This window comes from Bos indicus, chromosome 10 (genome assembly GCF_029378745.1).
Source record: "Bos indicus isolate NIAB-ARS_2022 breed Sahiwal x Tharparkar chromosome 10, NIAB-ARS_B.indTharparkar_mat_pri_1.0, whole genome shotgun sequence".
In the NCBI taxonomy this organism is placed as follows: domain Eukaryota; kingdom Metazoa; phylum Chordata; class Mammalia; order Artiodactyla; family Bovidae; genus Bos; species Bos indicus.
The window spans coordinates 87,270,693-87,414,871 of record NC_091769.1 but is presented as its reverse complement, the minus strand read 5'-3'; the positions used below and the strand labels follow the sequence as shown (position 1 = coordinate 87,414,871).

At 42.3% G+C, this 144,179-nt stretch overlaps 1 protein-coding gene across 5 annotated transcripts; it reads right to left on the bottom strand.

Annotated features, from left to right (window-relative positions):
* Nucleotides 1–82,847: 82,847 nt before the first annotated feature.
* GPATCH2L (G-patch domain containing 2 like) lies at nucleotides 82,848–143,074 on the bottom strand. 5 transcript variants are annotated; one of them, XM_019969294.2, is made up of 10 exons: nucleotides 142,972–143,074; nucleotides 140,138–140,813; nucleotides 125,097–125,161; nucleotides 119,495–119,671; nucleotides 117,456–117,535; nucleotides 114,695–114,762; nucleotides 113,575–113,614; nucleotides 111,500–111,585; nucleotides 94,735–94,829; nucleotides 82,848–88,497 (listed from the first exon to the last, which is right to left on the bottom strand). In XM_019969294.2, exons 2-10 carry the CDS (start codon nucleotides 140,797–140,799, stop codon nucleotides 88,337–88,339), a joined length of 1,434 nt encoding a protein of 477 aa, XP_019824853.2. In that variant the 5' UTR covers nucleotides 140,800–140,813; nucleotides 142,972–143,074; the 3' UTR covers nucleotides 82,848–88,336. The 5 variants fall into 5 exon arrangements, with proteins under 5 accessions (XP_019824853.2, XP_019824851.2, XP_070653995.1 ...); XM_019969292.2 differs by lacking the exon at nucleotides 113,575–113,614 and adding an exon at nucleotides 113,475–113,529; XM_070797892.1 differs by lacking the exons at nucleotides 82,848–88,497; nucleotides 113,575–113,614 and adding exons at nucleotides 89,456–92,895; nucleotides 113,475–113,529.
* Nucleotides 143,075–144,179: the final 1,105 nt, after the last annotated feature.

Below are 144,179 nucleotides of genomic sequence, written 5' to 3'. Positions count from 1 at the left end.
AAATATTCAAGCAAAAGGAAGAGTCGATTAATTTACTTTAAACCAAAAGTTAAAAATGATTAAGCTTAATGAGGAAGGATATTGAAAGGCTAGACAGGCCAAAAATTAGGCCTCTTGCCCCCAACAGTTAGAGAAGTTTCCAATGTAAAGGAAAAGATCTTGAAGGAAATTGAAACTGCCACTCCCGTGAACACACTAATGATAAGAAAGAGAAACAGCTTTATTGCTCACTGGGAGGAAGTTGTAGTGGTCTGGTTAATAGATCATACCAGTTACAGAATTCCCTTAAGCCAAAACCTAATCCAGAGCAAGGCCCTGACTCTCTTCAATTCTATGAAGGCTGAGAGAGGTGGAGAAGCTACAGAAGAAAAGTTTGAAGGTAGCAGAGGTCGGTTCATGAAGTTGAAGGAAAGAAGCTGTCTTTATAACACAGAAGTGCAAGCGGAGGCAGTAAGTGCTGATGTAGAAGCTACCGCAAGTTATCCAGATCTAGCTAATGAATGGATGAATGAGAAACTCGGGGCTGGAGGAAGCACAAGCTGGAATTGCCAGGAGAAACATCAATAACCTCAGATATGCAGATGACACCACCCTTATGGCAGAAAGGGAAGAGGAGCTAAAAAGCTCTTGATGAAAGTGAAAGAGGAGAGTGAAAAAGTTGGCTTAAAGCTCAACATTCAGAAAACGATGATCATGGCATCTGGTCCCATCACTTCATGGCAAATAGATGGGGAAACAGTGGAAACAGTGTCAGACTTTATTTTTTGGGCTCCAAAATCACTGAAGATGGTGACTGCAGCCATGAAATTAAAAGACGCTTACTCCTTGGAAGGAAAGTTATGACCAACCTAGATAGTATATTGAAAAGCGGAGACATTACTTTGCCAACAAAGGTCCATCTAGTCAAGGCTATGGTTTTTCCAGTGGTCATGTATGGATGTGAGAATTGGACTGTGAAAGGCTGAGTGCCAAAGAATTGATGCTTTTGAACTGTGGTGTTGGAGAAGACTCTTGAGAGTCCCTTGGACTGCAAGGAGATCCAACCAGTCCATTCTGAAGGAGATCAGTCCTGGGTGTTCTTTGGAAGGAGTGATGCTGAAGCTGAAACTCCAATACTTTGGCCACCTCATGCAAAGAGTTGACTCATTGGAAAAGACCCTAATGCTGGGAGGGATTGGGGGCAGGAGGAGAAGGTGATTACAGAGGATGAGATGGCTGGATGGCATCACTGACTCGATGGAGGTGAGTCTGAGTGAACTCCGGGCGTTGGTGATGGACAGGGAGGCCTGGCGTGCTGCAATTCATGGGGTCCCAAAGAGTTGGACACGACTGAGCGACTGAACTGAACTGAACTGAATGAATGAAGGTGGCAACACTACACAACAGATTTTCACTGTAGACAAGACAGCCTCATAGTGGAGGAAGATGCTGTCTAGGGCTTCCATAGCTAGAGAGGAGAAGTCAGTAACTGCCTTCAAAGCTTCAAATAGACTGATTCTCCAGTTAGGAGCTAATGTACCTGGTGACTCTGAATTGAAGGCAATGCTCCCTTACTATCCCCCATATCCTAGGGCCCTTAAACTTATACTAAATCTATTCTGCTCTATAAATGGATTGAATGGAATGACAGCACATCTGTTTACAACATTTTATTGAATATTTTAAGCCCAGTGTTGAGACTTATTGCTCAAAAAAAAAAAAAAGATTATTTTCAAAATATGGCTCACTGACAATGGACCTGGTCACCCAAGAGCGCTGATGGATGTACAAATAGATGAATATTTTCATGTCTACTAAAATAACATCTATGCTGCAATCATGGATCAAGGAGTAATTTCGATTTTCAAGTCTTACTATATAAGAACATATTTAGTAAGGCTTTAGCTGCCATAGACTGTGATTCTCCTGATGGATCTGGACAAACTAAGTTGAAAACCTTCTGGAAAATACTCACCATTCTAGAAGCCAATGAGAACGTTTGTGACTCATCGCAAGGGGTCCAGATACCAACATTAACAGGAGTTTGCAAAAAGCTAATTCCAACCCCCATGGATGACTTTAAGGAGTTAAAGACTTCAGTGGAGGAAGTAACTGCAGATGTGGTGGGAATAGGAAGAAAAGTAGGATTAGAAGTGAAGCTTGAAGATGTGACTGTACTGCTTCAATCTCATGATAATCTTTTTTGAGAATTAGTATGTTTTGGTTTTTTAATGTGTTTAACATTTGCCATTTTGATTTTTTTATTGGAAGATAATTACTTTACAATTTTGTGGTGGTCTCTGCCGTATATCAACACAAGTCAGTCATAATTATATATATATACACATCCCCTCCCTCCAGAGGCTCCCTCCCCCATCCCACCCTTCTAGGCCATCGCAGAGTACCAGGCTGGGATCCCTGTGTTATACAGCGACTGCGGCGAGTTGCCTTGTTATCATTTACACATGACGGTGTATATATGCCAATGCCACTCTCTCCATTGGTCCCACCCTCTCCTTCCCCCGCTGTGCCCACCAGTCTGTCCTCTACATCCGGTCTCCATTTCTTCTCTATAAGTAGGTTCATCAGTGCTATTGTTCTAGATTCCATATATATGCATTAATATATATAAACTGTTTTTCTCTTTCTGACTTACTTTACTCGTGTAACAGGCTCTAGGTTCATCCGCCTCACTACAACTAACTCAAATTCATTCCTTTTTGTGGCTAATGGTCTATTGTATATATGCACCACAACTTCATTACAATCTCATGATAAATTTTCAACAGATGAGGAGTTGTTTCTTACGGAAGAGCAAAGAATGTGGCTTCTTAGGATAGAATCTACTCCTGGTGAAGATATTGTGAAGACAGGTGAAATGACAACAAAGAATTTGGAATGTGACATAAACCTGGTTGACAGAGCAATGGCAAGATTTGAGAGAACTAATGCCAATTTTGAAGGAGGCTCTACTGTGGGTAAAATGCTATCAAAGAGCATTGTCTGCCACAGAGAAATCATTCATGAAAGGAAGAGTCAATCAATGCAGCAAACTTGACTGTCATCTTATTTTAAGAAAGTGCTGCAGCCACCCCAGCCTTCAGCACTGATTAGTCAGCAGCCGTCAGTATCATAGCAAGACCCTCCATCAGCCAAAAGATAGCATTTTTTAGCAATAAAGCATTTTTAATTTGAGATATGCACATTTTTTTTTTAAGACATAATGCTATAGCATAGACTACAATATAGTGTACACGTGATTTTTACATGCACTAGGAAACGAAAAACTTTATGACTCTACTTACTGTAACATTAGCTTTCTTGTGGTGGTCTGGAACTAAACCCACTGTATCTCCAAGGTACACTTGTACAATGATTTTTGCTCTTTATTTCCTGCTGTAACTCCAGCAAAAAACAAACAAACAAACAAGCAAAAAAACAGTGCCTAAAATTATAAGTAGAAACTTGATAAATATTGTTCAGAAAATGTATGAATTCTAGTCATGGATCAGAGCCTAAATGTAGTTCTAGAGATTATAAAAAGAATATTTTCTATATTTTGCTTCTCACTAGGATGCAGTGGCTTGTATTAGACCAGTGTCCCCACCAAGAACAAATAGAAAAGCTGGATAAAATACAAAATTCTATTTGAGTGTATTGGAGAGCTTCCGAAACAGTTGGGCATTAGGGAGGGGCCTTGAAACATCCTGAACTCCCAGTTAGAACCTTTGAAGGGCTACACCCTAAGAGTAAGAAGCATTAGAGGTAGAACAAAACTTTAAAAGTCTAAATCCAGCTTTGTGTCATCTCAGTCTCTAATTGAATTGAGGTAATCTGCCTGCCTTAGCTGCCTTCCGGATGATAGAGTTAACCCTTTCTGTAGGAAGTTAACTCTGCCCAGAGCCTCCATGATTGTTCTTATACAAATCTGGTATCGAATAAAATTTTCCTGGCACACAAACGAAGAGGACAGGGCACTTCCCTGGCAGCCGGTGGTTAAGACATCATCTTCCAATGCAGAGGGTGTGGGTTCGGTCCCTGGTCACCTAAGAGCCCACATGCCTCATGGTCAAAAAACCAGAACTTAGAACCTATACTGTAACAAACTCAATAACTACTTTAAAAATGGTCCACATCAAAATATATTTTGAAAAAAGAAAAGGACAAATAGAAGCAGATCCACAGATGAGCCAGATATTAACATTATTAGACATAGGTTTTAAAACAAACTGAGAATAAATGAGAGCTTCCTTACTATGTAAATGGGTATCCATCTAAAGTTTACAAAAAACATTATGCTTAATCATAAATTATTAAGACCCTTCCTCCCTCTATGAAATTGACAGTGAGGTAGGATTCCACTAAAATTACTTGTTTAGTATTGTGCTGGGATAATAGAGCAGTAAGGCAAAGAAAAGAAATATAAGAATTGGAAGCAAAATAAGAATGTCACTATTTGCAGGTAATATGATTATGCAGAAAATACAAATACAATACAGATAAACTATCAGAATAAGTGAATTTGGCAAGGTCTCTGGATATGGCCAATCCATGAGAGCTAATTTTGCCTCTGTATACTAGAACCAAACAATTAGAAAGCATAGTTTAAAAATATATCATTTACAGACTTCCCTGGTGGTATAGTAGATAAGAATCCACCTACCAACTCAGCAGACATGGGTTCGATCCCCAGTCCGGGAAGATTTCACATGCTGCAGAGCAACGAAGCCCATGTGCCACAACTACTGAGCCAGCGCTGCACAGCCTGCACGCTGCTAACCACGGAGCCCATGTGCCACAGCTACTGAAGCTCGTGTGCCTAGAGTCTCTGATCTGCAACAAGATAAGCCACTGGAATGAGAAGCCTGTGCCCCACAACTAGAGTAGCATCAGCTCACCACAACTAGGGAAAGTCTGAGCTGTGATGAAAATCCAGTGGAGCCAAAAATGAATAAATAAATAATTTAAAAATATATATCAATTACAATAGGATTTTCCCTGGTGGCTCAGATGGTAGAAAATCTGTCTGCAATGCAGGAGACCCAGACTCGATCCCTGGGTTGGGAAGATCTCCTGGAGAAGGGAATGGCTGCCCACCAGCATTCTGGCCTGAAGAATTCCATGAATAGAGGAGCCTGGTAGGCTATATAGTCCATGGGGTCACAAAGAGTTGGACATGACCGAGCGACTAACACACACAAACACACATACACAATAGCATTTTAAAAATCAGATACTTGAAAGTAAATATAATGAAAGATATTCAAAAATTTTTTACATAAAAAATTACCAAGTTATTGAGAGAAAGTGAAATACAAATAAATGGAGGGATAAGAAATATTCATGAATTATAAACAGGGTAATTGTTCATTGATTGATGTATATATTCAGTGTCATCCCAATCAGATCCCAAACAGTTTTTTTAAGAAATTGACAAGCTGATTCTAAAATTTATATGAAAATGCAAAGGCTCAAAAGAATCCCCTAATGTTGAAGGAAAACAAAATTTGAGGACTTATTAAAAGATATGAAGAATTTTTACAAAATTCCACTAATTAAGATAGTAGGCACACTTCTAAATAACACATGGGTCAAAGAAGGAATCTCAAGAGAAATTTTAAAACATTTTGAATGAAATGAAAATGAATACATAACTTATCAAAATCTGTGGGATGCAGTAAAAATAGTGCTTAGAGGGCAATTTATAGTATTGAATCCATATGTTAGAAAAGATCTAAAATCATTTATCTAAGCTTCCATTTTAGAAAACTAGAAAAAGAATAAGAAATTAAATCCAAAGCAAGCAGAAGAAAAGAAATAATAGAAGTTTGAGTAGAAATCAATGAAATTGAAAACAGAAAATCGATAGAGAAAAATCAGTGAAACCAGGGCTGTTCTCTGATAAGATCGATAAAATCAATAAGCCTCTAGCCAGAAAAAAAAGAAATTAAGAAAAAAAAGACAGGGCACAAATTACTAATATCAGAAATGAAAAAGAATATATCAGACAGACCTAATGGACATTAAAATGTTAATCAAGGAATACTATGAACAACTCTATACTCACAACTTTGATAACCTATATGAAATGGACCAGTTCTTTGAAAGACAAAATCTGCTAAAACTCACACAAGAAGAAATACACAATCTTAATAGGCCTATACTATTAAAGACAGAGAAGGCGATGGCACCCCACTCCAGTACTCTTGCCTGGAGAATCCCAGGGACAGGGGAGCCTGGTGGGCTGCCGTCTATGGGGTCGCAGAGAGTCGGACACGACTGAAGCAACTTAGCAGCAGCAACATACTATTAAAGAAAATTAATCAATAATTAATAACCTTCTAAGACATAAAGCACCAGGTCCAGATGAATTATAGTGAATTCTGCCTAACATTTGAGGGAAATTATACCAACTCACTACAGTCTCTTTCAGAAGATAGAAGAAAAGGGAATTTATGGTAATGCATTCTATGAGGCCAGCTTTGCCCTAATATCAAAACCAAACAACGACATTATAAGAAAAGGACAATATAGGATTGATACAAAGACAGAAAATGAGACCAACGGAACAGAATAGATCCACACATGGGTTACTGATTTATGACGATGATGTAGCTGCAGTGAAGTAGGAAACTGTTGCCTTTTCAACACACAGGATTGGGTCACTTGGATATCCATTCACAGAAGCCATTTCCAGATTTAACAACTAAAAGTGAAAGATACATTAATAAGGCTCTTTGAAGAAAACAGGGCAATATCTTTATAACCTTGGAGGAGTAGGTAAGGATGCCTCAAACAGGTCATAGGAAGCACTAACCATAGAGGAAAATATTGATAAGTTGGACTGCATTAAAATCAAGAGCTCTGTTCATGAAAAGACACCATTCAGAGAGCATAAAGTCTCATACTGATTAGAATGGCCATCATCAAAAAGTCTACAAATAATAACTGCTGGAGAGGGTATAGAGAAAAGGAAACCTTCCTACACTCTTGGTGGGAATGTAAATTAATTGGTGCAGCCACTGTGGAAAACAGGATGGAGGGTTCTTAAAAAAACTAAAAACAGAGATACCATATGATCCAGCAATTCAACTCCTGGGCATTTATTTGGGAAAGACAAATACGCTAATTTGAAAAGATACCTGCACCTCAATGTTAAGGAACATGTATTTACACTTACAATGTTAAGAAGCACTGTTTACAATAAAGGAAGCAAACTAAATGTCCATCAACAGATGAATGGATAAAGAAGATGCTGTACCTATATGAGTATTATTTAGCCAGAAGAAGAATGAAATAATGCCATTTGCAGCAACATGGACGGACCCAGAGATGATCATACTAAGTGAAGTAAGTCAGAGGTAAGTCTCATATGATATCACTTACATGTGGAATCTAAAAAAGTGATACAGATGAGCTTATTTGCAAAGTAGAAATAGACTCACAGACATAGAAAACAAATTTATGGTTACCAAAGAGGAAACAGGAGCGGGTGGGGAATGAGAGCAAATTAGGTGTTCAGGATTAACAGATACAAATATACACAAAATAGGTAAACAGCAATATTTACCAAAGTCTAATTCTCAATGGTATAGTAAATCTCTGTTTAACTTTATAAGGAACTAGCTATTTTCCAAAGTGGTTGAACATTTTGTATTCCCACCAGTAATAAATGAGTGTCCTGATTGGTTCACCTTCTCATTAACTCTTGGTATTGGCAATCTTTTCAATTTTAGCCATTGTAATGATCATGAGAGAGTATCTTATGGTTTTAATTTGCATTTTCCTGATAATTAATGATATTATGCATCTATTTGTGTGCTTATTGGCCTTTTGTATATCTTCTTTTGTCTGTATGAATCTTTTGTCAATTTTTACATTGGATTGTTTGTCTTATTATTGAGCTATAAAACCTTATGTATTCTTGGTCCAAATCCTATGTGTGCGTGTTTTCTCAATGGTATCTGTATTAGTTTTCTATTGATGTTGTAACTAGTTATCACAAACCTAGTGGCTAATAACAACTCAGATTTATTGCTTTATAGTTTTGGAGATCAATTCCACAGGTCTAAAATCAAGGTGTTGGCAGGGCAGCATTCCTCCTGGAGGTTTGAAAAGAACTGATTTTCTAGTTTCTAGTAGCTGCATACACTCTCTGGCTGGTGGCCCTGCATCATTGCAACCTCTGGTTCCATCATCACATCTCCTCTTTGTCTCTGACTCTCCTGCCTCCCTCTTAAAAGGGCCTTTGCAATCATATGAGGCCCACTGGATACCCCAGGAACATATCCATATCTCAGGATTCGTAATGAAATCTCATCTGTAAAGTCTCTGTTACCATGTAAGGTAACATATTCACCAGTTCCAAGATTCGGACATGGACATTTTGGGGAGGCCAACATTCAGTCTAGCACTGTGTCTTTCAATGAAGAAGAATTGTTTTGTTTTGTTTTTTTCCATATTAGGGTTCTCCAGAGAAACAGAACCAATAGGAGATATAGCTGCATCTTTATGGAAAGAGATTTATTATAAGGAATTGGCTCTTGGAAACATGGAAGTTGACAAGTCTCAGGATCTTCAGAGTGAGTTGGCAAGCTGGAGACCCAGGAAGAACTGATGTTTCATTCAAGTCCAAGGGCAAGACAAAGTCAATGTCTCAGCTCAAAGGCAGGAAATAGAAGGAATCCTTCCTCACTCAAGGGAGTATAAGATATTTGTTGTATTCGGGCTTTCAACTGATTGGATGAATCTGCTTTACTCAGTTTGCTGATTTTAATGTTAATCATATCCAAAACATCCTCAGAGAAACATGCAGGATACTGGTTGACCAAATATCTGGGCAGCCCAGTCAAGCTGACACATAAAATTAGCCATCATGAATCTATAGTCCATTTTGAGTTAATTTCTGTATATGGTATAAGGTAAGAAGAATTGAGGTTTTGTAGTTTTTCCAAATGGATATTCAGCCATTCTAGCATGATCTGTTGAAAAGACTTTCCTTTCCCCACTGAAAATCTTGGCCCTTATGTAGAAAATCACCCTAAAATATCTATAGGTCTACATTTGAACTCTCCATTCTAATTCATTCATTAATAGGTCTATCCTTACACCAGTACTTTACTGCTGTAACTTGTAAGTCTTGAAATCTAGTAGTACAGCTCTTTCATCTTTGGTTTATTATGAGGACTTTGGATTTCTATATACATTTTGGAATATGCTCATCAATTTCTATTTTTTTTAAAAAAATGGTAGTTTGGGATTTCATTAAATCTACAGATCAATTTTGGGAAAATTAGCATCTTTAATTTGAGTTCTTTTTTAAAGTAATATTCTGTTAGTAATCTGAAGGTCCTCCCTGTTGACGCTGTTTAAAACAAATGATAATTAAAAACAGCTCTAGTTCACTGAGCTTAGCCTTGTACAGACTCAAGATGGCTCAGATGGTAAAGGGTCTGCCTGCAATGCGGGAGACCTGGGTTCGATCCCTGGGTTGGGAAGATTCCCTGGAGAAGGAAATGGCAACCCACTCCAGTATTCTTGCCTGGAAAATCCCATGGAAGGAGGAGCCTAGTTGGCTACTGTCCGTGGGGTTGCAAAGAGTTGGACACGACTGAGCGAATTCACTTAGCCTTGTACAGGTACTCTCTATGTATAATTTTACTTAATAATCCCAACAATTTTATGAGATAGGTATTATTACCCCCATTTTAAAAATTTTTATAGGGATTTCCTTAGTGGTCCAGTGTCTAAGACTCCATTGTGTCTAAGAGCCCCCAGTGCAGGGGGGCTCAATCCATGGCCAGGGAACTAGATTCCACATGCTGCAACTAAAAAAACACAAACAAACTCGCATGCCACAACACAGATGGAAGATCTTGCATGCCACAAATAAGACTTGGTGCAGCCAAATAAATAAATGAAAATAAACATTTAAAAATTTTTATAGAGGCTCCTGAGGGAGAAGATGTTTGTGTACTTACGGCTGATTCATGTTGATGTATGGCAGAAACCAACACAGTATTGTAAAGCAATTATCTTCCAATTAAAAAATACATTTAAAAAATTTATAGAAGACAGTGATTCTGACAAGTGATTTACCTGAGGTTACAGTGTTAGCAAACAGCTGAGTTAGGATTTGAACCCCAGGCTTCCTAACTCCAAAAATCCATCTTCTTTCTTAAAAAACATGAATGGCTGCTTTATTTTATATTTCTCACTCCCTGCCTCTTCCCACCCTGATTTCACTCCCACCCAATTGACTCCCTAGTTAACATGTATTACGCATCTACTATGGGTGCCTGGTGCTGGGTGAGGTCATTTATATACCCCTTTCCATCAGAGAGACACATATTCTTACAGATCTATGGGTACTTGTTTGTATATATATGCCCTTTCCACTGAACTCTCCCGTGACTGGAGTGAGGTTCTGCCCTCCATCACCTGTGCCGTAGAGGCAGGAGGAGAAGTTCCTAGGCCTGCCTGCCTGCCCCCAGCCAGCCCCAGGCCTCTGGCTTTCATAAGACTCGAGCTCAGCTGCTCTGTCTGGTCGCTCATTGTAGAAGGAGTTGTAGATTTCTGTCTTCAGGTGAATGATTTGATTCTTTTCTCTGACCCTCAATAAATAAGCAAATGTGCACAAACCAGGCAAGATGATGCACAGAAGACCCACCTCCAAACGTGAGAAACCAACGCTGCTATTTTTAGGTAACCCACTTGCTCTGCAACCTCACCCCTCTGTGGATAGATTCCTTCTGCTCACACACGACTCGCTCCGAGGAAGCAGGTCTTCCGGACACTCTTTTGTTCCCAGCCACTCCAGCCATCAGCCTTCCCATGCCAGGCCTTCAGGTCTGGATCTACTTCAAAAGCCCAGTAGTGCCTGAACTCTAGTCACCGTCTGCAGCAGTAGCAGCTCCTCTGTTCCAAAGTCCCTACTCTTCCAACGTTAAGAGGGAACTGGGATGCGCACAGGTAAAATGGCATCTTGGGGGCGCTGTCATCTTCCTGCCACACTTACTTAGCAGAGAATTCTTAAGACGCTCCAGTACTGGTGTCTGGTGCAATACTACAAATTAGGGAGACATTTGGAGGCAGGCTGGATGTGAGCCAAATAAGAGTCATCCAGGCATTTACCCCCCTCATTTGACAAACATTCATGGAACACTCACCATGAGGTTCCTGGGACAATATTACATTCAGGGAACACAAAAGTGAACAGGACAGAGTCTCTGGCCTCAAGAAACTTACCAGCTTGTCCACAGGCTGCAATTGTTGTTGTTCAGTTCCTAAGTTGGGTCTGGCTCTTTGCGACCCCATGGACCACAGCGCGCCAGACCACAAAGAGCTACTTTTATAGCAGGAGGAGCTTAAAGAAACAACCAGAACTCACCAGGCAGGAGATCGAACCAGAGAGCAGAAGGGTGGCACCCTGTGGTCCCACACTGCTCACAGGGAAAGGGTGCAGGGTGGAGGATGGACCGGCCCAGGAGAGGACATAGCCATGAGCTACTTTGCACAGCAGCTGATTCACTCGCTGCCCTGTCTGCAATGAGACAATGTCAGGAAACAGGCGAACTCCTCATGTGCACAATGTAGATGACCTGAGGGCGCTGCCAGTGGAACTGAACCCTCCTGTTCAGTTCTGTAACATAGGGCGCTGGATGGTGGCTTCAGGCCTCGGGAAACACGGTGGTTGCCCTCCTGGAGGACATTTAAAGTTCCCGCATGTGACATACTGAAAAACATGCCTCGAGAACTTGACAGAATTAGGGAACTTGAGCAAAGGAAGACAAGGTCTTTATTGAATATGCATTTTCCATTGAACAGTGATGAAGGGCAGGCAGGACTGGAATCAAGACCACTTGAGGTTCGAAATTCAGTTTCACTACTTCTTATTTGCTGTGTGACTACAGACAAGTTACTTCACCTCTCGGAGCTCCAATTTCCTCATCTATAAAAGGGGCTAAAATACTTTCTCCCTAGTTCCGAGAAACGAGGAGGAAAATGAATGTCAATCTCTCATCCTTTCCCCATCCATCATTTCATACTTGAATGAATGAAGTGCTACAGGGAGGTAGTAAACACTCAAAAAGCACCCATTGTCATTATTGTCCTCATTCAAATTCCCACCTAGAGCTTCCCAGTGGCTCGCCATTCTATGCATACTTTGAGAGTTAGAAAGCCTCACACATTGCAAACCCAAGTGCAGTTCTTGGCCAAGTGCTGTGTGCTAATCAGAGCACTGCTTCTCTTCTGTCAGCTCCCCTTTGTGTTTTGGACCCAGGTCTCCTTTCTAATTTCAGCCAATAGCTTCCTACAATGAGCGGAGAGGATCCTGGCCTGTACCTCTCTCTCTCTCTCTGTTTCTCTCCCCTCCTCCCTCCTCCTTTATTTTGGCCCAGGAACGTGTCCCCAGCATGTCAACAGCAGTGGGAAGTAACCTAATTAGTAGTTAGTTGATAGACTGCCCACCCTCGTGTCCCACTGGCAATCCAGCAGCCTTTTTCTGCAGACAGGAAAATATTTCCTTGCTAATTAATCTGAGCACAGGGATTTGAGTTTGGACCAAGGCAGGGAAATCCGTCTCCAGGAGTCTTGTTCAATCGCATCTGTTTCTCCGGCAATCATTTCCTTCCCGCCCCCACCCCCGCCCCGACTCCCCCTGTTCCAGCTCACCCCTCTGGCCTTTCATCTTCTACCTTTATTAAGGCTGGTTACCCTGATGACTTTCCTGCCTGCACCCCCCTCCCCGTGGCCCCTCTCAAGAAGAGGCAGCCTGCTCTCTGAGGACTTGCTCTGGGCTGATTTTGTTCCAGCGCCAGGTGCTGCCCAAGGAGAAGAGAGTTCACGCCGATCGGCTTGGGGTCTCGGCTTGGGGTGGCTGAGACCCCGACGGCCCCACCACGGCGCCCCCTGCCCCCACGATCCACACTGCCAAACAAATACAGACATCTCACTGTCGTTTTTAAATAAGGCTCAGCATCTGTCCCTGGGCCCTGCCCTGGTCCTCTGCAGAATCGTTGCTTTGCATCTGAAGTGGTTCCTGAGAAAGGGTAACCGTACCCATGGTTTTACGTTTGCTTCCTCCCTCGTCTCTTCTGCCTGGTCCTGTTAGGTCTCCAGGACACACACTGAACACAGGCAGGGGGAAAGGGACTGGGTGTGGGAGTCCTTGACGGGAAGGAGGCTCTCCATGACACAGAGGTGATGAGCTCATGTCTGTGGGGTAAGCTTGGGCTTCAACGTGAGAGAGGTAAAGGACCGTTTCCCCGCTGCCAGCCCTTGAGTGCTTGTTATAGACCATAGGAGGCTGCCTTGGCTTGGAAGCATTCTTGAGGATGCTATCAGAGATTCCTCTCAGCAGGGCCCCCTGATGACACCACCTTTTTCACAAAGGCGAGCTCTTTCCTTCCCTGTGTGTGTGCTAAGTCGCTTCAGTCATGTCCGACTCTTTGCGACACTGTGGACCGTAGCCCACCAGGGTCCTCTGTACAGGGGATTTTCCAGGCAAGAATACTGAAGTGGGTTGCCATGCCTTCCTCCAGGGGATCTTCCCGACCCAGGGATCAAACCCGTTTCTCTGTGACTCCTGCATTGACAGGTGGGTTCCTTACCATTAGCGTCACTTGGGAAGCCCCTTTCCTTGCTTATCAGCTGCCTAAAGAAGAAAGCTTCTCTAGACCTAAACCTAGAGCCAGACATCCTGGAATGTGAAGTCAAGTGGGCCTTAGAAAGCATCACTACGAACAAAGCCAGTGGAGGTGATGGAATTCCAGTGGAGCTATTTCAAATCCTGAAAGATGGTGTTGTGAAAGTGCTGCACTCAATATGCCAGCAAATTTGGAAAACTCAGCAGTGGCCACAGGACTGGAAAAGGTCACTTTTCATTCCAATCCCAAAGAAAGGCAATGCCAAAGAATGCTCAAACTACTGCGCCATTGCACTCATCTCACATGCTAGTAAAGTAATGCTCAAAATTCTTCAAGCCAGGCTTCAGCAATACGTGAACTGTGAACTTCCAGATGTTCAAGCTGGTTTTAGAAAAGGCAGAGGAACCAGAGATCAAATTGCCAACATCCACTGGATCATGGAAAAAAAAGCAAGAGAGTTCCAGAAAAACATCTATTTCTGCTTTATTGACTATGCCAAAGCCTTTGACTGTGTGGATCACAATAAACTGTGGAAAATTCTGAAAGAGATGGGAATACCAGACCACCTAACCTGCCTCTTGAGAAACATGTATGCAGGTCAGGAAGCAACAGTTAGAAGTGGACATGGAACAACAGACTGGTTCCAAATAGGAAAAGGAGTACGTCAAGGCTGTATATTGTCACCCTGCTTATTTAACTTCTATGTAGAGTACATCATGAGAAACACTGGGCTGGAAGAAGCATAAGCTGGAATCAAGATTGCCGGGAGAAATATCAATAACCTCAGATACGCAGATGACACCACCCTTATGGCAGAAAGGAAAGAGGAACTAAAAAAGCCTCTTGATGAAAGTGAAAGTGGAGAGTGAAAAAGTTGGCTTAAAGCTCAACATTCAGAAAACGAAGATCATGGCATCCGGTCCCATCACTTCATGGCAAATAAATGGGGAACCAGTGGAAAAAGTGTCAGACTATTTTTTGGGGCTCCAAAATCACTGCAGATGGTGATTGCAGCCATGAAATTAAAAAAACGCTTACTCCTTGGAAGGAAAGTTATGACCAACCTAGATAGCATATTCAAAAGCAGAGACATTACTTTGCCAACAAAGGTCCGTCTAGTCAAGGCTATGGTTTTTCCAGTGATCATGTATGGATGTGAGAGTTGGACTGTGAAGAAAGCTGAGTGCCGAAGAATTGATGCTTTTGAACTGTGGTGTTGGAGAAGACTCTTGAGAGTCCCTTGGACTGCAAGGAGATCCAACCAGTCCACTCTGAAGGAGATCAGTCCTGGGTGTTCATTGGAAGGACTGATGCTGAAGCTGAAACTCCAATACTTTGGCCACCTCATGCAAAGAGTTGACTCACTGGAAAAGAACCTGATGCTGGGAGGGATTGGGGACAGGAGGAGAAGAGGACGACAGAGGATGAGATGGCTGGATGGCATCACCGACTCAATGGACATGAGTTTGGGTAAACTCCGGGAGTTGGTGATGGACAGGGAGGCCTGGCGTGCTGCGATTCATGGGGTCGCAAAGAGTCGGACACGACTGAGCGACTGAACTGAACTAAACTGAGACCTAAACAATACGTATCTCTCCTCTTTCTCTTGGACAGGGTTAAATTAACCCTAAGGGGCTATGGGAGAAGAGACTTTGTCCAGGTGGTGGTTGCAAGTTACTTCTCAGCAGGACATTTCTTTTTATTTATCTATTTTAATTGGAGGCTAATTACTTTACAATATTGTGGTGGTTTTTGCCATACACTGAGAAGAATCAGCCATGGGTGTACATGTGTCCCCCCATCCTGAACCCCCCCTCCCACTTCCCTCCCCATCCCATCCCTCAGGGTTGTCCCAGTGCGCTGGCTTTGAGTGCCCTGTTTCACGCATCGAACTTGCACTGGTCCTCTATTTCACATATGGAAATATACATGTTTCAGTGCTATTCTCTCAAACCAGGATATTTCTTTAAGAGCAGTCTGAATCTGTGATAACATGAAAAGCCATGTGAGCTTGCTTGCCCATCTCAGACAGGACTGAAGAACTGAGCGGCTGAGCTCCAGAGGACTCCTCAGGGCCCAGGGAGCAAAGTGGTCAAGAGCGTAGGCTCTGGAGTCAGGTTGCCCAGGTCCAAACACGGACTCAGCTATTATGAGCTGTGTGGGTTCTTTACTGCTGTGTGACAAATTCTCCCCGAAGTCGGCAGCTTAAAACATGTATTATCTTATTGGTTTTGGGGGCCTGGACCTTCCTGGCTGGGTCCTCTGACTCAGCATCTCTCACAAGGTGACCTTCAAAGTGTGTCTGACTAGGTGCTGCAGACGCCTGAGGGCCCCGCTGGGGATGATCTGCATCCAAACCAACTCCCAGCATTGTTGGCAGCTTTTGGCTCCGCATGAGCTGTTAACCAGAGGCTGCCCTCAATGACCTGAAGCCTCTCCAGACAGCAGCTCACAGCCCAGCAGCTGGCTTCCCCAGGGCAAGGGACCAGAGCGAAGCTAGGAAGAGACTGAACAGTTGTCACAGTCTTCTAGGACCTGATCTCTAAAGTGGCATCCATCACTTTGTCTTACTCTGTTCACTAGAAGCAAGAATGAACAGGTCCAGCCCTCATCCAAGGCCAGAGGATCGGTGTGAATGCCTGAGGCAGAGACCAGTGAGGGCATCTTCGAGGCTGCCCACCACATTAGCCATGTGGCTTTGGCAAGTTATCTAACCTCCCAGGGCCTCAGGTTCCTCATCTGTAAAATGGGTATGTTACTAATTAATAGCACATAGCCTGTGGGGATAAAGTTTCCCTGGTGGCTCAGATGGTAAAAGAACCTGCCTACAGGCTGATTCATGTTGAGGTCTGACAGAAAACAACAAAATTCTGTAAAGTAATTATCCTTCAATTAAAAATTAATTAATTAAAAAAAAAAAAGAACCTGCCTGCAATGCAGGAGTTCCGGGTCCGATCCTTGGGTCAGGAAGATCCCCTAGAGAAAGGAATGGCTATGCATTCCAGTATTCTTGTCTGGAGAAGTCCATGGACAGAGGAGCCTGGTGGGCTGCAGTCTGTGAGGTCACAAAGAGTCAGACATGACTGAGCAACTAACATTCCACTTTTTCAGCCTATGGAGATATTACATGGATGAAATACTGGTGAAGAACCTAAAACAGTGGCTGGGAAGTGTATGTTCAATACACATGAGCAGTTACAAGGATTAGAAGACAGAACTACCAGAAAGTGGATCTGAGCTAGTAATATGCACCCATCAAATCAAGCATCTGTCTGCTTTCTGCAGCTGGAGGTACCAGGACATACTAGAGAGGGGGAGGGGAGCAGGAGGCTGCAGGTCAGCAGGATGAGGATGCCAAGGGTGGCGAAAGGAACCTGGCAAGCAGGGCTATTCCTGGAGCCCAGGTCTTTATCTCCTAAAGGGGTCCAGGGCTTATGTTTATTTCCTGTGTAGCATCCACATACATTGGGTCTTTCCTGTATACAGGAGACTATGTCCAGTGTTCTGCATGCCTTATCTCATTTAATCTTCATAACACACCTGTGAGGCAGGTACTGGCCCTCTCCTCCATTTACAGATCATGCACACTCTTAGCGGGAGGATTGTAAATTGGAGATTTAGAGGTTGAAAATTAAATCCCAGAGAGGTTCAGAAACTTGCCTGGGGTCACACAGCTTCAAAGTGGCAGTGCGAGGAGTCGGATTGAGGTCTGTCTGATTCAGTAGCCACTGGGCGAGCAGGCAGGGGCCGGCAGAGAACAAAGAACACAGTGGCAGCCTCTCTGATCTCATACCCGGAATCCCACTCCCTGGCCTCCCAAGATCTGCACAAGCTGTGATGCCGCCCCCCACCCCCAACCCCTGCAACCTAACTGTGGTCCTTAGTAGGGTCTAGCTCTGGACCACCCGACTCAGCCTCCCTAAGGGGCCCCTCCACCAGAATCTCAGCATCATTCTTAGAGCCCTAGTCTGCTTCTTGGGCTTCCTCACAGTTGGCACAACCTGACTCCGTGTGCCTCCCAAAGTCACCTTTCCTCTCCACCCTCACGCTAACCTCTTTCTCCAGACTGTGTTCATCTGTCTTGAGCTCACAAGCTGCCCTTGCTGACCCCTGATTCTTCCAACATCACCGAGAGCCTCCCTCCCACCGACCACCACATCCAAACCCCTCATCACACAGCCCCCAAGCCACACCAGAGAGAGGCCCACCGCCCTGACAAGAGGGCCTCCTGGAAGAGAGGAGAATTTTCGCTGCTCATTGCCAAGACGGAAGAGAAGGCCAAGGCCCCGAGGAGGGACGAGAGAATGATGGAGCCCCGGGGTGTAGACGCCAGGGGAGAGAGTGTGCTTCAGGGGGGCTATAAATTCCCTTCTAATTCCAAATAATTCCGATTACATGGATGAGTAGTTTTCAATCAGGAAGATAATCTCAGAGATAGATGGCAGGATAATTGTTCGTAGCGCCGACGTAAATATTGTGTCGTTTCTATTAATCTCCGCGAATCGGCTGTCAGAGGTGTCACTCATTCATCACAACAAATTAAAAATAAAATTTTAAGAGAGAAAATCATGCCTAGCGGGGTGGTGGTGGAAGAGGCTGGGGTTACTGTGAGAACTGTGAATAAGAGGGGGAGGTGTAGCCAGCAAGCTGTTGCTGGAAATAAATTTGGCTTCCCTATTTAATATATTTATTTATGAAAGCAAATGGGAACGAGGGCTGTAGATCTCTATTAACCTCCCCGTAGGGTGTGCACACATGTGAGCCTGTGCATGCGTGCACACACATGGGGGCCACCCTGCTAGCATTGCCCAGAGGTGAGCCAGGCCCTCAGACCCACCTGGACAGAGCATGTATTTATACATCCCAGAGGCACATTGTCTCTGTGAACCGCACACCCCAGCCTCACCCAGCCACCAAGGGGTGGTGGGGTAGAGGGTGGATCTGGGTGGTGAGACCCCCTTTCACAACAACTATCAGCCATTGAGAGAAACAGTATCTGGATCTAAATTGTCACTCCTGAAACGGGCTGGCAATTTTCTGTAACACCCTGGTCTTGCAGGGTAACTCAGGCACCTAGGAGCCTAGATTCAGAGGAAAGACTCTCCTGAGAGATACCTGAGAAGGAAGACTGTGAGCCCATTCCTTTGTCTCTCTCCTATTTAAATTCCTTAAGGTATGAGGTCCCTCTAGGAGAAGGCACACATTTCTCTAACCCAACCCTCCCTACACCGTGCACCCGCATCCCACCCCCAGCCTAACCATCCATGGTGGCAGGTGTACTAAGACATCACTAGAATTTAGCCCCCGCAATGAGGTCCATTCTCCAGCATCACAGTGGGATAATCGGCTCTAATCTTTGTACATGTTCATTTCTATCAACTGTACACCTGCATATACTTTCAAAACATGTTTCAGGATGCCTACCAGAATGCACACAGTGCCAGAGTGTAGGGACAAGAGGAGGAAGTCCAGGACCCCGACACTGATTCCACCGTCTGGTATGCAAAGTGCCTTCAGTCCACCTACATTTGCTGAAAGAATGACTGAGTGGATCAATGGGTGGAAACCAGGGTGATACTGAAATAATGTGCTCAGTCACTCAGTCATGTCCTACTCTTTGCAGCCCCAAGGACCGCAGCTTGCCAGGCTACACAGTCCATGGGATTTTCCAGGCAAGAATTCTGGAGGGGGTTACCATTTCCTACTCCAGGGGATCTTCCTGACCCAAGGATTGAACCCCCAACTCTGTGTCTCGTGCACTGGCAGGTCGATTCTTGACCTCAAGCACCACCTGGCAGACATGAACTCAGGGAGGAATTTAGTGTCCAGAGATACATGCCAGAGTGCTCCACACAACTTCTTGAGCTAGGCAGAATATTTGGAGTTATATATTCCAGAGACAAAGCAAAGGAGGATGTTCCCTTCGTTACAAGATTCACAGTGTTAGTAAGATGGTGTTCTGGGCTGTTCAGCAGAAGCTCAACTAAGGTCTGAGAGAGGGCACCTTGCCATAAAGGAAACAGCAAGCTCCTGGCGGTCTGTTGGTTTCATGGGTTTCCTCAGAGAGGACACTGTCGCTCTCCAGCTTGGTTTATATAACAAACCTGACTGCTGGAGCTCTGGGATCCTGTTGGGAAAGGCCTAGAGGGGGTTAACCCTCAGTGTGCCAATTTGCACTTAGTGCTTCTGTTGTCCACGGGGACCCCTGCCCTAAGGGGTGTCCAGAGGCAGAAGTCCAGAGCCTTTCTGGCTCAGTTTCTCTAGAAGATAAACCTCTCTTCTTTTGTTGGGGTGGGGTAGAGAAATCGGTTGCCCACGTGTCAGGGAGGGTACTTCTCCAAATGCAAACCCGTCCTTCTGTCTTTAGCACCATCTGTCTGCTCACTGTCCAAATACTACCTTGTGCCTCTGGCATCTAAGCCCTTCTGGAATTGGGCTTAACCTGCCTCTGGGCTCCTCTGTCAGTCTTCTACCTCTGCTCCCACTCCTGACCTAGGCTTCAGCTTTCCCAGCAGTAGCCAGTAACCACTTGTTTGTTCATTTCCAGCCTCCAAAATCTAATTGCTATTGTCTGTTTCTCATTCTCTTTGTCCTTAAGGGTTCATAGCTTTCGAAAATCCATTTACCGTACTTTGAGCTGGGTTTGGGGAAGGACTAGCAATAAATGCACGTGTTTCTATCTGTTATACTTAATCTGATGTCTCAACAGCCTTTTTATAACGAATAGGCTTGTGCTTTTCCTACACCTAATGTGACAGCTGAAGCTGAAACTCCAATACTCTGGCCACCTGATGCGAAGAACTGACTCATTGGAAAAGACCCTGATGCTGGGAAAGATTGAAGGCAGGAGAAGGGGAGGACAGAAGATAAGATGGCTGGATGGCATCACTGACTCAATGGACATGAGTTTGAGCAAGCTCTGGGAGTTGGTGAAGGACAGGGAAGCCTGGTGTGTTGCAGTCCCTGGGGTCACAAAGAGTTGGACACGACTGAGCAACTGAACTGAAGCTGAATGTGACAGACAGTGCTCTAGGCTCACCAACCTGTGTTCTCCTCCAGGGCACTCGGGGAGATGACATTTCCCAGACTCCCTTTTAGTTTGGGATCATGCAGCTGAATTTTCAGGAAAAAAATGTGTCAGTGACTTCTACTCACTGTTTTCATTCCTTTCAGCCTCTTCATCCTTAAGAATGAAAGAAAAGAAATCAGAGACAGCTGAGGCGCCAGGTAGAAGCAGTTTAGATTCCTGAGTCTCTCTGGGAGAAGGATCGCCTGACCCACATCTGACTGCAAGGTGAACACAAAGTCAACCTTTATTGTTCTAAACCCCTGAGGACTCAGGGTTTATTTGTTGTTGCATCTTGGCCTGGGATATCCTGACTAATACAACAGCTTTTTATAGCACACTTCAGCAAAAGCCAACAGCATGTTCCCAAGAGATGGTTGTACAGGGAGCCAAAACCATACAATTGAAGTAGCCGTATGGTTCTCGGGTAGTTCTGGCTAGGCCCAGGGTTGCAGTCTGGAATATCCGGGGAAGCGATCACATTCTAAGTGCTCCAGACAGTCTCCATATGAATTACATTTTGAAATAAAAATTTTTTTTATCAGAGTTGGCCAGTTAAATCTTTGGGATTATATTCCTTATTAAGAATGTATCATGCAGATACTGTGTTTCCAGTGAAGTGCTGAAACATACACTTTGAAAATGAGCCCAATGAGAAGTAGGATTAACATTCTCTTAGAAAGATACAGTTGCTAACCAGTACTGAGGCTTGAATAGGAGGATAGCTTTGGGGAAAACAGCAGACTAAGGAGATCTATCAAACCAAGGAGATACAGCGGCCAAGGAGTTCCCCAAATAAGAGTTTTGAAATTTCTCCAAGACCTGCACGAGGAAGGTAGAGGCCCAAGGTGGACGGTCAGAGTGGACATCTGTGTGTTCTCTGCCTGTTGGTTCTTCTTTCCCTGGGAAAGAACTTCTTTGTTTTCCTTTGAGGGAGCTCCCCTCCTTCCCTTTCCATCAATGCGTGTGAGGTGGGGCTGACTTCACCTACCCACAGACGTGTGACCCCAGTCTGAGCAATCAGCACACTGCGTTCTCCAGGTCACAGGGATGGTTCAGGATGCACATGAAGTCTAGGTACACCAAAGGAGAGTGGACCCGGGGCTTTCGCTGAAACTACTGGGGAAGAATTATAGTTCCCCAGGGGTTGTTAAGCTGAATGATTATGGCCTTGGGATTGCTGAAAACCCTGCTGTCACCATGAGAGGGGCAAGTTTCCTGCAAATAAAACTAACGCAAGAGGAAAGCCAAGCTAAGAGGTATTGGGCCCAGGACCAACTTCACTGGAGACCCCAGATCCAGACAAACTTAAATTCCACTCTATCTCTGGATCTGGGAGCTATATTTCCTTTTTCTTTTTTTTTGTCTTTGCCAGTCTGCATTTTGTTTCTGCTCTCGCAATGAGGAGGGTCTTGGCTCACAGAAAGACCTTTCGGCCCACCTGTGGCTCATAGTAAACTTCAAAGACATTCCTGGATTCACAAATAAGAATGAAGAGCTGAAACAGAAGGGGCCACTAGTCACCACCTGGACCCCAAGGGTTTCCTTTGCTTTCCCTTCAGCATAATTAACCCCCTTTGCTGTCAATATTGGTATAAGACCTGCAACTCCATTATGCTTTTGGCTGGTGTGAGTTGGTTTTTTTTAAACCAGCCACCTTGGTATTCAGAGAAACATTCAGGAATGTACATGGAGACAGACCATTAAAAAAAAAAAAATCTACCTAGTACAGGGAGAGAAGGTAACATCTCAAGTCCTCAAAGTCTGTAATTCACTAGCACCTGTGATTCCTGGTATCTGTCTCTACATTTTTATAATTCAAATCATTTTTAAAAATGGAGTAGTAGCAAGAGCTGCTATCTTTTTTTTTTTTTTTTTTTAAGCCATGCTGGGTCTTCACTGTGGCACATGCAAGCTTTCTCTAGTGGTGAAGCCCAGGCTTTCTCTAGCTGAGAACTGCCCCACTGCTTGTGGGAATCTTAGTTGCATGACCAGGGATCGAACCCACGTCTCCTGCAATGGAAGGTGGATTCTTAACCGCTGGGTCACCAGGGAAGGCCCTGAATGCTCATTATAAATCAGGCCCCTTGACTTTCACAATGACACTGTGGGGTTGGTATCATTATCCCCATTTTACAGAAGGGGATACTCAGTCAAAAAGTAACTTGTCAAGATCTGTCAGCTAGTGAGTGGAATAATTAGGATTTCTGAAGCTGCTTTACTGAGGTATAATTTACATGCCATAAACTTACCCACTGTGAGTGCACAATCTAACAATTTCTAGTAAGTTTATGAAGCTATGCAGCCCTCACTGCTTAGCTTTAGAACATTTTCCACCTCCTTAAGAAGATCACCTTTGTCCCGCCTTGCAGTCACTCCCTGTCCACCCCCCCCCCTTGTCCTGGCCCCTGGCAACCCCTCATCTACTTTCTGTATCCAGACATTTGCCTTTTCCGGACCTTTGAGATAAATGAAATCATGCAGCATGGGAGCTTGTGCATCTGGCTTCCTTCACTCAGCTAATGCTCTCAGGTTCATCCATGTTGTAGCACGTGCCAGCACTCTACTCCTGCATGTTGTTGAATTGTAGTCTACCGTATTGATACATTAGATTTCGTCTGTCCATTCATCAGTTGAGAGTCATTTGAATTGTTTCCAGTTTTTGCTATTATGCATAATGCTACTATGGACATTTGCATACATGACAGATATTTTCATTTCCCTTCGGAAGACATCTAGGAATGGAATCACTGGATCATATTTGGATTTCAGATCCAGGTGTGTTTGACCCCAAAGCTTTAACTCGCCACCCTATGCTCGTCTGTTTCTCCTCCCTGAAAATCAGTCTCTGGCAGTTCACACCCTTAACCAGGGCATCCCCTTCTCTCATCACCTTACTCCTACAGTGGGAGCTATGGTTTCTGCTGGGCGAGACACTGAGAAGACATACTCTGATGGTAGGTCTAGGAAAGAAAATGACTCTCTTCAAAAGCACAGGCAGAAAGGACTTTCCTGTGGCTGAGGTCCAATAGGTGAGAATCTGCCCACCAATGCAAGGGATGCAGGTTCGATCCCTGGTCTGGGAGGATCCCACCTGCAGAGGGGCAGCTGGGCTCGTGTTCCACAATGACTGAGCCCTCAGGCCACAACTACCGAAGCCCGCGCACTCTGGAGTTCGTGCTCTGCAACAAGAGAAGTCATTGCAATGAGAAGCCCGCACAATGCAACCAGAGAGTAACCCCTGCTCACTGCAATTAGAGAAAGCCCACAAGCAGCAATGAAGACCCAGTGCAGCCCCCCAAAAAGGATACGGCATGGGCAGAGAGAAGTGCTGCAGATGAGGGACCTGTGACCCTCACTCCCTTCATCCTCAAGGGCGGGGGCAGCTACACACCCCTGGGCTGTTTTAGCACAGCTGCCCGTGTCCTCTGGCCACACCTGACCCCCATCGCTGGTAAACCGGCAGCCTGATGCCTGGCTCCTCTCCCCCACCTCCCTCCCTCCATGCTTTCCAAACTGAAGTGACACTGGGAGGTTGTGTGTGCATGTTGGGGGTAGGGGTGGAGGGAGGAATGGAGAGCTGACAGATACCAGCTGTCAAGCGCTGTCAAAATAATGCTGACAATAAGACATGCTCCCCAGGTCAGGTTCAGGACTAACACTGCTGCTTTCTGCCTGCAGGGACCAGCTCTCAATGAAGTCTTTGATGAGCAGCCCAGCATTTGTCATCGTGGTATCTGGCCTGCGGGGAGGATTCAGGGGCTCCTGCTGCAGGCACTGGGGGACGGGTGGTGAGAGAGAATAGCATGGATGTCTGTGGGTTGGGGGAGCTATAGAAGAGAGTGATTTGGCTTCCCCACCAGACTGTAAGTTTCTTGAGGGCAAGGACTGCTTGCCAAACCCGTGGGGACCGCATAGTACCTGGCATATGGCAGTGTTCAATAAATATTTGTGGGATGAAGCAATGGGTGAGGGAATGAATGACTGTGTGGATGGCTTCAGTGAGGCAAGTTTAAGGAAGTCCAACATAGGAGGTGGCCGGTTGGTTGATTTAGTCGCTAAGTCGTGTCCAACTCTTACGACCCCATGGACTGCAGCCTGCCAGGCTGCTCTGTCCATGGGATTCTCCAGGCAAGAATAATAATCATGGTCATGCTCCAGTTAGTTGGGGATGGGGTGTCTCTTCAGAACACAAAAAACATGGGAAACCAGGGTTGGAGGGAGAAGCCACTTCTGTTCACAGACCCCCAGGGTGAAGACAGGAGTGCAGCCAAGGCCACCACAGAATTCAGGCCTCTCTGCGACTCTGCCGGGGCTGCTTGCTTAGAGAAAGGGGCCTCGGTGGCTTAAGTACCGATCAGTTCTCACCCGTCCTCCCGCTTTCCGCTTCTCCTCTCCTGCACCATCCACATAGGGTGCAGCCATCAGTGTGATTGAGATGAGGCTCCGTGCCCTCTCCTGCCATCAGGAAAGATCTTCCCTGAGAACTTGAGCCCTAAGGGCAGCTGGGACACATTGATGACACTGTTGCTCAGTCGTGTTCCACTCTTTGCGGCCCCATGGACTGTAGACCACCAGGCTCCTCTTGTCCATGGAATTTTCCAGGAAAAAATATTGGAGTGGGGTGCCATTCCTTTCTCCAGGGGATCTTCATGACCCAGGGATTGAACCTGAGTTTCTTATGGTCCTGAACTGGCAGGCAGATTCTTACCACTAGGGCCATCTGGAAAGACCCAAGACATGAAGAGTCATCGTTAGAACCTTCCCTCCCTTGCCGCATAAGACTGACCTTCTTTCTTTAGGAAACGGAATCCTAGTGCTCACCCTACACTTATCTCCAACCCTACCACACTGTCACTGCACCACACAAAATATAATGCATTCTTGGCATCTGTACCCCTCCCAGAACTTAGTCTTGAATCCTTCTGTAACCCACCCCAATGGTTAGTATCAGGTGCCAATACAGTCTGAAACAGAGATGCCTGTGACTCCTTGATGCAAAAGCTATAAAATTTATATGCAGAGTACATCATGCAAAATGCTGGGTGATGAGCACAGGCTGGAATCAAGATTGCCAGGAGAAATATAAATAACCTCAGATATGCAGATAATACCACGCTTATGGGAGAAAGTGAAGAAGAACTAAAGAGTCTCTTGATGAAAGTGAAAGAAGAGAGTGAAAAAGCTGGCTTAAAACTCAACATTCAAAAACTAAGATCATGGCATCTGGTCCCATCACTTCATGGCAAATAGATGGACAAACAATGGAAACAGTGAGAGGCTTTATTTTCTTGGGCTCCGAAATTGCTGCAGATGGTGACTGCAGCCATGAAATTAAAAGAAACTTGCTCCTTGGAAGAAAAGCTATGACAAACCTAGACAGCATATTAAAAAGCAGAGACATTACTTTACCAACAAAGGTCCATATGGTCAAAGCTATGGTTTTTCCAGTAGTCATGTATGGATGTGAGAGTTGAACCATAAAGAAGGCTGAGCACCGAAGAATTGATGCTTTTGAACCGTGGTGCTGGAGAAGACACTTGAGAGTCCCTTGGATAGCAAGGAGACCAAAGCAGTCGACCCTATAAGAAATCAACCCTAAATATTCATTGGAAGGACTGATGCTGAAGCTGAAACTCCAATGCTTTGGCCACCTGATGTGAAGAACTGACTCATTTGAAAAGACCCTGATGCTGGGAAAGATTGAGGGTGGGAGGAGAAGGGGATGACAGAGGATGAGATGGACGGATGGCATCATCGACTCCATGGATATGAGTTTGAGCAAGGTCTGGAAGTTGGTGATGGATAGGGGAGCCTGGCTTGCTGTAGTCTATGGGGTCTCAAAGAGTTGGACACTACTGAGCAACTGAACTGAACTGAACTGAAAACTATAAATCAAAACTTCAACTCTCCCCAACAGCATCCTCTAGTCAGCCTTGACCACCACCATGATCATTACTATTTTCACAATTTGCTCAGGCACATTTCACTCTGCTATGATAGCAGTCATTAATATGACAAACAAATCTTCTAAAAGTCAGCAGGCAGCCCTCCAAGAACTCAAATGGCATCTCTTCAGGTGATTCTGCATTTTTAAAATAATGAATGTTTTTAAATGAATGTTTTTCCAAATATCAAAGTGGAAAATACTGAGACACTGTGCCCCGCTCTGTCTGAGGGCTTTTGTCCCTCTATCAATTTAGGAGAAGGCTTGGCTTAACAGACTCCTGCATTTTTTAGGCTTCGTTTACCAAGTGATGAGGACTCCTGGCAATAAATTTGAACACCTTCCATTGCTCAAAACAGACCTAAATAGGGAATTTGTCATTTTATTGGCTGTCCAGCATATAATTCCCCTTCCTGCTATTATCCCAATAAGGAAAATTCACATTGGATGTCTTCTTGGGAAAGAGAACTCCTGCCCATCAAAATGGGGAATCGCCCACAGGGTGACATCCTAGGGGTAGAGGAGGACCTGTCCATCATTGTTTGTTGTTGTTCAGTCAGTAAGCTGTATCCAACTCTTCGTGACCACATACACTACAGCATGCCAGGTTTCCCTGACTTTCACTATCTCCAGAAGTTTGCTCAAACTCATGTCCATCATTAAGGAAGCTCAATCTTGACTCTTTTGACCCATCCTCAAAGATGGGCGAAGATTGGTGAGTTCAAATTTGGCCAATGGGACCCTCTCTCCCTGGAGCAAGTGATTCAAGTGTGTGGGGCAGCTGGAGGCTGTGTTTATCTCAGCAGTCACTTTAGGGCCCAGACCTGCCAGTTCCTGCTCAGGTGGGCTTGGTCGGAGTTCCTGCTGCACAGTCCCTGGCTCTCCTGGCTCCTAAAAAATTTGTGAGCCCTTGATATCCCTTTAGAAAATTCCCTTTTACCCATTAGAGAACCACAGCCAATTTCTGTTGGTTGCAACCAAGAACCTTCCCTGACACAATTTGCATTATAAGAGCGATCATTCATTCAGCACCTTCTGAATGTGAAACATTGTACACTTTGCAGTTTGACTACAGCTACCTTTGTATGAATTACAAGATACCCCCTATGGTGGCGGGTGGGGTGGGGGGGGGGACTTGAAATGCCCCTTCCTCCATGGTGACACAGCATAGAGTGGGCTGGTCCCTTTGGGTTTGAGCAACTTGCATAGTCATACCTGCCTGCCTTGCTGTAATTTCTGTAACTACCCCTCAATGTTATCAACAGTTTCTGGGAAACCAAGGCTCAGAGATGTTAAGCAATTGCTCGTTTCACTAGTAAGTGGCAGAGCCAGAGACAGACCAAATCTGCTTGACTCCAAAGCTTGCCAATTACACAACACCCACTGCCTGCTGCATCAGAGATGGACCTAACCTAACCATCCAGTTAGAGAACTGGACAGAAAGAGATTTCCCTGGTGATCCAGTGGTTAAAAGTCTGTCCTTCCAGTGCAGAGAGTACAGGTTCCATCCTTTGTCTGGGAATTATGACCCCACGTGCTGCAGTGTGGCCAAAAGGAAAAAAAAGAACGGATAGGAAATGAAGCCAAGGAAAGACGATTTTAGGGTAAGAGCCAGCCCTTCTAGTCAGAGGCACCCTACTGAGCAACGTCCACAAGCATTTGTTCAGGGCTGTCTGATCAGCACCACCACAGTGGGGGCAGGACCTAAATACACTACACCCACTGAAGTTTATCAGAAAAGACAGCAAAGCCATGAGCGGGTGAGAGTCCATCTCCCCGCTGCTTCTCTTTCACTAGAAGCCAGAGTATAAGTACATGAATTTCCCTATGACCCAGCACTTCCACTCCTAGATAATTACCCAAAAGAAAACACAGATCTATAAAAAGATTTTGAAACATATTCATAGCAGTTTGCTCTTAACAATCCCAAACTGGAAACAACCCAAGGTCCACCAACTAAAACAGAATAAACAAATTATATACATTCACAGAGTGGATGATAGTGAATGATAGTGATTCTGTTCAGTGAATGATAGCAGCCAAATGCAAAAGACTTCATAGAGCGTGATTTCATGTAACTGAAATACAACCTATGGTGACTAACCTATGGCAACGAAACTAACCTGTGATGATTGAAGTCAGAACATCGGTTTTTCTATGGTGGGGTGGGGGCAGGGGAATAAGAGAACTTTCTGGAATAAAGGAACTGTTCTATATCATATCAATTTCATAGGTATTGTTGTTCAGTTGCTAAGTTGGGTCCGACTCTTTGTGAACCCGTGGACTGCAGCACACCAGGCTTCTCTGTCCTTCACTATCTCCCTGAGTTTGCTCAAACCCATGTCCATTGAGTTGGTAATGTCATCCAGCCATCTCATCCTCTGTTGCCCCCTTCTCCTCTTGCCCTCAATCTTTCCTAGCATCAGGGTCTTTTCCAATGAGTTAGCTCTTCGCATCAGGTGACCAAAGAATTGGAGCTTCAGCTTCAGCAACAGTCCTTCCAATGAATATTCAGGGTTGATTTCCTACAGGACTGACTGCTTTGATCTTGCCATCCAAGGGACTCTCAAGAGTCTTCTCCAGCACCACAGTTGGAAAGTGTCAATTCTTTGACACTCAACATTCTTTATGGTCCAACTCTCACATCCATACATGACTACTGGAAAAACATGGTCATAATCCATGGAGCTGAGCTTAAGAGCTACTCACTTTATTATACGTAAATTATACTTGAATTGTTTTTTCTAATGTCAGTTAAAAAGAAAAAAAGAATAAAGGCCAGAAGCTGCTCTTCCCTGGGGCTCAGAAGGCCACTTCTCCCCCCCACCCCACAGGTGTGGCCATCCTACTGACACTTGGCACTTCCCGACCTGCTCTCTGGCCCCCAGGCGGGTCCACTTATCCTCAGCCTCCAGACTTATCGCTCCTTCCCCCAGCTGGTGATGGAATTATCTCCACAGGATTCTAGCTGGGAAGAAAGACACTATAAAGAAACCTCTCAACATCCAAAGGAACTCCGCAGCTTTGGTTACAACTGCCCTCTGTAAGCTGCCCGTCCATGTGAGCTGCCTCGTGGACAGACAGCCTCAGAGGGGGAAGAGATAGCTTGGGTCCTGTGGTCCAAAGTATTCCTTGGGGAAAGAGAAAGACCCATTGTCTCAACGCAAACTGAAGAAGGCAGATGAAATTCCAACCGCCTGTCCGGGCCCTCGATGAAGTGTTGGAAATAGAAGTGGGGGAGAAAACGCCTCTTTTCTGAGAGGCTTTGTGGTATGAGAGAAAGAGCATGCACTCTGAGGCAGGGACAGGGGTTCAAACCCCAGCTGTGCCACTTATCAGGAGTGTGACTGGGAGCAGGTGACAGCCTCTGAGCTGGGAATGACGCACGCTTAGAATCCTACCCATAAAGCCTCATCCCCTCACCTGAGCTAAGCACATGGCATATGAGGATCGTTGCAACCTTCCTGCAGACACGCAGTAACACAAATGTGCAGAGGTAACCTGTGTACATGAACAGGCAAAGTCCTCCCCCTTCTTTGCATCTCAGGCTGAAGGTCAGTTCCTCAGTGATGGCTTCTTGGGCCTCTTGCAAACCAAATTAAACCCCCCTCCCAAATTCTCTCTCAAGCACTTATTCCAAATTATTATTACATATTCATCTGGGCTCATATCTCCCTTGTCCCCAGGCTACTATTTTCATGAAGGCAGAGACTACATCTGCTCTCTTTATCCACCCTTCCAGTAAACACATAACACAGAGCAGGGCACGTAGTGAGTGTTCAGTACATATTGTGAGTGAAGAAACTCAGATCCATGCTAAAAGATGGTTTGAAACGTATTCTCTCCAGAATCTGGAACGTGACGAAACTCAGTATGCAGCTACACATGGCAAAAGATACGAGATGTTTCTGCACGAAGATATGTGTTCATGGAGACTATCATTAAAGTGAAACCCACAAAACTTTATTCCTGGTTGGGATCCAGCCGTAAACTGGCATCTGGCAAAAGCACCATTTTTCATTCTAACAACCTGCATCTGTAAGCGGCACGTGCTCATAACAGAGCATATGCCTTTCACTCTGAAAAGCTCAATAAATCACTTGTGATATTTTTAATGGAGATGAAATTAAATTAAAACTATCAGCTTTTATTTTTTATGCAGTTCGCATTTTCAACATTTGTTTTAGAATAGTTCAAGATCTGTAAAACCTGGGGCTTTGGTCTGAGGTTTCAGGGTTAATTTCCATATTTATTTAAACTGCAAACATGATTCGGAAGTAAATCTACTGCCAAATATATATATACATACATGTGCATTCAGAAATCAAAGGTGCTTTTGGGATTATCAGTGGATATAGACTTCCAAGGCAGAGGAGCCTTGGAACTTAATTAATATTGCGGGGGAGGGGGTGTAAAATTGTTTTTACGAGTTAAATTTTTAAGGAGGTCAGCTTCTGAAGTATCATGCCACCCTATTAATCAACAACTTTCCTTTCTTCAGATCATTCTCTATGACTCACTTCTTCTGAGAAGCCTATTCTAAGTCCTCTTCAAGGAAAATAAACTCAGACATAATCCTGACCACCTGCCAGTGAGCTCTCCCCAAAAGGAGGCAGAAACGCTGAGCTGGGCTTGCAGGAACACTCTGAACAAGGAGCCTGCTCACCTTTGCTCACCAGGGTCTTTGCTCTGGGCTGGGCAGCCTCTGCCCAGCCAGGCTTCTCTGGCTGAGTCAGTCACACCTGGCCTGTTTATTTCTGAGCACACACAGTGAGTGGAACCCTGTGCTGAGAAGGTTTAGCAGCTTAGCTCTGTAAGGTCACCCTCTTTCTCTCCTCATCTTATACAGAAAGAAATAGAAGCCCAGAGAGGTTAAATAACTTGCCCAAGGCAACTGAATTGAACTGAATGGAGTAGGGGGTGTGTGGGGGATGCCAAGGTCAGGCTAATCAGAATCTTAGTGATTGGTGAAGAGAGGGGTACGTAGTCAGCGCCAATGAGAACTGGTCCTGGGATTTCTCCTGGTACCTCTGAGATAGAAGATTTCTTGTTCCTAGAGTTGCTGAGTGGGCAGAAGACAAGCCAAGAGCTATGACAGCTATCTTGCCACCAAGGAAAGGAATGATGTCAGCACGGAAGACATGGAGATGAGGAAGGGAAGGCACAAGGTTCTAGATAACATGGGGTGCCTGGACCTAGTTCTAACAATTTGATCAACCACAACTTTTCAGATACTAGGGGTGATACTTCTCTCTTTGGCTTTATCCACTGTGAGTTGGCCACTGTGCTGTGCTTAGTCACTCAGTCTTGTCTGACTCTTTGTGACCCCATGGACTATAGCCCACCAGGCTCCTCTGTCCTTGAACTTTTCCAGGCAAGAATATTGGAGTGGTTTGCCATGCCCATCTCTAGGGGATCTTCCCAACCCAAGGATAGAACCCAGGTCTACTGCATTGCAGGCAGATTCTTTATCGTATCAGGGTAACCCCAGTTGGCTGATCACTATTATGGGCTAAAACGTGTCCCCCCTAAATTCATAGGTTTCAGCCCTAACCCCCAGTACTTTAGAATGTGGCTGGATTTGGAGATACGGACTTTTAGAGAGAGGTGATAAGTTGAAATGTAGCTGTGAGGGTGGGCCCTAACCCACTCTGACTAGTATCCTTATAAGAGGAGGAAATTGCATGTACAGAGAGGTCCCACAGCCTCAGGCAAACGAGGAAAAGGCCCTGGGAGGATGCAGTGTGTAGGTAGCCATCGGCAAGCCAAGCATAGAGGCCTCAGAAGAAACCAGACTGCTGACACCTTGATCTTAGAATTCTAGCCTCCAGAACTATGAGAAATAAATGTCTGTTGTGTAAGTCAGCAGTATTTCGTTGTTGCCGCCATGATGATTACTTCTTTGTGTCAATCTGACAGTCCTAAGGGGATGCCCAGATAGCAGGATTTCTGGGTGTGTCTGGGAGGGTGTTTCTGGAAGAGATTAGCATTCGATTCAGAAAACAGTAAAGCGATTCACTCTCTCCAGGGTGCGTGTGTAATTAGTCGCTCAGTCATTCGTGTCTGACTCTTTGTGACCCCGTGGACTATAGCCTGCCAGGCTCCTCTGTCCATGGGATTCTCCAGGTAAGAATACTGGAGTGGGTTGCCATTTCCTCCTCCAGGGGATCTTCCTGACCCAGGGATCAAACCAGTGTCTCTTATGTCTCCTGCATTGGCAGGCGGGTTCTTTACCACTAGCGCCACCTGGGAATCTGTTGGGGGCCTGAATGGAACAAAAAGTTCAAGGAAGGTGAATTCTCTCTCTTCCTGAAAGAAGAATGTCCATTGTTTTCTGCCATAGACATCGTAGTTCCTGGTTCTCAGACCTTCAGATTCCAGGACCTAGAACTGGAGTTACACCCCCAGTTTTCCTGGTTCTGGCTTGCAGATGGCAGAGTGTAGGACTTCTCAGCTCCATAACAGCCTGAGCCAGCTAATAAATCTCCTCTTATTTATCAGTCTATCTATGCATCCATCCTATTTGTTCTGTTTCTCTGGAGAACCCTGACTAATACAGTTGTTGTTGTCCAGTCACTCTGGGACCCCGTGGACTGCAGAACTCCAGGCTCCTCTGTCCTCCAGTATGTCCTGGAGTTTGCTCAAATTCATGTCCATTGAGTCAGTGATGCTATCTAACCATTTCATCCTAGCAAACTAATACAGCTACCAAAAGAATCTTGGTTTTCCTTTTGCTCAATCTATGGGAAGAACCATAAAAAGCAGCTTTTCAATACTGGATAAAAATACAGGAAGAGCTTCAGAAATGAGGGGGAACAGGGTGCTGAAATAGTCAGAAAGGACTTGGGTTGGGGGAAAGATGAAACTGGGGTTGGAAGTGAGCATTTTATGTATAGTAGATAAGTAAACTAGCCAGGGCTTCCCGGGTGGTGCTAGTGGTAAAGAATCTGCCTGCCAGTGCAGGAGACAAAAGAGACAAGGGTTTGATCCCTGGGTCAGAAAGATCCCCTGGAAGAGGGCATGGCAACACACTCCAGTATTCTTGCCTGGAGAATCCAATGGACAGAGGAGCCTGGCGGGCTATCGTCCATAGCGTCGCAAAGAGTCAAACATGACTGAAGCGACTTGGCACACATGCAAGCAAACTGACCAGAGAATAGCTGGGAGAGAAAAGGAAAAGTGGGTATTTAGGGGTTAGATTAGGGAACGGTTTAAAGTCCCGTCTAAGGAGTTTGGAATGTATGTTGTAGATGACAAGGGTTGGGGTAGAGGAGGGACAGTTTGAAGGTGGTGTCAGGGACAGGGAGAGACCAGAGTCAGGGAAGTCGTGACTGAAATAAGGATCGCTCCCAGAATCTCACTGGGGGATGGAGAGAGAAGGAGGCAACCCATGAGTTTGCTTGAGACAAGGCCCAGTTCCAGGCTAAGGAGCTCCTGTGAGTCGCCTGGAAAGCTCTGGGGTTAGACTCAGTGAAAGCTTCAGTCTGCAAATGCTCTCTACACTTCTACACTTGCCTCCCCTCAGGGGCACAGCTGGAGGCCACTGTCACTGCCAAGGGCACGCAGCTAACTCCCCCACCATTTCTGCCCCACCCTTAATGCCAGTCACTGTCAGAGCTTCCCAGTTCCACTAACGCCCATGGCCTTTGTGCGTATGCCTAATATAGACAATAAAGCCTTACTACCCCAACAAAACTCCCCTGGGTCCAAAACACCCTCTAGATCCAGCCTCCAACCTGGAAGAGGGGTGAAACCGTCCTCTTCCCATAGCCTTCCACCGTGGCAACTCCGCAGAAACCAGCGCCAGGGCCCTTTCACTCAACAAGTACTTGCTGTATATCTATAACATGCCACGCCCTGTGATAGGCATTGGGCACTGAAATACAGGATTCAGGTAAGATCTGGGTGGGAGTTCATCCACTGCAAATAAGACATTACAAAGCCATCATAATTAAGATTTTATAGAATTGGCTCAAAGATGGGCAAATGGGCCAGTGGAACTAAATAGGGTCCAAAAACAGACCCGTATTTATAGGGTCATTTGATTTACAACAAAAGTGGTATTGCAGATCAGTGGGGAAAAGATGGTCTTTTGAATAAATGGTGCTGGGTCCAATCAATTTCAGTAAGGAAAATAAAAAGAAAATTAAGACCACCCATACCTCTTATCATACACAAGAATCAACTCCAAATGGACTGTAACGAAAACAGAACAGCAAAACTTTTAGGATAGTATGTAAGAAAACAGCACTGCCTATAGAGAAAGAGATCAGTATATTTAACTTTGTTAAAATTAAGAAACTGTTCTCCAACTTTGATGGAACTGTTCTCTAACTTTGATCAAAGACTCCATCGAGACAGTGAAAAGCAAGCAACGTGGCAAGAGAAGATTCTTACCAGGAATCAACCATATAACCAGCATAGGACTTACATTCAGACATATAACTCCCTCATATCACTTATTTTAAAAGCCAAACACACAAAAAAGAAAAATGGGCAAGATACTTGAACAGGCAATTCAGAAAGAGTATTCCAGTGAGCCAGTAAAGATGAAAATGTTGACCTCATTACAAATCTGGGAGATGCAAATTAAGGCTGGAATGAGTTACCTCCATCTATTTAAAAAAACCTGACGTCTTTGTTCTAGAGAAATGTGAAACAACAGGGACTTCCATGCAATGCTGGGGGAGGGAAACTTGTAAAAACAAAGTGAACACTTTGATTCAGAAAGTCCTCTCTTGGATCCACAGCTAAGAAAAATGTGTGCACAGGAACACCGAAGACGTGGACACAAATGTTTATAGTTTATAGCAAGCCTTTTCATAATATTCAAAAGCTAAAAACTGCTCAAATATCCATCAACAATAGTTTAGATAAACTGTTGGGCAAGTTCCTACAATAGAGTACATACCCAGGTGAAAATAAATTAATTACAGCTAACCGTAACAAAACTGAGCTGAGCAAAAGAGACCAGGCACAAAAGAGAATTTATGTTATGATCCCAAGTTGCTCTGGTTCAGAAATAGACCAGACTAACAGTCGTGTTAGAGGTCAAGGGAATTGTTGCTTGCAGAGGAAAGGAGGGGTAAGGATTGAGAGGGAATGGAGGGAATTTTCTGGGTTGCTGGCAATGTCTGGGCAGTGAACACAGAATTTTGTTTTACAATAATTCATTGCATTTTATCCTTTATGTTTTGCGCAATTCTCTGTATATGTGCTATATTTTATAAATTGTTTTTTTAACTGAATGTTTATACAGCCAACAAATTCACAATCGAGCTGGGAAAGCAGAAATGTAATCAGACACTTATAACACAGTGAGATAAATGTGCTGATGAGCCAGGCCTGGCCTCCCCTCCCAGCTTTACCACATCCGAGTCATGTGATGACAAGTGAATTAGCCTCTGCTGGTCTTTTCCTCTTGTTTAAATGGAAATGATTATTATGCTCGCCTCATGGGGTTGTTTAAATGAGTAAATAATAGGTAATACGGCTAGAATATACCTTGTATACAGTAAATGATTGATATTCCTGTTAACTTTTGTCATCATTGGGCTTTCCTGATGGCTCAGATGGTAAACAATCTGCCTGCAATGCAGGAGACCTGGGTTCAATCCCTTGGTTGGGAAGATCCTCTGGAGAAGGGAATGGCAGCCACTTCCGTATTCTTGCCTGGAGACTTTCATGGACAGGGGAGCCTGGTGGGCTATAGTTCATGGGGTTGAAAAGGGTTGGACTCGACTGAACGACTAACATTTCCACTTTTTTTTTTTCAATTATCATCACTACTAGTTTCACTTTCACTATTACCACAGGAGCTTAAAAAAGGAGCACGCAACCCACACAAAAGGCTGTAGAGTTTTGTTAATCTCTTCTGTCTGCTCTTGATCACTCTTCAGCCAGCTTTGGTACCCAGATGGCTTCCCTGGTGGCTCAGATGGTAAAGAATGTATCTGCCTCCAATGCAGGAGACATGGGTTGGATTCCCAGGTCTGGAAAAGCCCCTGGAGAAGGGAATAGCTACTAACTCCGGTATTCAGGAAGGTGGAAGAGAAAGGCACAGCATTATATTCCCCTGCCCTGTCTGCAAGGTCTTGGAATCAGCCACGGCAAGCAATTCTCAACCTCACTTGCCTCAGGATCAGGCAGAGGAACGCCAGAGTCACTACCAATGCTTGAGCCATCCTGCCCGTGCCCTGCGCACAGCAGGTGCTCAAGAAATGTATATTGAAGGACTGTAAAATAAGGGGAGGAGCATGAAAGGGGAAAGCGGGTGAGTGAGTGAGCAAAGCAAGCTGAAGAGCAGGCAGGAAACCCACGTGTACCAACAACTGTGACTAGGAACAGATGTCGGACATCCTTTGGCCACCTCCCTTTCCCTCCTTGTGGCCAGAATCTTTGCTCTTCCCTGTCCCTCATCCTGCTCAAACCTGCTGCTCACCCAGACTAGAGGTCACATCGTGATCCACCGAGCCACCTACTGCTCAGACGGCCATGTGAGGGAGTTGCTATTTATCTTTGTTACTGCTGCAAGTGTCCGAGAAAAAACAGCTTCAGAGATCACGTCTGTTGGGATAACCTATTGATTTGTGTCACATTTCTCCCAATCCCCATTTTATTGTTGTTCAAGACAGGGTCAGGGCAGGTCAAAAATAACTCTTTCCAATGGAGGCAACAGACTGGGGAATTCTAACAGGAATTCTGAATTCTCTAAAAGGTGTGGCCTGTGGAAGTAATGGAAGACCAAGGTAACCCACTGCCAAATGGGTGGGTGAGGGGGTCGGAATGAGGTCTGTGACATTCAGGCTTAGGGAGAAAAGACAAAATTAACTAGGAAGATAGAATGGATTTACAACTTAGGATCGATACTCAGTACAAGATTTGAGAAGTTTTTTTAAAATTAGTTTTTCATACTGGACACACCAGTTTGCTGAATATAGTCCAAGTATTAGCCAACTATTCTATGGTCAATGAAAGGGAAGACATTTCATATTTATGAATACCAGATCATCTGCCAAATACTTCATCTATAGGATCAGTCAGCAAAATATGACCAAATCCAACCACTGGCTGTTTTTGTAAATAAAGTTTTCTTGGACCACCGTCATGTTCATTCATTTATATATTGTCTATGGCTGTTTTACTACTAATAGAGTTGAGTATCAACTCTAAGACCATATGGTCTGCAAAGCCTTAAATATTTACCACCTGGCCTGTTGCAGAAAACATTTATAGGATATTGGTTAATTGCCACATCTCCATTTTACATAAGAAAACTTTAACTCATGAGTTAAATAACTTATTCAAGATCAGATTTAAGGGTAGTCCTGGGATTTGAATACAAGTCTGCTTGATGCAAAAAAAGTTCCTATAGATATGTGCCATTTTCCAAAGAAGAAGATATTATGTTCAATCTTAACAATGCTATTTATTTAAGGCAAATATCTACACAAATCACAACTCTCCAAGTCAAATTTGGCCCAAGGACTGCTTAAACCCCACTCTTTCAATTGAGTGGTTTTTGAGGTTAAGGAAGATTTCTTTAGGTTTAGAAATCTTTTGATTATGCTGAGATTTCAGGGTAATGGTATTTGTCATTTAGTTAACTTATGGTCCATTTCATCTTAATTAGCTCTACGTTCCTCCTTAATCTTGACCAATACTAACCAGTAAGATGGGGGGACAAATATGAATCCCCTCTTGAAGGAGGCTAAGTAGGGGCATGAAAAGGCAGCGACAAGGCATAATCAGTAGTGATTTAGGCACAGCTCAAGTCTTCTCTGTGTTCGTCTTTCATCTTCACTCCCTCCCCTGGCAGAAGAGTCATCCCGTCAGACACCGGGCATAGCTGTCATGATATTCAGGAGGGAGGAGGTAGAAAATTGCAGAACTTTTTCAGAATGCAACACTTTCCAAAGAATCTCTGATTCTCTCAGATAACTGATAGGAACAGATAGGATACCTCATAGGAACTGATGACTGATAACTCAAAGTGGGAAAAAAAAACCCTCATTGTGGTCAGAATGGAATGAGGAAATATGCTACTGTTTGGGAAAAAAAAAAGTATTAAGTGAGGAAGAAAAGGCAAGTACAGAGAGATTCTCAAAGGACATGACATGACATCAGCATCTTGAGAGACATTATTTAGGAATAACTGAGAAGAAATAATTCATAGAATGTGATTTTTTAATAGATCCAAAGGACATTAAGGTAAACCCCTGGTCCCCTGTGCCCTGTAGCTCTTTTGGAACCATTTGTCCAGTGCTGTGAGTATGGAGTTTGCAAAAAAAAAAAAAGATACCTGGGAATTATGGAAGGATCTCAAAGGAAAGGAAAGAAAAACCATGGGGGTATTTTATTGGATGGTGTAGAATAAAATCCATCAGTGCAATTGATGGCAGTTCCCCATCACTGCCAACCCTAATTCTGAAGCAAAGTACCTTCAGGAATGTACTTCTATTCAAAGTCAACCTGGGGACCCCTGAGAGACACTAACCTTACTGATCTTTGGAGAAGGGATGCTCCAGGGTTAAGCTTGCCCTTTTCCAGCTGCCCCAGACATCCTAGTTCTCATCCCACAGTTGGATCCCTCCCTCACATATTCTTGGACCGGCCTTTTCTTCCCACCTCCACACTAGCTGCAGGGCGTGGACCATATGACCACGTACACATCCTGTTCTTGCCATACAGCTTCCCTACCTAGAACTGTTTGTGGGAGAGCAGCCCTATTGATACTCCAGAGCAAGTTTAGAGAGAACGATGGGAAAACCAGGAAGCCCCAGGCATGGGCAAAGCCCATGAAACTGACAAACACACTAAGAAATGTCTTTAATGTCAAATCTAGCCCTGTTTTCTTTCCCGCTCAAGACCACCTTTTCCAAGCGAGGAACTTAAGCCCCATTACAGTCTTTGAACGCTGCTGGGGATCGCAACTTCAGAACCGAAGCAGCTCTGGTCCCAGGCCGAGGCACCTCAGGAGTTAACCAGGGGTATTTATTTACAGGTTAAAGAGGCCAGCTCCAGAGTGCACGCTGTGCTGAGGAGACGCGGAGCGTGAGCTAACAAGACGCTCTCTCTAGCGGCATTCTGGGCGATTACTCCCGAGCACCCAGCCATACCAAAATCAATAAACAATTTCAGCGCAGCCCAGGGAACTTTGCCACACTTAATAAAAGTCTCCAGCTGCAGTTATGGCTTCATTTCACCTTAACGTCTTCTTTAACTGTCCCTTCTTTTCAAGATCAATTAGAGGTACATGCAAAGAGAATAAAGAAATCCGCACGTGCAGACGCCCACACGCTAACACACACATGGCCAGCAAACAAGGTCAAAACTGGTAATGAGGGCAGATGGACTCTCCCCTCGTTGCTCTAATTCCCAGCTTTAGGGTGAGTGATGCTGGATATGTCTAGGCACACGGTTGGGGGAGTGGGGTTGGGTTTTGGAGGAGAAAGGAGAGGGAGAGAATGGGGGGATTTGTCCCCTAGTTCCTAAGTACATATAACTAATTTAGATACAGAAAGCGCTCCTACTCTATAGGTGTCCAAGTCAAAGTGTTAGTAGCTCTGTCGTGTCTGACTCTTTGCGACCCCATGGACTCTAGCCCAGCAAGCTCCTCTGTCCTTGAACTTTTCCAGGCAAGAATGCTGGAGTGGGTTGCCATTCCCTTCTTCAGGAGATCTTCCCAACCCAGGGCTTGAACCCAGGTCTCCTGCACTGCAGGCAGATTCTTTACTGTCTGAGCCACAGGGAAGCCCATGGGTGTCCAAGGAGCTCTGCTTTTCTGAAAACTGCTCATGATGCTTTGCTTTTGATTGTTCATTGACTCCCCAGAATATCAATTTAAGAATAGACAGAAATGGAACTTCCCTGGTGGTCCAGTGGTTAAGACAATGTGCTCCCACAGCAGGAGGTTAGGGTGTACCTCTCTGGTTGGGGAACTAAGATCCTGTATGCCACAGGGTCCAGGTGTGCAAAAGGAGAAAGAAAGAAAGAAGAGAGAGAAAAAGAGGAAATGAGGCCAAACTGTGTTGATTGTATTGCTAGTGACTTGAATTAAAAGTTAAGAGACGTTGCTTGGAGCAGTGAGGCTGGATGGAGAAGAAGAGCTTTAATCTATGGACCAAAATGATGCGTGTTGTTGGGGTGTTTGTCTCACACACATGAGAAGCCCACCGTCACACTAGCTCTGGCACTTGTATTAGTGTCTGCTTAACTGACCAGAGTTGTTAGCCATTTTCCAGGCTTGATTGGATATGTGACGAAACTAAATGAGAATCTGTTTAATTTTTTAAGCATGGTCCCAGTGTGTGGTACATTCTATACATTAGAAAGTTCATTACATATGCATGTGTCTACATGCACAAACCCTTTTCTCTCACTTTGGAAAATTACTGGACTCTGTGAGATGAACCACTCACCCTTTTAGGAAGTCAATAACACTAATTAATTCATCATCTTTCTTGGATTCTTTGCCACTGAAGTGTGGTTAGAAACAAGTGGAAAGCTTTATCTGCAAGAAGCAAGAAGATAAAGACCTTCCATGAAACATCCTTTACAAAAAAAAAAAGAAGCCACTCAGATGATGGGAATAGAGATAGTGTTAGGACTTTTAGAGTGAATAGTTCCCTTTCTCTGACTATAACTCTGAGCAGTAAGTGCCAAGAGACATCAAGCTGACCATCTTCCTTCAGGTAGAGAAGTCCTTTTGGAAGAAGAGAGTGTGACTCTAATTGCTAGATGCGCTGTCCTTTCCCTAGACTGTAAAGGCACCCTTGCCATTGAGTATGTGAAAAGTGGACACACACGTGAAGAGGAAGTTTTTTTTACCAAGGACTCTTGATCCCAGAATCCGCTCTACCTCCAGGTGTGTCGGTACATTGGTGCTGCTTCTCTGAGCTACAGGCTTTCTCCACTTTTCCAAGGATTTGACTCCATCATCAGAACAGCTTCATCCTCTACTCAATTCTATGCTTCTCTCTCCAACTCCACACATTCTCATTCCTGCCTGCCACTCTCCAGTAGACTTTCACACCTCACCAGTCATCTTCCAATCAAGCTTTGGGAGACCCCAAGCATTTGGAAGGGTACAAGACATTTAAGTGGCAATTATAGCAAAGTTCATATTTCCCCCTGCCAGTATAGGAAGTGGCTCTGTGTAAAAGTTCTGTTCCTAGGGGTAGAAAGAATTAATTGTATTTGACAACTTCTAATGCAGTTACAACAGGTTGGAATGCTAAAATTTGCAGTTTGGGAGAATATTCTTTAGCACTTCAGAGTAAAGAATAAAAACATACCAACCACAGAAATAAAGCAGACTTTCTAAATTTGTCTATTTTTGTTCTGAGACCAAACTAGATATGTCGACAAGTCAATTACAGAGCTGTCCACACACTAGGCACTTCCTCAGGTCCCGGTGGCCTTCCATCACTTACTAGCATGACAGGTCCCTGACATCTAGTTAACACATGAGGCAGGAAATCCTAAGCCTACTGGTAGCTAACATAGGATAAACCACAGGTGCACCTACCTTTCTAAAACTCAGTCAATAAACACATTTGTAAAAATATTCCACAAAATGTAGACGGATCTGCAGGTTCTAGCGGAAAAGCCCAACTACAAAGGTGTGTGTTCTTATGCCTTCTTCATGCCTCTAGCCTATTTAATATTTTCATGGTGAGCACAGAGGGGGAGGCTCATGTCTAATTCTGTCTTTTGATTTCCTGCAGGAGCTCAGGATGTGCAACTATCTTTATAAGCAACCTTCACAAGCACACTCGTTTAAAATATAATCAACTGGGAATCTGGTTAGAGTAATGCTTAGTGGTTGAGGACTAAGAAAGGCAAGGTGGAGATTAATGCAAAATATATTAGGTAGCTAAAAAAGAGAGAAATTGGACACCTGGGTATCTGAAGGCCTCCTTTATTTTGAGAATACATAAGACTTGTAAGATAATACACCTTCAAGTGGTGATTCAAATAGTATAATTCACCAAATTCACAAATGACAAGATCTGATCTTTGTATATTTTCTGATCTCTGTATGGTTCTGTATATCATGTAGAGCTTTGAAATATATATTTGGAACCAAATAACATGGAAACTGGCTTCATCTGTAAATCAATTTCAGGGTTACTGATTGCCTTTTAAGGAAATTATTTGATAATTAAGTGTATATATGAGCTATGACAGGTGATTGAAAATCACCTAGAGAGAAGACTAGAAATAATCAGTCAATGTGCTGACCTGGCCTCTCCCAACCTAGGCTACCCTCAACACCCACACTCACCCCACTATAACATGCATGATAATTGATCACCTCACACCCAAGTCTCAACCAAACTCACTTAGCTGCTGATATTGGGTTTCTGTGTAGACATAGCTAGCACTGTACTCCATGCTCTTTTAGGGCATGTCTTGTAACCTATTCCATTTAAACTTCTGCGCAAAGAGGACTGGGGCTTCCACTCATTTCTATAACAATATAGGACTCTGATTCTCAGAAGGTCTACATCCAACTGCTGCATTGTGTAGGGTTCCCTTTGGGTCAAGGACTAGCACAAGTACTTTCTTGGTTCTTCTCAGGGCAAATAACGAACAATTACAAAGACTTTTTTTTTTTCCACATGACTAAGGCTACTATGGCTCAGTGGTAAAGAGTATGCCTGCAACGCAGGAGACACAGGAGACATGAGTTTAATTCCTGGGTCGGGAAGATCCCCTGCAGGAGGAAATGGCAACCCACTCTGGTATTCTTGCCTGAATAATCCCATGGAAGGAAGAGCCTGATTGGCTAATAGTCCAAAGGGTCACCAAGAGTTGGACATGACTGAGCACAGCACACGTACAAGGCGTTCTTACTCAGTTCAGTTCAGTCGATCAGTCGTGTCTGACTCTTTGTGACCCCATGAATCGCAGCACGCCAGCCTCCCTGTCCATCACCAACTCTCAGAGTTCACTCAGACTCACGTCCATTGAGTCAGTGATGCCATCCAGCCATCTCATCCTCTGTCGTCCCCTTCTCCTGCTCCCCATCCCTCCCAGCATCAGAGTCTTTTCCAATGAGTCAACTCTTTGCATGAGGTGGCCAAAGTACTGGAGTTTCAGCTTTAGCATCATTCCTTCAAGAAAATCAGAGATACCAAGGGAACATTTCATGCAAAGATGGGCTCGATAAAGGACAGAAATGGTATGGACCTAACAGAAGCAGAAGATATTAAGAAGAGGTGGCAAGAATACACAGAAGAACTGTACAAAAAAGATTTTCACGACTCAGATAATCACGATGGTGTGATCACTCACCTAGAGCCAGACATCCTGGAATGTGAAGTCAAGTGGGCCTTGGAAAGCATCACTATGAACAAAGCTAGTGGAGGTGATGGAATTCCAGTTGAGCTATTCCAAATCCTGAAAGATGATGATGTGAAAGTGCTGCACTCAATATGCCAGCGAATTTGGAAAACTCAGCAGTGGCCACAGGACTGGAAAAGGTCACTTTTCATTCCAATCCCAAAGAAAGGCAATGCCAAAGAATGCTCAAACTACTGCACAATTGCACTCATTTCACACGCTAGTAAAGTAATGCTCAAAATTCTCCAAGCCAGGTTTCAGCAATATGTGCACCGTGAACTTCCTGATGTTCAAGCTGGTTTTAGAAAAGGCAGAGGAACCAGAGATCAAATTGCCAACATCCACTGGATCATGGAAAAAGCAAGAGAGTTCCAGAAAAACATCTATTTCTGCTTTATTGACTATGCCAAAGCCTTTGACTGTGTGGATCACAATAAACTGTGGAAAATTCTGAAAGAGATGGGAATACCAGACCACCTGACCTGTCTTTTGAGAAACATGTATGCAGGTCAGGAAGCAACAGTTAGAACTGGACATGGAACAACAGACTGGTTCCAAATAGGAAAAGGAGTACGTCAAGGCTGTATATTGTCACCCTGCTTATTTAACTTCTATGTAGAGTACATCATGAGAAACGCTGGGCTGGAAGAAACACAAGCTGGAATCAAGATTGCCGGGAGAAATATCAATAACCTCAGATACGCAGATGACACCACCCTTATGGCAGAAAGGGAAGAGGAACTCAAAAGCCTCTTGATGAAAGTGAAAGAGGAGAGTGAAAAAGTTGGCTTAAAGCTCAACATTCAGAAAACGAAGACCATGGCATCCAGTCCCATCACTTCATGGGAAATAGATGGGGAAACAGTGGAAACAGTGTCAGACTTTATTTTTTGGGCTCCAAAATCACTGCAGATGGTGACTGCAGCCATGAAATTAAAAGATGCTTACTCCTTGGAAGGAAAGTTATGACCAACCTAGATAGCATATTCAAAAGCAGAGACATTACTTTGCCAACAAAGGTCCGTCTAGTCAAGGCTATGGTTTTTCTTGTGGTCATGTATGGATGTGAGAGTTGGACTGTGAAGAAGGCTGAGCGCCGAAGAATTGATGCTTTTGAACTGTGGTGTTGGAGAAGACTCTTGAAAGTCCCTTGGACTGCAAGGAGATCTAACTAGTCCATTCTGAAGGAGATCAGCCCTGGGATTTCTTTAGAAGGAATGATGCTAAAGCTGAAACTCCAGTACTTTGGCCACCTCATGTGAAGAGTTGACTCATTGGAAAAGACTCTGATGCTGGGAGGGATTGGGGGCAAGAGGAGAAGGGGACGACAGAGGATGAGATGGCTGGATGGCATCATTGACTCTATGGATGTGAGTTTCGGTGAACTCCGGGAGTTGGTGATGGACAGGGAGGCCTGGCGTGCTCTGATTCATGGGGTCGCAAAGAGTCAGACACGACTGAGTGACTGATCTGATCTGATCTTCCAAAGAAATCCCAGGGCTGATCTCCTTCAGAATGGACTAGTTGGATCTCCTTGCAGTCCAAGGGACTCTCAAGAGTCTTCTCCAACACCACAGTTCAAAAGCATCAATTCTTCGGCGCTCAGCCTTCTTCACAGTCCAACTCTCACATCCATACATAACCATAGGAAGAACCATAGCCTTGACTAAACGAAACTTTGTTGGCAAAGTTATGTCTCTGCTTTTGAATATGCTATCTAGGTTGGTCATAACTTTCCTTCCAAGGAGTAAACATCTTTTAATTTCATACTAGAGTCAAGCTAATTACATTTCTGTTTACAAGGTTACCATTTTTTTGTATATGGCAAAAGCACCTGAGATCTATTCTCTTACCAAATTTTCGGTATACAATACATTATTATTAACTTTAATCATCATTCTGTACGTTAGCTCTCTAGACTATTCAGCTTACATAAATGCAACTTTGGACCCTTTGACCAACATCTCTGTTTTTGCCTGGCCTTCCCTCCCTGGTTCTACTTTTGGCTTCTATGTATTCAACTTTTTAAGATCCCCTATATACGTGAGATCATACTGTCTTTTTCTTCCTGTTTCTGGCTTATTCCACTTGTACGATGTCCTCCAGTTTCACTTATGATGTAGGAAACGGATACATAGATATAATTCAGTACATTCCTTTGTCCACTCATCAGCTGATGGACATTTAAGTTGCTTCCATATCTTGACTACTGTGAATAATGCTGCAATGGACACAGACATCTCGTCAAAATACTGATTTCATTTCCTTTTGGCATATACCCAGAAGAGGGATTTCTGGGTCATCTGGTAAGTTTTAATTTTCTGAGGAACTTCTGTACTGTTTGCCATAATGACTATACCAATTTATATTCCCATCAACAGTGTACCAGGGTTTCCTTTCCTTCACAGCCTAACACTTATCTTTTATCTTTTGATAATAGCCACCCGTACAGGTGAGGTGATAGTTCACTGCGGCTCTGATTTGCATTTCCCTAATGATTAGTGATATGGAACAACTTTTCATGGTGGCCATCTGCAGATCTTCTCTGGGAAAAGTGTCTATCAAGTTTCTGTGTGGTCAGACCACTCAAGAGGGCTGTCCTCTTGCTCTTTGTATGCTGCCTGCTTGGCTAGTCCCAGCTTCACCTACATTCTACTCGCATAAGCACGCTTGCCCCCTCCCCCCAGCTAGTGACTGTTCTAATCCTCAGGCCAGAATGGCTGCACCTGCTAGTTTACTAAAGGGAACTATCTGACCTCTTGAGGGTCATTCATCTGAGGGGCTGAAAAACGTGCCCCAGTTGCTGGTTTCCCTGGCAACTGATGAGCCAACCTGATGTCAATTCCCCCTATAAATGTTAGTAGCCTCTTTTCCTGGAGAAGGCAATGGCACCCCACTGCAGTACTCTTGCCTGGAGAATCCCACGGACAGAGGAGCCTGGTAGGCTGCAGTCCATGGGGTCGAGAAGAATCAGACATGACTGAGCAACTTCACTCTCACTTTTCACTTTCATGCATTGGAGGAGGAAATGGCAACCCACTCCGGTGTTCTTGCCTGGAGAATCCTAGGGGCGGGGGAGCCTGGTGGGCTGCCGTCTATGGGATCGCACAGAGTCAGACACGACTGAAGTGACTTAGCAGCAGCAGCCTCTTTCCCCACCAAGAAGCAACAGCGGCCGCCATGGTCCGTTTGCTGGCCACCATACACAGTGAGTGTCACTCCAGGAGCTTTTGGTACAGGCCGGTAAGATCCCCATCCAATAATCCATTGATGTCTCTTTCACCGACTCCGGGCTCTGTCTTCAGTCCCCAGGCTGGGCAACTACAAGGTTTGTTGGCCTGTAGGGTGCGGCCCAACCACTGAAGAGCCAGTCAGGAGGCCAAGGTAACTCCCATGAGCACTGAGATGTCAAGAAATATGGAAGGGAAAGGAAGATTGCAGGGGTAATCCCGAGGTGGCCGTCCACCAGCATACAGGGCCCTGTGGCAGCTGACCACTACGGGAGACATCTTTCTCTTCTATTATATTGGTGGCGTCCTGTTAAACCTCAGAGTCTCTTTCTAGCTTAAAAGTAGCAGCCCCAAGGTCCTGGCTCGTCTGACTCCACGGGGGTGGCTGGTGAACACAGACAAAATCTCAAGGACTGAGATTATCTGTCAAATACTTAGGTGTTATCTAACCCCTAAATAGTTATGGACACAGGCTGTAGGGATATTGATTCAGGGACAGACTTGTGAGTTGGACATGGCCAGTTACCTAGAAGGGTTTGCTTGGGTCCTGTGGCAAGAGCAAAGTAGTAAGAGTATCCTTGGGCCTCTGGGGCAGCTACAGATGTAGGCAGAGCTGTCATAGAGTGTGATGGGTACCAGCCCTGTGCATCTACAGAGCATTATAGCAGGTGGAAGACCTTACTAATGGTCTACCTGGGTCATCAAGTAATGCAGAAAATCATTATTCAGGGTCTGAAACAGCTGTGTATAATGTAAGGGCTGCCTCCCCCCCACTCCATTGGATAGCAACCCAGGAATCCTCTTTAACAGCCATGAAGTTCAGAAATGGGCTGATAAAAATGACCAACACTGGCACTTCCACCTGTCCACAGCCCCACCGCTGTCTGGCTAATTGGAAGGATGAACAAACTACCTAAACAAGAGTTGAGATGGGAAACCTGCTCTCCTAACACAAGGAGCAGAGGGCTGACTGGAGCCCTACTGCTGTAACTGAACATCCCAGGAGCAGTCATCCTGGTGCCGTGCTGTGTTAACCCACAGAGGCAACTAGTCAACACCATCCGAGTTCAACCCCTGACCACTGAGGGACCCCTGCCAACTATCGGTCAGGACAGTGACTCAGGTTTCCTCTTGCCACAGTACCCACCTGGGGGATCACATTATAAAAAGCCGTGGGACAGGAGGATAGGTCCCTGGTGGTTTGGGTTTGCACCCCGTGGGGAACAGGAGTAGAAGAGAACTTAGATTTCACCTTCTACCTGCCCCACTCAAGACCACTCAGGAGGCTAGGCACCATCATATTAACCCTGTGCTCTGCTGTTAATCCACCTCTCCAGTACTTGGCATCAACTGTGGGGACTGAAAGGGCTGGCCAGGACAGAGACCTCAGGTTGGGGCGGTGTTACCTCAGAGTGCTGCCATGGCTTGTATTCTGCTTAATGATCATGGTCTCCCTTGTATTATGCCTGTTAAACATCTTCCATTTCACCCCTAGTCTGAGTAGAGGGAAATCTGTTTGCAGACTGGGTGACAATGGTGGCCTCACTATGAAATGAGTCTGATGGCTGGGTCTGCAGTGAGATGCCGTTGTTTTCCTACAAAGCTTGCAGGCCTGCAGGTGCAGCCCAACAGGTCCTTTGATCTTTTTCTTTTTTTTTTTTTAGATCGGATCGTTTAGCTTTTTTCGCTGTTGAGTTGTATGAGTTCCTTTATATTTTTTGGATATCGGCGGTTCATTGGATACATGGTTTGCAAATATTTCTCTCGGTCCATAGGTTGCTTTTTCATTGTGGTGATTGCTTGCTTTTTCACCGTGTTGGTTGTAGATGCTTTTTAAAATATATTTCTATTTATTACTTATGTTTGGCTGCGCTGGGTCTTCGTTGCTGATACAGGCTTCTCTAGCTGCAGTGCACAGCCGTCTCGTGGTGGTGGCTTCTCTTGTTGCAGAGCGCAGGCTCTAGGGCAGGGGTGCCGGAGTCGTGGTGCGCGGGCTTAGTTGCCCTGTGGCGTGTGGAATCTTCCCAGACCAGGGACTGAACCCATGTCCTTTGCATTGGCAGGTGGATTTCTTAACCAATGGACCACGAGGAAAATCCTGTGTGGATGTTTTTTAGTCCGATATAGTCTTACTTGTTTATATTTGCTTTTGATGTTGTATTCAAAAATCATCACCAGGGCAACATCAAGAAGCTTTTCCCATATATTTCCTTCTAGGAGTTTTTATGGTTTCAGGTCTTACATTCATTTCAGGTCTTTAATCCATTTTTAAGTTGATTCTTGTTTATGATGTAAGATGAGTCTGATTTAACTCTCTTGTATGTAAATATCATGTTCCCAGCATCATTTATTGAAGACATTATCCTTCTACCATTGTGTATTCTCGGTGCCCTTGTCAAAAATGTGTTGACTGTATATGCTTGAGTTTATTTCTGGACTCTCAATTCTGTTCCATTGACCTATGTATCTGACTTTACGCAGTACCATACTGTTTTTTGGTACAGTGGGCATGCATTTATTTAGAAATCTGTATTTTCATCAATAAAAATGAGACTACATATAAAGATATAAAGTGGGGGGTGGGGGAAGAGAGGGGAAAACTAACAATAGCAACAGAAATGGTAAAATACTTAGGAATAAGATTACCGAAACTTCATATACTCCTATAAAAGATCTAAAACATTAGAGAAACACAATGACGTGAACTGGAAAGACATGCCATGTTGGAGAGGAAGAAATTTTCCTCTACCCTTCTAGATTCTTCTGGCTAATCTAAGAATTAAACTGACATGAGACTGATTAACAGAAGAAAATTAGACTTTTAATAACATCTTCCCAGGTGGCTCAGAGGTAAAGAATCAGAAGACAGAGGAGACACAGGTTTGATCCTTGGATTGGTGAGATCCCCTGGAGAAGTAAATGGCAACCCACTCCAGAATTCTTGCTGGGAAAATCCCATGGATGGAGGAGCCTGGTTGGCTACAGTCCAAGGGCTTGCAAAGAGTTGGATATAACTGAACACACACACAACAGCCAGAGTGGCCAACTGCCCTAGGAATGCAAGGTGTTAGGTGGCTAAAAAATCATGTCCCTACATGCTCTTTGTCCTCTCTAAGCCCTCTTCAGTTGATGAAACTGGCCAGACTCTGGCCAAAATGAATGCTGACTAGCAAGTTCTTTTAGTTTCAGATGACAGTATTGGGAATAGAGCCTGGATCTTTCCTCAGCAAATTAAATCTTTTAGCCCGCCACCTGTATTGACATGTTTTCCACACATGTGGATAATGTTTCTCTCATTTTGAGAACTTTCTCTAGCATCTAAGCATTATCTCATGGCTTTTTGCCCAATGAGAACTGTGGAAAAATCCAGCACTAGTCCGTATAGAGTATGTGTGCTCACAAGTTCTAAATCTGTGCCCCTGCGACTCCACAGGGAGCTACTCTAAACTGTGTCCAGACAGAGCCCTAGTTTGGGTTAAGAATAAAGCTGGAAGACGGAGGCTATTTTTGGCTGGTTTTCCCTTTTTCATTTTGAACATGAAAAAAATGGGATGGGAACTCCCAGATGTACATTAACTGGCTGCCCAGCTTAGGATGGCTTAGGGAAAAGGAAGTTTTTCTAGAATGCTGCTGCTGCTGCTGCTGCTAAGTCACTTCACTCGTGTCCGACTCTGTGTGACCCCATAGACGGCAGCCCACCAGGCTCTCCCGTCCCTGGGATTCTCCAGGCAAGAACACTGGAGTGGGCTGCCATTTCCTTCTCCAGTGTATGAAAGTGAAAAGTGAAAGTGAAGTCGCTCAGGCGTGTCCGACTCTTAGTGACCCCATGGACTGCAGCCTACCAGGCTCCTCCGTCCATGGGATTTTCCAGGCAAGAGTATTAGTGGGTTGCCATTGTCTTCTCTGTTTTCTGGAATAGGGGTTCTCAGAGCTTGATCCGTGGACAAAGAGCAACAGCACTATTAGAAACTTAGGAGGAATGCAAAGTCTCAGATCCACCTGGACCTACTGAGTCAAACTCTGGAGGTGGAGCCTGGCCATTTGTGTCTTAACAAGCATTTTAGGAGATTCTGATATTTGTTCAAGCTTTAGAAAAATCCTACCCTCAACTTACAGCATGTAATTGATAATCACTTGGTTAAGTAACTGGACTGGATACGTTTCATTTACTCTTGTTTGTGCACAAACAATGGTAGAAACACAGAGATCAGGACGTGTGGCTTGTAGTCAGATAACTGCTTAGAATTAGCAGCAGAGCCTAGGTTCCTTGATTTCCAGAAAGTGGAAAATGTCTAGTCTTTTAAGAAGAATAAGGCAGTGTGAGGGAGGCACAGAAGAAAAGGAGAGGGAGGAGGAAAGAAAAATCATGTATTTCAGTCCTGGTTCCCTAAGACATCAATTCTTAAGACAATCAGAGAATTCAAACACCAGTGATCTTCAAGACAGCCTTAAAGTTAAACATTTTCAACAATCCTATGCCCCACGACACTCAGCATTACTGAGGGCGTTGTTCACATCTTCGAGGGAACAAACATCCCACCAGAGATGTGTCTGGTGCTTCAGAACTTTCTCCCAAACAACTGATTTGCTTTTATCTCCTAGACACTGAGAAGGGAATTGTCAATTATGCTTCCTTCTTCTGGAAAACTCAGAATCAAATTAGCAAGTGCACATCAATCGGCCTTTGGTAGAACAGCCTCGTGTGGCTGTCTTGTTTTCCTACCTCTATTTCCCCTGCCTGATGTTGCTCCCTGACCGACTACCTTGCTGCCTTGTTCGTAGTTTTGTCAGACATCTCTAATCCTTTTAGGAACAAGACTGGCGATATGAATTCAAAAGGTGGAGGGATTCTTTTCCCAAGCAAACTGAAAACCTGGGAGGAGCAGAAGGGTGACAAGCCACCGGTCCAATGGGAACTTCCCTGACCCCCTCCAGCAGTGGTGGCCGAGGGCATAGCAATCCAGATCAGCCTTCGAAAAAGCAAGAGCAAACACAGGGAAAGACAGCTGTTAGTGGCAGAAAAGCTTTGTGCAAGTTGGTTTCCAGAGTTGAGAAAGGGGGAGGCGGAGAGGAAATTGGGTTCTAGCTTCTCCATCTCATGAAATGGACCTACTTTTGTCTTCCTTTGTCTAAAGACTAAGTCGGCATCCACACAAAACTGGCCTACCTTCTGGACCCAAGCCTTTCTCCCTTTGAGTATAACGAACCAGCTACAGGGACAGACCACCCTGCTTCCACTTGGCTCAGAGTTCCCAGGGAGACGGGCTGGCTTCAGGACAGGGAAGCATAGACAATTAAAGGCCTCTGGTTCAGGCTTATTGCAAAACTGAAAGAATATTGCTTTGATTTCCTATCTAGTTTGGAACAGGTCAAGGGTATCTTCCCTGGGTAGCTGTCTTGGAGGGACTTATTTCAGCTTCAAGGCAGGCTGACTGGAAAGGACTCAGGAGTCAGCCACGGAACAGGGTGGTGGGGGCTGTGTGGAGCGGCCCACTCCCCCAGCCAGGAAAATTTCCATCCACAGCTCCATCAGAACTGCAGCGTCAACCTTGATCAGTCCCTTCTGAGACCAGTTACATCCATAATGACACCTCTGCACCTTCCCCTTCCCCCAGGGGCATGACAGATGACAGGCTTCATGGAACAGGTCCCTGAGCTGCGATGGGAATCCGTCTCGCTCCACTGCAGGAAAATATATATCCCTGAACAGCTGGGAGGAATTCTTTCATTATTCACCTGCGGTCTTATGGCTAGTCCTCACTTCCTCATTTTACAAGAAAAAAAAAGAAAACCGATTGAATGGCATATTCTGACAAGGCTTGTTTTTAAACACCAGGCTGGATGGAATAGGGGAGGTGGTGGAAAGAGCACTAGGAACAGAGGGTTTGTGAAGCCCAGGGACCTGGAGACGAAGAGTAGAGCTGCCCCTGCAGGTGGGAGGCAAGGAAGATTCCCAGGGTGGCCTGTACGCGTGGTGAGCACACGGGGTCAGCTCAAGAACGCAGGCTTATGTCCCCCTCAAAAGCTTTTTGTTGGGAGCAGTTCACAACCATCCAGAAATCAGACTAGGGGAGCGGTGTAGAGAGGAGAAGACAAATTATATCAAAGGCAGAGATAGTCACAGTGTGAATAAAGTGCAAGGTAGACACCCAAAACCCACACACTCAGTGTCGTCCACAACAGAAGGAAGCACGGGCATATGGAGAAGGTGGAAATCCTTAGAGTTCTCATGAGGCTTACCCTCCAGAAGCTCATCCTAAGGTCAGGGGAAGCAGGCCAAGAGGAGATCATGGGGGAAGCAGCAGGGAAGGCAAGTTGGGTGGAGTATACCACAGTCATCCTGGCTAGGAGGAGGATCTGGCCAACTCAACCAGTGCCCATAGGGGTCACACTACCACCTCCAAGGCAATATGGTGGTGATGGTGATATTTGACCATCTGGTCAAAGGCTGCAAGACTCATTCAGCTAGAGGCAGAGTATCTGACCAGTTCTTAACTAGCCTTCAGTATTAAACTGAGGCTTAGCAAACATCCACCATATTCATTTTCTATGCCATTTAACTAACTACCACAAACTTAGCATATGGGGGCTCAGATGGTGAAGAGTCTGCCCGTAATGCAGGAGACACGGGTTCGATTCCTGGTTCAGGAAGATCCCCTGGAGAAGGAAATGGCACTCCACCCAGTGTTCTTGCCTGGGAAATCCCATGGATGGAGGAACCTGGTGGGCTATAGTCCACGGGCTCACAGAGAGTTGGCCGTGACTGAGCAACTTTCAGTAGCATCTTTAAAGACACATTCACGCTGTATGGTCTCTGTGGATCAGAAGTCTGCACACAGTCTGAGTTCTTTGCTGAAGGGCCTCAGGTGTCACTTAGGGCTGTGCTCTCTTCAGAGGCTCAACCAAGGGACCTGCTGCCAGGCTCCTTCAGATTATTAGCGGATATCATGTCCTTGTAGTTTCCAGAGTGTGGGTTTTAGTTTCTTGCTGGAATCTACCCTCATCTCCTAGCGACTGAGCACTGTCCCTTGTCACCTGATCTGCTTGCTTCCTGCAGCTAGCTTCTCCAAAGCCAGCAACAGAGAGAGGGTGGGGTGGCGAGGAGAGGGAGACCGAGGAAGAGAAAGGTGGCCAGCAAGATGGTGTCTCACATAGCATAATCATGGGTGCCACAGCCATTGCCTTTACCGTATTGTATTTGTAGAAGGAAGTCAGTCAAGGGGAGGGGGTTACACAAAGGTATAAACATAGGGAGGACAGCCGTGAACAAGCCGTGTCTTAGAGGGAGGCGAGAACAAAGTTACCTCTAAGAGGGAGGCAGAGAAGCAGGAGGGTGAGAGAGTCTGGAAATTAAAGAACGTGTGAGATTTAAAACTATACCTGCAAACCTCAGTATCTGGACTGCATTTGGATCCTGATGTTTTTAATGTTTAAAAAACCTGTTGATTATGAAACAATTGGAAACTTGAATATCAATTGGATATTTGAAGACATTAAGAAATTATTACTTTTTGAAATTATATTTGTGGACTTTTAACGAGCCCTTACCTTCTAGAAATTCATCTGAAATATAAAATGATATGCTAAGAGATTTTTCTTTACAAAGCTACGGGAATAAGAGAAGGTAGAGCTATGAATGAGGTAGGAGCCCCAGAGGCTGATGTGGGGCTGGGATGATGGGCACACGGGAGTTCATTAAGTTACTAAGCTTTCATAGATACTCAAGATCCTGTATAATAAAAGCTTAAAAATAAGCATGAGTATATACCCTTATTGGTAATCATTATTAGTCATTTCCAGGGGATCTTCCCTACCCAGAGCTCGAACCCAGGTCTCCTGCATTGCAGGCAGATCCTTTACCATCTGAGCCACCAGAGAAGCCCCATTAGTAATCACAGACAAGCAAAAACCATGTTAGATCACTTTGTGTCTATCAAATTGCCAGAAATTTTTTTACGTGACAGTACCCATTGCAAAATGAGGATGTGATGAAACAGGGGCTCGATGTGCTGCTGGGTGGGGATGGAGAGGGGGTGGAGTGTAAGAAATCATCTTGATAATATGTATCAAGGGTCTTAAATGTTCAATATCCGTTGATCCAATAATTCCATTTCTAGGAATTTACCCTAAAGGAATAGCCCTCAAAATGGACAACACTTATGCACAAAGATAGTCACTACCAGACGTATACCAAAGAGCAGTCCAGCCCTGGCCACTGAAAAGTCTAACGCTGTGATTTATGATGGGTGCTTTGGGCCAAGTAGGGGCTTCCCTGGTGGCTCAGCTGGTGAAGAATCCCCCTGCAATGCGGGAGACCTGGGTTTGATCCCAGGGCTGGGAAGATCTCCTGGAGAAGGGAATGGCTACCCACTCCAGGGTTCTGGCCTGGAGGATTCCATGGACTGTGTAGTCCATGGGGTCACAAAGAGTCGGACACAACTGAGTGACTTTCACATTTTTTGTTGGGCTAACTGGTGTCCACTCTGTGTCTGGAAGGACTGGAGACTAAAGGGGCATTCTCCCAGGGAGCCTCTGGGTATGGTTTACCTGTAATCTCTGGACATCAAGGCTCAGGTGAGCTTCCTTGGTTGGCAGTACTGATACATGTTACACACCGTTGCCGGAAAAGTAACACTGTCTGTGACTCCATGGGAAGAAGACTGCTGGAAGCTCTTCCTCTGGCTGATTTTCATCTTTATTTTGAGCTGTGATAAACCATGGCCACAAGTATAACAGCCATCAGTGAGTTCTGTGAGTCCTACAGTGAATTATGGAAACTCAAGGTGGTCTTGAGGACCCCTAAATTTACAAGGGTGTCACAAGTGAGGGTGGTCATGTGAACTGTTCCCTAACTTTGCAGTTAGTGTCAGAAGTTAAGGCAGTCTTGTGGATTGTGCCCCCTCTAACCTCACATGGGGTTATCTATTAAAAAAAAATTTCCCAGGTATGACTTCAGTGTTCCATAATGGAACAGACTTATGCAATATTATGCAGATATTAAATGTAGCAATCATAAAGAATTTGTGTTACTAAGAGGGAGGGTATGTTACATGTCTAGAACTAAAAGTTTGATATATGGTATTTTTACTACACACATGTAAGATTTTGAAATACAGGTAGAATAATGTGTAAATGAAGTACACCAAAATGCCAATGGGTAGCTGTTCTGGGCTAGTAAGATTGTGATTTTGTTTTTTCTACTTCTCTGAACAATTGATGCTTTTGAACTGTGGTGTTGGAGATTTTACTACTTCTCTAAACTTAAATGGCCCATAGTACGCCAATAAGTATAACTTACTTTGATAATCAGAAATGTGTGTTTAATCCCTCAGTTCTGGCAATGATTCCATAGCATAAGGTAGCTCGTGAATGGGAAACTCTCAAAAGCTCAAACCTGACTATAAAACTAAAAATGTCACCAAAAGGAAAGAAAGGAAGACGGACTGTAAGGAAATCTAAGCAGCTGCAAGAGGAACTCTGACAAGCACAAATATAAAGGGTAGAGAGAAGAAACACGAAACAAGGGACCTACATAACTCTGCGAACAGTGACAGGCAGTGCTACAGAAGAGAAGTCCGTGATGACAAGGTGATGTGTGTCTATAATGGGGGCTGTGCCCTGGCAAACCCTTTGGATCACTTCCAGATTAACACTAACAGCAGAGCCTTCAGTCCTTAGGTGAAGCAATGGGGCCTTGAGTTGACACAGTACTCAAAACACTTTCCCAAACACTGCCTCTATTCTCAGGGGCTTCTGTTCTTCAAAATCTTAGCAGAGCTGAATGTGAATAAAAACTTTAATGAACAAGATGAGTTGTGGTTAAAGGGTCAGATGGCTGAAGCCAGCAATAAGGGGAGACTTGCAAAAGAGCCAAGGCATTAAAAATGGTTTCTGCTGTTTTAAGTTTAGGGCAAGTCAAAGAAAAAGATGCCATGGGCACTGTTGTGGAATGATAGAGATTTTTATCAGAAATAAGGCAGAACTTCTACATCCCCTAATTTGCTTCCCTCTTTACTGTCCAATAAAATCTTTTACCATGAAATGTGTAACACAAATGTTGATAAGAAGGAATCAAAGCCCTGAGTGAAGAGATTATAAAAAGTGCACCTGTTTTCCAGCTACTCTAATGAATTAAAGTCGCTTACCTCAATGAATTATTCTCCTAGATGCTGATAACTCTAGCAAATGGGATTGCTAAATTATTGTCAAGGATCTTGGATGTAACTGGAAGAACAGAAGATTCTAGAAGATGCAGGTTGGGGCTTTTGTAACAAGGGTGGCGTAGATCTAATGCATTATGTTTCACTAAGTATCTTCATACAAATTCTTGCCTGTTCTTTGCAGCAAACAAGTATAGTTGGAGCAAGTGAGAATAAATGCTAAATGGTAAAGCTGCATACAGAAGCTTGAAATTGTAAGTGGGAGGGATTAACTGTTCCATTCATCTTACAAATGAGGAGGCTAAGGTTCTAACAGATCTGCTAAATGTCCCACTGCTAGTTTACTTTGCAAATAAAGGAGCTTATTACTGCCACCCAAACAAGAGTATCCAATTCCAAGTAAGCTCCAAGCACTAGAATACAAAATGGTGAACCTCAGGATGCTGTATGGATTCATGTATAAACATACCCACGAAACATCAGATTGACATCATTTCTGTCTTTGTCGTGATTGTTAGGCTCTCTGATATGGCATATCTATAATTCAACAAAGGGATTTCCTGATCCCCTTCCTTCAGGCACAAGGCTGACTGTCCTTATGGATGTGGATATGTGTCAGAGGCATCACCCAGGAAACCTGGAAAGTTGTGTTAATGGGGACCTAAAGCTGAATTAAGGAAAGCTAGGTCAGAACCTGGTAACAACCAAAACCGGTACTTTATTCTTTTTAGTTATATTGCAACAAGCAATAGACTCTCTCATAATTTTAAGGGGAACAGTGGAAGAAGTATGGTAAGTCTGGGAGAACTTGTGGAATTAGTAGGAAGGTGGAGAGGCCAGGCAAGGATGAGCAGGACTCACCTGGTCAGGTCAGGCACTCCCGCTGACCTGTCTGGTCAGGCACTCCTGCTGGAACACGTGGATGTGCTGTTGTCTCTGGCGGAGGGGACACTGTCCTTGTTTCATGACTCAAGATGGCTAGCAGTGGAACTCACTGTCCCAACCTTCCATTTAGTGGGCCCACCCCTTGAGCCTGGAGAAGGGGAGGAGACATTTCATCTAAACTTCATGAAGTGAGAGCAGAGGAGGACAGATCCCCAAAGAACAGAAATGTTGCTGGAAATAAGGTGAATGAACTACGTTTGGACCCCTGGGGTAATCTGCCTTCTGGGCCTGTGCTTATATGTGGAGTATTTTAGCGAGAAAACACTCCTTTACCCATGAGAGAGTTGAGATAGGACTGAATGAGAGAATGCACAGCAAAGTGATTCACAAATGGAAAGGTGCCACAAAAGGCTTAATATTATTAATTGGACAGAAGGAGCGAAACTTCTCTGGCGCACTTTGAGAAGGAGCAGAGAGTGTCCATCAGCCCCCCTGGGTTCTCTTGAAGCCTGCCTGCCCAGTGGGAGTCGCCGGTCTGTTAGGTAGTAACAGGGTGGGATGGGCTAAGCCGGCATCTTGGTCTCCATCTCTCTGATAACTGGGTCTGTCTCTCATTTGGTCCTCAAGTTGGGAAGGAAAATGGATCTCAACCATCTACTTCCAGCCCCATCAAACCCAATCTCAGGGAAATCAGGGGAGCCAATGAGCAAGCCACAGTGAAGGCGGCGGGTGGAAGGCAAGCTGGAACGGGTCCCCATGGTGGGGCTCCATGCTCACGGTGACTTTGATCTAGCTCTCACACTGGCTTGCATAAGCCTGCAGCTGCTCAAGGTCCCAGAGTACCCACACATGACATGGAATTTCACAGTGCAGTGGATGAGATACCGACATAAGAGTGGGCAACAGCACACACTCCATCAGAACACTTGGGGTCAAATTTTGGCTCTGCTCGCTGGTCTCAGGCAACTTAATTAACCTCTTTGTGTCTTATCTGTTTAATGGGAATAGTGACAGTACCAACTCCACTGGTTATTATGCAGATTAAATGAGACAAGTCTGGCACATAGTAAGGCTCAGTAAAGTAATCATCATTATTAAGAAAACAGCATATGCAACTAGAGATTATCACACTAAGTGAAGTCAGTCAGAAAGAGAAATGCCATATGATATCACTTATGTGGAATCTAAAATGTTCCACAAAATATGTGACACAAATGAAACAGAAACAGAATCAGGGACATAGAGAACAGACTAAGTGTTGCCAGTGGGCAGGGGGTTGGGGAAAGGAGGGGTTTCAAGGTACTAAAGTATAACACAAATAACTATAGTCAATATGCTAAGTCACTTCAGTCATGTCCGACTCTGTGTGACCCCATAGACGGCAGCCCACCAGGCTCCCCCATCCTTGGGATTCTCCAGGCAAGAACACTGGAGTGGGTTGTCATTTCCTTCTCCAATGCATGAAAGTGAAAAGTGAAAGTGAAGTCGCTCAGTTGTATCCAATTCTTAGCGACCCCATGGACTGCAGCCTACCAGGCTCCTCCATCCATGGGATTTTCCAAGCAAGAGTACTGGAGTGGGGTGTCATTGCCTTCTCTGACTGTAGTCAATATTCCATGATAAACCATAATGGAAAATATTTTTTTAAAAAGAATGTATATACACGTGCAACTGAATCACTTTGCTGAACAGCTGTAATTAACACAGCATTGTAAATCAACTATACTTCAGTTTAAACAAATAAAAATTTAAAATATAGCACAGCTGCTAGTTTAATTAGGGGAGTCAGTAACTACCATACCCAGTGGGATTGCCTCAGAGATATTAACTAAAGGAAGTTTTTAAAGGTTATTCAAGGACCCTGTCCTGGATGCCATCCTCTCATTTTTGCCAGTGATGGAGAGCAAGACAGAAAAATGTATGCTTATCAAAGTGCAGGAAAACCAAAGCTGCAGATGAAGGTACACGCTTGCAATGGCAGGATATTCAGGATCTTAAAAAGGTGGATCCACAAACCAATCTAACAAGACAAAATGGAATAGTAATAGTAATTGTACTGTTCTTCATGTAGATCCAAATATAATCAAATCATATGAGCATAGGGTAGAAAAACAGCTTTGCAGCATGTATTAGAAATGCAAAGAGATTTTAGATTAGAGCTGTTTTAAAACTAATCCAAAGGATGTCTTCCAAAGCCCGCTTACTGACCACCAGTACAGAAAATGGAAGGGGATGCCTCTCACTTACCTCTGGGCTGATGATGGGGGGTTAGGCAGGAGCAGGAAGGCTACTCAAGGAATTTGAAAGGAGAAGGATCAGGGGTATGCTTCCAAACCAGACTCTTTGATGAGTGACCAAATATAAGGGTTAAATCTAAAGGAACTTAACAGGATTATGAATGGGAAAGAATCAGAAGAGGTTGGGAACCAAGTGCAAATAGGATCTAAGTGAAAGTGGAGGGGCATTTGAAGAGGAAATTATGAGTGATGTCCACGAGCAGCATAGAACAGATTTGGGCTAGTGTGAGAACATACTTTCTAAGAGTTGAGTTTTCTGACAATGGATGAGCAACACTGCGAGGCAGTAGTATTCAGGAAACCATTGGGTTTACCTGATGGGGTAAATTATATAAATTTCATAAATCGGATGGGGAATAGGGCCGGGCCACAGATTTAAGTCCCTGTCAATTCTGAATTTCTGTGATTCTATCATGAAACCATGAATACACAGCCTTGTTCTGACAGCAAGCATATCATCTATCATATTAAGGGACATCAATCCATTATGTAACCCAGAAATTAAAGTTCAGTAAAGCCACTCCTAAGCTGCCATGTTTGATAGTTAGCTGAGCTCCTAACCCAAGAGTTCAAAGAAATTGAAGTCATGTTTTCTCTTGATGCCCGTAGAGAGTTTGCAATCACCTGGCTGCGGGCTGCAGCCCTCTGGATGGAAAGCATGTCTGAGTCAGTGCCTGTGTCAGGAGACAGATGGAAGCTGGCCACATGACCTCTGGTCCCACATCCATTCCACCAAATGGAGAGACATGACAAGCCTTTTATTTTCAGGACAGAGCGCCATTGATTATTCCCTGTTAATGCTTCCCTGTCGATGGCGGGCAGGGACTAGAGGGAAATGGAAGGATGTGATATCCGGGCCCCCAAAGGGAAAATCAATGTGATATGGTTTGTATTTCATCCTAGGATAACCTCTTTCTCTGAGTTCCAACCCACAGGCCACTGTTTTTCTCCACCAACTCCTCCAGACACTGTCATGTCCTTTCACACTCATTAAAGGACAGGGAGGAAGGGGAGAGCAGATAAGGAACGGGCACCGGGAATTATTAAACTCAGCTTTCATTTTCTTTTTGGAATTCACAGTCACTAAACAGGCTACAGGATACACGGAAACTTCCTCAGCAGGTTCAGATCAGAGGGGAAGAGCCAAATAAGTCAGCCGAAGAAACCCTTGTCTGACTTATTACTGATGCATCTGGCAGTCAGCTAGTCTCAAAGGATGACCTTGGAAAACTGACAACCTAGAAACTGCATGCCCCCTGGCACAATGCTGAAAGTTACAAGTTCAGAGAAAGAGGCAGAGACTTGTAATGTGGGGAGGTGAGAGGGAAGGAGCAACCTTTCTTTGTGTACACACACACACACACACACAAATCAAACACCAAAACTATTTATGTTCCTCCCTCCGCAAAAGGAACTCAACATTTTGAAACAAAATGCTTGAGATTCTGGGATCTTCCCTGTGGGGTCTGGGGGAAGAGAACGCAACACTACCTTACTGTCTTTTTAAGTAGAGATGCAAACCAGAAATATCCTGATACCTAGAGCTTATACTTACCCTCTAGTTCCAGACAGGGCTTTTTATTAGCATTTAACCTCCTCAGAGTTGAAGGCACAGAGACCCATAAGGCCGTGTTGCTTCTGGAAAGCTACAGGATTATCTACTGCTATTTTCCCCTTTCATGTAGGAATTGACCCAGGAGAACTGAATAGACATTTTAACTCCACTTACTTTATGTCCTAGGTCCAGGAATCATGGACCAACCCCTCTGGTTGGGGGAGGCTGGACCAGGTGACCTCCAATGAACTTTCCAACTCTCAGCCTCTACGTAGGGTCTCTGTGGTGATGGCCAGAGTGGCCAGGATTAGGAGGCTGTTCTCTGCTTGTAGGTAGAATTGAGTAGCCCATGTTTTACATACCTACACATGTGGATACCAGTTCCACTGGTTACAGGCAGTACTCTTCCCAGTACTACATGTATAGGATCATATCTGTGTTACAAACACGAGCTACTTTTAAATAACTTAGAGAAAGCATGTGTCCCTAGCAGGAGCATGATTCATTCTATGTTACTCAATTCACAAATGACTTGCAAGCGATGCCACCAGAGAGGCTGTGGATCATGAATATCCTAGAATGGTCTTGAGGCCATGTCTCCACATGTTCCCGGATACAACTCCCCACAGTGGGTCAAGTTCATTCATGCCTTGGGTTCTAACCCCGTCAGCTGGTCACAGTAACTTCTGCCTGAGTCCTTCTCCCCTGGGCTTTGGGGCTCCACTAGTCTCGCTTCCCTATTGCCTAGGTGATTTCCCCTCTACTCCACAATGGCCAGATAGGCACTTTGAAGTTGGGGAGAGGAGGAGCTAAAGACCTCCATGAGCAATTGCTTAGGCCAACACCAGAGAGAATACTTTGGCCACTTGTGAAGAGCCAACTCACTGGAAAGACCCTGATTCTGGGAAAAGATTGAGGGCAGGAGGAGAAGTGAGTGACAGAGGATGAGATAGTGAGATGGCATTACTGACTCAATGGACATGAGTTTTGGCAAACTCCGGGAGATAGTGAAGGACAGGGAAGCCTGGCGTGCAGCAGTCCATGGGGTCGCAAAGAGTTAGACATGACTTAGTGACCAAACACCACCACTACCAGCGATAATTCTATAGGGAAAGCAATTATTCTAGAGAAAGATGCTGGCCAGAAGCCTGGGGTGCTGAGTCCCAGCATGGCCTTCACTGTGGAAGACCTTTTTCAAACAGCATGGAGAATTACATATGGCCCCATGACGTATTCTAAAAGGAAATGCCAGAGCCCCTCAAGGATCCCCAAATGGCAGGGGGGAGGACCCCTCAAGGTGGTCCAGGAGGGCCTCTAAGCAGTACTTCCTGCCCATTTCCTGAGTGTCAAGGGGAGGTGAGGTCTATAATGCCCTGGCTCTCAGACATCCCCCTATACCCCTGCTCACAGACATTTTTTGTTTGTTTTGTGTTGTTTTTATTGACTATAACATATCTCCAGAAAAATGCACATCACGTTTCTGAGCTGTATTCATGTTGCTTCATGTCGTTTATTAATCTTTATATGTATTAATATTATTCCACTGTATGACTATATCACAATATATGAATTCATTCTGTTGATGGATTTTTGTATCATTTTAAGTTTGGGTGACTATGTATAGGGCGGCTATGTCCCTGTGGTTTGGGGCACATGTGCACACGTTTGTATTTCATATATAGCTAAGAACGGTATTTCTGTGTGGCTAGGTTTGCATATGTTTAGCTTTAGTTCAGTTCAGTTCAGTCGCTCAGTCGTCTCTGACTCTTTGCAACCCCATGAATCGCAGCACGCCAGGCCTCCCTGTCCATCACCAACCCCCAGAGTTCACTCAGACTCACGTCCATCAAGTCAGTGATGCCATCCAGCCATCTCATCCTCTGTCGTACCCTTCTCCTCCTGCCCCCAATCCTTCCCAGCATCAGTCTTTTCCAATGAGTCAACTCTTCACTTGAGGTGGCCAAAGTACTGGAGTTTCAGCTTTAGCATCATTCCTTCCAAAGAAATCCCAGGGCTGATCTCCTTCAGAATGGACTGGTTGGATCTCCTTGCAGTCCAAGGGACTCTCAAGAGTCTTCTCCAACACCACAGTTCAAAAGCATCAATTCTTTGGCGCTCAGCCTTCTTCACAGTCCAACTCTCACATCACATGATCACAGGAAAAACCATAGCCTTGACTAGACGAACCTTTGTTGGCAAAGTAATGTCTCTGCTTTTGAATATGCTATCCAGGTTGGTCAAAACTTTCCTTCCAAGGAGTTAAGCGTCTTTTAATTTCATGGCTGCAGTCACCATCTGCAGTGATTTTGGAGCCCAGAAAAATAAAGTCTGGTACTGTTTCCACTGTTTCCCCATCTATTTCCCATGAAGTGATGGGACCAGATGCCATGATCTTCGTTTTCTGAATGTTGAGCTGTAAGCCAACTTTCTCACTCTCCACTTTCACTTTCATCAAGAGGCTTTTTAGTTCCTCTTCACTTTAGCTTTAGTGGATATTGTCAAATAACCATCTAGGTGGCTAGACCAGTATACACCCTTGCTGGCAGTTTAGGGGATTGTCTGTTGTTCCGCATCCTTACCAGCACTCATTGTCAGTACTGTCAGTCTTTTTCATTTTAGCCATTCTGTTGAGAGTGTATGGTTTCGTGGTTTTAATTAACATTTCATGAATGACTAATGATGTTTAACAAACCTCTTTCATATACTTACTGACCATTTGGATATCCTTTTTTGTGATGTTTTCTACAAGTCATTTGCCTGGTGTTGGATTATCTACTTATTTAATTGATCTGTAGCCGTTTCTAAAATAGACTCTGGATGCAAGCCTTTTCTCAAGTATTTGTATTGCAAGTATAACCTCCTACCCTGTGGCTGACTTTTTTTTTTACCCTTAATTGAGTTCTTCAAATAGAAAATTTTTAATTTAACCTGATACATCAGTCTTTATCTTGCTGGGTAGTACTTGTTATTTTGCATAAGAAATATTTACCTACTTCAAGGTAATGAAGACATTTTCCTGGTTTTACTTTTGTTTTTCTTTTGGAAGCCTTATTGTTTTATGCTTTCACCTTTATAATACAATTTTTTATGGAACTGGTTTTGTTTAATTGGTAAAGATAGGGTGCAGAGAAGGCAATGGCACCCCACTCCAGTACTCTTGCCTGGAAAATCCCATGGATGGAGGAGCCTGGTAGGCTGCAGTCCATGGGGTCGCGAAGAGTCAGAGACAACTGAGCGACTTCATTTCCACTTTTCATTTTTCTGCATTGGAGAAGGAAATTACAACCCACTCCAGTGTTCTTGCCTGGAGAATCCCAGGGATGGGGGAACCTGGTGGGATGCTGTCTATGGGGTCACACAGAGTCAGACACAACTGAAGCGACTTAACAGCAGCAGCAGCAGCAAAGATAGGGTCAAGATTTATATTGCAAGTAAATATTCAGCTGAATGAGCACCTTTATGAAAGATCATCCATTCCTCACTACACTACATAGTCATCTTTGTCCTTAGCAAGGGATTGTATGTATATGGGTCACTTCTTATCTCTATTCTATGCCATTGGTCTACTTGTCTATGTGTACATCAATACCGCATAGCACTATAGCTTTATAAGAAGTCCTGATACCTGGCAGTATAAGTCTTCCAGCTTTGTTCCTTCAAGACTATCTTCTCTATTCTTGGTCCTTAACATTTTCATATAAATATTAAAATTAGCTTGTTAATTTCCCCCTCCCAACACCCTCCCCACCCCACCCCTCTGCCCCCGCAAAAGCTGATTTTGACTGGATTGCAATCCTTCTAAAAACAGATATTTGAGCCTTCAATTCATGAACACAGTGACTTTCTCCATAAGGTCTTTTTAATCTTTCAATGTTTTCTCTGTAAAGGTCTTGTATATCTTTCATTAGATATATTTCCAGGTATTTTGTATCTTTGATACTATTATAAATAGTATTTTAAATTTTCATTTTCAGTTTATTATAGGTATGTAGAAACATGTATTTCTTTAATCCAGAGACCTTTCTATATTCATTTTTAATAATTCTAGCTATAGATTCCTTAGAATTTTCTACCTTAAGCAATACTTTTATCTGTGAATAAGGACAGTTTAATTTCTTCCTTTCTAGTTTTTCTAGAATCCACCTGCAATGCAGGAGACCTGGGTTCGATCCCTGGGTCAGGAAGATCTGCTGGAAAAGGGATAGGCTACCCACTCCGGTATTCTTAGGCTTCCCTGGTGGTTCAGCTGGTAAAGAATCCACCTGCAATGTGGGAGACCTGGGTTTGATCCCTGGGTTGGGAAGATCCCTTGGAGAAGGGAAAGGCTACCCACTCCAGTACTCTGGCCTGGAGAATTACATGGGCTGTATACTCAGGGGGTCCCAAAGAGTTGGACGTGACTGAGCGACTTTCACTTCTGGTTTTTATAACTTTTTTTCTTGTTACAATGGTTAGACTCACTAATTCTTTTTTCTCTTGTTATAATCGTTAGAATCACTAGAATTCCTAACCTAGTACAATATTGAATAGAAGGAATATTAAGAGGTATTCCTAATTTCAGGGTGAAGGCATTCAGTATCTATTAACTATGATACTCTCTGTAAGATTTTTACAGATGATCTTTACCAGCTTAGTGGAGTTTCCTTCTATTCTTAGTGTATTAAGAGTATTTGTCGTGAAAAGTATTTGATTTTATTAAATGCTTTTTCTATATCTATCTATATCATTTGGGGCTTCCCAGGTGGCACTAGTGGTAAAGAACCCACCTGCCAATGCGGGAGATGCAAGAGACACGGATTCAATCCCTGGATCGGGAAGATCCCCTGGAGTAAGAAATGGCACCCACTCTAGTATTCTTGCCTGGAGAATTCCAAGGACAGAGGAACCTGGTGGGCTACAGTCCATGGGGCCTCAAAGAGTCTAACACGACCAAGTGCATTTCATTCTATTGAGATGATCTTATCCTTTTTCTACTTTTTATGTTAATTTGGTTAAACAGACTCATTTTTAAATTGAGATATAATTCATTTACAATAGTGATCCTTTTAAAGTGTACAGTTCTGTGGTCTTTCAGGATATTTATAAAGTTGTACAAGCATCACCAGTATCTAATTCCAGGACATTTCAACCACCCCCAGAAAGAAACTCCCTACCCATCAGCAATCATTCCTCATTAACTTCTCCCTCCCAGACTGTCGTAGCCACTAACCTACTTTCCGTCTCTGTAGATTTGCCTTTTCTGGACACTTCATATAAGGAGAGTCATATGTGGCCTTTTGTGTCTGACTTCTTTCACTTAGCACAGTGTTATCAAGGTTCACTCATGTTGTATTGAGTCAGTACTTCATCCCCTTTCGTGGCTGAATAATATTCCATCATACGGATGGAGCACCTTTTGTTTGTCCATTCATTAGTCAGTGGGCATCTAGATTGTCTCCACTCCTATTATTAATCATGCTGCTATGCACACGGGACAGAGGTTCATAGGTTTTTAGTTCTTGAGTAAACAGCTAGGAGTAAAGCTGCTGGGTCATACGGTAACCTGTGATTAACCTTTTGAGGAACTGTCCAGCTCTTTTCCAGGGTGGCTTATACCACTTTACATTCCCACAGCAATTTGTGAGAGTTCCAATTTCTTCACATCCTTGCCTTACTCATTATTGCCTCTCTCTCTCTCTCTCTATATATATATATATATATATTATTATAATTACTGTCTTCTTCATGGGTGTGAAGTAATGTATCATTGTGATTTTGACTTACATTTCCATAACGACTAATAATGTTGAGCATCTTTTCCTGGCTTGTTGGCCATTTGTATATTTTCTTTAGAGAAATGTGTACTCAAGTCCTTTGCCATTTTTTTTTAAAGTTGGGTTGTATGTCTTTTTGTTGTTTAGTTGTAAGAAAAACTTAAATATTCTGAATTTAGACCCTTATCTGATACATGAATTGCAAATATTTTCTCCTGCTTTGTGGGTTACCTCTTCATGTTCTTTGTTTTGGAGGACAAAAATCTACACTTTTGATGAAGCTCAGTTTATCTTTTTTCATCTTTTGCTCGCTTGTGCTTCTGGTGTCGTATCTAAGGAACCATTGCCTAACAATGTCATGAAGATTCACACTTGTATTTTCTTCTAAGAGTTTTATGTTTCAGCTCTTACGTTTAGATTTTTGATCCATTTTAATTTTTACATATGGTATATGAAGAGATCCCACTTTTTTTTTTTAACATGTGGCTATCCAGTTGTGCCAGCACCATTTCGTGAAAACAGTTTGATTTTGTAATGCTAAGCCAAGCCTGCATCCCTGAAATAAATCATATAATTGGACACTACTTGCTAATTTTGTTTAGTATAGTTGTAAATATGTTCATGAGAAATATTAGTCTATAATTCTGCTTATTATAGCATACTAGTCACCCTTTGGTATTAAAATTATGAGTTGGAAATTGTCTCTTATTTTTCTATTATTTGGAAGTTTGTGTAAGATTATGGACATTTCTTTAAATATTTAGACAAAATTGCTAGTTTCAGTTACAGATTCAACTTCTTAAACAAACATAAAACATTTAGATTTTCTTTTTCCTCTTCAGTTGGTTGTGTTTTCCTAGAAATTCCATGTAGATTTTCAATTTATAGGCATGAAGTTCTTTGTAGTATCTACTTACGACACTGATAACTGATACCTTCTTTCTTCTTCTTTATTTTCTTCACCTGGCAGTTTCCCCTTGTTAGCGGTTATTAATAATATTGGTCTTCTCAAAGAACCCACCTCTGGATTTGTCGACTTCCTTTTACCTATTTTTCTGTTTCATTACTTTCTGCTAGTATTTTCATATCTTCAGTTTTTTCCTCCACTCTTCTATCTTTGGACTTAATGTACTATTATTTTTCTACTTTCTAAGACGGACACTTAGCTTGATTTTTAACCTTTATTATCTTTTATTATATGAAATTTTAAAGAAACAAATTTCCCTATAAGTACAGCTTTAGTTTTGTTCTTTAAATTTTTATACACATTTTATTGTTATTTAGCTCAAAATACTAATATTCATTGTAATTTCTTTTGAATTATTATTTAGAAATATATTGCTTGATTTCTAAATATGTGAGGGTTTTCTAGTTACCTTTATGTTATTGATTACTACCTCAATCCCACTTTGGTCAAAGAATGTATTTTGGATGGTTTTACCTTTTGGAACTTGTTAGAACTTACCAGCATGGTAAATGTCCCACAATTACTTAGAAAGAATACATACTCAGATAAGGTTGACTGTAGTATGGTATGTGTGTCAATTAGATTTAATTTATTACTCACGTAGTTGCAATCTCCCGCGTGTGCACTCAGTTGCTCAGTCATGGCTGATTTTTTGTGACCCCATGGACTGTAGCCCACCAGGTGCCTCTCTCCCATCTTCTTTTTTTTTTTCACTCTTTATTCCATCAGTTCCCTATAGTTCTGTGATTGTGCTTTTAAAACTGAATTAAGTGCATCAAAATACAAAATTATTATATCTTCCTGATAGACTTATCTTTATGAACTGATCTTCTATCTTTAGTAATACTTCTTGACTTACATTTACCTTGACTGCTCTTTGTATGGCTACATCTCCTTTGGGTTAGTCTTTGCTGGGTGTATTTTTTCATTGCTTTGCTTTCAATCTTTCTTTGTCTTTACACTTAAAAGTGTCCCTCTTGAAAGCAGTATACAGTTAGGTTTTTAAAATGTTTTTCCACGTAGTAAGTAGTTTCTTTAAGACGATTCCAAATGATCTTCACCTCTTGTCATTCGAGCCCTTGTATAATCTCCTCCCCCTTGGGTGTGCACTGAGCCTGACACACCTCTAGTGAATTCTAATGACCAGCAGTCAGGAGTTATTTCACACATACACAGTTGTATGTTAGGAAAGAAGCATGGCTGTAATTTTTTTCCAGAATACCATTCAGTGGTCCCCACTTCTTGAATATTTTCCCCACTGAATGAAAAGCTGCCCTAATCATATACTCAACTCCTATTTCTGAACTGTTTTGTTTTGCTGATCTAAAGTATGACCACACTGTTTTAACTGCTGTAAATTTACAAGTTTTAAAACATCTATGGAGTTAATCTCCCTCTATCACCATCCCTCTTTCTTGTATATTGCTTGTTTTTCCATATGAATCTGAGAATCAGCCTGTGTAAATCTTTTTCTTTTTAATCCTATTGGTATTGCTACTGGGTATCACGTAGATTAAAAAGAGGTGACATCTTTATGATACTGACTGTTCCTACTCAAGAACATGGGATGTCTTTCCATTTATTCAGGTCTTGTTTTATGTCCCTCATTAGCATTTTAAAGTTTCCTATAAAGTAATGTTTCTTAAGTTTATTCCCAAGTATTTTATATCTTATGTTTTTGGCTATTATAAAATGACCTTTTCTTTCCTTAGAGAATGTAATTGGACATTGTTCATACAAAGGCTATTTACTGAAAATTAATTTTGTATCAATTTAATTTATTAAATTCTGATTTGTTTTTGGTTGGTCTTCCTTTAGTTCCTAAGTAAACAACCCAGGCATATCATCTACAAATTACAAGCCTGTCCTCTCTTCCTTTCTAATTTCTATACCTTTAACTTCTTTGGTCTAATTGTCTAAGTCCTAGAGAACAATTTTAAATGATGGTAATGATTAGTAAATGTCTTTGTCTTATTTCTGACTTTAATGAAATTGGTTCTCTAATTCTCATTTAAGCATGATGCTGGCTTTGGGTTGAGATAAATATATTTTATCATATTAAGGAAACACTCAGTCTTAATATTAAATGAGCCTTGTTTTCCTGAAATAAGCCTCATTTTGTCATGGTGAACTACTCCTGGCTAGAGCCAGCTTGATTGGGTTCAAATTCTACCACCATTATTGGTAAGTTGAGCATTTATTAGGACATTTGATCTCTTTTTGACTCAGTTTTATTGTCTGTAAAGTAGGGATGTTAAGACTATCCACTTCACTCACTATGTTGCTATGAAACTCAAATAACTATGGAAAGTTGAGCATTTTTTCAAGTGCTTAAGGGGCATTTGCATTTTTTTCTGTGAACTGTTCATACCCTTTCTGTATTTTTCCATAGGATCTCCTCTATTTTTAGAAGCTCTTTATAAATTAGAGGGGTTTCCCTAGTGGCTCTGGTAAAGAATCTGCCTGCAATGAGGAAGACCTGGTTCGATCCCTAGGTTGGGAAGATCCCCTGGAGAAGGGAACAGCTACCCAATCAAGAATTCTGGCCTGGAGAATTCCATGGACTGTATTGTCCATGGGGTTGCAAAGAGTCAGACAGGACTGAGCGTCAGTTTAGCTATAAATTAGAGACTAGCCCTTAATCTTAATCAAGGAGAAGGCAATGGTAACCCACTCCAGTACTCTTGCCTGGACAATCCCATGGACGGAGGAGCCTAGTAGGCTGCAGTCCATGGGGTTGCACAGAGTTGGACACAACTGAAGTGACTTAGCCGTAGCAGCAGCCCTTAATCTGTGAAATAAATTGATGATGTTTTCCTAGTTATCACTTGTAGTTTATTTTACTTTGGTATATTTGAGATGCAAAAGGAATATTTTTGGTTTTGTTTTTTAGCATAGCCAAATATATCTCTGTTGTATCTAGATTTTTAAGTTATCCTTAGTCTGGAGGATACAGTAGCCCCAATTCTTCACCCTTTATCTGTATCCCCATGCTTTACCATGTGAATTTACAATCCCTTCCACCAGATGGGTGGAGAATATTTTCCTGCTGGTCCAAGGAGACTGAAAGACATGTAGTGTTATTATGCAATAACTAATCAGTACTGTTCGGAAAGTTTCCTCACTCCCAGGTTATAGAGCAGGGATGACAACTTTTAAAAAATATTTAAGTAAATATTTTAGAGTTTACAACCAGATATATTCATGTATTTTTCCTTCTCCTCATTAAACCCTTCAAAAGTGAAAAAAAAAAAAAAATTCTTACTTAGCTTTCAACAGTCCAAAAATAGTCTCGCAGATTTGGACCAGCCTGTCTACTGAGAAATTCATCTTATTTTTTCCAGTATGTCTTAATATTGTACAATTGAATCTCTGATCAATTTCAAAATTATTCTGGCACATAGTATGAGAAATAGATCAATTTTCATTTTCATATGACTATTGAGTTATGCCAATACCTTTCATTTCTATAGTTCATCTTTCCTCCCCACTGGCTTAAGGTACCACCTTTTATTTTCTTTTTTATTGTATAAAAAAATAAGTATAGTTGACTTACAAAATTATATTCCAGTGTACAGCACAGTGATTCAATATTTTTATAGATTATATTCCATTTAAAATTGTTACAAAATAAGGGCTACACTTTCCTGTTCTGAGCAATATATCCTTGTTGCTTATCTATTCAATACATAGTAATTTGTACCTTTTAATCCCATCTGTTTTGAGCTCCTTCCCTCTTCTCTCTCTCCACTGGTATTAAATAGTTTGTTTTCTATATCTGTGAGTCTGTTTTGTTATATACATTTTGTTTAGATTCCACATATAACTGATAACATTTCAATAAGTATAATATTTTCTAGGTCCATCCACATTGTTGCAAATGGCAGAATTTCATTCCTTTTTATGGCTGAATAATTTTCTTGTTGTTTTTCAGTTGGTTGGTCGTGTCCGACTCTTTGCAACCCCATGGACTACAGCACACCAGGCTTCCCTATTCTTCACTATCTCCCGGAGTTTGCTCAAACTCATGTCCATTGGCTCAGTGATGCCATCCAACCATCTCATCCTCTGTCGCCACCTTCTCCTCCCGCCTTCAATCTTTCGCAGCATCAGGGTCTTTTCCAATGAGTCAGTTCTTTGCATCAGATGGCCAAAGTATTGGAGCTTCAGCATCAGTCCTTCCAACGAGTATTCAGGGTTGATTTCCTTTAGGGTTGACTGGTTTGATCTCCTTGCAGTCCAGAGGACTTTCAAGAGTCTTCCTCAGGACCACAATTAGAAAGCATCAATTCTTAGGGTCCCAGCCTTCTTTATGGTCCAACTCTCACATCCATATATGACTACTAGAAAAACCATAGCTTTGACTATATAGACCTTTGCTGGCAAAGTGATGTCTCTGCTCTTTAATACTCTGTCTAGTTTTGTTCATAGCTTTTTCCCCAAGGCTTCCCTGATAGCTCAGTTGGTAAAGAATCCACCTGCAATGCAGGACATACCGGTTTGATTCCTGGGTCAGGAAGATCTGCTGGAGAAGGGAAAGGCTACCCACTTCAGTATTCTGGCCTGGAGGATTCCACAGACTGTATAGTCACAGGGTTGCAAAGAGTAGGACATGACTGAGTGACATGCACTTTCACTTTCTTCCAAGGAGCAAGTGTCTTTTAACTTCATGGCTGCAGTCACCATTCACAGTGAGTTTGGAGCCCAAGAAAATAAAGTCTGTCACTGTTTCCATTTTTTCCCCCATCTATTTGCCATGAAGTGATGGGACCAGATGCCATGATCTTCCGTTTTTGAATGTTGAGTTTTAAGTTAGATTTTTCATTCTCCACTTTCACCTTCATCAACAGGCTCTTTAGTTCCTCTTCACTTTCTGCCGTAAGGGTGGTGTCATCTGCATATCTGAGCTTATTGAGTCTCAAGATTCTCCTGGCAATCTTGATTCCAGGTTGTGCTCCATCCAGCCCAGCATTTTGCATGATGTACTCTGCATATAAGTTAAATAAGCAGGGTGACAATATATAGCCTTGATGTACTCCTTTCCCAATTTTGAACCAGTTCATTGTTCCATGTCGGTTCTAACTGCTGCTTCTTGACCTGTGTACAGGTTTCTCAGGAGGCAGGTAAGGTGATCTGCTAGTCCCATCTCTTTAAGAATTTTCCAGTTTGTTGTGATCCACACAGTCAAAGGCTTTAGTATAGGCTGAGCAATACTCCATTGTATACATAGAGAGAGCTACACATAGAGAGAGCTATAGATATAGACGGAGAAGGCAATGGCACCCCACTCCAGTACTCTTGCCTGGAAAATCCCATGGACGGAGGAGCCTGGTAGGCTGCAGTCCATGGGGTCCCCAAGAGTTGGACACGACTGAGTGACTTCACTTTCACTTTTCACTTTCATGCATTGGAGAAGGAAATGGCAACCCACTCCAGTGTTCTTGCCTGGAGAGTCCCAGGGACGGGGGAGTCTGGTAGGCTGCCGTCTATGGGGTCGCACAGAGTTGGACACGACTGAAGTGATGCAGCAGATAGATACAGATATGCAACACATCTTTATCCATTCATCTGCTGATGGATGCTTGGGTTGCTTCCATATCTTGGCTATTGTAAATAATGCAAGTATCATTTCAAATTAGTATTTTGGGGTTTTATTTGTTTTCAATAAATACCCAGGAGTGGAACTGCTGAACCATATGGTAGTTGTATTTTTAGTTTTTAGAGGAACCTCCATACTGTTTTTTTCAATTGAGGCATTGTAGATGTACAATATTAAGTTGCAAGTGTATAGTACATTCACAATTTCTAAAGGTTATAATCCACTTATAGTTATTATAAAATATATTCCCCATGTTGTATAATATATCCTTGTAGCTTATTTTATATAGAATACTTGGTATCTCTTCATCTCTTGTCCCTAACTTGCCCCTCCTCCTTTCTATCTCCCCACCGGTAACCACCAGTTGTTTTTTTAATAATTTTATATTTACTTTTGATTGTCCTGGCTCTGTCCCTGCATGCGGCTTTCCCCAGTTTGCAGCGAGTGGGAGATCCTCTCTAGTTCAGTGTGTGGGCTTCTCACTGTGGTGGCTTCCCTTGTTGCAGAGCATGGGCGCTTGGCTGCCTAGGCTTCAGTAGCTGTGGCGCACAGGCTTGGTTGCCCCAGAGCATGTGGGATTTTCCTGGACCAGGGATCGAACCTGAGTCCTCTGCATTGGCAGATGGATTCTTGACCACTGGACTACCAGGGAAGTCCAACCACTAGTTTGTTCTCTATTATCTGTGAGTCTTTCTTTTTCGTTATATTTACTTGATGTTATATTTTTTTAGTTCCACAAATATAGTATTTGTCTGTGACTTAGTTCACTTATCATAATTGCAAATAGAAAAATGTCACTCTTTTTTTATGGCTGAGCAGTAGTAATAGTTCATTGTGTATATATACCACATCTTCTTTATCCATTTATCTGCTGATAAACACTTAGGCTGCATCCTTATCTTGGCAATTATAAATAATTTACACTTTACTGGTATATTTACTACTATATTTGAATCCTTTTACCATCTTGTATACTTTTTATTTTTCTTAACTTTCTATTTTCTTGTTTTACCTTTTATCCATTATTAGTTTAAATGCTATATTCTTTATATTTATTCTTTTAATAGTTACTCCAAATATTTTAACATATCTACTTACTAAAGTCCCAAATTAATAAGACTCTTTAGTCCCCTCTTGAACAATTCAAGGGCAGTACGACATGTTACCTCTCATCAACTCCTTTCAAAAGCATATGTTTTGAAGCCTCTCTTTGACTTCCTGAAATATATTTAAAACATGTTTAACATGTTTATATTTCATGCCAGTAAATATCTAGGTTGTTTGTGAGTATGATTCTCCTGTATACTGTTTCTGATGATTTGATCTCACGGTATCTTATTTCCCTCTTGGGTTTGTGGTTTTTAAGTGTGAGCTACCCATCATCTTTGTGATTTTCTCTGTGGAAATTCTTTTGGCACCTAGATTGGAGTTTCACTCTTCCAGAAGAGTGTGTGTTTGCTTCTGCCAGTCATCTGGGGTCACCACCTACCTTGGTCCACTGTAAATTAAATTCCTGCTTGCAGTATTTTGGAGCACCCAAGTAGTATAAATTTGGGCCAGAAACCTCTATAAGGGACAACTTGTTAAATATTTTTAGGTTAAATTAAAAGTCCTTCCTCCATCCAGGGCTAAGGCCAAGAAAGGTATGTTCCCTTGCTGTTATTTCTGCTTGGTTTGTTTATTTGGTATTCACCCTTACACTGCAAGTGTAGCACTTCCGAGGTCCTCACTCTGGGAGATCTCAGATCTTTCTGCCTTGAGCAGGCCCTACTCTACCTCCTGCACTCATCAGAGTCATCAAGAAAGAGACTCAAGGAGACCAAGTCTCAGCAGACACCTGCAGGGTGGAAGATGGCTTCTGTTTTACTTGACTCCCAAGTTCTGAGCTTTCACATCCCTTTTGACCTCTACAGAGTCTTTCGTTTCTTGCCTCTGCTCTGTGCATGTAGAAAGCTATTTTTGACCCTCAATGATAAAGCTAACCCCAAAAGTACTAGGTAAGTTAGCAGGATAAAAAATTAGCATATAATAATCAACAGCCTTCATATATAAGAATAACCAAGTAGAAGACATAATGGCAGAGAGAACCCCACTTACTAGCAACAAAGATTAAATATGTAGGGAATAACCTTAACAAGAAGCACACTGAAGCTATTCGAGGAAAATTTTAAAGCCGTCCTTAAAAGGCACACAGATAGACTCGAAGAGTAGAAATACACCCCCTGTTCTTGGATAAGATGATTCAACATTGTAAAGATGTCAGTTTTCCCTGTTAGTTAATAAATGTAACATGATATAAAAAATACCAACACATTATTTTTATGGCGTTACATGGGTTGATACTAAAGTTTATATAGAAAAACAAACATGTAAGATTAGGAAAACACTGAAAACTTATGACGGGACTAGCTCTCCCTGTGCTGTAAGTTTTCCATAATTGAAACAGTGTGGGACTGCGCTCAAGTAGACAAACAGACCAGTGGAACAGAAGAGAAAAGTTCAGAAAGAGACACAGGTGCATGCAGATCCCGGGCTGAACCCTTAACCAGAGAAAGAACGCTATTGGCAAAAGTGGTGAAATTCAATGAAGTATGCTGCTTAGTTAATAGGGTTGTGTCGATGTTCATTCCCTGGTTTTGATACTCGTGTCTTGCCTACGTAACATTAGAAACTGGGAGAAGGGCATACGTCAATTCTTTGTCCTATTCTTGCAATTTTCCTTCAGTCCAAAATTATTTAAAAATAAAACGTGTGTTTTTTAAGGTTTTGAATCCCGGACCCGAGAATATAGAGAGAAGACTGAGTCACAGTAACGTGGCACACTACAAAAGGGCCACTGGCCACCACTGTTGGCCAGAAGCACTTCACTGGCTTTGCTTTACACAGTTCCAAAGGGTTCAGCTCCCTTGATTTGCTTATAGCATGCTATCAGTAAGATGAAAACTACAGGTCAGCACTTAAGTGTGGGCCAGATGTGTTGTTTCATCCTGTGGATGTTTTCTACAGCCTTGAAACTGCAAAGATTGTGAAGGCCCCTGATCTAAAAAGTGGGACAGGATCAACACATTTACTGTCACTACTGAGAAATAAAGCCTCAAATGCATAACTGGTGGTTGACAGCAACGACTCTTACTGAGGAACAGTACTAGGAATTAAGACCATCACATTGTGCTTTAAATTCTACCAAGATAAAATTTAAGTTGATTCAAGTTGAATAACTTCAGACCGGTATCACCAACAGAACAAGTAAGGGAACTGGACAGCCATGGTATAAATTGGTATTTCCAATTAGGTTCAGTGTATGTCCTAAGTATGTCAGTAGCTCTTACAAATAGGGGGACCTGAATATATTTCCCAGAAGATTAATTAAGGAGGTGCAAAGCAGTTTGTATCTCAGTCCCAGTGCTTTGCTCACACAGTGGGCCCGGTGCTGCAGGGTTTCCATGACTGCAGAGGACTATCACAGCTCTCCAAATCAACAAGCAAGCCCGTGTCCACAGAGCTTGCTTTTCTGTCTCCTGCCTACCATTCCCTGCTCCTCTGTATGCTTTATATGTCAGCCTTGCCAAAATACTTGCAGTGCTCTCTACCTTTGGATGGCCTCATCCTCTCTTAACACTTCCTTATCCTTCAAGATCTGTTACAGTATTTTTTTAATCCTCCCTCTGTTCATTTTGAGTTGAGTCACTTGCTCCTTGCTGCCAAAATACCTTAATATTCTTATCTCAAAGTCACTCCACATTGTAGTATTTGCTTTCCCTGTCTCTTTTTCAGAAGACCACGAACTTCGTAACAGTAGAAATGCCTTCCCTCTTTGCTCCCAGCAGAATGGTTGGCATACAATGTGTTCTATACACATCTATGGGGCTTCCCAGGTGGGCCTTAGTGGTAAAGAACCCACCTGCCAATGCAGGAGACGTAAGAGACAAGGGTTCGATCCCTGGGTCAGGAAGATCCCCTGGAAGAGGGCATGGCAACCCACTCCTGTATTCTTGCTGGAGAATCCCATGGACAAAGGAGCCTGGTGGGCTATAGTCCATAGGGTTGCAGAGTCAGACATGACTGAAGCGACTCAGCAGGCAGCAGGCAGGAATACACATCTACTGATTGAAAGGACATGTATGAAGGCCAAGACTTTAAAGACAGCTATTTGACCAGCAGTTCCATAAGGTTAGCAAGATGTTACAGTCCCCCACTGCCTTTAACAACTCAAAGCCGTGCTCTCCTGGCTTAGGGATCAGTTTCGCTCTGGCACACACGGGACAGTACCTTTTTATAGCCATTGGTTTGTTAGGTTTTATTGACTTGTGCTCCTGTCACTTTCAAAAACAAAAGTAGGTCAGTGTAGGAGGTGCCACAGAAGCTGGCTGTCTTCTTTCAGGGTCATAAGCACAGAGATTAGACCAGCTCGTGTACAGTTGCTCTCACAGAGGAACAGCCCACCAGAAGCAACACATAAGTGAAGTAAAGGAATCTCACCAGACACCCAGCCCTGGGCCCAGAGGCACAAAGTTTATTTCAGATGTACATGCCCACAGTTCATTGGTATTGAAAAAAGGGGCAGCATAGGGTATTGGTTGGGAATAGAACCTCTAGCACAAACAGACTTAAATTTGAATTCTGGCTGATACTTACCAGTTATGTGACTGAGTAAGTTAATTAGAACTGTAAGTGTATTTTGCTGCTTTAAAACAGAGATAAAAGTCCCTGTCTTAGAGTTGCTGAGGATTAAGGAAGATGCTGTTTACAAATAGCACATAATACTCAGTAAACAGTCACCATTATTAGGAGGAGGGGGACAATGGGCTCTGAATAGTAGTCTACTGGTTTCCAGCAGAGTGTCCAAGGGACCCAGAATGTCCTGCTTTGTGGCAGCCACCCTCTTCTCCAAGAAGTCCCTGACGAAGCAGGCTTAGTGAGTTCTCAGTAATGATCTGTTCTATCAGAGAACAGGGCAATGATTCTAGTGGACGTTTGTCATTCCTATCACCTGTTCAGTATCTAACCTGCCCTCCTGTGTTTGGGGGATTCATTCATACTCAACAAAAGCTAAACATTGCAGATAATTTCATTCTCCCTTCCTGCAGTCAGGACACAGGCACCTGGCGACTCATCAGACCTACCTGTCCCAGACTTTAAATCAGAAGCTAGTGATATGAAGAAGCCAGAAACATAGAGAGTCCCTTCTGGTGAGGGAGGAACCCCTGCACAGAGATCCAGAGGCATCACGCAGTGATGTGGAAAATCAAGTTCCACTTCATCATTAGTAAGGATAATGCCTGAGACTCCAAAAAGTTGTTCTCTGAGAAAGGAAGCTCCAACAAGGCACCCAAGGTCAAAAAGAGGAGACGAAATGAGTCTGTCTCATCCCTGAAACTCAAACTAAAATCTTACCAACAGCAGCAGTAAAAATAGACACCTTGAGATGGCTTTCCTTATGGATGATAATTATCAATGAAAGAAAGTGCGTCCCTCCTATCAGTGCTTTAAGCCAGCACATTAAGGTGGCTTGGCAAAGGAAGTCATCAGCACATGACTATTCCTCAAGTAAAGGAGGTGAGGGCAGAGGCAGACTTTGAGTCTGTGTTGGATTGACCTACCGACCAGTCTGCCCGTCTGTGGAGGCTGAGACAGTACAGAAGTAGGAGAAAGATCAGGAGAGCAGGGTCAGAAAAGGCAGAATTCTAGAAAGGAAGCAGTTACGTGGTATCAAGACATCAAGAATGTCTCTTCACATGTACCCCAGCGTTCATTACAACACTGTTTCCAATAGCTAGGACATGGAAGCAACCTAGATGTCCATCAGCAGATGAATGGATAAGGAAGTTGTGGTACATACACACAATGGGATATTACTCAGCTATACTATACAGAGTGAAGTAAGTCAGAAAGAGAAACACCAGTACGGTATAGTAACACACATATGCATATGGAATTTAGAAAGATGGTAACAAGGATTCTATACGCAAGGCAGCAAAAGAGACACAGATGAAAGAACAGACTATTATTGGACTATGCGGAAGAAGGCAAGGGTGGGCTGATATGAGAGAACAGCGTTGAAACATGTATTCTACCATATGTAAAACAGATGGACAGCCCAAGTTTGATGCATGAAGCTGAACACTCAAAGCTGGTGCTCTGGGACAACCTAGAGGGATGCGGTGGGGAGAGAGGTGGGAGGGGGTGTTTGGGATGGGGGAGGGGGTGCGGGTACTCCCGTGGCTGAGTCGTGTTGATGAGTTGGCAGGGGCCACCTGAGTCATGTGAAGTGACTGTCCTCCAATTAAAATTGTTTTTAAAAAAGCGTCTCTTATGTCTCCTGCATTGGCAGGCGGGTTCTTAACCACTAGCACCACTCGGGAAGCCCAAAGATCAACCTAAGGACTAAATTTTGGCAACTAGAGGTCATTGGTGAACCAGGCAAGAACAATTAGAACTGTTCAACTGGTGAGGGTGGCAGCCAGGTTTTAACATGTTTGCTCTTAGCCCCAGGGGCACGTTGGCAGCACAACCTTGTTTTAAAAAGACTGTCCCACCACCACCCCATTCCTGTGTAACTGGCCTGTGTTTCAGTTGAGGGAATTAGGGGGTTTTTTTTTTTTTTTTTTTAATCTCCCCAGATGATCCCAGTGTGCAGCCAGGGTTAAAAACTACTGCTTCAGTGGATTGAGAATTAACAGAAAGTGCAGGAAAGGGCAGTACTTTTAGTGCTAGTCAAGAGGTTCAAAGAGTTGAGGAAAGGTATTTTTGTTTGAAGGGGAAGTCTTTGAAGGTGTTTAAATGCAAAGCTGTACGTGTCAGGAGTGAGAAGTTGTACTGAGCAAGGCATTTGATCTAGGGAGAGGCCCTGAGTGTAGGAGAAGGGATTCTTAGGGGCAGGACAGGTATTTCCAAGACAAAGAGGAGGTGAGGAAGGGTGTATGCGAAGGTGTGTAAGTGGCCTTTCCCCCTCTAATGCTCTACTATCTCTTAGGGGAAGGTGAGATTCCCAGCTGGGAGTGAAAGGTGGGAACTCAAAGGGTTTAAAATGGTCAGTTTGTGAGAGCTAGTGATAACAGGTGGGAGACTGAGTAAGACAAATATTTAGAGCAGTTCAAGTTGTCACCATGATTTGGTGGTGACAGATGTTTCATGGAGAAATACATGGCCTACTGTGGGCAGTGGGGGGTGGGGGGGGGAGGGGAGGTGCAGGGAGCAAGGTGTAGAATCTATACCCAGGGAAATGAGTTGACTTACGTCATCAAGGCCGTTGGTAAGTTCTTGGATAATTCCTTTCCTTTTTCAATTAAACATTTGCATGAGGGATCTGCAAGGGTCAGAACTCACTTCTAGGGAAAGAAAACATTGATTTTCATAACTTTTTATGTCTTTAAAAATTTTTATACTCCAATACCTTGATAAAATCTAGTAAAACTACCATGTTTAGCCAGAGGTGCTTTTTAACTAGTTTTCAAGATGGAAAAAGAAAAATTATGTGATGCTTTAAAACACTACAAAAATTGAAAGGCGAGCTAAACAGTCTATTATGCATGTGTATTAATCGTGTTTTTTATTTTCTATGTATTATGATGTTTTGACATCTTAAACAAGGTTTCTGGATGGGGAGACTGCCCCTCCCAGGGCTGGCCAGTTCTTAGACCCAGCAAGGGACTCAGCATGCGTCTGATGTGCAAACTAACCAGGTCCGTGGAGACATACCTCCTCCCTTTGACCTGCACATCTCAGGCTGCAATCATCCCAGGCCAGGCATCCAGCAACTGGAGCCTACAATGTAGCCTTAAGGACGGGGAATTATTGGGAATTATTCACTAGCCATTCCTAAACTGTTCTCCCTGCCCTGCTTTGCCTTTCCCAAGAAAACCCCCATCAAGGCCCTGGCCTAAAACTATCACTTGCTCCCATCCTCTGCTTCTGACCCAAACTTGGTGTGGCCCTGCCTGGCAAACCATGCCTCTTGTTTCTAGGGAAACTAACATTAGACTTTTCTTTCAGTGGCACTGACCTCTCTCCATGTCATCACTCACTTGCATTTATAAAGATCCAGGCACAAAACAGGAGCATCAGAGGAAATAGAGAACTCCTCCATAGCTACACATCTTCCCAGAAAGAACTCTGGTTCACAGGCTTTAGTAATAAAAGTCAGACCAAGGCCAATTCAAAGAAATAAAATCTAAAGAAAAAATGGCCATGATTTCATTTCAAAGCTTTAAGATTACCGTCTTCGGAAACATTGACTAGAAGTCAGCCAAAGAAAACATATAACACGCTGTTCCTACTGGTCCCCAAGCCCTGTGGAATCACTAGATGAAATGTAAAACAAAGACAACAGAGTGTGATTAACTGAGATCACTGAAAATTGATTTTTACATGCTCTGAAATACTGAGATTAATTCCCAGCAAAAGACAACCAATAACCCAACAGGTATTTATTACACAATAGCTATGTATTAGAGGTGGATCCCCCCCTTTTTTTTCATTTTTGTGAGCCACACTTTAAAGGCTTCTTCATTATGATGCTGGAAAATACATGACATTTTCCCATGAAACCAAGATGTAATGAACAGGTATCATAAAATCATGGGTGGCACTATCTTACACAAATGTTTTACTGTCAATGGCGAAAAACAACTTATCACTCACAGACTAAAAATCCAGTTATATTTTAATCCACTTTTTAAAAGAGCTGTTTTCCATCCATCTAAAAACGACCTCAATGGCATTTTTCTCCACATCATCCTATCTCAGTATTTCCAGATCTTTTAGGACCTTGAGGGGAAAAGTATGGTAAATAAAGACATTTAATAGTTTCTGCAAAGAACCATACACAAAACATTTCTATACTTATGGAGGAAAGTATAAGAGCACCTCAGAGCTTAGGGGGGATACCAGTATATTAAAACACTTCTTTCCAACTACGGCAAAGCCTGCAGTTCTAACACGTCATGTGGAATCCCCTGGAGGGCTTGGAAGAGTGTTGGGCCTCACCCTCAGCTTCTGATTCAGCCGATCTGGTTGGCAGAGAATGTGTGGGTGCTGTTGGTCTCAGGGTCCTAGTCCGCTTACCCCATGCGTCTCCTTCTCTTCTCCTCACCTTCTCACTCTGGATCTTGCCAATATCCTTTTCCTTGGTGAACATCTTCAGGACCTGCCCCACTCTTCAAATACTGTGCTTAAAAAATGTATTCCTCACATTTGGCAGTTTTACCTAGTGCAGTGGCAGGAAAATGTCTTCTTCGGGCCATTGAGTTTGTTTTGCTGAGCTTCTTACAAACTTGATAATCCACACTCTTCAGCCAAGATTATTCGATATCCTTGTTTCTTTTCAACGTTGCTATCTGTAGGCATTTGATGTTCATGTTTTGTGACCTCAGCGTAGATGAAGGCATCACTGGACCACTTGTGTTCAGTGCTAACAGCTGCTGCTGCTGCTGAGTCACTTCAGTCGTGTCCGACTCTGTGCGACCCCACAGACAGCAGCCCACCAGGCTCCGCCATCCCTGGGATTCTCCAGGCAAGAACACTGGAGTGGGTTGCCATTTCCTTCTCCAATGCATGAAAGGGAAAAGTGAAAGTGAAGTCGCTCAGTCGTGTCTGACTCTTTGTGACCCCATGGACTGCAGCCCACCAGGCTCCTCCATCCATGGGATTTTCCAGGCAAGAGTACTGGAGTGGGTGGCCACTGCCTTCTCCAAGTGCTAACAGCAGAATCCACCAACTTCCTCACCTTCCCACTCTGTGCCAGTTTTCTAATGGGGTAGAAACCCAACCCGAATGCTGTCATGTTGGTCACTCCACTCACTGTCACGACTAGAGTGGGAGATCAGGAGATAAGGAAATACTGACAACTAAAATGGGCAGTAACCAAGGAAGCAGCTGACAGTAAGAGCAATCTGCTTCCACCACCCCTCCCACCATCATACGGACCATGATACAGTCTATAAACTATGCCCCAAATAGAATGTAGCCACAGCTGCCGGAGAACGTCACTCTGCTCTCATCCCAGCTCAAGGTAAGGTTCACCAAATATAGAATGCTGAATACGGATTCTAACACTGAGATTTTTACCTAGCCTGATCCCCAGGAAACAAAAGCTTGTGGCTCAGAATCATGTAGTAAAAGCCAAAATAAAGCAAAGACTTGACACGAATCATGCATCACCAGGAGACTTTGCCTTAAGCCAAAGTGGGGAACCCATCACACCAGCCATGACAGTGCTCACCTGGCTTCCTTGCTCAACACTGTGATTTGTTCGACTCTAGACGACTTCTGTGATAACTCTGCTCCTGTACTTGGAGCATCAAAACTTGCTGTGCTGTGGTCTAGACTGTACTTCTGGTTCCAAAATGCAGCGATATCTCAGATTCATCCATTTGGGATTCAGAAATAGTTTAATTACCTGTCCAAGGTGTTGAGCTGCACTTAGCAAAGGATGCCATAAACATCACCAATTAAGAATCTTTATTTCAGCTTTTGGTCATTTTGTTGCCAAAACAGGTCTTTTTTGCAGCCTGTCTGTACAGCCCAGCAAAACAATGTCACCTGAAATTTCCAATTATGCTTGATTTCTATAGAATTCAAGGCCTATTTATCAAGAACACACCACTCAACAAAGATCATACTCTGCTCCTCCAAATTTGGCACCAAAAACCAGCTACTAATTTCTTCTGAATAGTTATCAAAATGCAACAAAACTTCGGATGCAAATGAAGTTGTTTCCTTTAAAACACTGAATCTGAAATATAATCTTCAATTCCCTTGAACCTGTAAGCAGAACTATCCTTTATGAAAGATGCTCAGGCAAGTAGACAATGTCTTGACTTTCGTCCATTGTGAAAAATACCCAAGACTAGGACCTAGACAGGCAGACTATAGCATGCTGGGATAAATCTGAAACCTGAAATAAGGAGGAACTGGGGAACTCTGCTTCAGTTATTACTTTTAAGCAGATCATACGTATGTGGGCTCAAAAATTATCCTCAAAGGAAGTCAAGCTATTATCTGGTTTTCTTCCAACAGATTACAAAACTTGATTTTGAAATTATTTTTTTGTTGAAAGGTAACAGATTTTTCTTAATTTGTAACATTACACACTTTGTTGTATAAAAAGGAAATTCAAAGCTTAAGATTCAAAATACACTTGATTCTAAGGTTAGTCCTCTGGAACGGACTCATACAAAAAACAAGCAGAGTAAGTCAGTGAGTCTTCTATAAGCATGCTCATGCAGCAGCTTTAAAGAAGGAGCACAATTTACAACCCTGTGTTGGAAATGTATTTGTGTGCTTAATGGCTATTCTCTTAGGCAATTAATTTTCTTTTCTGCTTATTACATACAGGTAGATATGGCATTTTGGGACTTCCTGGTAGATCAGCTGGTAAAGAATCTGCCTGCAATGCAAGAGACCCCCGGTTCAATTCCTAAGTCGGGAAGATCCCCTGGAGAAGGGATAGGCTACCCACTCTAGTATTCATGGGCTTCCCTGGTGGCTCAGACAGTAAAGAATTTGGCCACAATGTGGGAGACCTGGGTTCGATCCCTGGGTTAGGAAGATCCCCTAGAAGAAGGCATGGCAACCCACTCCAGTATTCTGGCCTGGAGTATCCCCATGGACAGAGGAGCCTGGTGGGCTACAATCCATGGGGTTGCAAAGAGTTGGACATGACTGAGCAGCTAAGCACAGCACAGCATGGCATTTTGGGGTGCTCCCTGCTGAAAGTATTCAAAATATTCAGGAAAGATTGATCAAGAAAGAGGATATACAGCTTGTCTGGCATACTGTTTCAAAAATATGAGTCTCAGAGTGACTCAGTTCTATTAATGGAAAACAAAAGATTATAACCCAGGACTAAGAAAGTCTGAAAGTCTGGGATTTTAGTCTTGGCTTGATTATGTGATTTGGGGCAAGTCACGAAGTTCTGTGACTATTCTTAACCCTATAAAATGTAAAAGTAGTAATCACCTACCTTTTCGTCACAGAAATATTTAAAATGTAAGTAAAGCTGTTCATATAAATTACTTTTAATCATAGGTAAAAAGGAGAATTATTAGGTTATGTGTCATGAAGAAAAAGATGCTACCCAAACTACAGAGGTCTCAATAGGCCATTATCGCAAGACTGATCTCTGCATGAGCCATGGAGCTTACTGCAAAGAAAATACAAGTATTATGTTCATGGATTTCTCCCTGAAATCCAACAAATTCCATTAGAGATGTGTGCCTCAGGACACTACTGGGACTAAGTAAGAATGCACATATGACAACAAAAAGCTAACTTCATCACTGAAACAACAGAGTAGAACCACTTTATAGTCAACAGACATTGTTCCCTATACTGATGGGTGCAGCCTAATGGCAAGGAAGTACACGCGCCACCACAAGGGCACCTGGGCGGCTCCCAGGGAAGCCGGGCTGGCTTGAGCACTACTCCTCACTCCAATCTCCACCTGCCCCTCCCTCCGCAGGATCCCTTGTTACGGACAACGGCCAGGTTCTCAGTCTTCGATAAAGTGCTGCGTAAACAGCTTCCGGTCCCCCTTTCCCACCAGATTCACACCCACCACACTGATATGGCCATTCTGTAGCTACCACTGGTGAGGATGACAGTTTTCAAAGGACTACGAGAGCGCGGCCCACCCTTACGTTCTGTGTGAGAAGAGGCACAATGGCGCTTCCGGGAGAGGAGGCTCTGTCCCGCCAGGTGCCGGAGTGCGCGCTGCTCCAGAGCGCAACCAGAGCAGTGGGCACTTGAGAACGGCTCCTGCGTACTGCAGAATAAAAGCACTCAATTTGTACCGAAAAAGAGCCCTTCTGCCAACCAGGTCCCAGGATGACAGACACTCTTGATGATACTTTTTTAGAAAGGGTGGCTTTTCTCCAGTAGCTGTAGGCAGTCACGTATTCCTCATTTTGACAAAGGATCATCCAACTTCAGGCATGGCTGTATATATAACTCCACAGGCAGCTAAGCCGTCATAAACACGCCAAGTATAAAGTCATGTTGAAAAGACATTTTTCCTCCCCAATGTATGGGCCCAAGAAGCCATTATTATAATAGAGTATGAATTTCTGCTACAGGTTATTGACCTATAATACTAACAGTAAAAGTCTCGTTTAGTACATAAAGGCTTACACCATGACATGAAGTATTTAGACACAATCCACCGACTATGTTAAATTCACTGTACACCTAAAGGACCTTCTTCATTACACCCATCTGTATGTATATGTATAGAGGTCCTCTTTGGGTAGAACACAGACTTTGGAGATGAGGCAACATACAGTGCAGCTGCTGGCGATGCCAACAGGCCATCTAGAAAAACGGAGTAAGTTCCCAAGGCCCGTGCTGCTGGTGGCTCTTCTGAGGCTTCAAGTTAAGAACTTTCTGGATTTATCTTATTGGCACTCTGCTTGAATAAAGACCAAGCTCAAAGGCAAGCCTTATCTCCTGCAAATTAATTCCACACACAGGTCTTAACTCTGTGTTTGGAACTGACTGCAAATTTAGAACTTCCTCAAATGGTATTAAAAGCACTACACAAAAAATACGCAAAAGCAGGTACTGGTTTTTCAAGAAAAACAGGACATATCTGCAAAAAATCAACAGCTCTGTAAACAGAGCTGTAGGTAACTGTTGGGACAACAACAGCAATTTAACATATACAGCATTGGATGGCCTTTTTAAAAAAAACTGCTGTCTCAATCCTTTATAATAATAATAAAAAAAAAGATTTGCACAACATGATTTTCTAAGAGAAAGAGTTCACTTCTTTGTTTGAAGAGGAGTCAGTCCGATGGTGAAAGGGCTGGGAATGTCAATTAAGATATGCAAGACAATATAATACAAAGTCTGATATTTGTTTCAACAACATCCAGTCAGCTCCTGGTGGGTGAAATACTGCGTTCTAGCTGTATCCAGGGCTCTTTTCCTGTGGCATTTTAAAAGACGTAGCTGCAGCTGAGTCAGTGGCTTTCTCTGCCGCAGAGGTCCTGACCAGCCACTCCGAGTCTGGAGGTCTGGGGGCCTGTGACGCTGCTGTAGCTGACTCCACTGCATCCATGTGAACTGGTAAGGGTGTTACGGTTAAAGTAAGGAGGAAAAAAGTCAGAGAGACAAATTAGAACAAGAGGCATGTCAACACAAAACTTTCGTAATCCTCATATTTTATGTCCTATTAAACCAAGCAGCTACATAGGGTTTCTTTTTTTTTTTTTAACCAAAAACTAAAGGCAAGATTTAAGTATGATAAGTATTTCTCCACATCAAGAAATAGGTTTAACTGAACAAATGAATAAATTCAGGAGTACAAATTCTTAATGTACTAATAACCACTTATGAAGCATTTATATGCCAGGAAGTATACTATATAAATACTGTATACTTACAATCTTATTTCTTAATGCAAACTCTTAGAAATAGGTATTGCCATTTCCATTTTTTGGGTCAGAAAACTGAGGCATAGAGAAAGCAGATAATTCATTCAGAGACACGGCTGTTTAAGTAGCAAGACTCAAACTCATATACTAGACTCCAAGCCCTCTGCTCTTTTTATAATGTTCCATGCCTCCAATATGACAGAGTCACCAATGAACACTGAACAGTAAGGCAAATGGTAGAAAAATTACACAGCCGGGCCCTGTTTTCAGCACGGACATTAAGACATTCTGGACAGGATGACATTGCTTGTGCAGGGCTGTCCTATTTCTTTTAGGACACCTACCCTTCCGGACCCTGTCCTTGAATGCTCAAAGCATTCCCAGTCACTATGACAACCCAACACTGCCCCCACATTTGCAAATGCCCCCTGAGCAGAGGAGTACAAACCACCATTACTCTACTGAAAACAAATATACACTAAAATAAAGCAAAATATTAAAAATTTTCATTTTTATCCTGTCACAATAATTCTACTCCCAGGAATATAATCTAGAAAAGTAATTTTCAAATTATGGGTCACAAAACCAATGTAGTAGGTCATGACAAATACTTTTTTTCCCCCCTTAATGAAAAAGAACAGAAAATATCAGAGGGAGCCCAAAGGTTTATTTCAGATTTTACAGGTACACCCAATATATATTCAAACAAATTTCTTACTGTGAGTTACCAAGAAAAAAAATCGAAAGCTATTACTCTATGGCACATATACAAGTTTTTTAGAGGGCAGTAGTTTTCAAACATTTCAGAACCTCAACCCCAGGAGCAAGAAATACATATGACATCACCACCCAAATCTCTCTTTTTCACACACAAGTACGCATGCTCATTCACTCTTATTTAAGTGAAAATAAATTTCATAAAAACTGTACCTACCATTACCCCAAGGTCATCAACCACAGGGGAAAAACTATCTGAGAAAAACTTTTTGTGTTGGCTACATATATATTTTTTTATTATGGCAAAATACACACAAAATATACCATTCTAATAATTTCTAAGCATACTCCCCAGTAGCATTCAGTACATCCACACTGTTGCACAACCATCACCACCACCCATGTCCAGAACTTTTTCTTCATCCCAAATGGAAATTCTCTACTCATTGAACAATAACTCCCCATTCTCCTCCTCCCCCAGCCCTTGGCAACCACCATTTGTTTTATTTTCTAAGAATTTGATTTGTTTTAGGTACCCCTTATAAGCAGAATCAAATCGTATTCATCCTTTTGTGTCTGGCTTATTTTCCTTAACACACTGCCTTCATTCATATTATAGTGTGTGTCATAATTTCATTCTGATAATGAAAGTTTCCAGGTTGAATAATAACTTGTTGAATGTATAGATCACACCTTGGTTGTCCACTCATCTGGGGATGAACGTTTGGGTTGCTTCTACTTTTGGGCTGCTGTGAGTAATGTTGCTAGGAACAATGTTGCTCTGAACACAGGTGTACAAATACCTATTTAAATCCTTGCTTTCAATTCTTTTGGGTGATATATCCAGAAACAGAACTGCTAGATCACAGGGTAGTTTTATGTCTAAACTTTTGAGGAACCACGAGATCTTTACAGTGGCTGCACTATTTATATTCCCGCCAGCAATACACAAGCTTTCCAATTCCTCCACATTCTTCAAACAACGCATGCTGTTTTTTGTCTTTGTTTGCTTGTTTTGATACAGCCATCATAAGAACTGAGAAATGGCCAAGAAAAACTTTTGCGTATGTTCGCCCACAGAATGGTGCAATACTTTCCCCAATAGCACAAACCAGCATGAGAATAAGAATCTGATTACGATTATCGTAAGAATATGATTGAAATGTTGATCAAGAATGACTACCTGTAATATATTCATCATGCTCAGAAATGGAATACTATACATATGGCAATGATGAATGGATTCTGGTAGGATAAAATGTGAACGGAATCAAGAACTAGGTGAAACTTGTAACTTATAAAATATGACATTCCACTTACAGAAGCTTCAAAAACATGTAAAACTAGACAATATACTGCTTAGAGATACATGTATCTGTTGTCCAAACTATTTGAAAACAACAAAGAATGACAAATAATTAACCAAAAATATATATTAGGAAAATATATTCCCACTCTCCTTCATAGAGTGGGAAGAAAAATTTTTAAAAAGACATTCTTTTTTTTTCCTAAGGGAATCTTCCTGTTTGAATATTTATTTACTTGACTGCGCCAGGTCTTGGTTATGGTACTTGGGATCCTGGGTCTTTGTTGCAGCATGCAGTATCTTAGTTGCAGCATGTGAGATCTTTAGTTGCAGCATGCGAACTCTTGCAGTTGTGGCATAAAAGATCTGGTTCCCTGACCAAGGACTGAATCCAGGTGGAGTCTCAGCCACTGGACCACCAGAGAAGTCCTGATGCTCTTTTTTGTAAAGTAGATGGTGGGTACATGGATACTTGTTGTATTGTTTTTCTTTACACCACGTATATATTCTATAAGCGTTCTTTTGCGGACATTCAATATTTATCTTCAAAAACATTTTTAACTTTAAAAAATATTTAAACCTAATTAAAAGGCATAGTAGGCAATAAGAATCTGCCCCATGACTCCTGAGACAAGGGCCAATCTAAAATGGAAGTACTGAATCCAATCCCAGGGTTAGAATAATATTGAGAATAACTCTGTTTTAAAGATTCTATTCACTTAATTCATACATTAAATATCTAATGAGATTGTTCTATGTGTGGAGTGCTGTTTTTTAGATGCTGGGGGTACAGCAGTGAGTAAGACAGGTGAAACTTCCTGCCCTGGTGAATGCACTGCTGGCATGGCTGGCCTGGTATCTGAAATCTTAGACAACTAATTAACAGGTTAACTGTTGGGTACCCTTTCAAGGACACATATCCTATCCCAAGAAGGTCAAAAAAGGCTCTTGGAAGGGCCAATGTAGTCAGGGCTTTAGGGACTTCCCTGGCAGTCCAGTGGTTAGGACTCTGCACTTCCACTGCAGGGAGCACAGTTGGGAAATTAAGATCCCACCCCTCCCCCCACCCCCACAAAAAAATAAGTCAGGACTCTCAACAGAACATCTTGTCATCCCAATTCTCCTTTACCTAAAGCTATATGTTTACTTTTTGAAAAAAAAAAAAAAGGAATTTGCACACCCAAAGCTCTGATTTGCCACTCTAACAAAGAAAATCATCACAAGAAAAAGAAGTCTTGTTTCCATCTAAGTTCCTTATGCTTCTTATAACTACTTAGTCTCTCAAATTTTCAAGAAAATAACCCTTTTTTCTTTTCCAGTTGCATTCTTTAAGAACATACACAATACCTGGTTCACTTCAGCATGGGGTAGACAGTACTAGAAGTCCCTGTTCTGGTGTATCAACCTTAAAAGCAGGTTAATACTCTTACTCACTAGGATCCAGGGTGGATCCCTGTGCACTAAGCACAAGCATGTTTTAAAGCCACAGAGGGAAGGGGAGTGGAGATGGATCTAACCAACGACCCCATGACAAGGTCCTTCTCCCTGGTCTTTGTTAATATTAATACAAAAAGACAGGAAGGCACGTTTTTCCTTTTTGTTCTTCACCTTTCTAGTCTTATTAATATCTTTAAATCCAGTCAATTTCAACTCAAAACTTTCCACTAATGGGGGAGGGGGAAAAGGAAAAGATTTGTGGCTGCATGTTTAAGAAAGAAGCTGAATTCATCACGGTGACAGGGGAGAGTGTTGGCAGAGATCTGAGCTATTTATTCTTTTAGGAAAATCCTATAAAGAATGACACAAGGAAGCCTCTATCTGCAGTCTTGTTCATCACACTGGTGAAGAGTCCGATAACAGATGTATGCAGGAGCGTGATTTAGTGCCAGGAGCTGGCCCCTGATGTGTATTAATACAGCGGCAAAGCGGAACGCACCTCTCTTCATCACTCATTTCTATAAAAGAGGTGGAATCCGAGATGGCCCGATGTTAGGCAGAGCAAGCCCATTTGTTCTACTGACTGATGGCGCGGGCTTGGGCTATGTCCTTCACCTCCATGGGGCACTCAGGTTGTGGATAGGAAAAAAAAAAAGAAAATATTCAGTGAAGCAGGCCTTAGTCAACAAGTGAGAGGAGCTGGGCTTAGCAGGGGAAATGTTTAAGGCTCAAGTCTTCTTAATACCTCCCAGTACTTTCCTGATTTGAATATGGAGTACGGATTGTGAACTCTTCTCAGAAGTTCTGCTCTTATCAGCAATTAAAAGTTAAAAACATAAGCTAGACATTAAGGGGGAAAAAAAGAGCAACAACAAAAAAAAGAACAAAAAAGAGGGGAGACTACATTTCACTGTCTCTACTAATTCCACAGACTGGATGAAGACCTGGGTTTTGATGTGGAGTCATGGTTTGGAAGCAATCCTGTCATATATAAGACCAAACACCTGCAGTGTTTAAGAGGGCAGCTTGAGAGTCATAGGGAAACTGGACTGAATCTTGGTCTACAATTTATGAACCATGTAACCTCAGTGACTATTTTAACCTCTCTAAGCCTCAATTTTCCCGTGTGTAAATTGGGAATAAAAAACAGCATCTCCCTTATTAAGTTGTTGCAAAGATTAAGTGAAATAATTCAGACAAAATGTTCAGTTCATGGCATGGCCATGTGAAAACTCACTTAAAAAAAAATCTTCCTACAACCATCAGAACTGTGATTGAGACTATTCAGTATGAACCACTATCAAGTAGCCATCCAAACAGAAGCTCACACAGGTCAGTTTCAGAGTATGCTGAAACTTACTAAGTTAGAGAGAGAGCAGTTTCTATCTGTCTGAGGTCTACTCTTTTACTCAGGTATCAAGTGCTCTGATCTATATATTATTGGGCTGGACAAAAAGTTCGCTCGGGTTTTCCCTTAAGCGATAATGGAAAAATTGGAATGAACTTTTTGGCCAACCCAATATCTATTTTCTGAAGAGAATAAAATAATTTATGATATACTCAATTCCCTCAGAGTGAATTCACCATCAGCAAGAAAATAACCATAAGTACTTCTGATAGGTCCTACAAGCAGATATGCTCTTTTTAACCAGAGTAATTTATCCTAAAATGTATTACAATGTATAAAGTATTTCCAATGATTACTAATTACATTTAATTATCTTAACTCCAAAGAAAAATATCTACAGACACCCAATATTCTTGATGATATAAATATATAATCATCTCCCTTTTTTCATCTAAGGATAACATACATACAGAGCACCTAAATCAATGAATCTTTATATGTGCATATACTCATGTAATCCCCACCAAGTTCATGGTATAAAGCATTTCCAGCATTGCAAAAAATTTTTTTATGTCATCCTCTGGTCCCTACCCTACACTGACCGTAACTACTATTTTGGTTTCTATAACTAGTTTTGCCCAGAAAACTTTTAAGTTTTAACTTGAAAACTTAATTAGGAATTTCATGACTAGAAAAATACGAGCACTCTCCTAGACATTGGAACAGTGATACTGTATTGTACTGTACACAAACATGAAAGTAAAAAAACCCGTGCGGCTCCTTTACTACTGACTAAGCTACCACCCTGCCAGGGTTTTCATTACCACACATCTAACTTCCTGTCTGTGCTGCAGCAGAAGTGCAGATGACTCCAGATTGCCGACGGTGAAACACAGGCATTCAAACTCAAGAAAGCAGAAGACAGTGAAAAAGAACAGACTTTAGGGTCAGAGAGACTTCAAGCAAATTACTTTTCACATTCTCAGTTTTCCCATAGAAAATGGGAATAAAATGACCTACTTTCTCATAAAGGTGACATGAGAAGGTGTATAGAACATATAATTTAGTGCCTGACACACAGCAGGTGGTCAATGAAGGATAACTACGTATCTAATTACCGGCATTTGGGCTGGACAGCGACACTGTGGCCACAGGTTTCCGTTTCCTCTTGATGTCACGTGAACATGGGGGCCCCAGGTGTATGTTTGCCTGTCTGCAGATACGAGGAAGAAAAAATACTGCTTTGTTCAGCCCAGATGAAACCCCTCACCCACTACACACATACACTAACAAAATGGGCACCACCCTTTGCCATCAAGTGTCAGTACAAGATTCAGAATTAATCCTAACTTATTCTTTACACACAATATATACCCATTTAAAACTTATTACCTGAATTCAGAACAGACATTCAAGATTAATTTCAATAAATATGTGCTTCATTACATGCTGGTTTTGTACAATTATTTTTCATAAAAACCACAATTGTTCTAAACTTGTTAATGAAATACTTACTCCCAAGTGGTAATATATTGAAAAGTTTAATGCTGCATGAACACAGATATTTGCATAGAATTTCAATAGCAGGTTTAACCCTTCTATCAGTATAAATCTGGATTTCTAATAGTGACTGTATCACAAAATTAGTTTCTGTGATTTTTAAAAATAATAATTTATGTGCTAATAATAGGTTCCCTGAAATAAATATTCAGCTTGTTTAAAAAAGAAAACAGTAAGAACTTCAAAGCTAGAAAAGCAAAAGATTCTCTGAAAGGCAGTGGACTTAACACTGAAATTTTTGGCGGTTATTTTATATAATTTTTATTTTATATTGGAGTATAGTTGATTTAATATGTCAAGATGGCGCCCACCAGAGCAAGACCCAGTTTTACTCACAGCCAGTCCCTCCCACCAGGAAGTGTCTACAAGCCTCTTATCCTCATCCATCAGAGGGCAAACAGAATGAAAATCACAATCACAGAAAACTAATCAAACTGATCATATGGATCACAACCTTGTCTAACTCAATGAAACTATGAGCCATGCTGTGTAGGGCCACCCAAGACAGACGGGTCATGGTGGAGAGGTCTGACAAAACGTGGCCCACTGGAGAAGGGAATGGCAACCACTTCAGCATTCTTGCCTTGAGAACCCCATGAACAGTATGCAAAGGCAAAAAGATGACACTGAAAGATGAACTCCCCAGGTCAATAGATGCTCAATATGCTGCTAGAGAAGAGCAGAGAGATAGCTCCAGAAGGAATGAAGAGGCTGAGCCAAAGCAAAAACAATGCCCAACTGTGGATATGCATGGTGGTGAAAGTAAAGTCCAATGCTGTGAAGAGCAATACTGCATAGGAAGCTGGAATGTCAGGTCCATGCATCAAGGTAAATTGGAAGTAGTCAAACAGGAGATGGCAAGAGAGAACATTGACATTTTAGGAATCAGTGAACTAAAATGGACCAGAACGGGCAAATTTAATTCAAATGACCATTATATCCACTACTGTGGGCAAGAATCCCTTAGAAAAAATAGAGTAGCCCTCATAGTCAACAAAAGAGCCCGAACTACAATACTTGGATGTAATCTCAAAAACGACAGAATGATCTCTATTTGTTTCCAAGGCAAACCATTCAATATCACAGTAATTCAAGTTTATGCCCCGACCACTAATGCCAAAGAAGCTGAAGTTGAACAGTTCTGTGAAGACCTACAAGACTTTCTAGAACTAACACCAAAGATGTCCTTTTTCATCATGCAAAATTAGGAAGTCAAGAGATACCTGGAGTATCAAGCAAGTTTGGTTTTGGAGTACAAAATAAAGCAGGGCAAAGGCTAACAGTTTTGCCAAGATTATGCCCTGGTTATAGCAAACATCCTCTTACAACAATACAAGAGATGACTCTACACATGGACATCACCAGATGGTCAACACTGAAATCAGACTGAATATATTCTTTGCAGCCAAAGATGGAGAAGCTCTATACAGTCAGCAAAATCAAGACTGGGAGCTGACTGTGGCTAAGATCATGAACTCCTTATTGCAAAATTCAGACTTAAATTGAAGAAAGAAGGGAAAACCACTAAGCCATTAAGGTACGACCTAAATCAAATCCCTTACGATTATACAGTAGAAGTGACAAATAGATTCAAAGGAGTAGATCTGATAGACAGAGTGCCTGAAGAACTATGAACAGAGGTAAATGACATTGTACAGGAGGCGGTGATCAAAACCATCCCCAAGAACAAGAAACACAAACAGGCAAAATGGCTGTCTGAGGAGGGCTTACAAATAGCTGAGAAAAGAAGAGAAGCAAAAGGCAAAGGAGAAAAGGAAAGATATACCCATCTAAATGCAGAGTTCCAAAGAACAGCAAGGAGAGATAAGAAAGCCTTCCTAAGTGATCAATGCAAAGAGATAGAGGAAAACAATAGAATGGGAAAGACTAGAGATCTTTTCAAGAAAATTAGACATACTAAGGGAACATTTCATGCAAAGATGGGCACAATAAAGAACTGAAATGGAATGGATCTAACAGAAGCAGAAAATATTAAAAAGAGGTGGCAATAATACATAGAAAGACTATTAAAAAAAAGATCTTAATGAACCAGATAACCATGACGGTGTGATCACTCACCTAGAGCCAGACATTCTGGAGTGTGAAGTCAAGTGGGCCTTAGGAAGCATCATGATGAACAAAGCTAGTGGAGGTGATGGGATTCCAGCTTGAGCTATTTCAAATCCTAAAAGATGACGCTGTGAAAGTGTTGCACTCAATAGGCCAGCAAATCTGGAAAACTCAGCAGTGGCCACAGGTCTGCAAAAGGTCAGTTTTCATTCCAATCCCAAAGAACGGCAATGCCAAAGAATGTTCAAGCTACCAAACAATTGCACTCTTTTCACATGCTAGCAAGGTAATGCTCAAATTCTCCAAGCCAGGCTTCAACAGTCTGTGAACTAAGAACTTTCAGATGGTCAACCTAGTTTTAGAAAAGGCAGTGGAACCAGAGATCAAACTGCTGACATCTGCTGGATCATAGAAAAAGCAAGAGAATTCCAGAAAAACATCTGCTTCACTGACTACACTAAAGCCTTTGACTTTGTGGATCATAACAAACTGTGGAAAATTCTTAAAGAGATGGGAATACCAGACCACCCTACCTGCCTCTTGAGAAACCTGTATGCAGGTCAAGAAGCAACAGTTGGAACTGGATATGGAACAACAGACTGGTTCCAAATTGGGAAAAGGAGTACGTCAAGGCTGTATATTGTCACCCTGCTTATTTAACTTCGATGCAGAGTACATCATGCAAAATGGTTGGCTGGATGAAGCAAAAGCTGGAACCAAGACTGCCAGGAGAAATATCAATAACCTCAGATATGCATATGACACCACCCTTATAGCAGACAGAGAAGAACTAAGGAGCCTCTTGATGAGGGTGAAAGAGGAGTGTGAAAAAGCTTAAAACTCAACACTCAAAAAATGAAGATCATGGCATCTGGTCCCATCACTTCATGGCAAATAGATGGGGGAATAATGGAAACAGTGACAGACTTCATTTTCTGGGGCTGCAAGATCACTGCAGATGGTGACTGCAGCCATGAAATAAAAAGACACTTGCTTCCTGGAAGAAAAGCAACGACAAACCTAGACACTGTATTAAAAAGCAAAGGCACTACACTTAGCCAACAAAGGTCCATACAGCCAAAGCTATGGTTTTTCCAGTAGTCATGTATGGATGTGAGAGTTAGACCACAAAGAAGGCTGAGTGCCCAAGAATTGATGCTTTTGAGCTGAGGTGTTCGAGAAGACTCTTCAGAGTCCCTTGGACTGCAAGGATATCAAACCAGTCAATCCTAAAGGAAATCAACCCTGAATATTCATTGGAAGGACTGATGCTGAAGTTCCAGTAATTTGGCCACCTGATGCAAAGAGCAGACTCATTTGAAAAGACCCTGATGATGGGAAAGACTGAAGGCAGGAGGAGAAGGGGATGACAGAGGATGAGATGGCATAGCATCACCGACTCAATGGATGTGAGTTTGAGCAAGCTCCGGGCGATGGTGAAGGACAGGGTAGCCTGGTGTGCTGCAGTCCATGGGGTTGCAAAAAGTTGGACACGACTGAGTCACTGAACAAGAAATAGTTGATTTACAATATTGTGTTAATTTCAGGTGTACAGCAAAGTGATTCAGTTATACATATACGTATGCATTCTTTTTCAGATTTTTTCCATATGGCTTATTATAGAATATTGAATTCTCTGTGCTATACAGTAGATCCTTGTTGACTATTTTATATACAGCAGTGTTTATATGTTAATCCCTAACTCTTAATTTATCCCTCCCCCCAACCTTTCCCCTTTGGTAACTGTAAGTTTGTTTTCTATGTCTGTGAGTCTGTTTCTGTTGTATAAGAATAGTTCATTTCCATAGTACTTTAGAGTCCACATATAAGTGATACCATATATTTGTCTTTCTCTGACTTACTTGACTCAGTATGATGATCTCTAGGCCTATCCATGTTGCTACAAATGGCATTATTTCATTTTTTATGGCTCAGTAATACTCATTGTGTGTGTGTGTGTGTGTGCGCGTGCGCACAGTACACACGCACCTTCTTTATCCATTCCTCTATTGATATACATTGAGGTTGCCTCCATGTCTTGGTTATTGTAAATAGTGATGCAATGAACACTGGGGTGCATATCTTTTCAAATTATGGTTTTCTGCCCAGGAATGGGATTGCTGGACCATATGGTAATTCTATTTTTAGTTTTCTGAGAAACCTCCATACTCTTTTTCAGTGGCTGCAATAAGTTACATTCCCACCAACAGTGTTAAGAAGTTTCCCTTTTCTGCATACCCTCTCCAGCATCTGTTATCTGTAGACTTTCTAATGATGGGCATTCTGACTGGTGTGAGGTGGTACTTCACTGTACTTTCAATTTGCATTTCTCTAATTATTAGTGATGTTGAGCATCTTTTCATATGCTTTTTGGCCATCTGTATGTCTTCTTCAGAAAAATATTTATTTAGATCTTCTACTGATTTTTTGACTGGGTTGTTTATTTTTTTGATATTGAGCTGCATGAGCTGTTTGTATATTTTGGAGATTAATTGCTTGTTGGTCACTTCACTTGCAAATATTTTCTCCTGTTCTATGGGCTGTCCTTTCATTTTGTTTATGGTTCTCTATGGTATGCAAAAGCTTTTAAGTTGAATTAGGTTCCACTTGTTTATTTTTGGTTTTATTTTCATTACTCAAGGAGGTGGACCCAAAAATATATTGCTGTGATTTAAGTCAGAGTTTTCTATGTTTTCCTCAGAGTTTTAGAGCATCAATATCTTACATTTAGGTTTATAATCCATTCTGAGTTTATTTTTGTGTATGGTGTTAGAGGATGTTCTAACTGTACACGTAGTTGCCTAGCTTTCCCCACACAACTTATGGAAGAGACTGTCTTTTCTCCATCATATATTCCTGCCTCCTTTTATCACAGGTTGATCACAGATGTGTGGATTTGTTTCTGGGCTTTTTATCCTGTTCCACTGATCTGTATTTCTGTTTTTGTGCCAGTACCAATACCGTTTTGATGAGTGTAGTTTTGTAGTATAGTCTGAAGTCAATGAACCCAATTCCTTCAGCACTCTTTATCTTTTTCAGGATTGCTTTGGCTACTTGGGGGTCTTCTGTAATTCCATACAAATTAAAATTTTTTGTTCTAGTTCTGCAAAAATGCCATTGGTAATTTGATAGGGATTGCACTGAATCTATAGACTGCTTTGGGTATACAGTGTTTTGACAATATTGCTTCTTAAGAACATGGCATATCTTTCCATTTGTTGTGTGTCATCTTTGATTTCTTTCATCAGTATCTTATAGTTTTCAGAGTACAGGTCTTTTGTCTCCTTAGGTAGGTTTATTCAGAAGTATTTTCTTTTTGATGTGATGGTAAATGGGATTGTTTCCTTAATTTCTCTTTCTAGTCTTCTGTTGTTAGTATATAGAAATTCAAGAGATTTCTGTGTATTAATTTTGTATCCTGCAACTTTACTGAATTCCCTGATGAGCTCTAGTAGTTTCCTGGTAGCCTCTTTAGAATTTTCTATGTATAGTGTATGTCATTTCCAATTTGGATTCCTTTTATTACTTTTTCTTCTCTGATTGCCATGGCTAGGAGGCTGGTATGCTATTTCATTTCCCTGCTTCCACCTTCCTCTCAACCTAGACAGATCCTATCCCTGATTAAAGGACCAAGCTGAGTCAGTCTCACATCTGCACACAGCTTTCCTTGAACACTCTAGGCCTCATCAGCCACGAATCATTATTTAACTGGTGTATATGTATCTGGTTTCTCTAAAGAGGCTAACATCCTTGGGAACAGGGACCATGTTTACATTTATTTCATAATTTTCCAGTGACCTACCAACTTCAGCACAAGGCACACAGCTGACCCCCACTAAGTATCTGTTGACTAAAACAGATATGAATGAATAAAAGTTTTAAAAACAAAACTTCTCAATTGTACACTTAGGGGGGATTCGAACAGTAATTTTTTTTAGCCATGCCGCACAGTTTGCAGGATCTTAGTCCCCTGACCAGGGACCAAACTCTGGGCTATGGCAGTGGAAGCACTTAGTCCTAACCACTGCACCACCAGCTATTCCCTAAAATGGCAAATTTTATGTTATGATATTTTAATACAACTTTAAAAAACACAGCCAGAGTACAAAGCATATACAAAAGACTCCAATAAAATTATATCAGATGAACTCCTACTTGGTAGTCCTAGCTGGGGAATCAAGTCTCATGGCTTAACAGCCTTAAAAATGAAACCTCACTCAAATCTAAGAGAATCTAGTTAGCAAGGCAACAAGACTACTGTTGAATAGGCAAATTTTCCTATCCAGAGGTCCCCAATCTGGCAACTTCCACAGTTTAAAAACATATGGGCATGTGCACCCACATGCTTCCCTCTCGCCCTCACACACACATGTATACTCTCTCTCTTTAAAACAGCAAAAGCTTAAGAGTCAATTCAACTTATAAACAAGAAAAAATAAGAATTTGACTGAAACCATAAGAAATATTTTAGAATGCAAAGAACTCTACAAAAGGCAGATATTTACAATATAAAGCCTATGGTCCAAAGAATTCCACCTAAGTCACCTTTTATTGATCATTCGCATCTATATGGCAAAAGACTGTAAGTTAGGTACTCCATGAATAATTAATCCTGAAACCCCAAGTGAAAGGAAAGTATAAATGTGTAAAATAGCAGAAATGATCCATTTTTTATACCTTACGGAGTTCTGGGAATAAGTCTAAATCAGCATGCCGATTTAATAATAAGAAACACATAAGACAGAATGTCAGAGGTAGACAGGTCTAAATGTAGATGTATCAATTGCCTTTGAAGTCAAAGACACAGGCAGAAAAGAAAGTGACACTACAAATTTTGTTTCTCCTTAAAACAGAGAAGTGTACAGAACAGAGCTTCTATTTTTCCCACAAGCAAGGTGCTTGAGTAAATACCATCCAAGCCCTTTGTTCTAGTTCAATCAAAAGTGAAAGCGAAAGTCGCTCAGTCTTATCTGACTCTTTGCAACCCCACGGATAGCCCATGGACTTCTCCAGGCCAGAATACTGGAGAGGGTAGCCGTTCCCTTCTCCAGGGGATGTTCCCAACCCAGGGATCGAACCCAAGTCTCCCACATTGCAGGCAGATTCTTTACTAGCCGAGCCACCGGCGAAGCCCAGCTCATTTGTGCTTCTCCTAAAGAGCCAGAGAAAGGGAAAAGTCAAGCAAAGGGAAACAGTTTACAGCCATGCTCCTTTCTTCTTTACCTTAAGCTCACTGAAGGACTCACTAAAATGTTTCAGATTAAACGTTAACCCCATTTCTTCAAACTAAACAATGTTATTAGACATCAAGACAGTGGCTACCCTTGAGCTGTGGCTAGTGGAAGAGGGACAGCCACTAGAAAAGGCTCAGGCAACTTGCGGGATTCTTTCTGGGAATGTTCCATTTCTGGATCTAGATGCTGGGTTACTTGGATGTGGCTTCATGAAAATTCATCAGGTGTGTATTTCTTCGTACACTTCTCTGTACGTATATTATCCTTCAATAAAAACTTTTTTAATTAAACTTTTTTAAATTAAAAACTATTGCTTCTTCAAGGTCAATGTTTATGAAATGCTAAGTTTTGACAGATACAAAATAACAATGATAACAAAAACACTCAAAAGGGTTTTACGGTAGTAATTCTCAAAGTATCAACTTGAGCTAAACAAAGCAAATACTGCCTTTTATTTACACACCGTCCATCCTTTCACAGCTCTGTGTGCTTGATACATGTCAAGAAGATGGCTGAGGGCACGAATTATCACTCTTTATGGGCCTAGTCAGTAACATTTATCCCATATTTTCAAGGAATGACACATTTTGGAATAAAATTCTTTACATTTTAAACCATTTTAAATGGAAATGCAATGGTTTTTTAAATGCTTATTTTAGTAAAATGAAAATAAGTATTACTTGCCTACTGTTCCGGAGAAGGCAATGGCACCCTACTCCAGTACTCTTGCCTGGAGAATCCTATGGATGGAGAGCCTGGTAGGCTGCAGTCCATGGGGTGGCTAAGAGTCGGACACGACTGAGCGACTTCACTTTCACTTTTCACTTTCATGCATTGGAGAAGGAAATGGCAACCCACTCCAGTGTTCTTGCCTAGAGAATCCCAGGGATGGGAGAGCCTGGCGGGCTGCTGTCTATGGGGTCGCATAGAGTCGGACACGACTGAAGCGACTTAGCAGCAGCAGCAGCCTACTGTTCTACACATAGTTATCCCCTGCAGTATATAGTGCAACATCCTGAGGAGGCCGCTGTGTGCTCAAGGTGGTCCTTGCAACACCTGCCCCCTGGGCCTTGCTTCCTGGATCCCCCACTGGTCTCTGCTCAGCGATGTTGAGGGCTTCGGGGTTAACTGTCCCTACGTTAGTTAAATGACTTCCGACTGCTAAAGCCTTCAGCCTGTCACTTCTCTGCAGTAAACGGTCTACTTCTACCATCTCATTCCCACTCCTAATTGTTATACCTTCAAAATCCATAAATTCCTCTTAGGAAAGAACTGGAGGCTTTCTGAAACCAGACAACACAACTTATTTTGTCATAAAAGTATGTAGTTCTGTGTGGACTGTTTCCTTTCTACTCAGGAGGGGAGTTTTGCTCCTTTCACTGTTCACTGAGTTTCTACCTGGTGGGGGAGATGATATGGTGGTGAATGAAACACTCTCTTCCCTAATGGACTTTATAGCCTGGGCCCACTTCCAGAAGCACAGCTTTCCCAGTTACAGAACCTGTATAGAAAGGAACTGAGGCAGCCCTAAAGAGACGTCACGCTCACTCCTAAAATTCAGGTTAGTGCTCCTTCCCTCTTAAAACATTTCTCTTAAGGCCATTTCCAGGTGGGAGAGTCATTTCATAAGAGGCAGAATAACTTCACAACTTAGGGCTGAGTAACAACAACAAAAATTATGTTGTTTTCACTCTGACAACGTCGCTGTCTCCCAAAACAGGGACTGAAGAGGGCCAACACTCAGGTGAGGAGGCATCACAGAGGGCCAGGGAGTGGCGGGGGCTTCCCCTTCTCCTGGCACGCAGACCCCGATCCTTATCCACTGAATGGCAGAAAATTTAACTACATTTCTTTTTTTAATTTTAACTCTTTTTTTTCCTTTTAAAGAGCAGTGCAAGTTGCTCTTGTATGGTGAACCATGTCCTGTGCAAGGAGGGAGGGAATCTTTCAATTACGCAGAGGCAAAAAAAGGCTAAGTACTAGTTAAGCTAAAGCCACCACCAAGTTAAAACTCTCTTCTCAACTGAAGTGATATATGGTTATGTAAGAAGCTTTTACAAAATACACATCTCCCACCACGCAGGGATGGAAGAAGAATCTGTAATATGTTTATTTTGAAATTCTACCTCAGGTAATTCTGATAAGCTTCTACCTACTGTGAAAATTACTGAGCTAAAAAAAAAAAAAAAAAACCTCCCAAGGCCAAGCTAGTCCATAAAATAGATCTAAATATTTAACTTAAAGAATAAGAGAGTGATTAAATGAATATAAATGTAGATGAAAAATATATTTATTATTGCCCAGTATGCAAGCAATTAACCCAGAGGAAAGACAGGCCACGTTTGCTCTATTCGTCTGATCTGGGCCTCAGTGTTCCGGGCACTGCTTCTTTCACAGCATGAGTGCTGGGTCAGAACTTCTCCTAAAAGCATCACATTCAGCAGCATTTGCTGAAAAGCTCTGGGGGTGGTGTGGGTGGAACGAACATTAAAAACATTAAATGCACTCTTTAAAAATTCTTACTTCAGGAAAAAAAATCACTAAATTCACATTGTAACTGTGAAGGTGAATGCTGAAGATTAAAAATTAATTGAAAGAGTATTCTGTATATTCACACGTAAACACAACACGTCTATTTTATTTTTTACTGCAGGTAACTGAAAAGATCAGGTGAGTTGTTAAAACTGCAGTGTTACTTAGGAAACTGGGCAGGTCACTATGTCCTTGGGGCAGGAATGTACTTTTAGGGGAAGAAAAACTTACTTTGAGAAATACATGCATGTTTAATAGAACCAATGTTGGCAAAAAATAAATAAATAACTGAAGTGACTGCTTTAGATTTAGAACAAAGAGGTTTAAAGTCATTCCTAAGGAAAGAGAACAGTCTTCTGTCAACAGCAAGCTAATTTTTAAGGAATGGTTCACCTTCAAAAAGCACTCATTTTAAAAACTCACTGAAAAGTTCACGTTTTGGTATGAAATAAAAATAAAATTTATTTTAAAAAGATATTTATTTGCTGTACTTCTCCTTTAAAAACACACAAATAAGTAACATCAGGAAAAAACTATTGATATTTCTAAGGACCAAAGGTCATATACATCATATATTCCAATTACTCTCCTCAATTACTAATCTATTCACCTCAATTATTTTTAACAAAAATTTATGAAGGCCTACACTGTGCTGGGTACAGAGGTTACACACAAAATGACTGAGCCAAGGGCCCGTCCACCAGGAGCTCACAGCAGAGGGAGGGAGGCCGACGCATAAGGCGATACGAGACACTGAGCTGTAATCAAGGAGCAAGGAAAGTGAGAGGGGAGAATGAGGGAGAAGAGGAGGAAACCTCAGGAGTACAGACCCCTCCTCACATGTGATTTTACCTTCAGGGTTACGTGACATTTATTAGACACCCAGTCGGGGAAATATATCTTCACAGACTTGCACATTTGACAGGACCCAGGCCTATGACACTAGAAACAGGAGTGTCGCAGTGAGGAGAGAAAACCACCTCCCGATCAGAGGACACAAAGGAGGTTTTAGGAAGAGATCCTGGCAATCCCACTCGTGTTTTCACTCAAACCAAACCCTCAGCAGTTTGTGACAAACTGCTCGCCAGCACCTGAACATTCTCTGTAATCTACTTACTTCCCTTTGCTGGGCGAAGGCTGGCATCTCATGCCACCCACAGGAGTAGAAGAGTTCCATATCCATTGGAAGGATGGGTATATTACAGTAGCAAAACAAGAGAGAGAGAAAATGCTTTCATCATTCCATACCTGGCAGTAAGATGCCAGCTGGCTGAGAGCTGCTATAAACAAGACAGTCCAACAGAGGACAAAAGATTCCAGAAGTGTGCACTACAGAATGCGAAGTCCCGGTAGGAGCGGGCAGCCGTGTGGACAACGTCACAGCACAAACACTTCCTAACACAGGACTGAAACCAAGCGCTGAAGTGGTGAGCGAGAGCTACTGTGCACCACAGCATCCCCAGCAGAGAGAGGACTAATAAAAGGTTCTTTCCCCTAAGCCCCGAGGTAAAACCTGAGGCTGTTTACTATGGCTCCAAAGGTCAAAATTAATAGCATGAATTGAGTCTTCTTTTTGCTCTTTGAAACTCCTTGTCAAGTGGCACAGCCAGCTGGGCACACAACTCTGATATGCAGATCATAGCGTTTGTGAACAGATAAAATGAATTACAATGAGTGCAGACTATCATATTTCAACTAACAGGAAGGTCTCTCTCTCTTTCACCCAAGCACTGTCCAAATGCCTTCTCTTATAGTCCACTTGGGGTCATTTTAAACACCTCAAGAATCTATACTAAATATTCATTAGCAAATGACTCTGGAAGCCAACTCAAGGTTTGTAAAACTGCAGTTATCCTTAGAACAGGGTAGTGTAGTTAACTATATAACAAAAATAAGTATTAGCTACCAGTATGCTAAATATTCAAGTATATTATTTCATTTTGATCCCGACCAGCCCCCAAAATATTGATATTTTCATTTTCAAGGTGAGGAAATTGAAGTATGGGGAGGTTAATTCTTTTGCCCAGGTAAAAGCCAAGACTCCTATCTGAGTCTGCCTCAAACTAATATGAGATTAAAAACTTAAAAGAAAGAATAAAAGAAATGGTGATACACTACAAAGTGATCACCCAAAATAGAGGAAAGATCAGGAAAGTCAAAGAAACTCAAAACTGCCTCAAGATATTCAAAAACTACAACCGGCGACTTGTGCATCATACAAAGAGATGTAGCAATTTATAAGTTCCAGTTATGGTTCTCTAAGACAATAATGGTTTAAAAAAAAAAAAACTACCTTTCAATCAATAAATCTCTCATTTTGGAGAAAGCTGCCTACAGCACTAGTTCCTTATTACCATTCTGGGACTGTGTCCTTGACAGCAAAACCAGCGCTTCTACCAGAACACCAATCACACCATCTGCTGTTTGAGCAGCAGCAATTCTTAGCACCCGCCCCCGGTCTTACTACTTTAATAGCAACAGCCCAATACCAGCAACCAAAGCAACCAAACCCAAACAGCTGGCTTACGAATTTTATCTATATACACCCTGCCCACGATCCAGCTACCCACACACTCACCCATCAACTCTGCCCATTTGCCCACCACTAAGTGCTGGACCCTGCTGCTCTCCTCCTCACCTGCAGCAGTTCTCCAACGCTAAGAGAAGCCCAGCATTGTCCCTTCCGTACAGAACTGTGCTCACAACACCCAAGCACAGGACAATTATGAAATGGGCTTTCCTGTTAAGTAAATTACAAAGCATCGGTCATAAAACCATATGCATCTCGGGCAACAGTTCCCAAGCCTGGCTGCATGTTAGAGACACCTGGGAGCTCCAAAGCACTGCCAGTGCCCGGGCCTCATCCCAGGCCAATTGGATCAGGATCGTGCCAAGTGGGGACCAGCCTGGATAGACTTTTTTTTTTAAGCTTCTCAGGTGATTCAAAAGTACAGCCAGGGCTGAACACCAGAAAACTTCAGTATTTCTAGGGCAGTATTTCTGAAAACCTCTTAGCCCACAAATGAATCAGTGGTACAAAGACCACACAGGTTCGCTCTCACTGCACCCGCCATCTGGGTGGTATTAAAATGACACATTGATCACATTTCTCTTAAAATCACGTCCCCATTATGTCTTGTTTATGGCAATGGAAAGCTAACAAGAGACTACCTTGAGGTCACTCACTGCCCCCCAGCAGCCCCCAAGCCTCACTTGGAGAAGGCTCTAGCAGTAAGGAGGTGCTTGAGGAACCCTCCCTCTCTTGCAGCTGAGTGTTTGGGGGGGGAGTTGAACTGGTCCCATCCAGGCAGGAAGCAGCCTCAGCTCAGTAACCCGACAGGAGGAAACCTGCACAGTTCAGGCATGATCATCAAACTCTTTGTGCTCTTACAGGAGAGTAATTATAGGCATGTGAAAAAAGGGAAGCACTCCCCGAGGAACTCTTCCTCACATGCTTCCCAAGAGGCAGTAGGGCCATTAAAAATTCCATGATGAAGAGGAAAAACAGTCTGGGAACAGCCAGGAGGCAATACAGCAAATTAATACACCAGGCCTCCTCGGGGAAAGCTGTGATAAAACAGGAAACACTTCTCTCTTCGCAAAATAAAATTATACCGCTAATGATAACATAGTCACCACACACACACGCACAAATCGTTCTAATGATGGGTGTGAAATTCCCAATGCTGCCCAGATGCTTTGAAAGGAATCTTTACAGCAAATAAGATGAAACAAGAAAAAGACAAAATTTCCATTCGAAACAATTTTTAATGTGGTCACTCACCTGCCTCTTTCCTGCCACCACTGCTCTTTAACATCCTTCCCTAGGTGCCAGGTTTTGTTAAATGGTCCACTCTTTGCAAAGCCCACCATCCATTTCTGAATCTGATAGCACCCGTCAGCCACACTGGAGCTAGGCTGCTCCTTCTCTGCTGACCCCTTGCCAGGCAGGGACCTCGCTATTAAGGAAAACAGGGAGCCCCGTGGGAAGTGACTCATCACCCACATTTCCTAAAACCTGTGGAGGTCACTTGTGCTGACCATTTCCCACAGATCGGGGGTTCCCAAACTTTATTGCTCGTGCGCCCTCAGTAAAAAAAATCTGAACACTCCTTATATATGTAATACATACACATAAAAATATGTGCTGCTAGACTAATATATGTATAACTTAAAAAAAAATGTTAAAGCATAAGATAATAAATAAATGTAAGTTTAAAAATGTTCTTCCCGTGCCCCAAAGAACCTTCATGTTTGCAACCCCACTTTGTATCCACTGACCCAGGAATGATGCCAGGCAGGACAAGCATGAGCTGTAAGTGTCCACACTCTCTCATCCTGCTTTCAGCAATAGTCTGAAGCAATAAGCACTATTTCCACAGAGCTGAGTGCACCAGAAACACAGCCTCGGCTTCCTTATGTTTCCAAGTCTGCACGGCTTGGAAGAGAACCACAAGCACGGCCGGTAAGAGAACAAAGATAATGATGTGGATAATGAGATGCACAAAGAAACACGAAGCTCACACCCACTCCAACCAGGATGAGGCCTGAGAGGCAACAGGAGGCCTGACAAAGGCATGGATACACCAATCTCAGCACAGCTCAAGGCAGCAGAAGTCGGGGGAGGAGGACAAATAGTCCACTTTCAGTATCTGACATGACATGGTTTTACTCACAGAGTCTTCCTGAAGAGCACACGTGGACATTATTTTATTTGGTATTAAAACAAGTAGCTGGAGGGCTGCTTTCCTATGGACTGAAATTTCATCTTCCAAGACAGCCTGAGCACTACCACCTCTAAGAAAAGCTCCCTGAGCCTGAGTGAGGAGCTGCTCTTCTGAGTTGCTATCACTCTGGTGCACACAATACCTGTCATTCCTAACTGTAGTTGTCCATTTCTACACCTGACCCTCCCATGAGGATATAAGCTCCTTTAGGATAGTATTAAATATTTAAACAAAGTGCCTGGCACATAATAAAGTGTAAGGAAGTGAAAGTGTTAGTCACTCAGTTGTGACTGACTCTTTGCGACCCCAGGGACTGTAGCCCACCAGGCTCCTTTGTCTATGGGATTTTCCAGGCAAGGATACTGGAGTGGGTTGCCATTGCCTTCTCCAGGGAATCTGTCCCACCCAGGGATTGAACCCGGATCTCCTTCATTGCAGGCAGATTCTTTACCATCTGACCCACCAAGGAAGGCTTCCAAGGAAGGCTTCCCAGGAAGGCACATAGTAAGGACTCAGCAAATGAATGAATGAATGATGGCTAAATAGCATGCAACTAAGAAAAGGCCTTACAGTAGTTTACTAATATCCCCTAATTTTCCAAGCTCTTACTTAACACCATGCGTGATAGTCTCTTTTTTCAAAAGATTTTTCCTACTGAAATACTACTTTTCCAGTAGAAGGTCAGGCAGGCGGTTATAGTGCAGAGTTCATTATTATAGGCCATAGCAAATATCCTAACTATATCCATGAAAAAAATCATTTCTTTGTGCAGCCTGCCCCCCAAATCTATGAATATATCCACTTAACAATGTGTTAGGAAGAATCAAGAAAAAAAAATCATTGGAACCTTGTAAAGAAATTCTTTGTGCCACGAGAAATAATAAAAGTTCTATGGTCAGCCTATTAGCTGCTCCTTATGCACAATAACCCACTAGGGCATGCCATCATAGAAACCATATTTACTCTGCATTCACCCAACTTGAGAGAATGTATATTCAGAGGCACTGATCTCATTCTGCTATGCAAGTGCAGGATTTATCCTGACAAACTCATACTGAATGCCCCGTAAGCGCCAGACACTGTGTTAGGCGTGGGGGACGGACGTATCAGGGAACAAGACAAGGTCCCAGCGCTCTAAAGCTTATAGTCTAGTGAGAGACAAGGGGAAAAGTAAGAAGAAAAACAAAACAACAATAAAGTCATTAGAGACTGTAATTAAAGCTCTAAAGCAAAGAGAGAACGAGCGGTGAGAGGTGCAGGCAGGCACTTTTACACAGGATAGCCGGAGGGGGTCCTCCCAGAGGAGGCGGCCCCAGCTGGGGTGAGAAAGAGCCAACCACAGGAAAAGCTCTAAGACGGCAGTCCAGCAGAGGGAACACGTGTCGAAGGTTCAGCGGCAGGAAAGAGTTGTGAATCTGAAGAATAAAACAGAGCTCCCAGGCACAGCTGGATCTCTCTCTCAGTGAGGAGGAAGCAGTCTATGAAAGGAGGCTGGACAAGAAGGCAGGAGTCAGATCACAGAAGATGAGTCAGAACTTAGGGCAAAGCTGAGGTTTTAAATCATACAGTAAGCCATGGGACCACAGGAAAGATAACTTCAACACTCTGCCTCAGTTTCTGCCTCTCTAGAACAACTCCTGACCTCAAAAAGTTGTTGAGAAATCAAAGTGGACAGTATACACTAACATATTTTAATCTGAAAAGGCTTATAAAAGGACAATAGTATCATCTAGAAAAGACAGTCACTAGGACACAATTACCTGGCAGAGCAGTGCGCTGGTGAACACCTTCGGTGAGAAGCGTCAGCAAGAACATCCAGGGAGTAAAGGGGAGAGAGAGGATTAAACTGCAGAATAAATGAGATTATTTCAGTAAGGCTTACATGAAACAGACCTGATCCTAAAGGGCTACCTGCTACTTGCTTACTTTTCCCCTTTGATTATTCAACTCTCCTGTCACACCACAGACACCGTTCAATCAATCTGTGCACAGTCAACAGTGTACCCACAAATGTAGCGTAACTAATCTAGCCAGCCTCAAAAACAGGCTAGTCCTTGGTAAGCAGCAATTTTTCAAAAACTTCTGATACATAATAATTACTTAAGCGGCAGAATACAGTACTTTCTAACTGACATAAAGGGAACTTATGCCTACTGATTTGCAGCCCTTGTTCCCAAGAATACTAGCATGAAATTACCTTGTCCTTATCCTGGCAGATGTTTCCAGTGAATAACTGGTTAGCACAAACCAGCAGCAGTGTAGTGGAAACAGAACTAGATTAAGAATTAGAATATCCAGCGTTTAGTTCCAGCCTGCCACTGACTTGTCATATACTAAAAACTACAAAATCTCTTTGGGCTTTACCATCCTCATCTGTAAAACAGATGTATCACTATCTGTCTTACCTATTTCATGGGATTACTGTGAGGGCTACATAAAATATTACTTTTGGTTTAAAGTAATTTCAGTTTCTCATCTGTAAAACACCTATTCACCTCAAAAGGGGGTTGTAAGGATCAACTGGGAACTATATAAAAGTACGTCACTTTATGTTGGCTAGCCTTCTTTGGATTTTTTTCTACAGTAAATACTCCCCCCGCCCCCACATTTCAGAAATAAATATATATGAATACCAGAAGAACAGTGAATGGTGTTAATCATCTCAAAAGAACTTAAAAAGTACACAAATTAAGCAACTGTCTGTCAGAGGTTCCAGTTCCAGTGCTGTATGACTTTGGGCAATCGGTTTAAACCTCGTTTGTACATAATCCATCTCATCTGTAAATTAACAGATCTGGATGAGATGATCATCATAGGTCTCTTTGCCTTTAGATTCTGATGCAAACACAATTAATACTCTAGCGTAGCAGTTCCCAAACTGTAGTCTCTCACATTCCACCTTAATGACTATCTACCAATCACCTGCTCTACTACTTATTTCATATTTTCCTGCATATTAAGCTTTACTCAGCATTGTCATCACTATATTTCTGTGAAATAATAAGTTTGATAAAATAATTACATTTTTCTAATATAAATTATTGTAACTAAAGTAAAAACTGTGGATCCACATGCCATCTAAAATTATATAAATTCATACCAGTTAGGTCTAACACTGTTCTAGTTCATTTTGAAATAGTAACTTCAAGGCAAAAATGCCAAGTCTAAAAAGTATTACCAACTTATTAACAAGATAATAAGCAGAAAAACCAAAAAACCTATCAGTATTCGTCTATTTTACAACTAATCATCAAGATGAAACAAACTCTCTCGCAACAAAACACAAAAGGCTAGGACATTAAAGGAACACACTGAGAGCCACTGTCAGCAATTTTAAAATCAGGACCCTCATAAAGGCCTAGATATGCTGAGGGCCCCTCAGGGGTAGCCAGAGAAAAGAGTAAGAGGCTCTAAGGCCTCAACCCCATTTCAGCCAAAGCAGCTCTACCTTCCTCTGCTTCAAGTGTTTAGGATTCAACATTGCATTTCTCAGCATGGGATGCTAATACTGAACTAAAAAATAGGCAAATGAAGTTCATTCTGATTTTTTACTGCAAAGTTCAAAACCAGAATAAAAACTGGATTCCTATGAAATACGTCACACGTAATAAACGGAAGACCACAGCTGAACCTAAAAAGGTGAAGGGACTCTTGTTCCTACTAGTGGATACTAAGATACTTGTGGAAAACAGTTCTCCAAGAAAATCAGAATAACATACGGAACACGAGCCTTACCTCATGTGCACAAGCAGAAATGTGAGGAAAACCAGAAGCCAAGGCTTTATTCTTTCTAAAGAAAAGGAAATCAAATGATGACAAAGAAAAATAATCTTACCTGATTTCGTTCTCTTTTCCCAGCTGATGGTAACCAGAAACTACAGAGAGGGAGAGAATAAGAGGAAAGAAAACAATAAAAGAAGTGGTGAGTGAAGTTGCTCAGTCGTGTCCGACTCTGCGACCCCATGGACAGTAGCCAACCAGGCTCCTCTGTCCATGGGATTCTCCAGGCAAGAATACTGGAGTGGGTTGCCATTTCCTTCTCCAGGGGATCTTCCCGACCCAGGGATCGAACCCGGGTCTCCCGCACTGTAGGCAGATGCCACCAGGGAAGTCAGAGAAGTGGTACGAACATTATCAGAGACGAGAAGATAAAAAAGATATTGGATTAATGAAGTGAAGAAAAAAGAAATGAGGGGAAAAAAAGGAATCAGAGGAGAAAAGGAGACGTTAAATGTGTATGAACTTTTTTTTTTTTTTGCAGAAAATGACTCTTCAAAGTAAAAAGTCAGGATACAGAAGACTGGACACTAAAACAACTCAAGGCGATGGTGTGAAACCAATGCACTCTCAGCTGGGCGGTGAGAACAGGATCCTAGTTCAACAAGGGCACAGACCACAGCTTGTCAATTTTATAACAAACAACCAGGCTGGAACGATACAGGATCACAATTGGACACTGACCATGACACAAACTAGAGACACCAAAGAGCCAACTGTGTTAGGGGGCAAGGCTGTCACAAGAAAAGGCAGAACGCTACACACAGGCTCTCCAGTAGCACTTATCACAGTAGTTAGAACAAAAAGGTATTTCTTTGTCTAGACGCCTAAACATGGGAAGTGCATACAGAAGAGAATACAGAAGCAATCACACATTTTGAACAAAAAAATTTTAAGAGATGGAAAAAGTGATTTAAAATACAACATTCTCATTAGAGGCTACTTTTACAATGTAGCACCTAGAGACATAAAATGCAAAGAAATAAAAACTAGTCTAGAAAGGAAAAACTAATCACTCTCATGAACTCAGCATGTTAGCCATGTTATAAAGTACCAATCTTTAAGATGACCTCATTCAGCTCTACAACAGAATTTCCAGGTTTCTTCATAAAATGTTCTTCTGCGCTCTCCTCCAAGGAACAGGCCAGGAGAGCACCGGTAAATACAGAAGCACTTACTCTTTCTGCCGAGGGTCACTAATGAGGTGGCCTATCCTCTCAGTACCCAGATTACTTATGCTGGACTCCTGAAAAGGCAAAGAAGGTAAAACAATCATTAAGTATGATCTGTCACCAAACTCACCCTTTCCCATGATTATACCAGCAACCCCAAAGCACATGTCAGATGTCAATCTTAAAATCCAATAGCAACTAGACAGCTTTTTGTGGAACTCTATTGTAAAAGTATTGCATGGTATTCTAGACTTAGTTTTCTTTAGTGCTCAGAAAAAGTCTTTTTTTTAAACTATGTATAGTATTTCAATACACCTCCTGGACTTACTAAAAAATGTCAAAATAGAAACAGTTTTTAAAAAAATCCAATAGCAGCCAATTTTTAACAGGCCAGCACACCAAATCCCTAGAGTCATTCACTTATAGCCTCAACAGCCTTCATAATGCGACATTTGTGAAGTCCTCACTAGGAACACCTAAGTATCTACTGACTAAATGTATACAGGTCAAAAGATTTTTGTAACTTACAAAAATTGTCACCCTGTATTTTGTCTGTTAAACATCATCTCCTAAAGCAAAAATACAAGTTGTATAAACTGGTTCTTAAATTAGTGGTTCTCAAGATTGTAATACAAAATCATACCCATACCACCACAAGCAATTCAGAAACTAATCTCAAAAAAACTGGAAAATGGCAGAAGGCACTCACCCTTCATTCAACTTGAGTACACTTACAGTGAGTATCTATCACAGAACTTGGGCAAGCGTACTGACAGTACATGAGCAAGAGTTACACGCGTGTGAGGACGTGTTAAGATGAAAGAGCGTAAGTCATGGGCATGAATGTCAAAAATGTCAAGCCTGTTACTCAAACACATTTGTTTCTGGGCAAACACTATTATCTGTACTCATCTGTGTGTGGATTAGCCTAAACATGAGGGTACACATTTTAGCAGAACTGACTGTAGAAAAATTAACTTGGAGGTCAGATTTTGGGTGGGAGTGGAGCTAAATGAAAAGGCTTCCCATACTGTATTCTTCCTATTTTTCACTCTTTACACCTACGCCTCTTGGTCACAGACACAACCATGGCAATGGGGCCACGAGAAAAGATAGGTGAAAAATGAGCTATTTGTTACAGCAGAAAAATTATTAACTTAAAGTGCCATAATGTTTAAATTTACAGTTTATTACTGTGTAAATTACAAGCAGTACTTTGCGTAATTAGCAGCTCGCTGGCAGGGAGCTGTGAATGAAACTCATTATTTATGATTACAATTTAGAAAAAGAGGAGAGAGATAGGGGAGGGAGAAGAAGGGGGGCAGAACAGTGACCTCTGCTAGAAATGACAAATATCCCTTTAAGGTGATGAAGATGAATTAACCAAGTAAATATTATCCTATTCATTTGAAATCATTACAGACACATCCAACAGGCCCGGCTTTCCTTCCAGGCAAGCTAAAGGGGGTTCTCCAGGATGAAATTATTTACTTCCATGGGCGTGGAAGGCTCTTATTTTATAGGAGCTGAAACAAAATAAGGTAGGTGTTAGGGAGAACACCATGTGTCAAGCCTAACCAATAAAGAAGAAAAGTCAAACCATTGCTCTCTTCCCCACTCCCAACATCCTGGGGCCTCCCTCCACTCCATGTGTTCCTACCTGCTAGCTGTCCTGTTAGAATAAGTTCCCACAATAGAAAATGCAGCACTGTGTTGCCTATAAAATGAGTAATCCAGAAGAAAAGGTATTCTTCCAATAATCAAATATTTTTCTAATTAGAGATATGAAATAGAATTTAAAGACAGATAAAAATATGAATTCATCTCAAAATAAACAGACTCATTTCTTTTGCAGCTCCCTTAAGGCAGGAAGACTGTGGCTCTGATCACTGCATACCTGGCCGGGCACAGGGCCTGCCACACTCAGGCAGTCTAGATACTTACTGAGTGAACAAACATATTAATGCTCTAAAAATGCCTCTCCCACCCTTATTCTTTCTCCACCACAATCTTCTCTGACTGGTATTGAGCCTCAGCCTTATTTTCAATCTCAAAGCCAGAGTGAAAAATAAGTAATTAATTAAATTTAAATTGTAAAAAGATAAAAGAGAAGTAGACCTGGGTTCAATTCTCTGTGTTTTGCCACTGCTATCTGGATAACATCAGACATTCGTTAACACCTTTGAACCCATTTTCCTCATCCTTTAAAGAAAGTATCACCTTTTTAACAAGAGTTTTGGGAGGAATAAATGAACTGAGTACCTAGCAGAGTCCCTGGCGAAGGCAGAACTGAGTAAATGGTAGACAGTCCTCTCCTATGGCCAAGGAGGGACTTTTGGAATTTGATAACAGGTCTTGCTTCCCATTTTTTTTTTAATGAATTAGAATAAAAGACCAAAGTTAGAACAAAAGAAGCATTCGTGAATTCAAGAGGAGTCATAAAGAAGCCAAGAGCATTTCAACTTATACAATAATAATATAATCAAAAGAGTAGAAGGGACAGAGAGCGGGCCTCTAGGTTTACAGACCACCAACACTGTCATGACAGTGTTTGCTTTGTCAGAACTTCTGTATGAATCAAGCTTCAGCTTTCATGTATGTATCCACTCATGTCCTATATAATGTTCACTCTTGTGAACGTGCAAAATACATCTGGTTTAATTAACCCCAGGGAGTTCTTCAGCACCTTTGATTACCAATAGGATACAAATCTCTTGGGGAATAAATTATCCTCCCAGGGAGCCTAGGAAACAGTGAGAGCTATCACCTTCCCCACAAGCCTTCTTCGCCCTTTTCTGAGGCATCGAGCTGCAGCTCCAGGCAGACGATTAAAGCGAGCGTGGTACCCTAAATAAAAAAGAAGACAGACCTCAGTAACTGAATGCACAAGATTCATTAGCAGTGATATGCTTTTAGTACACAAAGGCCTTCCACCTGGGATCTTACTAGATTGATCCTTAAACCAGTATCATTAGGCTATTTGCCAAGGATTTACTATTCCTTTGTCTTTGTCACCAGTGGTATGATCTTAGGCATGTCATTTACCTGTGACCTAGGCATCCTTGTTTAAAAAGGGAACAATCGTTTGCTCAGTCCGCTTTTACAGGACTTCAAGACTCCATGAAACAGCACATGGAAGGTACTTTATAAACTGAAAACACTACACAAACATAAGGTATTATCAACAATTTCTAATTACAAATTAAACGTTAGCTATCATCTCAAAAACATTCTAACTCAGGGGCTTCCCTGGTGGCTCAGTGGTAAAAGAAATCGCTTGCTGGTGCAAGAGACACGGGTTCAATCCCTGGTCCAGGAAGATCCCATGGGCTGTGCAGCAACTGAGCCTATGTGTCACAACTACTGAACCTGAGCTCGAGAGCCCACGATCTGCAAATACTGAGCTCACGTGCCGCAAGAACTGAGGCCGGCGTGCCCTAAAGCCCATGTTCTGCAACAGGACAAGAGAAGCCACAGCAATGAGAAGTCTGTGCGCCACAATGAAGAGTAGCCCTTGCTCACCGCAACTAGAGAAAAGCCCGCACAGCAAGGAAGACCCAGCGCAGCCAAGAAATAAACAAACAAAAGTATTTAAAAAAAAATTTTTAAAGACATTCTAATTCACGAAACAGGTTAAAAAAAAATAGCATGTATAATATAATCCCATTTTTCTAATTGCAGTATATGTTCTATACACAGAGGAGACTACTGGAAGAATCCACATGAAAATATTATCAGCAACTCTGGGTGTGGGATTACAGGCCATGTAAAGTTTCTTCTTTCTAGTCTTGCTTATTTGTATGTACTTTAAGTGGTGCATAAAGAACTTTTAGAAATGGTCATTGATGTGTTTATGAAAACTATTAAGGTATCAAATGACGTGCCTCGGCCAGGCATCCTTACCAAGAACAGACTGCTTTGAGAAGGCGTTTCAATCACCCAAATTCATAATGAAACACTGCAGGACAGGAATTCACAACTCTTAGTGCAATGCTGCACCCACAGATGCTCAACATACACTTGGAAACTGGATGATTTTTGGTTTCTGGGGATCTTTTCATCACAAATTTACAGAGCTAAAAGAAACCTCTGAAACAACATTGTTCAATGTCACAATATCCTAAGTCATCACTCTGATGCCCCAAGGAAATGAAGTAACTACCAGTCACAGAGCTAGGAAGACAGCTCCAGAGAGTATTCCCACATTTCCTTCCCCTGTCCTAGGCTCCACTCATTCCACTTTGTTACATCATAGTCAGTGGAAAAGCACAGGGAAAGAATACACATTTGTGTTAAAGCCCACAATAACAGAATTACTAAAATAAAAATTTTTTTTTAATATTTTAAAATCACCCATTTAAAAATGTCATTACGCCTGTTGTTGTTATGAATGTTGTTACTGAAATCTGTTCTCTTCCAAGATCCACTACTTCAGGCTTCCACTGGGCACTCAGGAGCCCATCGGTCTCACAGGACAGGCAGCAGTGACACACTGCTGGGCTTCTTCGATCTGGCACAGATGGCAACTGCAAGCTGAAGGGATGCCCTGCTGATATAAATCCCGGGAGTCTCTGTGATCCCTGCTAATATAAATCCCAGGAGTCTCCGTGGACTGATTCAGGTAAGAATGGAGAAAACCTCAAGCTTTGAGACTGACCGTTGAACCTTCTGGACAACTCCCTGGCCTAGTTCTAAAATTCAGACAGTCAATGCATGCTTACAGGCATGAGTAGGCTGGCCATGGGCGGACTCCCCCCAGAGAGAACATAAAAGTATGAAGTATGTTTTGGTTTCCTCAGAACTCACCTCTTTGAGCTGGTCGAGAAGGTAAAAGGAATGTGGAATCGGAAAGTTTATCCAGTCCAGAATCCATTCTCTCTACCTCGGAGCAGTGGTCAGGAGCCCACTTGGGCAGCAGATTAGGGACAGTGAATCCTGGGACGCATTCTCCTTCATAGAACCAATCACTCTGCTCATCGTCCCCTAAAGGAAAGAGATTCTGTCATGGCTAGAATTTTTAACGTGCTCTAAGAGAAGCCAAGTGGGAAGATGATGTCTCAGTGATATGGGTCTGATTCTATTTTTTTAAATAAAGTCAAAGTACAAAAAAAAAACGTTTGCTACTTCTTGATCCATATTATGACAAAAACCGGGACATCAGACTAGTTCCACATAAATGTCACACTGAAACTGGGAAGCTTTTGATAGTCAAAACTAACAAAGTTACCGCTTATAAGTCCTGTCTACCTACCAGAATCCATGCTAAAAAATCTGTAAATTTGTTATCTCTTCCAAACATTACACTAACTTCAACTTATCAATTAGGCAACTAAAGCCCAGAAAAATCAAGACAGAGTTAGTAACGGTGAAGCCACAGTACGCCTGAATGACCCCAAAGCCTTTCACATAAAAAAGAACCGCCGCTCGTGCACCATTCTAAGCGGCATAGATGAACCTGGAGGTTAAACCCACAAATACTACTCAATTCGAAACTGGCTATTTTTGCAGGATTTCTTGCTGTTATTTCTTGTACTAGGTGAGTAGAGAATGTATACTCGTCCCTTGTTTCTTCCTTGATATCTCATTGATGGGACAGAAAATCATCTTGACAGTAGCAACCCAAGCTACCAGAAAAAAAACTAACCACAAAGACAAGGTAACCCCAAGGCTTGTCGAGAAGCTACACCATTTGCCCGAGGCCATACTCAATTACTGACAAAGTCAAGACTAGAACCATACAGCCAGACTCTTGGTTCAAACTTCTTTCTACCAGCTACTATAATAGCATCTCAATTTCCAGAAGAGCTTATTCCTGCCCACAAAGAGTAAGATGGATAACTTTCTGTCTGCTACCTCTCACCCTTTTCAAAACAGCAAGGATGAAGGAAATTATTACTAGAACATCTAAAGAGTTCACATTGCATTCATTCTGATGGGTACTGGATCTCAGGGAAGCTGCTCAGACCTGTTAATCACAAGAAGTATCAGATTCATGGATCACTAAGGATAACTCTTAAATCACTGCAGAGATCTTTAAAAGGAAAAAGAGGCCACTAAAGAAGCTGCTCCAAATATTCTCTTATAAAAACACAACATCAACAGCTGTCTTTCAGAACAGTGGTTCTCAACCTTTAGTGTGCTTCAGAAGGATGGGGAAGGACTACCAGAACACACACTGCTAGGCTGCACTGCCCAAACTTCTGCTTCTGGCCTAAACAGGACCAAGAACGCACATTTCTAACAAGTCCCCTGGTGAAGCTAAACTGGTCTGGAGACCACATTTGGAGAACCATTACTCTAAAAGCATCTAACCTAACCAGGTATAAGAATGAATAAAAGATAGGCATCAGAATTAACGATGATTAGTTTCACTCCAAGTCAATACAGTGATTCCTTCCTATTCATAAGCATTCCTTGGGCCCTTTATTAATTAGTATATCATAATTTTCTAATAACAAATGGCAGACTATAAGGGAATTTTTTTGTTTGTTTTGGTTCTCAAGCATTGACTCCAGATTTTCGATAATACAAGAAAGGACTCACTGAACTGGAAGGACCCTTGTGACATCATTTAGACCAGTAGTCTTCAACCCTGGTTCACTAGGATGCCTGATGCAGGAGCTCCTCAAAAGAGGGCTGCCAGAGAATAAGGGAGAGGCTGAGTGCGTCAGGCTCTGACCTCCTGCTCCTCTAGGAGCTTGCTTTAACCAGAGTGAGTTTAGTTGTTTTATAATTTGAGGTTCTGTGTACAATTTTGTTTCAGGAAGAGAAAGGAGAATTTCCCCCTTATCTGTGTTCCCCAATAATTATTAAGAGCTTATTATATGCCAGATAATGTGTTACTACTGTGGTAAAAAATAAAAAACAACAACAAAAAACTCCTGCCTCTGAAAAGCTTCCATGGAAAAGGCATGCATCTGTTACCAATAAAGTAATATGGTCAGTAAATAAAACAGTAAGTTCAGGGAAAGAAAAAGAGTTAAGGGTTCTAGGAGATGATGTGTACACTGATTGTATTAGAATCCCTTTAGGAAATATGTACATTTAAATGGGGTATTTGAGACTTCAGTGATTATTTACAAACATGTAAGCAGTATTAAGAGAAGCCAAAGGGATGCTGAAGCATCCCGGAGCCAGCAGAGCAGTGAGTCTTTACCATTCCTAGACCAGAAGAAGCAAGGGGAAATAATGCTTACCAGAACGTGGAGAACTGTGGTTATAGGAGAAGGGTCCAAACAGGGGTGGTAGCCTTCAGCAGAAGAGCACAAACAGGAGCAACCAGGAGAAGGGAGTCAGGGACGGTTCTAATCCAATGCGGTACCCTGCGTTATTGTTTCCATCTCTTCACTGCCTCCCCATAACAGAATGATACATTCACAGCCTTTGCCCTTTGCCCTGGGATTCCACAGAGCCTACCCCTTGAGGAAGAGCACACTTTTTCATCCCACAGACATGGGGCTTACTCATCTGACTGGCTTCAGGTAGAACATTAGCAGATATGATTCAAGCAAAAGCTTTAAATATTCATATATGTTCTGGCTTGGTCACTTGGCATTCACGTCCTCTGCCCTGAGAAGTCCATGAAACGCAGAGCCATTGCTCCTTTAGCCTAGGTCCCAGAATAAGAAAAAAATGAGTAGATACAAACCTAACTTGAAGCTTGGAGACAGGCTGAGCCCAGGCAAGAGCAGCTGAACCACAGCCAAGCCCCAGCCCCACAGCAAGAAATTAATGTACTGGATTGACCACACAGTTTGTTTGAGTTTTCCCATAGCATCTTACAGCAAAACCTGAACGGACCGTGGCCAACCCAACAATAAACCACTGAAACCTAGGGCTGCTAAACAGTATTATCATAATAAAAACTTGATACAACCAATCTCATTCACCTCCCCTGCCACACACACTTCCACTGCTGCCTCCTAAACAGCCAAACCCAACCAGAAGTTGAGAGCAAAAAAACCCATGGATGTAGTCCATAAATATGCCCCAGAGGAGCAAAATGAGCACAGTCTTGGAGGATGACCAGCCATTCAAGGCAAGGTAAAGACAAGAAATTCTGAAAGAGATGGGAATACCAGACCACCTGACCTGCCTTTTGAGAAACCTGTATGCAGGTCAGGAAGCAACAGTTAGAACTAGACACGAAACAACAGACTGGTTCCAAATAGGAAAAGGAGTACGTCAAGGCTGTATACTGTCACCCTGCTTATTTAACTTATATGCAGACTACATCATGAGAAACGCTGGGCTGGAAGAAGCACAAGCTGGAATCAAGATTGCCGGGAGAAATATCAATAACCTCAGATATGCAGATGACACCACCCTTATGGCAGAAAGTGAAGAGGAACTCAAAAGCCTCTTGATGAAAGTGAAAGAGGAGAGTGAAAAAGTTGGCTTAAAGCTCAACATTCAGAAAACAAAGATCATGGCATCTGGTCCCATCACTTCATGGGAATTAGCTGGGGAAACAATGCAAACAGTGTCAGACTTTATTTTTCTGGGCTCCAAAATCACTGCAGATGGTGACTGCAGCCATGAAATTAAAAGACGCTTACTCCTTGGAAGGAAAGTTATGACCAACCTAGATAGTATATTCAAAAGCAGAGACATTACTTTGCCAACAAAGGTCCGTCTTGTCAAGGCTATGGTTTTTCCAGTGGTCATGTATGGATGTGAGAGTTGGACTGTGAAGAAAGCTGAGCACCGAAGAATTGATGCTTTTGAACTGTGATGCTGGAGAAGACTCTTGAGAGTCCCTTGGACTGCAAGGAGATACAACCAGTCCATTCTAAAGGAGATCAGTCCTGGGTGTTCTTTGGAAAGAATGAGGTCGCAAAGAGTCGGACACGACTGAGCAACTGAACTGAACTAGCAATAAAAGGGAATAAATTACTCATAAATGAAAATATCACAGATAAATCTTACATACTTTAGATGAGGAGGAAAAGAAGCCAAACACAAAGAAATGAACATTCTGTAATTCCATTTATGAAGTTCTCCAACTGGCAAAACTAATCTAAAGTGGAAAATAAAATCAGAACATTAATCGCCAGGGCAGGGAATGACAAAGAAGGAACACAAAAGAAATCCCTGGATAGATAGCAATGTTCTATGAGTTGGGAGGTTACAAGACTTCATTTGTTTGTCAAAATCATGTAGCTAAGATACGCACATTTCAATTCATATAAATTATAACAAAAAAAATGATAAAAATAAAAAATGGAATGTGGGGTGGAGTGTGGGTGGAAACAAATGAAATAACAGCAGAAAGCTGGTAAGTGTTGAAACTATCTGACTGGCTCATGAGGTTCATTATTGTATTTTGTTTACTTTCCATACGATTGATATTTGTTTAGAATTAAAAACTTAATATATGTAAACAAATAAATAAATTGCCTTATACCTGACTTCTGGAAAAGATTAAAGAAAAAAGAAAACCACAATCTAAGGGAGCTATAAAAAATTCTTACTGTTACACACTTAGTGTAGCACAAAAGTGTATAGGACAAGATCAAACTACTGTTTAAATAGTAAAAAATAAAGAACTGATAATTAACACACACAAGCCTTCCTCACAAGAAGTTTCTACTAAACTTCAGAAAACAAGATCTTTTCTACTGTCTCTTCACCCAGAACACTACGATCATCTATTGTTGCTGTTTACTCACCCATCAAGTCCGACTCTTTGCAACCCCACAGACTGCAGCACGCCAGGCCTCCCTGTCCCTCCCCATCCCCTGGAGTCTGCCCAGGCTCCTGTTTATTGTATCAGTGATGCCCCCTTCATGGATCACCGCCCTGTCATGGCAAGGGGGCTTGCATAACTCAATGAAGCTGTGAGTCATGTCATGCAGGGCCACCCAAGACGTATGAGTCATAGCAGAGTTCTGACAAAACGTGATCCACTGGAGGAGAGAACAGCAAACCACCCCAGTATACTTGTCATGAGACCCTCATGAACTATATAAATGGTCACTTATAAATAAGGTTAGAAAAGTATATTCTCTCCATGTGAAAATAAGAATGTCTTACCATCCAGTAATACAATGTTACAAAATAACCTTATTGTTATTTTTTGGTTTTAATAAAAAGCAACTTTCCAAAGTTCTATCCTTGATACTGTAACACCCCTGGATCAATGATCCTCAAATTCTGAACTACCTGCATTAAAAAAAAAATCACCACAGGTACTTATGGAAAATGCAGACTCCAGGGGCTAACTCCAGACCAATCTGAGGAGCTCAGGAACTTGCAGTTTTAACAGTTCCCCACATGGTTTTTATGCCCTAAAGTTTGAGAACCACTTTCACAGACAACCATCATACTCCCAGTAAGGCACTCCTAGAACCATCCAAATCCTCCCAGAAACGCTGAACCAACGTCCCAAAGCTAGGATCATGATTACCTTGCCGGCCTTCATCGTTGGTAAAGAGCCCCGTGTCGCTGCTGCTACACACACTGCTGGTTTCACTGAAAAAAAGAGTAAAACACAAGAGAACACATCAGGTCCAGTCAACACGAAGCTGTCCATTCATCTGCTGGTTTTCAAGTCGAAAGATCCCAAGTTTCCCTCATTTCATTCTAACTCATCAGAAATACAAATTTCACAGTTAAGTATAGGGGTAAATTCATTTTCCCCCAAACAAAAGAAATGTAAGAAGAGGAGAATTGTAAAACTTTTACTTATATTTTATAGTATTTTCAAAAGATTGCAAGTCACTTTGTTAGTTTACCAAGAGGAAGTTATTTATAGACGCTCACGGAAGTAAATTTCAACCTGCTTTGGTATATTAAACAACACAAATTTATCAACCAATTTTATTTTTAAATATCGTCAACTATCAGTTTCAAATGAAGCCGTGCAACTTAAAAGATAGCCAACATGTTTCAAGTTTTCCCATTTACAAAGCAGCAAACAAAAATCCAGAAAAAAAAATCAGTATGACAAAAATTATATTTTCTAAATTTAATGTCTCTTGATATCAAGTGGATACAACAAAATTCACTTTAAAAATAAGGTTAAAAATGAAAACGTAAAAACAAATTCCATTTGAATTCACCAAAATAAAAACTCTGGCTCCACAGAATGCTGTCCAAGTCAGCTTCATCCTGAGCTACTTCCAACAACTGATTCTGCCTCTTCGGATGCTGCGTTTCTCCCACCTAATCATCAAATTTGATTTATCTGGTGCAAGAAAAATTTCTCTATTCTTTATAATACTAGCCATTTCCTTGATGGGGATGTTTCCTTCCAAGCTAGTCAAGTTCGTTCACGTGCTCTAGAAGACAGAAGAAGCATCCTCACCCTGCTGCATAAAGAACAGGCTTGGCAAAACCCCAGTCTGCATTTCTGGATCCAAACTCTGAAAATATTTTGTATTTTGCAACATTTCCAAATGTCTTGCCAGCACTAAATCCTAAAAATGCCAGTTAAATTATGTAGCAGTGTTTCCTCACTTAAGCTTGTCTCTGGGTAACAGATCCAGGAAATCTGTTGCAGTGAGAGCCAATAAAACATACCTGATTTCTTTAAAGTTTCTTTCATTTTCCTCTGCATTTATAAATGGGAACATTCTCGGGTGTCATTATGAGAAATGTCTCACAAAACTTAGCACCACTGGATTCTGATGGATTTAGATTCTTCAAAGCGCTCTGCAGTTAAATCCAGAAGACATCCTCACAGGGTACTGCATTCTTCCTACTTCTGAGTTTAAGGAACGGTGCCTGCTAAATTTATGGTGCTGTTTTTGTTTTTAGCAAGTTCCTGAGAGCATTAGTGGTATACTCTAAGTCCACTGAGTCTTACTACACATCCTCTCATATCAACTATTTTATTACTATCATCTTACCTCAAAGGTAAACCATATTTTATTTATTTTTTAGCTCCTCTACATGTTAAGGAGGGCTTAAAAAGCACATCAGACCATAAAACAAACATTCTCCTCCACGACTGTGTTATATGCATTCTTGGTTAGCATATCACTGAGATGTAAGGGTCATCAAACAACAGCCTGTCAACTATTTTTGTGTAGGCTGTGAGCTAAGAATGGTTTTTACAGTTTTAAATCACCAGGTAGAGGGGCAGATCAAAAGGAGACTATTTCGTGACATACAGACATGACACAAAATTCAAATTTCGGTGTCCATAAATAGTTTTATTGGAACAAAAAGTTCCTATACAGTTTTGCTCATTCGTTGACTATTACAGATTTTGGCTTCTTTCACACTACAACTGCAGAGTTGAGGAGTTGCAATAGAGAACATATATTACCCACGAAGCCCCCAAATACTTGCTAGCTGGCTTTTTACCAAGGAAATTTGCTGTTTCCTGCTCTATGGGTGTTTCAAGTTCTACCCTGCAATGTCTATGGGCTCCTCTATTTGAATATTTCCAATTAAGAAATTAAAACTAAGGCCTTATTACAAAGTCTGTGGATTCTGCCCCCATTTATCTCCGGCCACCTGTAAGCACTACAAGATACCATGTTTCTTTCATCCTTTTTTGCATGGATTCCATTATCTCCTCAGACTCTAAATAAAGGGAGTGATCTGCTGGATCCAGGAAGGTATGGGTAACCTAAAACCTTCCTGTCTTGTATATTTTCTATTTCTGTCAACAGTATTTAAAGAGACTCACTGTTCTTGAAAGAGCTTGCACTAAACTTGTCTGTAAGTTTTCTATATATAGTTAATTAGAGTAACGGCAATGATGTCATAGAAATACCACCAGGATTTTAAGACTGTGTTCTAGGGAGATATGTATTTTCTTCATTAAGAAAATAATGTGTGCCTTACAGAACACTTATTACATAAAAGTATCATCATTCCACCAATATCTGGAAATGATTATTTCATCTGACAGCATCTTTTAATTCTATCTATGTCTCCAGAAGAACTTGCATTGTGAAAATCTAACCACATGTAAAAAAAAACTGTTTGCATAATTTACTGAGGACAAAGAAGGGAACTTCATGGCATTATCTGCACATAAACACTATGATACAGCATATAAAAATGTAGGGCTAGCTATGAAATAGAAGCAAATTTTTCCTTTTCCAATTTATAGGCCAAAGTCCGGTGGCCTTCATTCACTTCTGAATCAGAGATTACCATTTAAAAAAAAATCATATTAGTAGGATTTTAATAATGATTCAGTCAACTGTAAAATGTTAATTCAGCTAATTAAACAGAATGTTTAATATTCTGTTAAAAATAAGCACTTATCTTCCAATAAAAACAACTGTCTTTTAGTACCTTTACAGATCACAAGGTCAAAAAGTTCAAAGGTGGTAGACTACTACACATTTTTCCTATTACAAAACCGTGAAAAGAGTTTATACCTTTTTTTGCTATGGGCAATTTTACTAGGCAAGGAAAATAGCTCTGTTCCTCATTTTTATAAGAAAAAGAAAATGAGATACTACCTCTGTTATCCACTTCACTATAGTTCTCTGAAGCTTAGTCAGGAAGACAGAAACTCAGCCTTGATTAATCATCAGAAAAAGTAACAAGATAAAGCCCACAAAGATGCCAGGCAGTAAAAATCTTGTCTTTTCCTAAAATGACAGCAACTCCTAGAGGCACCACGCCTCCTGCCTTTGCCTTGGGAGCTGTTCTGTGCTCCTTGTCTCACATGATTCTAATCTATAGAGAGTTTGCATATCAAAGTTTTCATTGAATATTTTGGGGCAGAAATGTATCAATCCTACAATACCTTATTCAAAAATATTCTATTGTAAACTGGGGCAATAAAAAGTCTCTAACAGAAGAAAGAGGAGGAAGGATTTCCCCCACTATTTCCCCTAAACTGTCACTCATTCACTTAGTAAGCATTTATTAAGTTTTACTTTATACCAGGCCTTGCTATAACCAGCACTAACACTAACAAGGAAGCAGGCCAACCACAATTTAAATCCATGTATTTTATTGAGAAAAAAAAAAACTTAGCCTAGTCTATGGAAGAAGAGTGTGAAAACACAGAAAGAAGAGTGCTTTCCAGTGAAGAAAATTCTCCAGTGAGGGTGGTGCAAGCTGAGAGTTTAACCTTATAATACTGAGAAAATCACCTCATATTAGAAGCCAGAAAGTATCTCAAAAATATTCATATGTGAGTAAAAATAGTAGTAATACCTCATACTTCTCTGGTTTTCACTGAAAAAAAAAAAAAAAATCCACAATTCAGCAGCATAGCCACTATTTAAAATAAGACCAAAAAAAAAAAAAAAAATTAAAGCCTAGATTTTTGGACGACCAATTAATTGTATTAATATTACCTACTTTTTACAAAATTGTTAGAAGAACAACCGAAGCATATCCAACTGAAGTAACATAAATGTAAAGAAAGTCAACCTAACCAGCAGTTCCAAAGGCTTTCCTCTCTCAACATTTTATTATGGAGACGTCCAAGCAAACAAAAAAACTGAAAGCAGTTACCACTCACACGCTATCATCTAGATATTGCAATTAACATTTTGGTTTTTTTGTCTTGTCACACATCTGTCCGCCTATCCTTACCCAATCCTCTTGGTAATTCAAGGCACTCTGGGTAAACCAGATGACTGGGCATGCCATCCATTTTCAGAGGGGTAGATTATTACAGGAATCCAGCCTAATAAAATACTATTGATATTTCTCATCCACTTAAATTGTTAATTCCAGGGTAGAGTTACCTAAACATTGTAAATTTTGGTACAAGTTTTTAAACGCTTTCATCTGAACTGCTCCTCTTTCCAAGTTCTGAAAATGAATTGCCTGTCCTTTTCAGGAACAATTTTTAAAAGTATGGTTTTCAAATTAGGAAAAACTCTCCATTTTTAAATCACAATATTTTTATTCTATAGAAGAAATCAACGTTTTGGTCTTACTGAGTTTTCTACTATGAAAGTCATGCTTGTTGGTAAAAGCAGCGTCAATGAAGTAAAAACTCCATCTCAGTACCAGAAACACTGAGAGCAGTGGTTCTCAACTGGAGGTAATTTTGTCCCCCTTCTCCTATCTTCCCGCCCCACCCCAGCCCTTGGGATCACTGGACAATATTTGGGAAAAGCTTTTTTGTCAGGACTTGGAGGCAGGTAGAAGGAGCTGGTATTCTACTGGCATTTACCAAGCAGAGGCCAGGATGCCACTAACATCCTACAACGCACAAGACAGCCCTCACAACAGAGGGTCATCTGGCCTAGGACTGTCGGCAGCATCAGAGGTGAGAACCCGAATCTAGAGAGATGAATAAAGTGGAGGGATGAAGGGGATGGGACATCACAGTTTAGGAGGGAAACCACTTCGGAGGAGGGGCAGAGGTCAACATCTTATAGAAGAAACAATGTCATTCTGTTGCCAGGACTGGGTGAGGGCCTCAGTCTGAGGTCTAGCAGATCCCACAATGAGCAGGTAGCTGGACCTTCAGGCTAACTGGTCTGAAGAACTGAACTCCTCACAAGTTGTACAGGTCACCTTCCCAGCTTAGCCCAGACAGAAAGAATATCCTACAGCCATGGACAAGAAAGATCCAGGCTGGGAAAGAAGGAAATACCTCGCTTACCTCAATGTCCCCAATGCCTAATACAGCACCTGGCACACAACAGGCATTCAGTAAATGTTGCGCAAATGAAATGAACTCATTCAAATCAGCTCTGTTGCCTCTCCTTGTATGGCTTTTGTGTCATGTCACTGCACCTCTCTAATCCTATTTCCATGCACGTTAAAATGTGGATGGACTGTTCTGAGGGTGTGCTACGAGGATGTATCACGTACGTTATCATGTATGGAGTCTAGGATGTATCTGTGGAGTCTAGAGCTATTATACAAAGGCAAAGGATGAAAGACTCAAAGGCTACTTCTAGGGTGATAATTTTTGTATGTTTCCCAATAATATTATTTTAGAGGCTAATAGTAGTAGTAATTTCCTCACTGGTATTCTTATTAAAATAGTCATCTAAATTCAATGGGACTCTCAATTATACCTCAATCTAAAAATTCTGTAGGACTCAAATCTATTTTCACTTTGAATGGAAAATTAATATGTGACCTATGAAACCTAGCATTTTCCCCACACTGGGTTTCACCCAAGAGAGGGAGACACTGCTCTCAGCAGATATTAGACAAGTATCTCAAGAAGAGGTTTGGCACTTGAATTATTAGGAAAACTATTAATACAGAAAGCTACTATTCTGTATGACTCAGGGAACTCAAACTGGGGCTCTGTAACTACCTAGAGGGGTGGGCTGGGGAGGAACATAGTAGGGAGGTTCAAGAGGGAGGGGACATAGATACCTATGGCTGATTCATGTTGATGTTTGGCAGAAACCAACACAATATAGTAAAGCGATTATCCTTCAACTAAAAATAAACAAATCTAATTATAAAAAAGGTTACTATTACTTATTGATACCAATAACATCATTTACTGTGTTCTACTATAGAACCAACAAAGTACTAAGTGCTTTATATTCATTATTTCATTTCTTTTACCCTAAAAGTCTATGGGATAACTATGTCAACCTCATAGTACAGATGAAGGAATGTGGCTTGGAAAGATTGAGCAACTCATCCCACACTGCACAACAAGCATTAGAACCAGGCTAGTGTATCTCCACTCCAGTACTCTTGCCTGGCAAATCCCATGGACGGAGGAGCCTGGTAGGCTGCAGTCCATGGGGTTGCTAGGATTCAGACACCACTGAGTGACTTCACCTTCACTTTTCACTTTCATGCATTGGAGAAGGAAATGGCAACCCACTCCAGTGTTCTTGCCTGGAGAATCCCAGGGACGGGGGAACCTCGTGGGGTGCTGTCTCTGGGGTCGCACAGAGTCGGACACGACTGAAGCAACTTAGCAGTAGCAGTGTATCTCCACAGCCCACTCACTGAATGGCCACTAAAACACAGGTGATGTAGAGTCATCTCATTTACTGAAAGTCAATTCAGGTTTATTCAGAACGTAATTATGAATTTCAGCACTTCTCATTTTCATTTACCTGAAAATGCAAACAGACTGACTGAACTAGGGAAAGAGTTTACTCTTTGCTTTTTGCTACTTAGAACATTCAGATACAGCTGAAATTCTACCTATATTTTGATGACTACAGCTTATAAGCTAAAAATGCATCATACATGCTGAATAGCATGAAAATGAATTACAAACTCAATTCAGAAAAGATCCTCTCTCCCTTTTGCTACATCTTAAAATTTAAAACATAAACAACCATTTTCAGTATGCTGAAAATATAACAATGTATTCTCAGGAATCTACATCTTGCTTGCCTTTATAGTTCCTGAATGTCCTTTCTTTGAAATCAAAGTAAAAACATTCTCTTAGTAAGTTCTGGGGAAATAATTACTCTGAGAATATTATTCCTGAATTTAGCTTCATGCTAAGTAACGAAAATTTTCAGAAGACCAGTAGCCACCTGTGGTAACCAGACTCCCGCATGACTCCCAATGATGCCAGCCTTCTGGTATTTCACACCCTGGTTGGCCTGTGTAACCAACAGCACAGGCAAATCTCATGTCTGAGATCTGGGTACTTAAGGGAGAGCCTGCTCTCTCCCTCTCTCCTGCTCTCTCTCTCTCCTCCTTCTCTGTCAGACCATCTGCTCTATGGGAGGCCAACGACCATTTCTCAAGGATGCTAACAGCCCTGTAAGAGGGGCCCAAGAAAAGGAATTGAGACTCTCAATCCAGCAGACTATTAGGAAATGAGATCTACCAACAGCCCTGTGAGTGAGCATGGAAGTGGATTCCTCAGCCCCAGCTGACCCTTGAGACGACGAGAGCCCTTACCAACAGTGAAACTGCAGAAGAGACTCTGAACCAGAATCACACAGCTAAGCTGCTCCTAGATTCCTGACTTCAGATACTGCACTTGAAGCTGATGTTTTATAAAGCTACTAAGTTCTAGGGCAACTTTTTCTGTAGCAATAAACACAGCATCTTTATGAATTCTCCTTGCTTTCTAGCCCTAATGAGAAGCTTCTAACTTCGAGAAGTCAAATCTCTGAATTCCCACAACTAAGAGCTTGTTCTCTGACCTGTGCTGTTTAGTCACTCAGTTGTGACCCCATGGACTGTAGCCCTCCAGGTTCCTCTGTCCATAGGGATTCTCCAGGCAAGAACACTGGAGTGGATTGACATGCCCTCCTCCACGGGATCTTCCCAACCCAGGGATCAAACCCAGGTCTCCTGCACTGCAGACAGATTCTTTACCGTCTGACCCACCAGGGAAGCCTCTGACCTGAGAGCTTGCTAATTCTATCATATTCCTGACCACAGAAAACTGTAAATTTAGACCTGAATAAGAGTTCTTTATACCTGTCACCATTACAGTAAGGAGGTACAGAATTAGTGCTATCAGTTATACTCAAAAGTTGTATCAGCAACTTTACCACCTCGGTTTCTCACCCATTTAAATTATTAACCAAGTAGCTTAAGTAAGATGTATCTTTTACAACTAACTTTAAAAGAAATAAGCAGGATGGAGTTAATGGCTTACAGTATCATGCTAAAAAATAAGGGGCTTCATTTTAATTTTTATTAAATAATAAAAAATACATTAAAAAAAATTTTAATTGTCTTAGAATTTACAAAAACAGAAAGGTCACTCCTAGATCTATCACCTGAAACACCTTCCCTGGATTTCTCTTCCTTGAAGTGGTGTATTTGTAATCATATGTAATCAGAGTTCTGATTATGGAAGCACTCATGACTGAAGGACGGGTTTCTCAGAGAAGTATCTCCCACCAACTGCAAAATTATTCCCACAGTTAGTTATGAGAATGTGTAATGAAGGAGGTTATTTTTTCAGTTTCTTCAGATGGCACCAAGAAAGAAGGCAGCAATCTCTCCAGTTTCACAGGTCAATTAACACGGCCACTGCAATCAGGTATACTTCGTGGAGATAATGATTTCTGTCAGGATTTTGCTACTGAGCTATGGCAGTGACTTAGAGAAGTCCACCCCCTCCTTTTAAGGCTTAGTTAACAGATTCATCCTCAGCAAGACGAGATGCCTTTTCAGAGTAAGTTTTTAAAGAGCATGTATTTTGAGACTTGGAATACCTGAGAATGTCTTTCTGGTGCCTTCCCACTATCTTAGCTATACATAAAATTCAGGGTAGGGAGGGGAGAGGAGGAGGGGAGCAACCTTTCCCCCTCAAAATTCTACAGGCAAGTCTATTAGCCCCTGGCATAGAGTACTCTAGGGATGGACACCAACCTTATTTTCATCCCTTTGAAGATTTTCTTTGCAACTGTTCCACTCCCACCACCAAAGCAAAATGCAAAAATGTTGCTAGGATATGACTAGAGGTCTCTTTTCATTAGCTTTCCCTTTTAATCTATATGCTTAATTGTTCAACCCAGGAACATGCTCTCTCTTCAGTTAGATTTTTTAAATCATTCTTCTATCCCAATGGTTTGGTTTCTTCCTTGGGAGTAATCACATACCTGCAGACTAGGCCTCCATTCCTGTGCTCCAGATCTATCACCTTCTCTCTCATTTTTATCTCCTCTGTGCATTTTGGGAGGGCTTCCAAAGTTTTCCACATCATCAACTCAATTTTCTGCAGAATGAATTGTCCTTCATTGTAACATTACATTTCAAATCTCCCTACACTCTTTCCTCCCACACTTCTGGGTTGTCAAACAGCTATCTTTCTGTCCTTATGACTTTCTGCTCCTGTTTCAAAGTGATTAGACTTCCTTGCATCCTTATGAAGATTTTCTAAAATGTTCTTCCGGTTTTCACTAGCTGTCATTTTCAAAGATGTGTTCTTCCTCTGAACACTCAGGAGGGTGTGCCCTTCTTTTTATTCTGCAGAACCTGCTCAAAAGCCCCTTGCTGAGAATTAGTTTACCTACATTTTGGTATCTGCCAACAGAAGGGGTAGCTAAATTACTCCTGGTCCCATTCTCTACTCCCTTGGATACCGGTAACACACTCTTTTCACATCTACAACAAGCCAGGAAGATAGAGCCCCTGGCCTAATTCACCCATAGATTTTTATCTCATACAGCTACGCGGGAGATTGAGATGGGATCTTCTTCTGATCCTCACTGCCTGATTCTGACCCCATTCCAGGAGTCTGCAATAAATGAAGGTATATAAACACTACAGTCTCCAGAACGCACTGCTACTACGAGTGCTTTTTCCTTCTCTGTCTACGCCAACAGTAAACTACTCTTGGAGACTCTTATTTCCCAGGACTCAATATGCTATGACTGCCTCCTACTCCCAAACATATATACACACAGAAAACACTACAATTCCCTATCCGAGTACATTCTGGGAGTTACAACCTCCAGACAGAAAATCAAGAATACTGACTGGGAAGTTAACGGTGCAACAACACTCGAGCTAAAACTACAGCTGCCCAACTTCCTGACTGAACTGAACCCTGCCTTTCTGAACCAAGGGCAGACTATAGGGAGAGAATGCAGGGCCTCACTACCGACAGTCAGGGCGGGCTCAGCATGGCTGCGGGCTTCCTACTGCACTCTCCAGAGCAGGTCTATCAGCCTTGCAGTTTGACAAAATCTTGGCAATAAGTCAGCTTTAAGTCCTGGTCTCTGGCAATGTGACTTTGCAATGTTTCACATCTTCGTAAATATTTTAGGGGGTGGCTGAGGTTACTTATCAGATGCTTTTTAAGATGTGAAGTTATAATGATGTGAAGGAGACTGTGACAAAACAATTACAGAATCTCAGGGACCTTACAGATCATTCAGTTCAGCCTCTCCAACTCTACAATTCAGTAAGAGGTCATCAAGCCCAGGCTTGAAGTGATCTACCTGGTAAAACAACTCAATTTTTATGGAGATTTAATTTTCAGAATGCTGTATTTTATACTGAGGCAACACTTCACACTCTGCACTTTGTATCTATGGATTCTAGTTCCTTCCTCTAGAGTCACAGAATAATCAAAACATTTAAGAGACAGATCTTCAAATACAATAATGTAACATTAAATCCACCTCCCAAGTTGTTTTTTTTCCAGTTATTCCTTAGCATATAGCAGCAGAGCTTTGAATAAATCTATATAAGCACACTGTGCCAGCTATGCAATACCCTCAAATACGACGGTATAACCGCAACAATGGTAAATACCCTCTTGGTCAGCATCCTTATTTACAGAATGGAAAACAGAACATCCTCAACCTACCACATACAGTTTTTTCCACAGCTCCAATAAACCCCTGATTAATGACCTCCACTTGCAAAGGAGGCTACTTACCTTAACCATGAAATAATGAATGCTATTGATCCAACAAGCTACTGCTATAGAGTGTTATTGATCACCCATCTTTGGTTAAAATGGTCCTCATTTAGCAATTTCACTGTTGCAAACACCTGGAGCAAAGCATGCTCATAATTAAAAAGAGTTTGGGAGAGTTAAAGTGAGAGGTGATGGACAGAGATCTCAGCTTTCCACCACTTATTCTTGCTTCTGAGCTATTATTTGTGTCAGAAGGGATATTGATTTTCTATAAAAATAAGAAAACAAGAGGCACCAAGGGGCCGCAGAAGGTCAGCTTGGGCTAGAGAAGGAGGGGGGAGGTTTAGCACTCTATCTCTGTCATTTGGCTTCCAAGAGAAGAGAATATTTTCTTTCCTGTGAGATTGGCTTCTAATACATCACCTTAGGAAGGCTCCTGACTGCAACTTCAGGCCACCACCAAACCAATTCACTTACGAAAGAAAAGAAGCTAAATTACATTCAAGGGGAACAAATGAATGATGTTAGTGAAGAATAAAGCAAAATTGGACTATGACTCACCTAATTAATAGTCACTGTACAGACAATTTGAATAAAGATCAGTAGAAAGTAATTTTACAAAAGAGTTGATCTATTCTAGAATGGAACACACATGGATAGAAAAATATTAAAATAATAATTGAGCTTTTTACATCATAACCACTTTCAGTCCCTCAGAACTCTTGAGGGATTGGTTGGTACAGAATTGAAGGAAGAACAGAAACAGAAAAGCAAAAAGAATTATAGGTTAAATTTAAAACTACTCTATGTTTGTAAGCAGAATAAATTTTAAGGAAAGTAGAAATAAAGTTCTCTGATTGAGACATAGATTTTCAAACTGAAAACATCTAATATATGCTTTTTAAAAGAACTATTTACTAAGCAAAGTACAGCTTAATGATCAACTTCATCCTAATAATTTTACAAACTGGATCGTATATTCTGCCAACCCTCAAAAACACTAATATCAAGTTCTACACTTTGATCTGTATGCAAAGTGGCACATCCAAGCAGATTTATGAAAGAGTAATAACCAAGAGAATTCTTAAGAGGATTTCTTTTAACGCAGAAAAAAGGTTGAAAAATTTTGACAGAATCAACTCATCAAGACAGTATAACATCTAAATCATGAACTACTGCCTACTTAAAACATATGCTAATGTTAGTCCTGTTTATAGGGTATATTTAATAATCTAAGGTAGAGATTTTGGTTCCAATTTACTATTGACAGGCAAAACATAACGTGCAGTCAAGGAATAACTAAGAATCACCATGAGACTTTCCTGGTGGTTCAGTAGTTAAGACTCTGCACTTTCACTGCAGGGGACACAGGATCCTGTTCAAGGAACTAAGATCCCACATGTCACACGGCATTGCCCCCCATCCCCCCCAAAAAAAAGAATCACCCTCCTTCCTCATAGAGTATATTTAGGGGGAAAAAATACAAAGCACATGTGCTTGTAACTAAGATGAATCAGCATCAGTCGAGGTGAGCTGAAGACTCCTAAATACATTCTGAAGAATTTTTCTCATTCTATGTCTGCTACTTCTCCACCCAATATTCCCTTAGCTACAAGGATTTTGGTGTCCACCAAAAAACTCTTGTTCTTTGAAAGAACTCTGAAGTTATGGGCCAGGAAGACAGCCCCAATGTGGGAACAGGTCTCCTCAATTTGAAAAGAGGAGAATTTCCTAAGAACCGCTGCCTACTTCAATTTACCCAAGCTTTCATATAACTAGATATGTATTATCACAATCTGACTATAATGTATGACAGATGTATCTGGGGTAAGAAGGACCTGGAAAGATTCAAGTGCCTCACTGCTAAGTTACAGGCTCTGTATCTGCAACCATACTTGGGCTGTGATCTTAGAGAAGACAGAGTTAACAGTCACACACACATACAATTAAGTCACAGTTTAACAAGAAATTCTGGGGAAGAAATACATATACCCAAAAATATCATTCCAAAAAGCAGTTTTTTTAAAAAAAAATTGTCATTCTTAATAGGAAGATGATTATTATTTGGTATGTAAGCTTGATATTGAAACAAACTTGAACACCTCAATTGAGGGTTTCACCATTATGAAAGGATACAAGTTAAGCATTTCTTGTCTGATTAAATATAGCATGATGAGAGGAAAAACAAAAGGGTTTACAATCCAAAATCATACATTTAAATTGGGTTAAAAGGCCCTAGAATATACAGCAGAGGAAAATCAGGAAAGCCAAATTATAAGCCTGCCAAGTCTGACTCTCTGCAACCCCAAGGACTATAGCCTACCAGGTTCCTCTGTCCATGGGATTTTCTAGCAAGAGTACTGGAGCAGGTTGCCATTCCCTTCTTCAGGGGATCCTCCCGACCCAGGGATCAAACCCGTGTCTCCTGCATCTCCTGCAGTGGCAGGGGTGTTCTTTACCACTGAGCCACCTGGGAAGTCCCACCTAGTTGCACAGCCTGGCAAACATAAAGTTAGTAAGAAAAAATTTTAAAGCTAGATTAAAAACCACCCATGAAAGGTACAGGCATACAGACCTGAACAGCTTTTCCTATTCCTGACAAAGTCTCACCTTGAAGTTCCTAAGATTTACGCTTTTGTTTTTCAGACAAATCTCAGAAGAAGCAAAACCCTAAGAAAGATCATCTGTTCTATTAGTTGTAAAAGTTAAGCTGAGACAGAAAAGTGCCATGGGAAAAGCAAGCTCAAAGAGCAATCAAACGCAGTGGTTACCTATGAGCTATGGAATTAGGTTTGATTCCCAGTTTTGCTACTAGATGACCTTGGGCAAATTATCTCCACACCCATAAGCTCTATTTCCTCGTCTATAAAATACAAACAGTGGCCCCTACCAGAGAGGGGAGTTGTGAACATTCAAAAAGAATATACGTTCTGCACAATAGTACAGGGCCTGGCACACAGTTAGTGCTTAATAAATGCTAACACTGTTAAGGGATTCCCTCATAGCTCAGTTGGTAAAGAATCTGCCTGCAATGCAGGAGACCCAGGTTCGATTCCTGGGTCGGGAAGATCCTCTGGAGAAGGAAATGGCAACCCACTCCAGTATTCTCGCCTGGAGAATCCCATGGACAGAGCAGCCTGGCAGACTACAGTCCATGGGATCACAAGAGTAGGACACAACTTAGCAACTAAACCACAATAGTAACAATAATACAGTGGTCCTCAGTTGGGAGTACTCAACCCTACGAGGGAGCACCCATGAAGGCATTTGTTTTGATACTATGAAGGGTGGTGGGAACTGTGTAGGATGCCAAACATGGGACATCCCTCTTCACAAAGAGCTGCCTCACCCAAAACACCAACAGCATCAGCATGGAGAAACAGACACCACACATTAATATTCATAACAATATTAAAGCATCAAGCTGGGGAGTATTGATGTTTCTAGGACTATCTATTTGAGATGTAAAAAATTTTAAAGTCACCCAAAACTACACTGACATTTTAAGCATGCACCCATCAGAAACAAATTTTGCTGGCTCAATGACATCTCGTGTAAGACTAATGGGATTCAGTACTGTTATTTTCAAAGTCTACCATGTGTTCTGACAACTTGAATGTCAGCCAATAAAATAAACTCAATACAGTTAAACTGAAAGAAGTAGAAAACACAAATAGAGCCCAGAAATATTACTATCTCAAGCCAGGATTCTTAATGGGTAAAGGCAGCTTACCAAGAACATTTACAAATTCCATATGCCTGGCACCAGCATTTTCTCTCCCACGAGCGCATGTGCACACACGCACACACGCACACACGCACACACACACACACACACACACACACAAATCTCTGCTGAGGCCCTGGTTCTAAAGAATAGTTATGTATGTATGAACTGTGTGGCATAAAGAGCAGCAAAATGTTTTTAAAATAAAACTCTCGGTTATGCATTTGAGGTACACATTTTAAATGACTTTCAGAAAACAAATGTGTTGCTATAAATATAGCCTTCTTGATATAGGGTGACAGGATCATTAAGCCAGAGATAAACACAACCTGACTGGTTAAAAGAAAGCTACAAAGTCAGTGTATCAGAGGCTGGTTTGAAAGAAAGTTGAAATCATCAAGACTGTGGATTTGTGCTTAATTTGTAAAATTAACCAGGAAAATCTTTTGACTTAGTAAGATCAAAATAGAATAGAATGGGAGTAGAATGGAAATAGAATGGGACATCTCACCATTCTGACATGTTCTCATCAGAGCCCTGTTTTTGTTCATCTGCTTCACACTCCATCCTTTCTTTCCTTCCCGTTTTGCTTAGGAAAGTCCTGTTTTCTGCTGATTCACACAACCCGTGACCTGATGAGGTCCAGGGAGTATTCTCCTTCCAGCGGGACAGACGCTGCTTCTTGGCCGACTTGAACCTGCAGCCTCTCTCGTAGCTCCAATCTGACACCTTGAGCTTCTGCTGAAGGCTGGCGGCCACCTCTGACGTCACTCGCTTCACCTTACGCCGGCGCCTGAGCGGTCGACAGGGTGCATTTTCAGTAAAGGAGTCAGATTCATGCCAAGAATGCTGCTTACTTTTAACAATGGCGTTGAGAGCTGGGTGCCGTTTAACTACCATTGTGTCATCAGAGTCACTGAAATTGGTGACCGGGGCCATTTCTCGACAGTCCTTGAGAGCCTCATCCAGACTGGACTCAGAGGCCTCACTGTAGCAGCAGGTATGCTCTGCCAGGTGAGTGAAGTCTGAACGGCGTTTCCGGCCTCTCCGTTTGCGAAGCTGCCGCCTCTGCTGCCGCGGGCTCAGGGCCATCTCCTCCCAGAGCTCACCAAGCTTATTCTGCTCAGATGTCTGCTCCAAGGCTGAGGCTAAGTCATGAACCAGCTCATCCATGAGGCCACATCTACCTAAAGGAGGTTCAGAAGAAAAGAAAACAAGAGAAAGACTCAATAGGATCTGTTGCTTTAGGATAATTTTTTAAATAGATCGCGGCACTGCAGAGTCCACTCCATCTACAGAAAATTCACCTGCGTTCACCTGGCTACACTTAAGATTCTATTCCTATCATCCATGCACTGTTAAGTCACTAAAAATAGGTGTCTGGCCCTTGTCAAATGCCTATAGCCGTCATGTTCTTGAGCACAAAAACTCAAAATACTCACCAGATGACAAATGGGTTATTAGTAAAAATAAGCAAACTCAGGGGAGTTATCGCTCCCTTTTCCCAATTAAACTTGCTCAACAAAATTACCTGATGATGAGATCTAAAAGGTTTAGAGAATGTCTCTTTAGACAGGAGCAGAAAAACACTCCACTTCAAAATCACAGATGAAAAAGACTGTTCTACAGTCTTGGGTCACTAAGAAGAAGTGTTCTGGCAGGAACAGAAAAACAACCTAGTGACGCCCTTACAGAGGGCTGCCTGCAGCTCTGGTGATCCGGGAATTTGTAGTGACGCAGGTTTGTGCTGTGCCCGGGAAAAAAAAGGACAGTTTGCACCCACTCTGGTTCCAGCTACCACCCAGAGGCTATGAAGCAAAGAGCTTTAAAGAGTATGTCATAAACTTGTGAATAATTAGCAACTTTTAAGTTCTTCTTCACTCTCCTTCAGAAAATAAAGTGAGCATCCAAATTCTGTGCTTCGGTGCCAGACAATCACACAGAAACAGGATATAACTGAGGCTGAAATGACAATATGTGGAGTCTCTAAGATTTCTAGGTAACAGCTTTCCAAAATTTCCTATTTTTCAACTCATTATTGTCAAACCATCATACTTCAGGGATCACTTCAGAGGCAAACCTTCCAGAGGCAGAGAGCAGGAGGAACAATTTTCAAAATGCCTTTTTTAAAAGGGAAATGTGTAATATACTTCGTACACCTAATTAAATACATGTTAAACTAGCACTTTTTCCCTAGCTCTTAAGTTCAACCTATTTCAAGACCATAATTAGAGCTTAAAACTCTATGGTGCCACTCTCAGACCATATTTCCGTTCACCCAGTTTATATTTTGCAAAGGACTTTCTAAAAACCTATTTTCATGCGATCTCCATGCCAACCAACTCAAAGTCAGGAGGAGCAATAGTTGACACCTTGTTCCAAAACTACCAACCAAACAAAACTTCTCAAAGTGTCAAAAGCCACACTCACTTAAGCAATAAGCTATTTAAAATGCCATGACTGGGGTTTGGGGAGACAACTGTCCCTAGAAACCAAATAGGTGAATCTAAATCTACTTCCCTTGTCTCTATGCTTAACTACTGCTTTAAAAACTCGGGCAAAACTGTACAAACTTTAACACGGAACAACTAGAAGCTGAATGCCTTGCCTGTGCAGTTGAATGCAAGCCTTTCAAAGACTGCAAAAATTGGAACAGCAGGTGACAGAAGAACCCTGGAACTCCTACCCTCCCTGGATGCACCGTCCGAGAGGATCCGGGGCCAGGCAAGCAAAGGCTGTCCGAGTTGCGCAAAGGATGGGACCAGAAACCAGTAGAAGTAAAAAGAAAGATGCAGGCAGGCGCAGGGTCGTGTAGGTGCAGACCGGGTTGGGAGGGGAGACGTTGCGGGAAGACAGGAGGGAACTTCCCAGTTGGGGCGACCTAGGAGCAGGGAGTCAGCTCTTCCAGGGCAGAAACTGCCAAGATGCAAGCCCTGGTGATCTAAACTCCCTCCGTGCCAGGGGTCGCAATGTGACCACATCTGTTGGGGAAAAAAAGTGTGTTTCGAAGGGCTCTCCCCACCACGACCCGGGGCCCATCCCCGAGGACGAGGGCGACCACAGCTTGGGATACCAAGCCCTTACGCTGTCGCCACTCCCTAAAGAATCAGAAAGTAGAGAAGACAAAAAGTGACTGTCACCTGGCAGATGGCCCGAAACCCTCATCCCCCACGGATTCGGGGGGAGATGGGTCCTGAAAAACAAGGCCCGCCACCCTCACCCGCTCCCGCCAGCCTTTGCCGGCCCCCTGACGCCCCCCGGTCGGTCCGCCGCGACCCAGAGCCCGGATCCCCACTGGCGCCGACCCCCCCGGACCCCGACCCTCTCATTTCCAGTCCCCCTCACCCGCTGCCGCAGCCACCTCCGAAGGCCGCCGCTTGCGGGGCCGAGTCTCCCGGCCGGAGCTTTCCTCTCTGACCTCATTTCCGGTCTGGGCCGGAGGGGTGGGGCGGCGGCGAGATGGGAGGAACTTGGCGGCGCGGGAGGCCCCGCCCCAGCATGGCGCTTCCTGCCAGCAGCCCCGCCCACTTCCGTCCCGTGGGAAGCTGGGGGCCACGAGAACCCAGAAGGAAGGCAAGGGGGCCAGGAGCGGTGGTGTTTTGGGGCAGACGAAGGACCGGGGCTGACAAGACCGTGGCGCTGAGGTGCCCATCTTGGGGAAGAGCCTACCCCGTGCAGGCCTCGTCTGCCTTGGAGACATCAGGATATTGGGCCCTAGAGAGGGGCATGGGCCTTGTCCTTGCTTGCTGACCGGCTTTATACAAGCGCGTGGAAGTTAGGGAAATGAATCTTCATTTCCTAACTATGAGAGTTGTATAGCCTTTGGCAGGATAGCGTCGTAGTGAGTTAGACTATTAAAGATGCACTTTGCCTTGAGTAACAAGTAGTACTGGATTATAACTTGAAGTATAGAATTGATGCTTTTGAACTGTGGTGTTGGAGAAGACTCTTGAGGGTCACTTGGACTGCAAGGAGATCCATCCAGTCCATCCTAAAGGAAATCAGTTTAGAATATTCATTGGAAGAACTGATGCTGAAGCTGAAACTCCAATACTTCGGCCACCTGATGCAAAGAACTGACTCATTGGAAAATTTCCCTGATGCTGGGAAAGATTGAAGGCGAGAGAAGGGGAAGACAGAGGATGAGATGGTTGGATGGCATCACCAACTCAATGGACATGAGTTTGAGTAAACTCTGGGAGTTGGTGATGGACAGGGAGGCTTGGCATGCTGTGGTCCATGGGGTCGCAGAGTCAGATGCAACTGAGCGACTGAACTGAAAGGTAGCAGCCATAGTCAAACTGGGGTAAATCAATCACTTATACAAATAAATGTATAAGTGGGGAAGGAGTGATGTCTTTGGTGCAGAATTCTAAACAATTTTTATAGATACTCCACCATGAGGCCTCACTCCTCATTCTAAATGTGGCCTGTGCCGTGACTTCCTTCTGAAGAGTACCACGTGAAAAGTGGGGGGAGGAGAGTAACTTCTATAGTGGAGAAACTAAACAAGCACTGCCTCAGTCAGGTGATCAAGGTTAATATTAACAGTG

What these genes read in the sequence shown, in the direction of transcription:
- GPATCH2L (XM_019969292.2), bottom strand. Translation starts at nt 140,799, where the DNA reads ATGGATGAGCTGGTTCATGACTTAGCCTCAGCCTTGGAGCAGACATCT. An exon ending in AGTGACCCTCGGCAGAAAGA is followed by an intron (nt 113,530 to 114,694) that starts GTAAGTGCTTCT and finishes CCTTTTCTTTAG; the next exon opens with AAAGAATAAAGCCTTGGCTT. An exon ending in GCTGTCCAGCCCAAATGCCG is followed by an intron (nt 88,498 to 94,734) that starts GTAATTAGATAC and finishes CACCCTTACCAG; the next exon opens with TTCACATGGATGCAGTGGAG.